This window comes from Sarcophilus harrisii, chromosome X (assembly GCF_902635505.1).
Source record: "Sarcophilus harrisii chromosome X, mSarHar1.11, whole genome shotgun sequence".
NCBI lineage: Eukaryota > Metazoa > Chordata > Mammalia > Dasyuromorphia > Dasyuridae > Sarcophilus > Sarcophilus harrisii.
In genome coordinates this window covers 38,413,842-38,558,020 of record NC_045432.1, presented here as the reverse complement: position 1 = coordinate 38,558,020, position 144,179 = coordinate 38,413,842, and the positions used below count along the sequence as shown (strand labels likewise).

Here is a 144,179-nt window from a genome sequence, read left to right as displayed (position 1 = left end):
GTAGGAGCTTAACAAATGCTAATTACCCAACTGCCAGATAAAGATGATTCAGTCTTCTGTGCTCCAGTGCTATGGCCATGCTAAAGAGTTTCTTGATAGTTTAAGTGCCCTTTTTCTTCTGCTAAAAATGTGCTTTTTCCTGTTAACCAGTCCTGCCCCATTTTACGCAAAGCCAGCACACTAGACTTACACCTTGGTAGCCAAACTGGGCTTGGAAAGCTGGCTAAGTGACCTTTCCGCTCTCACAAGCTCTAGGTCACTGATGCTCAGCAGTGGAGATTATATGTTTGATATGAGTAGAACTGTAAGCCACAGGTGCCCAGTGCTGCTAGACGCTGTGACACTCTGCTTACTTACCCATTTCTAACTTGGGCTGGCTTATTTCTGTGGCCAGCAAGGACCTAGAACTTTCATCCCACAGACCCAAGGACTGAACTGTCCTGGCTGTCCTATGTGTACCACACATCCTGATGCCTCCCCCAAGCCCTGGCTTCTATGCACCCTCAATTCATGCCCCATAATCTACAAGAAGCCTTTCCCCTTTATTCACCCACAGATTCCTAGAAACTTGGGCCTTCCAGATCACTGGCTGTCTCTCTTATAGGACTAAGTTCCTTGAAGTCAGGAAATGATTTTGGTCCTAGGTTTCGTCCCCATTTTTCTAATATATATAATGTACAAAGTATAGATCTGAATTAAAAGAAAGCCCTCACCTATGTCTCAATCCCCTCCTCCCCTGGATCAGGGAGGAATTTGGAGGGATCCATCCCATTCTGTGGATCCAATAGCACTCTATCCTCAAGGGGTATATGAAATATAAAATGGGAAAGGGATAGAAAGGGAACAAATGGAACCTGTGGACCCTTTCCTTAGGCACTCAGATGTCTGCTCCATCTTTCCTGCTCTTCACCATCGGCTCTGAGGAGAAAAGAAAGCAGTTTTTCTCTACTCACTTTCACTCCCAAGTTTTGATGTGCTGAGAGATCTCTCCTTGGTGACTTGGTTTCCAGACCTAGAAAAGGCCCTGTTTGAAGGGAAGAGAGAAGTTTCTGATATTATATGCAAGAATGAGTTCTATAGCTTTCTAGCTATTTGGTCTGCCCACCTCCCCAGGAAAAAGTCAAACTTTCACTCTGCAGACTCCAGGCCATGCAGAAGAGACAAAGGGATCCCCCTCACTCTTTTACTCTCTTTAGGGCCTCTGTGCTTAAATCACTGCTCCACGGGGACGGTGACTACCTCCTTTCCCTTCCACCCTCCATTTGTCCTCTCATCAACTCTTGATTTGGACTCCTGCAGTTGTTGCTGAGAACTACACAACTTTAACATGTATTAGATGATTTACTGTCTAGGGGAGAGAAGAGAGGGAGAAAAATTTGGAACACAAGGTTTTGCAAGGGTGAATGTTGAAAACTATCTTTGCGTGTATTTTGAAAATAAAAAGCTATTATTAAATCATCATCATAATCACCTTGCATGTATATACCTTTATAACCGACCTTTCACAGAAATGGAAACTGGGAGAAAACATTACTGAGGACCACTTGGTAAGTATCTGAAGTTGAACTGGAGCTTATAGTTTACACAAAATCTTCCAAAAACCAGTTTTGAAAACTAGCTTTACATGTATTTGGAAAAATAAAATACTATTAAAAAATAAATAAAATTAAATAAAATAATGTACCTTACCTAATCTTATCCCAAAGGTTTGCCTAGGATATCAACCTTATCTTACTCCAACTGCTTTGTAAACCTAAGTACCTGACTCATCTTACTCAAAAGATCCTTTGAGTGAATCAATAAAGTGTTATGCAGCTGTAGCTGTCTGCAACCTGTGATGACTTGTTTCTAACCCTGAAAATTCATTCAACACATCCAAAGAGTGAGCCCTACAGGTTGTTCTCTCTGCCTAACAATTCCTTGCTTTCCCTGGTATCAATCAATACTCAGCTCAAGCCTTACAATCTTCAAGAGACCTTTTCTCTCTCAAATTCCCAGAACCTTGATCTGATCACTTAATCCAGATCATTGATTGTCTCTCTCATAACAGGAAATGTTTTTGGACTTAGCTTTTCATCTCAACTTCCTAAAAGTATAACCTACAGACAAGGTATAGATCTATATTAAGAAAAGGTCCTCACTTATACTTCTCCTACACACAGATGCATCCCCAACACTTAACAGTGTTAGGCATATAATTTAAATAATTTAACTATTTAATAACTAATGTTTAAATAATAACTAGTACTCATATACTCATTTTATCTATATAAAAACATTTCTATAGCACTCTAAGGTTTGCCAATATTATTTCATTTTAGCTTCATAATGGCCTTGCAGGTATATGTCATTATAATTCTCCTTTTACAGAAGTGGAAACTGGGGGGAAACATATTACTGAGAATCACTTGGTAACATTTGCTGAGGATCATTTGGTAACATATTACTGAGAATTACTTGGTAACATTTTGCTCAGGATCGATTGGTAACATATTACTGAGGATCTCTTGGTAATAGTTTGCTGAAGAACCATTGGAACAGTGTCTGAATCAGAACTTAATTTTCTGGTCTCATGTCCATAACTCTATCCCTTGTGTCACCTGACTCAAAATAACTGGTTTGTTTGACTCAAGTCAATCTTCACTTCAATCCATTTTCTACCAGTAGATCCCTATTACCTTGAGGATCAAATAAAAAAGGCCTCTTTTTGTCACCGACAGCTTTTTAGAACCTGTATCTTTTTTATTCAACCTTCATACACCCTCCAGATTTCCATGACCCCTACAATTGACTGCTTTAGTTGGCCACAATGTTGTGCCACAATTCTCTTTTAATGTCCTGACCCAGTTTCCCTAATTGTCCTATTAAGTTACTTTGCCTCAGGTTATAATCATTCCCTCTTAATGTTTGATGGCATAAAGGTCTTTATCCATTTTAGAAATCATTAATATCAGGAGCCTCTCCAGTAGTTCCCTTTTTTTTTTTTTTGGCTATTTAAAGCTCTTCAGAAATTTAAAGTTCCTCCATTTTCAGCCTTCATACATTGTCCTGGCACATAGGTGGTACAGGGATTAGAATGCTGGGCCTGGTGTCAAGACCAGAAGTCAAATCCAACTTCAGACATGTATTAAGTATGAGATCCTGGGAAGACAATTCTTTGACTCACTTTCCTCAACTACAAAATGGGGATGTTAATAGTACCACTTCCCAAGGTACCTTTAAGAATCAAAAGATCCTTTATAAATAAGGGCTTACAGTACAGTACTTTACACACTGTTTATACAGATAAACCTTATCCCTTCCCCTCCATCACTCTAAGATCTAGCTATATTAGTTGTCCTCTGTGCTTGGCTTGGCTTCCAAACTGCTTCAGTAGAGCAATAGGTTTAGAGTCAGAGTAAGAATAGTCACTAAAGCAGGCAGCCCAGATAGCATGTCAGTGATTTTAGAAAACGTTTATGTTAGTAATTTTCATAAACTAGTCTAGGACCCAGAGTCAGGGTCTAGCATGTCACTATGATACCACATCCTTGCTTCTATCTCTTCCTTTCTCTGCCAAACCCCCAGTTCCTGGACCTCCCAAGTGACTAGTGATCTCTCCCATTCAAATGTCACTTCCTTGAGGTCAGGGACTATCTTTGGCCTTAATTCTTTGTTTAAGAGTTTAGCACTGTACCTGCACACAATAAGCACACACAATTTTTGATTGATTGCATGTGGTCTAGTAGACCAAGTCAAAAGCTCTGGGTCCCAGGCAACTGTCTAAGCAGACAAGGAGTTGATCTGCTTTGGGGGAAGGCCCTTACTCAAACCTCACTTACAAAGATGTTCCTTTGCATTCCCAGAATTTAGGACACTGTCTGCACATATGATGCCCTTATTAAAGTTTTGTGATCAAGGATTGCCAAATAGCAAGGATCTGGTGAGCCCACTTCCTTTAGAGAGAATCAAAGGTCCTGGAGGTAGTGACATAGACTCTCCTGCCCAAGCTTCACTGTTGACCTCAGTCCTCTCTTTCCTTAAGGCAAGGAAGAATTTGGAGGGGTCCTTAAGACCATAGACCCTATAACTCCCTAGACTTGAAGGGAGATGAAGGAATTGCTTTTTAGCTAGTCACTGAGCAGGCCAGGCTCCCTTGGAACCTATATGGCTCCCAACCTCCTTTATTGAAAGCTGACTAATTCTCAGCTATCCTTTTTAAGAATCAGCTCAAAAGTGGTTTAGATGGAGTGGTGATGTGGATTGTGTGTGTGCTGGGCATGATGGTGGAAGTCAACTAGTGCAGTCAGCAAGCATTTATTGAGTGGTTTAATTGGTTTAGAGTCCATTTTGTTCCTATCCTATCTGTGGCTCCTCTCCTTGGGCACCAGGAGATCTGCCCCGCCATCCCTGCTCTTTACCATCTATCTAGAGAAGAAAAGAAAGCAATTTTTCTCTACTCACATTCACTCTGACATGTGGATATGCCTCAGAAATCAAATACAGGCCCTGTTTGGAAAGAAAGTAGAGAAGGTGAGAAGAAATTATTTATATGAGTAGGTAAGGGATGAGAAGCCTGAATTTCCATGCCTCCTCACCAGCCTGCCCAACCCTCACTCTGCAGTCTCCAGGCTATCCTGAAGAAACAAAGAGAGCCCACTTCATTCTTCTACCCTCATTATTGCCTATGGGTTCATTGCTTAATCACTCTTTTCTGAGGGACCCTTGCCGATTTCCTTTTGCCCACCCTCTCCATTTCTCTGCTCATCAACTATGACTTGGATTATTGCAATATCCTGCTGAAAATAATAACCAACATTCATAAACTTTATATATCTATATGTATGTATATATACATACACACATATATACAGATATATATTCATAAACACGTATATTTAGATAGTATTCTAAGGTTTGCAAAGCACTTTACCAATATTATTTGATTCTCACAATGAGCTTATAGATATATGTCATTAAAATCCCTATTTTACAGAAATAAAAACCATATATTAAACCATATATTAAGTGCTTTGCCCAGGGTCATTCAGCGAGTGTCTGAGATTGAATAAGAGCTCGAGGTTTCCTGGCACCAGGTCTGGTACTTTATTCCTTGTGCCAACTTACTCGCTCAAAATAACTGATTTGCCTGCCTCAGGCCTCTCTCTTCTTCATCCCATTCTCCAGCAGGGAAACTCTTATTACCCCCAGGACAAAACGAAAGGCCCTCTGTTGCCATGAGCAGCTCTTCAGAATCTGGCCCCTTTCCTGCTCTGCTCGCGCCCTAGAATTCAGAGGCACTGGCTGTCCCCCTAGGTCTGGCCTAGGCTCCAGCCCTGGGCTCCGGGCCCTCCATCCTGTCCAATCCCCCGCGTCTTGGTTTCCTTCGCCCTCCGCTCTGCGCGAGGTCTGCTGAGCTGCTCCCTCCCCGCCCCTGCCCCCCGCCCCGGACCCTGGCTGCTTCTCTGGCCAGTCCAATGGGGTCCGGGACAGTTCTTTAACGGTTCATTTGTAAACCTGCCGCGCGAGGCACAGGGCGCGGCACCCATTAAGCCCACACAGAACGTACTTTGACAAGCAATTGTTGGGCCCCGGGAACGGCGGCCGCAGTGGGCAAGCTCGAGTCCCACGCGCTCCAGAGGGCCGAGGCCTCCCTGCAGCGGGAGGGCGGGAGGGCGGGAGAACGGGAGAACGGCCGCCGCGGCGCGAGGACTCCGCCAACCCCGAGCTCGGCGCCTGCGCACTCGGCAGGACCGCGTTCCGCACCCGCCTCTGCCCCGCGGTGTTCCGAACTGCGCGCTGGGGGCTCGTGCCCACCCGGGGCCGCCTGGCGCTGTCCGGACCCGCCTGCCTCGTCCCACGTGCCGCGGGCCACTTTGTCACCGAGGGGGGCTGGTCCAAGAGCGGGCAGGACCCGGGCATGTCTGGGTGGGTGGGTGTGCTGGGTGGAAGGCAACCAGCACGTAACTGTGGGCCGCAGGGCAGCTGAGTGGGGAAGCGGGGCCAGTGCCCGGCCGGGAGTCAGGGAGTCGCCTCTGCCTGGGTTCAGATCTGGCCTCGGACACTCACTGGCCGTGTGACCCCGGCCAGTCCCTTCATCCAGCTTGCCTCAGTTTCCTCATCGGCAAAATAAGCTGGAGAAGGAAATGGCAAACCACTCCAGCATCATTGCCAAGAACCCCCCCTCCCCCCCCCAAAGGAGTCAGGGTGAGTTAGACACAAATGAAAAAGAACAGAATAGCTCTGTGCCGGGCAGTTTAGAAGCGCTGGAAATGATGTACAGACACCTGTCCCTGCCGTGGAAAAAAAGGAAATGTTCCTCTAGCCCCTTTCCTCTGGTCCTAGGATATGTTCTTCACTATCCACCTTGAGAAGAAAAGGAGCCTTTTTCCTCCACCCATATTCATCCTTCTGTGTAGTTGTGCCTCAGAGGTCAGATGCTCACACTCACATTTGTTTCAATGGGAATGTCCCACCTTGGGGAAGGGAACTTGGGTGGGAAGATGGAGGTAGCATGTGGGAGTCAATGATTTCCTGGCTAAGGGAATTGGATGGCATTTTTCAGACTAACCAAAAGAGCAAAAGGAACCAACCCATCTACTTCTGTTTAATCTCCAAGCAGAGTCCTTGTAGCCCAAGGAATCGGTGAGCTATGTTGATACATAGTCCCACCTCCACACACCATCTTGCCTTCCATCAAATCTGACTTGGACTATTGCAATAGCCCCCTAATATTAATAACTGACATTCTATATTTAGTTTAATTTCATAAAAGCATTTATATAGCTGTTAAGATTTGGAAAGCACTTTGCCAGTATTATTTTGTTTTATTTTCACAAAGGCCCAACAGTTATATGCTCTTGTAAGCCCCATTTTACAAAAATGGAAATTAAGGCAGATCATTGTTAAATGACTTGCAGGGATCACTCAGTAAGTGTATGAGTTTAAACTGGAGTTTATGGTTTGTCTGCCTTAAGTTTCTCCTCACTTTCTCTCCCAGAGGATCCCTGTTCCCTGGAGGATCAAATAAAAAACCCTCTGTCACTGACAGCTCTTCAGAACCTGGGACCCTTGCTACCTTTCAAGCCTTCGTATACCTTGGTGGTCTCCATGCACCTAAGCTAAGATGGCTGTCCCCATTCATGGAATGGTCTAGGTTCTCCATTCCCTTCCCTCCACCTCTTAATTAACTGGCTTCCTTCAAGACGAAGCTCAAACCCTCCTTTCTGCAGAAGATCTTTTCAGCTGCCCCCCACCCCATCCAGGAGAGCTTTGGCCTCCCAGATTACTAGCTGTCTCTCCTTAAAATGTCAGTTTCTTGAGATCAGGAACTGTTTTTTGTTTTTTTTTTTTTAATTCTCAGAAAGTAACACAGTGCCAGGCACATAATAAGTATTTAACAAATGTGCTTTTTTTGGTTGTTGTTGCATGAACTGATTTCTATGTAATTCTGGGCAACTCTCTCTGTTCACTTGGTGCTGATCTGCTTTGGGAGAAAATCATCACCTGAATCTATTCAGCACACTTAGCACTTAGCACACTGCAGGGCACATTCTAAGCCTCAAGGAAATCTTGCTGAGAAAAAATATATATACACAATCGTTACAATTATGTAGACAGAAAGAACAATCATTAAAAAAAAAAAAAGTGAATATTCCAAAATTGTAAAGAATAAGCATGGCTGGAAAGAAGGGATATGAGAAGATGGGAGGACTTCACCCCTTTTTAGAGGTGGAAGGTCCACAGGTGGTGTACTTGGCAAATATTTTCATAATCTTGAAATAGATAATATTTACTAGATGCAGTGGACCTCTGGGTGGGGCAAGGGAAGAGGTGCTGGGGAAAATTATGGTAGTGAAGAACTTCAAAAGACTTCTTCAAAACCGCATTTTTAAAAAAAATGCTTGTCAACTGAGGATAATTGCCAGATCTAGGGATAGATTTGGTGACCCAGGGCCCTTTGAGAGCTATCTTGGGGGCACAAAGTACTAAGATTTGCTTGCTGACAAATCTTGCTATTAGATCTTGATCTAGACCCACTTACAGAGGGGAAGAGGAGGAATTTTGAGGGGCACATTTGCTTGGGTGAGGGGGTGTCTCTGGCAGGGTATGGACCCTGTTGGGCACAACAAAAAGGTAGAGGTGGTATGCAGAAACCATTGAATAGTACTGCAAGGAATGGGGAGGAGGCTGGGAAGCAAAGGTGGGCCATGGCTCCCTCCCATTTCAGTTAAGTGATAGGCAAACCTCCTGCCCAACCCTCATATATATATATGAGCTATATCCATTTTGCTGAGTCATTGTGTCCTCCTAAGCCCTGAATCAGCTCTTTCAGTCCCCCCTTTTTTCATTAACATTAGTTTGGACAACTGTAATAGCCTATAATAAACATAAATAAGATTCACATTTTTATTTTCCATAAATGAAAACATTTATATAAAGTACTTAATGCTTTACAAATATTATTTCATTAAATCTTCACAAGGGCCCCTAGTATACCTGCCCTTATCCTCATTTTACAGATACAGAAACTGAGATAGACAAAGGTTATATGACTTGCCCAGGTTCACGCTGTGTCAGAGTCTGCAATGAAACTCAGGTTTTTCTGGTTTCAACTACAGCAGCCTATACATTGTGCTACCTAGCTCATTCATAGTAACTGGTCTGTATCATTTCTCTCCCCACTTAAAACTAACCTCCACCAATTGCTTCCTCTTTTGTCTGGAAGCAAATACAAAGTTCTCCATTTGCCATTGAAGGCTTTCATAACATGTAACTTTCTTCCCTTTTTTCCCCTTCTACTTAATAGTATTTTCCCCCCAATTACATATAAAGATAGTTTTCAACATTCATCTTGTAAGATTCTGAGTTCCAAATTTTTCTCCCTCCCTCCCTTCCTTCCCCCCAAAGACAACAAGCAATCTGATATAGGTTATTCATGTGCAATCATGTCAAATATCTTTACATTCTTCATGTTGTAAAAGAAACCTCAAAATGATGAGGTTTGACTCCCCTCGATTCCCAGTCAGGGAGCCAAATGATGAGGTTTGGTGCAGGGCAGGGAGTTGTGGGAACCCCCTTCTGGTTAGTACAGGTCCTTCATAAATGAATTTATGAACCTGAAAATTTAAACTGGCAAAAGAAGTTTATTATAACTGAGAGGTCAGCTTTGCAGGCCGACTTCCTTAGTGGCAGGTCTCAACAGAGAAGTAAAGATCTAGTAGAGAAATCCTCTAGCAAAGAAACTTTCTAGCAGAGAAATCCTGATAGAAGGGTGAATAAGGTCCTGTTAGGGAAATAGATGGGAGAGAAAGAGAGAGTAACACTCAAAGAGAATGTCTTTTCAGCGGGCAGAGGGTTGAAGCTATGCCAAGGGGAGAGAGAGGTTCCTTGGCATGATTAGGTCTTCTGCAAGGAGTTGGGCTGGAGGAAGCTTGTTATATGGATAGTTCTTGGTGTGGGCTGGGAGCAGTTTAAGTTGAAATGAGAATAGAGAATCTTGAATTGAATGCGTGTCCCTGGGCTAATCTCCAACTCAATAGAGTTGGATAGAAATATGTCTCCAGCTCAGGCCAAGTAGGAGTGGTCCTGGACTCACCTAGTCCTACCCAGATAACAGAATGAAACCACTTTATCTTGATTCCCTTGGATAGGTTTCTCAGGGGAGAGCTTCTCTTAGGGAGTTTTCAAAGCTTACCCCCCAAAGTCAGAGAAAAAGAGAGAGAGAGAGAGAGAGAGAGAGAGAGTGTGTCAGGAACAAAAGAAAAAACTACAAAAAAGAGAAAAAAAGCGAAAATGGTTTGCTTCAATCACCATAGTTTTTTCTCTGAATGTGGATGAAATTTTCTATCATGAGTTCCCTGGAACTGAGTTGAATCACTGTATTGCTGAGAAGAGCTAAGTCTATCATAGTTGATCAATACAAAATGTTGTTACTGTGTACAATGTTCTCCTGATTCTGAGCACTTCAGTCAGCAACAATTCATTTAAGTCTTTCCAGGTTTTTTTGAAATTTGTCTGCTCATTATTTCTTATAGCACTATAATGGTATGCCATCATATTAATTTACCACAACTCATTCAGTCATTCCCCAATTAATAGACATTCCTTTAATTTCCAATCCTTTGCTACCACAAAAAGAGCTGCTATAAAATTAGAAGAACAAAGGATAGTTTACCTCTCAGATCTGTGGAGAAGGAAAGAATTTGTGGCCAAAGAAGAACCTGAGTACATTATTGAATGCAAAATGGATAATTTTGATTATATTGTTAAAAAGGTTTTGTACAAACAAAACCAATGCAGACAAAATTAGAAGGGAAGCAATAAACTGGGGGGAAAATTACATTCAAGGGTTCTGATAAAGGTCTCATTTCTAAAATATATAGAGAATTGACTCAAATTTATAAGAATTCAAGCCATCCTCCAGTTGATAAATGGTGAAAGGATATGAACAAGCAATTTTCAGATGAAAAAATTAAAACTATTTCTAGTTATATGAAAAGGTGCTCTAAATCATTATTGATCAGAGAAATGCAAATTAAGATTACTCTGAGGTACTACTACACACCTCTCAGATTGGCTAAAATGACAGGAAAAAATGATGATGAATGTTGGAGGGGATGTGGGAAAACTGGGACACTGATGCATTGTTGGTGAAGTTGTGAACTGATTCAATCATTCTGGAGAGCAATTTGGAATTATGCCCCAATATCAAATTGTGCATACCCTTTGATCCAAGCCTAGTAGAAATTTGTATCCTAAAGAGATCATAAAGGAGAAAAAGGGACCCACATGTGCAAAAATGTTTGTGGCAGCCCAGTGGCAAGAAACTGGAAACTCACTGGATACCCATCAACTACAGAATGGCTGAAAAAATTATGGTATATGAATGTTATGGAATATTATTATTCTATAAGAAATGATCAGCAGTATGATTTCATAGAGGCCTGGGGAGACTTACATGAACTTATGCTAAGTGAAATGAGCAGAAACAGGAGATCATTATACACTGCAACAGCAAGATTATGATCAATTTTGATGAAAATGACTCTCTTCAACAATGAAGTGATTCAGACCAGTTCCAATTGTCTTATGATAAAGAAAGCCATCAGCACCCAGAGATAGGACAGTGGAAACTGAATGTAGACCACAACATAGAATTTTCACTCTTTTTGTTGTTGTTTGCTTGCATTTTGTTTCCTCTCTCATTTTTTTTTTTCCTTTTGGATCTGATTTTTCTTGTGTAACATGATATTTGTGAAAATATGTATAGAGGAATTGAACATATTTAACATATATTGGATTGCTTGCCAACTGGGGAGAGGGGAGGGAAAAAAATGAGGGAAGGGAGGGAAAAAATTAGAATGCAGCGTTTTGTAGGGGTGAATGTCAAAAATTATCATGCATATATATTTTAAAATTAAAAACTATAATTAAAAAAGAAAAAAGAAAAATAAAATCATATATATATATATATACATATATATATTGAAAATTAAAAGCTTTAATTAAAGAAAAAAGAGCTAGCTGCTATAAATATTTTTGTACAGGTGGGTCCTTTTCCCTCTTTTATAATCTTCTTGGGATATAGGCTTGTTAGTGGCACTGCTGGATCAAAGGGCCTGCACAGCTTGATCGCCCTTGGGTATAAATCCAAATTGCTCTCCAAAATGTTTGGATCAGTTTACAAACCTTTACAGATACTCTGAGACTGAGCTACTCTTGACCATCCTTTATGGCTAGCATGTTCTTGCCTGCTACCCCTATCTCTTACTTTCCTTGTTTCTTTCAATACTTTTCTTGGCTTCTTCAAACTCCTTATTCTGCAGGAGGCCTTTCCAGCTCCCCTTCCCCAAAGCCCTCATACCCTTGGCCTCCCAGATTACTGGCTGTCCCTTCCATTAGATGTCAGTTCCTTAAGCTCAAGGATTGTCTTTCTTCCTCCTCCCCCTGTCCCTCCATAACTTCAGCACTATACCTGGCAAATAGTAAGTCCCTAATGTTGTTATTGTTCCCTGTGTTTTCAGAGAGATCCAACAACATCACAGGGTGATGTCTTGGCTTAATCTTGTATTTAAGTGAGGCAGAGTTGTGCAGTTTTCAGCCTCCCTCTAAGTCCAGTGGTAGAAGAAAAGTCAAGACGACTGGCAGTGGCCTGGGATAAAATGAATGACCTTCGTGTCTTCCATGTCTGACCAAGTTCTAATTGCTCCATAATACCTGCTTCAGCTACTTTCATGGCCATTGGAACAGATTGTTCTCATCTACCCATTCTGCCAGGGAAAGTCTTCATGTGCTTGTGGTAGACATCCCCCTAACTCACTGATAGGTCTGAGGCCTCTTGACTACCCCCAACCTGGTTTAGCTCACCTGCTGAGATCATTTTACCAGGGTATGGCTGTTGTACATGCTATAACTTCTTAGAGCCACAGGTGACAGTTGGGTGAAAGGTGAACACCAAAAGTGGACAAGCAGCTCAGAAAAAGGTTCAACAAGCCTTCACATAAGGTGTGGCTATTCTATACTAGCATCTCTGTGGCTATTTCCATATTAGCCATGTTATAAAAGAAAACACAGACCAAATTAAAAAAAAAAAAACAAAAAAAACAAGAAAAATTAAATTCAAAAACTGTGTTTTGATTTGTATTCAGACTCCCTCAGTTCTTTCTCTGGAGGCAGATAGCATTTTTCATCATGAGTCCTTTGGAATTGTCTTAGATCATTGTATTGCTGAGAAGAGCTAAGTCATTCATAGTACTTATCTTTCCTGAACATCCCATATAGCTCTTAATAAATGCTTTTTAATTGACAGTTTCCAAATCCCTGGGATGGATCTGGGTACTCCTGTCCATTTAGAAAAGGCCAAAGTTTGGGATGTGTTATTTTGAGCAAGATTCCTGTGTGACCTCAATCTCCTCATCACTTGGGTGGAATAGAGGAATTCTGAGGGGCTCTCAAAATACCATATACCCAACCCAGTGAGTGGCCCATCCTGCCAGGCTGGAAGGGCTTTAAAGAGGCTCTTTTGTAGCTGCTGCTAGCTAGAGCCTGCCTGTCTTACAACTTGTCAGTTTGAGAGTTAGCATGACAGTAATTTTAGGTGGGTTAGTAACAGTGGTGTGTGTGTGTGTGTGTGTGTGTGTGTGTGTGTGTTGAGTATGATAGAAGACATCCAAAGAAATTTCTTTTTCAAACATGTAAAAGTAAAAGTACTTTCAAAAAAGTAAAGTGAACAGAACCAGGAGAACATTGTACACAATAACAGCAAGATTGTACAATGATCAACTATGAATGATTTAGCTCTTCTCAGCAATACAATGATCTAAGACAATTTCAAAGGACTCATGATGAAAAATGCTATCTGCAACCAAAGAAAGAACTGATGGAGTTTGAATATAGATCAAAGCATACTTTTTAAACTTTATTTTTCTTGTAGTTTTCAAAAATTTGGTTTGTGTTCTCTTTTGTAACATGGCTAATATGGAAATAGCCACAGAATTCCAATTAAAAGGATAGGGGGGAAACTGGGGTACACTTTGGTCCCCTCCCCACACCACTAAGTGGTTTGCAAATCTCCAGCCCTGTCCCCATTCAGTGTTCTCAGATGCCAGAAAAGACAAAAAGAGCCGTCTCCTTCCATTTCCATCATTATGACCCATATCCTGTTTTCTGAGTTACTGTGCATTCTGAGGTCCTGGATCATCTCTTTCCCTATTTCTTTCATTAATTGTGACTTGGAGTATATCAATTATATATAAACATACACACAAACATACATATGCATATATGTAATCCCCCCCAATGACATTAAAATATATTTTTTTAACATTTGAGGATTTTTTTTTGAGTTCCAAATTCTCCCTCTCCCCTCCTTCCTCCCTAAGACAATAAGCAATCAAATACAAGTTATACATGTGCGATCATTATAAAATGTGTCCATATTAGTTGTTTTATCAATTATCTTCTAATAACATTATTACTAATAAATAACATTCACATATTTATTTTATATACATAAAACCATTTATGTAACTTCAAGGTTTGCATAGTATTTTACATATATTATTTCATTTTGTCCTCAGGAAGACCTCTGAAGGTACCTACCCTTATACTCTATATTTTATAGATATGGAAACTGAGGTAGAAAGATGTTCAAAGGACTTCCCCAGGATTAGTCAGGAATTATGTGTTCTCTGCCCCATTAAAATGTCAGTTCCTTGAGGTCAGGGCTTGTTTTTCACTTGAAAATAAATCCCCAGCACCTAGCTCAGCATCTGACAGTAAGCACTTAATCACTGCTTTTTGACTGACTATACGATCCAAGGCAAGTCACAACTTCTCTGGATACCAAGCAACTCTGAAGATACTGGCCTGCTTTGAGCATAGGCCCTCCCTTGAATTTCCCTGAGACAAATGCTTCTTCGCATTCTCACCACTTAGCCTGGGACCTGGCATATAGTAAGCCTTTAATAAATATTTGTTCAGAAAATAATATACACAATAATTACAACACATAAACAGAAAGTACAATCACACACACAAAAAAATCAAATGTGAATGTGGCAAAATTATAAAGAATAAGCATGGCTGGAAAAGAGAGCTATTGGAGGCCCTAGCATCCCAGCTTTTTCCTTTATAGAGGAAACAAGTCCATAGATATTGTACTTTCTTCCTTTTTTCAGTGTTTTTAAGTTACTAATCATTTATACTGAAATTTCTTGCTCTTTTTTGGTGTATTTTTAGTCTTGGAAAAAGTTTAAATTTGTTACATGGGATGACTCTCTGGGAGGGAATGAAGGAGAGATATTAGAGGTGATGTGAAAGACTAACAAAGAGATTTATTTTTTTAAAAACAGCTTGTTAAGTGATGAATGACAAATCCATCCTAGATGAATCTGATGACCAAGGTCCTTCATGAGAAGCCTATCTGGAAGACAGGAGTTAGCAAGATGTCCTTGTTGAATTCGTAGGGGTTGATCTGGGTAAGGGGTATCCCTGCCAGGGAAAAAGTCCTGGTGGGCATCACAGGAAAGTGGAGTGGACATGCAGAAGCCACAATTCCAATTCAAGGGATAAAGGGAAACAAAGATAGGCCATGGCCTCCTCCTTTTACCACTAGTTGGTCTGCATATCTCCAGCCCAATTCCCATTCAGTGTTCTCAGATGCAACCAGAAGAGACAAAAAGAAGCCCATCTCTTCCCATTTCCATCATTATGGCCCATATCCTGTTTTCTTTGTGCCCCCTGAATAATCTCTTCCTTCCACCCATCCCCCAATTCTCCTTTCATAAACGCTGGAATACATCAATTGTTTAATCCTTTCAGTCATGTCTGACTCTGTCAGTTTTTTGGGGGGAAAGCAAAGATATTGGAGTGGTTTTGCCATTTCCTTTTTCAGCTCATGTTAAAGATGAGGAAACTGAGGTAAACAGGATTAAGGGACTTGCCCAGGATCACACAGCTAGGAAGTGTCTGAGGCTGGATTTGAATTCAGAAAGATGAGTCTGCTTGACTCCATGCCTAGCACTTTACCTACCAACTAAATGGCCTGGAAGATATAAATAACCTTCTAATACTCCAGAGGCCTTTCTGAGGATAACATGAAATACTATTATAGGTAAAGTACTACATAAACCTCAAAGTGACATAAATGGCTTTATGTATATAAATATATAAATGCTGTTTATTAATAGTTCATATTCATTATCCTCAGAAAGGCCTCTGGAGATTACCTAATGTTACTATCTTTATTTTACAGATATGGAAACTGAGATAGATGTTCAAAGGACTTGTTCAGGATTAGTCGGGAATTATCTGTTTTCTCTCTCATTAGAATGTTGGTTCCTTAAGGTCAGGGCCTATTTTTTACTGAGAAAAAAAAATTCCTCCAAGTTTAGGAGACAATATGGAACTGATTTGGGAATGTAGTTTGGAAACAGAATGTGTATGTTATGGGTTCTATGAATGAAGTCAATAGAGGAAGTCAGAAGACATTTATTATCTACTATGTGCCGAGCGGTATGCTAGTAAGTACTAAAAAGTAATGTGCAGAGATGAGATGTCCCTTTCCTGAAAACTGTAGAAATGTTGGCTGGGGCCCTCTGCACCCTTCCCCTCCCCCATCTTTTTCTCTACCCACATTCACTCCTTTGTGCCCCTGTGGCTGAGAGGCCCGATATTTCATTGCCTTAGGTGAGAGGGTCCCTGGTGGAGGAAGGGCCCTGCTTGGGGAAAGATGGAGGGAGCAAAAGGAAGGCATTGATTCCTCATTTCTCATCTAAGGGCTGGGGGAAAAGGAGTGAGTGGCCCCCTCACTCTGACAAAATGTGATCTATTCCCCTTTGTCACCTTTACCACTCCCAGCTTCCAGATAAACTGAAGATGGGATGCTCTCTCCTTGCTTTAAAGAGACCCAGGGGTTCTTTGCTGAGTCATTGTGCTTTGTTCCAATTCTCCCTTTCATTCAACTTTCATCCCCTCTAACTGGTATTCATATATTAATTTCATTTGTGTATTTTATAGCAATAGGGTCTTTTTTCATTTTGCAAGCCAAATGCAAAATGAAACATCATACCATCCAGGGAGGTGGGTGCTTTTATTATTCTCATTTTATGGGTGAGGAAACTGAGGCAGGCAGAAATGAAGTCACTTTCCTAAGGAAATATACTCAGTAAATATCTGAGTCCAGATTGGAGCTCCAGTATTCTATGCCTTGTGCCACCTAACTGACTCAAAATGACTAGTTTACTTGCTTCAAGTTGTTCCCCATAGCAGTCTGTCCTCCAGCAGAGAATCCACGCTTATTGCCTCCAGGAACAAATATATAGGCCTCTGCCATCAACAGCTCTTCCTGTCTCCATGCACTCTCACCATTGAGCTGCACTGGCTTCTCTGGCATATTCTGACCCAGGATTCTCCCCTGGAACAGATGTGAAAGGGCTCTGCTCTCAGTGGCAGAATAGTGGTGGTTTTGGTTGGGTTGAAGGTGTGTGTGTGTGTGTGTGTGTGTGTGTGTGTGTTGGACTCAAATTAACAACTTAAGTCAACAAGCACTTATTGATAGGCTGCTCTATGCCAGGTACGTTGTAAGAGTTGGATTTGATGGGCAAGGGCCATTTTGTCTCTGACTGAGGAACTAGGGAAATGGAAGCTGTGGCTCTTTGCCACTGGCACTTGGAAGTCTGCTTTCCTCTGCACCCTTCACCATCCATCCTGAGGAGAAAAAGGACCCCCTTTTTTCTACCCAACCAGAACTGGCAATGGGATACCGCTCAGCCCCCCAAAAAGGTAAAGGGGTAGAAAAAGTAAGGTACCCCATTGCCAGTTCTGGCTGGGTTAGGGATGTCCCAGATGGGAAAAGGCACTGTTACATAGGAAGAAGGAGGTAGCAAGAGGAAGTCATTGATTCTCCAGAGGGGGCATTGGGGTGGGGTGGAAAAATTGGCAAAATGGCCCCCTCCCTGTCATACTTGGAAGTTCACTCACTGCCCCTTCCCTGCAGCCTCTAGGCCAACCTGAGGAGACCAGAGGAGCCTCTCTCTTTCTATCACACTCCCACTGCTGAGAGCTTGTCCCCTGAAGCTCCCGCCATTGTCCCTCTTGCTTCTCTGCTTCTCACCTCTGATTTCTTCTCTCTTGTTCCCAGAGCTATCTCCCTAGTTAAGGCTCTAAGCACTTCTGGCCTGCACACCTATAAAGATCTTTTAAGTTATATCCTTGATTGTTCTACCACTACAACTCATTCTCCACCAATGGATCCCTATTACTTTCAGAATTAAATCTATAAAGTCCTTTATTTGCCATTTAAACTTCTCCATCCATATCCTGTCCTCTATCTATCTATCTATCTATATGTGGGATAGGCTTTATTTAACCTGCCAATCAAACAGAAGGCACAACAGACTCATACAACCCATAAACACTTGAAATGACTCCTGGAGAATCAGCTCAGATTTAGGCCTCCCTGCCTCCCCTTAGGGCAAAGGTACTGGGAATGAGACAGTTTCTCCTCTTTGTCCAGGTACCTGCCCAGTCTGTAGCAGTCACAGGATCAGGGGATACTTAGGTCCAGGTTTCACCCTCCAGGTTGTTGAATCACAGAATTACAGACTGAGAGTTGGGAGGGAAATTGTGTTCCAGGAGAATGAACACTGGCTTTGGTGTTGAGGATCTAAGTTCAAATCTACTCTCCCCCAGTTCACATCCACATAAGCCTCAGTTTTCCTTCTAGCCATTTTACCCCTTCCTCACCTCTATACACTCTAGAACTGCACTGTCCTTTATACTTTATACGTCCTGCTCCCTTCACCTCTCTTAGTTCCTCTGACTTCCTCCCTTGAAGAATCACCTCAAAGCTATCCTTCCTTCCTTCTTTCAGTAGGACGCCTTTCTGTTTCAGAGACTCTAGTGCATTCTCTTTCTAGATCCCCTCCACCTATTCTAACTATGCCCCCTATGTGCCTAGCTTTGGACAACTAGGTGGTGCAGTGGCTAGAGGGCCAGGAGTCACAAAGACTGATCTTTTGACTTCAAATCTGGACTCAGACGCTTGCTAGCTGTAAGGTCCTGGGTAAGTCAAGTAACCCTGTTTGCCTCAGGTTCCTTTTCTGTAAAATGAGTAAGACAAGGAAATGGCAAACCGTTCCAGTATCTTTGCCAAGAAAACCCCGGAATAGGGTCAAGAAGAATCATCCAACTGAGCCACAACAACAACAATGTGCCCTGTTATTTATTTCCTTGTCGCTTCTTGCATTAGAAAGTCAATTCCTTGAGGGAAGAGGCTGATTTTTGCCTTTCTCTTTTAACCTCAGCAATTAGCAGAGTGCCTAGAACATTGTATGCACTAAATAAGTGCCTTTTGACTGGCTGTGTGTCAAACTTGCGGTTCATCCTACCAGATTAAAATATAAATGGAAAATATTTAACAAACAAAAATACAATAAAACATAGATGACATTAAAAAAAAAAAAAACAAAGCTAATTAGTGGCCATCAGAGATCCTTTGAAGTGAAGTCTCCTTTCTATTTGAATTTGACAGCAAAGGGTGTCAACCAACAACTTTCTCCAGAGGTATGATTTGATTTGAAAGAGCCCTCTCTTTCAGATCTTTGTTGAACCCAGACTAAGCCCTTAGGAAATGCTTGTTGGCAACTGTGGCTAGGTCCCTGGCTAGATCTGAAGACCTCAGTCCCTCCAGAGATCTGGTCTTAGGTATTGACTGCCAAGCTCTGGCTGACCAATTTTTGTAATAGACATCAGGACAGGAGGAATTCAGAGGGTCCCTGTGGGTACCATAGACCCCCCCCTCCCTACTGCCAAGAGGCACTTTTTTTGGGGGGGTAGCCCCTTGCCTCTAGCATGCTGCGGATCAGACCCCCTTTCACCTATGCCCAAGGAGAAAAAGACACCCCTTTCCTTGGCCACATTCATTCTGCTCTATTGGGATGCTGACAGAGCGGAGCCTGACACTCCTTAGCTCCTGGTGCTGGGGGAAGGGTTGCCCCTAGCAACAGAGGTGGCGAGAGAAAGCCAGTGATGCTCCATTGGAGAGCTGGAGAGCGGCCCCGCCTTTCAGTACTCAACAGTCTCAGCTTCAGCTCTCTCCCCCAACCCCCACATTCTGCCATCTCCATGGCAACCACCAGCGACAAAGGCTGTAGCCCCTCGCCTTTCTTTTCTCTCTTTATAAGATCCTCTTCCCATTTTCTGACTCACTGTACCCTCAGGGGGCCGCAGCAGTCTGGTCCCCTTCCTTTCTTCCATTCTGGCTTAGTCTATTGTGATAGCCTTCCCACTAACAGTCAGTTCTTTTACATACATGCATTTATAGAACACTTTACAAAAAGGATTTACTTCCCCCCTCACAATAACACCCAGAGGTACTGGCTTTTATTAATCCTACTTTATTGATGTGGAAACTGAGCCAGACAGAGGTTAAATGACTTAAACAGGATCACTCTGTCTCAGTCTAGATGGGAACTTCAGAGTTTCTTGGTCTCAGGCCCTGTACTCCTCCCTTGTGCCACCTGGCCACTTCAAAATAACTGCTTTACCTGCCACATGTCTCTCCCTACTCCAGCCCATTCTCAATCCCTGGCTTTCTCTTATCTTTGAGAACAAATCTAATGTTTAATATGATTGCACACATCTAACCTATTTCAGATTGCTTGCCATCCTGGTAAGGGAGGAGGGGAGGAATGAAAGGAAAAAAAAAAAAATCTTATAAATGTGAATGTTGAAAAACAATTTTAAAAAATGCTATAACAAAAAAAGGGAGAGATCGAATATAAAGTCTCTGTCATTGAAAGCTCTTCATAATCTGGCCCCTTCTGATTTTTTAGTCTCTACAGACTTTCCTGGCTCCCTCTACTTTTTTTTTTTTTTTAATGTTTTATTGTATTTTTATTTCTTTTGTTAAACTTTCCCCAATGACATTATTTGGGTTTTTAATTAATTGTCTTTTTTCTGGTTACACATCTATATTAACTTTTTAAATACACATTTCTTTATGAATCATCCTTGTACTCTTAAGATTGAGCTGCTCTGGGTGTCCTTTATGTCTGGCATATTCTCTCCCCTTTTTCCCCCTTTATTTCAGTTTCTTTGGTGTCTTTCAAGACAGCTCAAACCCTTAATTTTGCAAGCCTTTTCCACTTTCCCAAACCCCCAAAGCCTGGCTGCCCAGATTATTAGTTCTCTCTCCTATTAAAATTTTAGTTCTTAGAGGGCAGGGACTACTTTTTTTGCTTTTCTTTTCCATCACTATAGTGTAGGCCAGTGCCTGGCACATAGAAAGCTCTTAACAAATGCTTTTTGACTGACTGACTCTGTGTGATCCAGGGCAAGTCACAACCTGCCTGTGTCCCAGGCAACTGTCTAAGCTCTCTCCACAGTCTTGAAGGATGGAAATTTCTCTTTCTCAGTGCTACATGTCAGGAGGACGAGGGTTTACTCTGGAGCCCCCTTGGCTCCGGACTAGCTATTTGGACTGTCTGCAGGATTCAAGGTGAATTTTGTGTTTGGGAGTGATGGTGGAAGTCAAGGAGTATTGTGTGAATGCCTGCTCTGTGCCACTTACTCTGCTGAGTACTGGTTTTGTCCCTATTGGAGAATATATCTATTCCCTTCCTTGATGTCCACCATCCCCCCAGAGGAGAAATAAATGTATCAAGACCCTTTCTCTTACCCACAATCATTCCAATGTGCCTGAGAGACCTGTGCTTGGTTGAGGTAGGGGAAAAACCTTGTTTGGCAGGAAAATGGATGTGGCAAGGGGAAATCATTGGTGCCTCACAGGAGAAATGAAGAGAAAGAGGTTCAAGAAATAGCCTCCTCCCTCTGGCAATTGAAGAGCCTCTCTCCTTCCATTGTTATCATTGGATCCCAAATCCAATTTGCTAAATCCTTCTTCCCCGAGGGTCCCACTGCTGTCTCTTCTGCTTCTCTGGTTTCTCATCTCAATGCCCTTCACTGCTCTCACCCTAATTCTGGACTCTCAATATCTCTGGCCTGCACTACCACAAAAGCCTTGTTAACTCATCTCCTTGCCTCAAAAGTTTCCCCACCTCTTCTATCTTCTACCAATGGCCCTTTATTCTCTCCTAGATCATTTGATAAAGTCCTTTATTTGCCATTAAAATCTTTTCATCACTTGCCCAGTTTCTATTTTTCTAGCCTTTTTCTTCTTAAAATATAGGCCAGACTTTAATTAGCTTGCCAATAAAATATAAGGCACAAAAGTCCTGTAGACTTAAAGGGATGTGAATAAGACCTCTTCTAGCTGAAGTCTATAGATAGGACTGGGGGACTCCTGGAGACTGACTCGAGACCTGACTGGGCATCCGAATGGTGGTGATTTTTGATGGATTAGAGGTGGGTTGTATGTTGGGTAAAATGCTGAAAGTCAATAAGGATTTCTTGAGCCCCTTACTATGTGTCATGCATTTTCCAAAGTTCTAGGAGTAAAGGGGAGAGGCCATTTTGTTCCCTTCAGAGGAAAAGATATGAAGGTTGAAGGTTGTAATTTCCTTGTTCTGACACTTGTTTAACTTCTTCCCAACCTCTACTGCTTGATCTTTCTGGCCAATCTGAAGAGAGAAAAAGTCTCTCTTCTTTCTTTATCTTCATTGAGACCCACAGGCCCTTTGTGTGTCCTAAGAGTACCATAGCCACTCCCCTGCTTATTTGGTATCCTCCTAGCCTGTCTCCTTCTCTCCTCACACACAGCCACCACCTTTACTCACATTCTCACCATCTTTGGTGGGACTACTGTAATGGCCTTCTAACTAGCCTCTTAGACTCAAGTCTCTCCCCACACCAGCCTATCCTCTACCCAACTGTCAGTGCTTCTCTGAAACCACAGGACTGACCTTGTCATTCCCCTGTTCCTTAAATTCCAGGGTCTCCCTGTTTCTTCTAAAAATCAAGTCTATACATCCATTTGGTTTTGAAGTTCTTCACAACATGGTACCACTTTAATTTCCAGATTCTAAGGTCCTGCTAAACATACTGTCTCCTCATCTTTGCTTCTTAGAATTCCTGGGTTCCTCTAGAGCTCACTTCTTGGCCACCATCCAACCAATAATGTCTGTCCTAGAGTTACAATGTCATTTATTTATTTAGACAGGCTGTGTTTTCTTTGGTGTGGGCAGCTCTAGCTGAGGCATTAATAATGCAGATCAAGGAAAAGGGCCACTTCTTTACTTGAGACTGGAGAGAAGGAGGAAGATAGTGGAAGATGTTTAAATAATGTCAAATGACATTTTCTCCATGGTCATCGTCGTCATCTTCTTCTACTTCTTTTTTTTTTTTTTAAAGTTTATTTTAATGCTAGAATCCCCAGTTAATAAAGGGTGGGAAGGAGTGTTGTGGAAGATTTGAGGGGAGTGAAAATGTTTTGTACAGTTTTCATGGAGAGTGATATAGCAAAGTGAATAGGGAGGAATAGAATATTTGTCTTCCTCCATGGAGGGCCCAGTTGAGATTGAAGAACATAAATTTGTGGTGGGTCCAGTCAGCATGGTTTCATAATTTCTGTTGAGCAACATATGAATTAGAGGAAGTAGTAATTCAGAGTTGAGATTTGGCCAGGTATGTTGGGTGATAAGACAAGGAGGCAAAGGATTTGAGAGTGGACATTCATATCAAGTTGAGTTGATACTCAAAAGTGTTGAGCTAGGAAAGAAGGAGAATACACCCAGTGAAGGAGTGATGGCCTGGGAAAAAAAAGAGATTCAGGAAGTGAACTGAAGTCACATCAAATGCTAAAGACTATTAGGCAGTGAAAAAATAGACTGATAAAGGATAAGGATTGTATAAAAGAGTTCTAATTTATAAGCATGGAAGTGGAACCTTTATGGGTGATGATGGAAAGGTCAATGGTGTGACCATCTCTGTGTGTAGCTAAGGTGGAGTAGAGCAGGAGATCATAGGAATGGAGTAGATCGAGGAATTCCAATGTTGAGCCATTTGAGGAAGTATCAATATATATATGTTGAAGTTCCCTAGTGAGAAGACAGAAGATAGGTAAAAGAGAAAGACTCATTGAACTCACTGAGGAAAGAAGACGACTGTCCTAATGGTCAATAGATAATAGCCACCAGGATCTGGATTGAGCAATAAATTTGGGTACCATGAACCTCAAAGGAAGAAAAACTGCTTAGTGAAAGAGGTCAAGGGAGAATCTAGAAATGGCAATGAAGAGAGACTATCATTCTAACTTTGCCATTAGGACCAATAAATCAGAGGGTATGAGAGAAAGTTTAGGCAGTTCTTGAAAGGGTGCCAAGGGAACTGGTATCATTAGGAAGGACCATGTGTCAGTGAGGTCCAGGATATGGGAAGAGTGAAAAACAAAAGTTTAAGAGGAAAGGAAGTTTGTTCATTATGGAGCACACATTCCAGATGGCATAGGGGAAGGGATAGGCCAAGCTGGAGGGGGGACTGTGAGAGCTGGGTTGAAGTGGATGAGCAAAAGGGAGTAGTGAGTTGAAGACTAGGAAATCAGATTTGTATATTGGCACCCAGGGGTTTACAATCATTAGGATGGAATGTGTATAAGGGGATGAGAGTATGAAGAGCAAGTCCAGGAAGAATATCAGTGATTGGAGAAAGGACCAGTGTAAGACGAACAAGATTAGAATGAAGTCCTCCCTTGTCATTCAGCCTCTTGACAGGTGGTAAAAATTGTATCTTGTATCTCCCAGTCAGCAGAAGCAGGGGTGCCATGCTTATCCTGAAGAAGGTCCTGGGGGGGTGGGCAGGAGATGCAATACCAAACAGGTTTGGGTATTTGATTTGAGAAACAATAAGGAGATATTAGAATTTAGTGAGTAAAGGAATGACATGGTCAAAACTGTGCTTAAGGAAAATCTCTAGATTATGTGTGGGATGAACTGAAGTGGGGAGAGACTTGAGGAAAGGGGAACAATTAGGAGGTAGTTACAATAGTCCAGGCAAGTGGTGATGAAAGCCTAAAATAAGATGGTGGTCATGCAAGATATTGTCAAGGGAAGATAACAATACTTGGCAACTGATTGCATAGAGGTGTTGAATGAGACTGAGTGGGCATTTGGCTATTATAAGGTACTTTGAGGAGATGTCAATAAAGAGGTTTTGGGGTTTTTTCAGGATGCGTGGAGCTGGTGGTGTCTATATATAACAGGAATAGGGACAGTCCAAAAACTAAAGAATGACCAAAATTATGGAGGTAAGTTGCTGGAGGAGACAGTTGGGGATGAAGTCAAGAACTCAAATGGACAACTTGCCCTGAGGGAAGAGAATACCTGCCTCCCATCAGAGATTAAAGGCAAAGAGAACTAGGATCATATCAGGGGGGTTAAGAAGAAAGGGAATTCAAAATGGATGCCCTCTAGTTTCTCAGTAGAGTAGGAGGTGAGGTCCTCTGCTGAGAGGTATGGGGGAAGCGTTTCAGAAAATGCTCTACTTCCATTATCTCCTTTTATTGATTCTTTGATCTTCAAACCATTGTGACAGCTCCTTGGCAAGTGGAGTGGAGCTGGGTCTAGAGGATAAATCAGGCAGAAAAGAATTCAATTACGTTGGCACTTAGTGGTTGGAAGGGAGGACAGGGCTTCACAAACTCCCCTGACAGTGTTTAACCTTTAATCACATTGGTTCATTGACAAGTTCTTCTAGTTCAAAAGGATTTAAGCCCTGCCAGCCATAGGATAGAGTTTGCCCTCCTTGGCCGTCACAGGACACAGGACCTTGAATAAAAGTAAGTTTTGCCCAGAATTGTGTGATGTCATTTCCCTGAACTGAATAACAATAATAAATAATATAATACAAATAAATAAGAACAATTATTAGAAGAAATGAAGAAATTTGCTATTAAAGACCTGCTTTTCAGACACAGGAGAACAGCAATGCTGTGTGATGATCAACCATGATTGCCTTAGCTCTTCTCATCAATGCAATAATCCAATACAATTTCAAAAGACTCATGATGAAAAATGCCATCCACATTCAGAGAAAGAACTTTGGAGTCTGAATATAAATTGAAGCTATTTTCATTTTGTGTGTATATGTGTGGTTTTCCCCTTTTGTTCAGTTTCTTCTTTCACAACATGACTACACAACATTCATTGTACATGTATAACCTATAATGTTGTATTGGGGAGGAGGGGAGAAAAATTTGGAATTCAAAATTGGAAGAATGCTGAAAACTATTTTTACATGTAATTGGAAAAAATAAAGTACTATTTAAAAAAAAGACTTGCTTTTGTATAATTTCTCTTCAGTTTAGTACATATTTTCCTGAGTACCCCTGATGATGTAGAAAGCATGGAGTTTTCAGTGACATTACCTCCAACTATTTGCCACTCAGCTCCAGTCTGATGAAAAAGGTGGCCTTTATATATATAAATAAAGCTTTTTATTTTCAAAAAACACATGTGTAAAAAAAAAAAAAAAAAAAAAGGAAAAAAAGGGTGTCACAGTGCATCAACCCATCAGCCCTAAAGCCAGGAGGACCTAAGTTCAAATCTGACCTCAGAGTTAATGCTGCTTCCTAGCTGTGTGACCCTGGGCAAATCACTTAACCCCAACTGCCTCAGCAAAAACAAACAAAAAACCTCCAACACATTTGTAGATATTTTTCAACATTCACCCTTTGCAAAATCTTATGTTCCAAATTTTTTTCTCCCTCCCTTTTCCCCATCCGCTCCCCTAGACAGCAAGTAATCTAATACATGTTAAATAAACATGTGCACTTCTTCTATACATATTTCCACATTTATCATGCTGCATAAGAAAAAACAAATCAAAAAGGAAAAAAATGAGAAAACAAAATGCAAACAACAACAAAAGTGAAAATACTATGTTGTGATCCACACTCACTTCCCACAGTCCTCTCTTTGGGTGCGGATGGCTCTCTCCATTACAAGACCACTGGAACTGGCCTGAATCAGAAAGTGACCTTTCTTGCCAAGGTTGACTTATTTTCTTAAATGCTCAAGCTCTTCTCTTCCAGTGGATAGCCTCTATAATCAGTCCTACTCTTTCATTTTCACATCTATCTACTGATTTCACAGTTAAGTACAAATATGCCATGTTTTTATTTAAATACCAATTTCATACATTTAGGCAACCCACAACTAGACAAATCGCCCCCTTTGCTACCTCCTTCAGCTTCTGGTCACCTTTGTGGAATGGGGCAAATGGAGTGGCTTAAATCTGAATTCTCAGACTGTATATGAGCATCATTGAACTGTTGGTTCTCAATGAAGGATCTCTGTCCAGTTCCTAATATGATGACAGAATGGAAAGGAACCACATGCGACAGAAACACGAAATCTTAGGGCTACAAGGAACATCAGAGACAATTTAGTCCATACCTGAATTTGAATCACTTCTATATGCCACATAAGTGGGCATCCAATTTCTGCTTGAAAACTTTGGAGCGAGTTCACTCTTTCTCAAGGCAGCTCATTCCATGCTGGTATAGCTCTACTATTAAGAAAGCTTTTCTTGACAAGCCAAAACCTGTCTCTGAAACTTTGCTTCTAGTTTTGTCCTCTAGGAACAAGCAGAACAGGATGGGTCCCTCTTTGCCATGTTGGTCCATTGCATACATGTAGACAAATATCATGTTCTCCTCTTCTGTTCTCTCCCCACCCCTCTCTACCAAATCTTCTATTCCTCAAGTTCCTTCAACTATTTCTCATAAGCTTGATCTTGAACGTATTCACCATTCTGTCCCAAGCAGCCTGGATGCTCTCCAGCTTATTGACAATCTTCCTAAAACTGAGCAACCTACTGTAAGAACTAGAAGTGGACCCTCTATGGATGACTTATTCAAGTCACAGACTAATGTCAATCATACAGACTCAACTGAAAGACCTTCTGATGTGTTGCTGTGGAAGGAGTGCTCACTCATGAGATCACAGCTCCCCTAAAAAAGGAATTAGATAGGGGAGGAGGGCTGGTAGTTCTAGAATCCTACTCATATCAGAATGAGTTAAAGAAGGAACAAACATATATTTGGAAAGGTATAAAAGTCCTTATTGAGTTCCTTGAAATTAATCTTTGATGTTTATTTGATATTTCTCTTGGATCTTATATGTCAAATTTTCAACAAAATCCTGAAAGTCTTTCAATTTTTGAATATTTTTTTTTCATCCAGGATTATGTTTAATTTTCCTGGGTGTGATATTTTTGGCCAAAACCCTAGTTCCTTTGCTCTTTGGTATATATTCCAAGACCTGTGGTCATTTAATGTAGCCACTGCTAAATCTTGTTTGATTCTAATCATAGTTTCATCATAATTGAATTGGGTTTTTTTTCTTTTTACTTGGAATATTTTCTCCTTGATCTGGAGATTTTGGAATTTAGCTTTGATGTTCCTGTAGGATTTTCTCATAAGATCTCTTTCAGATGGTGATGGATAGAGCTTTTTCTATTTTTACTTTCCTCTCTTCTTCTAACACTTTGAGATAATTTTCTTGTGATTTCTTGTATTGTTATATTGAGATTCTTTTTTTTTTTTTGATCATAGCTTTTAGGTAGTCCTATTATTATGTTTTCTCTTCTTGATCTGTTTTCCAGATCTGTTGTTTTTCTTTTGAGACATCTCATATTCTCTTCTACTTTTTCAGTCTTTATATTTTGTATGATTATTTCTTGATCTCTTATAATTTTACTGGCTTCTCCTTACCCAATTCTAATTTTCAAGGAGTCATTTTCTTCCTTAAGATTCTGGATCTCCTATTCTAGTTGGTTGATGTTCTTTTCATAATCTTGTTTTTCTTGGATTGTCCTTAATTTTTTAAAAAGTTTTTCCTCACTAAGACCAAAGGGCCATCAAACTGTGCATACCCTTTGATCCAGCAGTGTTTCTACTGGGCTTGTATCCCAAAGAGATCTTAAAGGAGGAAAAGAGATTCACATGTGCAAAAATGTTTGTGGGAGCCCTTTTTGTAGTGGAAAGAAACTGGAACCTGAGTGGCTGCACATCAGTTGGAGAATGGCTGAATGAATTATGGTATATGAATGTTATGGAATATTATTGTTAGAGACCTGGAGAGACTTACATGAACTGATGCTAAGTGAAATGAGCAAAACCAGGAGATCATTATACAGGGCAACAGATTATCCGATGATCGATTCTGATGGATGTGGCACTTCTCAACAATGAGACGATTCAGACCAGTTCCAATGATCTTGTGATAGAGTCATCTACACCCAGAGAGAGGATTGTGGGAATTGAGTGTGAATCACAACATAGCATTCTCACTCTTTTTGTTGTTTGCTTGCATTTAATTTTTTTTCTCTTTTTTTTTTCCTTTTTGAATTGACTTTTCTTGTGCAGCAAGATAATTGTATAAATATGTATGCATATATTGGATTTAACATATATTCTTACCATGTTTAACATATATTGGATTACTTGCCATCTAGGGGAAGGGGTGGGGAGAAGGGGAGAAAAATTGAAACATAAGGTTTTGCAAAGGTTAATGTTGAAAAATTATCCATACATATCTTTTGAAAATTAAAAAGTTTTAATAAAAAGAAAAGAAAGAAAAAAAGTTTTCCCTCAATCTCTGTCATTTGAGTAAAATGTTTTAGCTCTCCCTTGGTACCAGAGAAGAAGTCTCCTAACCTCACAGATTTCCTTCTCTTTTTTTTCTTGACATTATACAATATTATACATATATTTTATACATTTCTGAGTTTCTAGACTTTTTCTGTGTCATCAGCTTGCCTTCACATGTTGTTTGTGATTTCTGCAAAATTTCCAAAAAAATTCCAATTTAATTTCTAATGCAGACCTGTGAACTATTCAAACTGAGAGGATGAAAGCTGTGATGTGGAAGTGATAACTGTATATGTTTCCATATATATAATAGAAATAGCATTTATATAGTGTTTACTGTGTGCTGGGCATTATGCTAAATGCTTTACAAATATCTTATGATCCTTTTAATGATCTTGGGAAATAGGATTATAAATTCTCATCTTACAATTGAATTAATTGAGGCAGAGATTATGTGCCTTGCCCACAATCATGTAAGTAATGAATGTTTGCGTCCAGATTTGAGTCAATTCTTTCTGATTCCAGGCCTAGCCATCTATTCACTATGCCACCTAACTACCTACCTAGGCACACACACACACACACACACACACACACACACAGAGTATAGATGTATAATTTTATTGGTGTAGGGAACTTGCAGTGAAGAAATTCCCTTTATCAATGAAGATGAGTAGTTTCTAGTCTTAGAGAGTTGCCTGGGGCATGAGCAATGAAGTGATTTAATCTAGGTCTCCCAATCAGAAAGTATTAGAGGCAGGATATGAGCCTAACACTTCCTGATTCTGAGTCCAGCTTTCACACAACGCTACCTTTCATATAAAATATAGACATGGCAAAAACAAAGTAATGTCAGTGGAAGGACCATATTCATATATAGTGGGAAGTGGCTGAGGAAGAAAGGGGGTCAAGAAAGACCTCTTAAAGGAATTCCCTTGAACTGAGTCTTGAAAGGCATTAGGGATTTCAAGAGGTAGAAATGATGAGTGAGTGCAATCCAGGCATGGAGACTAGCTTATGTAAATTCATGGAGGGAAGAGATGGAATGTCACATATAGGGCACAAGAGATCAGTTTGACTGAACAGAGAATGAATGAGTAGTACGACAAAAACCCTCTGGAAAGATAGGTTAGAGTCATAATGTAAAGGGATTTAAATAATATGAAGATGAATGTGTATTTTATTCTAGGAGCATTTAGGCATCCCTGAGGCTTCCTAAACAGAGCAAACAAATTGATTAGCTTTGCTTTAGCAATGTAGTTTAGCAGCAATATAGAAGATGGATTGGATTGGGGGGAGCCTGGCAGCTGAGCATCTAATCATCAGACTACTTCAGTAGTCAGGTAAAAGGTGAAGAAGGTCTGAATGAAGGCAGTAGCCATGTGAGTGGAGAAAAGAGGATAGATACATGAGATGTTACAGCAAGAGACTTGGGTCAACCCAAATTAGTAATATCCTAAAAAGACTAAGAAAAATTAAGAAGATGGTTAGATTGGAGGTAAAGATGTGATCATATTGAATGGGAGGAAAGAACGTTCAGCAAGAGAATAAAGGCAGCATTATCAAATGCTTCCGAGATTCAAGAATGATGGGGTTGGAATGGAAAGCTTCTAAGGTCTTTTTGAATTCTAAAACTAAGATCATATGTATTACTTACTAGGGTACTGAGAGAACCAGTGGCTATGATTGTTGAGACTGTCAATAATGTTTGAAATGTCTTGGAGAGTATCTTCTCTCCCCTTCCCTCTGCAGGGCCCATACAGAAGGCTGCCATTTTGTCCTTGCAGCAATATGGCTGTCCTCAGAGCCCTCAAAAAGCCTAAAGTTATCAAAAAGGAAACTCAAAAGTCCATTCTACATCAGTGAAATTAGACACATGCCTCTATCCCAATTTGTCCCTCCCTTACAGTAATTCCAGCTCAATCTCACCCCCACTCTGTAATGACTTCTTCCACATGTGCCTGCTCTTTCCACTGTGCCCTCTGGAATTCCTGCTTAAAAGTAATGAACTTCCTTTCATCTCAAATCTATTCCATTTTGAAATCCTCACTAAGACATAAGTCCCTTCTGATGAAATCACCTCACTTGCCATTCTTTCCAGTTCTGGTGAAATTTTTGCTGATACCCAAGACTCACTGGTCACAGTAGAGGAGCTGGAATATTCCTTGTTCTTCCCATTTTCAGATTCTCCTCATAGCATTTTGAGTAACTTCTCCTTCTTTGAAATATTCCAAATTTTATCACCCAATCTAGGGCCTGGAGTATGTAATCTATTAACCCCTCATTTGGTCTCCCTGCCTCAAGTCTCCTTTCTCAATTCATCATTCAGCTGCCAAGGTGCTTTTTCGAAAGTGTAGGTTTGATCATGTTTGTTGAATTGTCAATGACTCTAGTGACTCCTTATTTTTGTGGCTGTTCAGTCATTTCAGTTGTGTTCAACTCTTCATGACCCCATTTTGGAGTTTTCTTGGCAATGATCTTATAGTGGTTTGTCATTTCCTTCTCTAGCCTATTTTAGGAGGAAATAGAGGTAAGCAGGGTGAAGTAACTTGTTCAGGGTCACCTAGTTATAAGTATCTGAGATTGGATTTGAACTCAGGTCCTCCTGACTCCAGGCCCAGCACTCCTTCCACTATAGTGCCACCTTGCTGCCCCTAGCGGCTCCTTATTACCTTAATATCTTGTGGCTCCTTATTACCTTAATATCTTGAGGAGTAAATAAAAAGTCCCGTGTTTGACATTTCTTGGCCAATCTTCTTATACTTGGTTCCCTTTCATATTCCTGGCAATTTAGTTCCTCTGGTTTCCTTATATCTCCTCAAGCATGTGACTTCATCTCCTCTCTCTGTGCTTTTGCATTGAATGTGCCCTTGTTTGGAAATCCCTGCCCTTGCATCTCCATTTTATTTTCTTTGACTTCCTTTAAAATAAAACTCAAATATGACCCATGAGAAGGCAATTTTAAAAGCATATATAAAAGCATATAACTTTTAAATTAGCAAAAGTTGGCTTCACACACATTATCTACACACAAGAACCCCAGAGTTAGGTACTAGTAGTAACATCTTTTTAGATGAGGAAACTGAGGGAGAGAAAGATTAAATTACTTGCCTATGATCACAGGATTAGTGGCTGAGGTCAGATTTGAAATGAGGTTGTCCTGACTCCAGGTTCAACCTTCTATATGTACTGCGCCACCTAGCTGCATTCCTAGAACCCCCCATCTTCTAAGGCCTTCCCTTCTTACTACTTTGAAGCACTTAGGTTCTGATTTATTTACGTGTTTTCTTCTATGTTAAAATGAGAGTTGTATGAAGGCAGGAACTGTTTTCTGCTTTTTTCTTTTTAAATTTCTAATGCTTAGCCCAGTGCCTGACATACTAAGTGCTGAACAAATGCTCTTTGACTGACTGTGTGTGATCCAGGATAAATCATAAGCTCTATGATCTGCTTTGGGAGAAAGTCTTCCCCAAAAGTTTCTTTCTTACTTTTTTTATTTGCCATTTTATTTTATTTCCCAAATTAACATGTAAAACAGCTTTTAACATTTGTTTTTTAAAATTTTAAGTTTCAGATTCTCTCCCTTCCTCCCTCCCTACCCTACTTCCCATTGAGAGAGAACACGTAAAATTGTGGGAAACACCAGAAGTTTTTTACTGAGATGTTTCTGTGAATCCCCAGCACTTAGTGCAATGATTGTCACAGGAAATGTTTGGTCACTGACTGTTAAAATCAAGCAAAAGAAGCATAAACTCAAGAGGTATTGACAGCTAAATGCAAAGATGATCCAAGGGCCAAATTTGGATCCCCAATATTTGTTATAGGCAGCTAGTTGGCCCAGTGGATAGAGTACCAGGCTGGGAATCAGGAGACCTGAATTAGCTGTGTGACCCTGGGCAAGTAATTTCACTGTTTACCTCAGTTTCCTCAGTTGTAAAATGAGCTGGAGAAAGAGATAGCAAAGCACTCCAGTATCTTTGCCAAGAAAATTGGTCACAAAGAATTGGACATAACTGAAATGAACAACAATATCACTTATAGAAGCAATGAGAAGAAAATCCATGATGCACTCTGGATTTATGACACTGTTGATTCTAAGTATCAAAGTGATGAGTCCTTACCATGTAGATGTCACTCACAGTGTTTCCTCTAAGAACTATAACGCCTTCCAGATCATCCTTTGGAGAAATGCTCACCTGAGGAGTGAAGAAAATTAGTCAACTACTTTGCACATTTGTATCTGTGTTAAGAAAAACCTCCTATGGAGGGAAAAGGCCCCATATGTGCAAAACTGTTTGTGGTAGCCATTTTTGTAGTGGCAAGAAACTGGAAACTGAATGGATGCCCATCAGGTGGAGAATGGCTATACAAGTCATGGTATATGATGTTATGGAATATTATTATTCTATTAGAAATGACCAACAGCATGATTTCAGAGAGGCCTGGAGAGACTTACATGAACTGATGCTGAGTGAAATGAGCAGAACCAGGAGATCACTGTACACAGCAACAAGACTATACGATGATCAATTCTGATGGACGTGGCTCTCTTCAACAACGAGATGATTCAAACCAGTTTCAATTGTTCAGTGATGAAGAGAACCAGCTACACCCAGAGAGAGGACTGTGGAAACTGAGTGTGGACCACGAATAGCTCTCTCTCTCTCTGTTGTTGTTTGTTTGCATTTTGTTTTCTTTCTCAGGTTTTTTTTCCCTTCTTGATCCGATTTTTCTCGTGCAGCAAGATAACTGTATAAATATGTTAAATATGTTAATTATATTTATATATATATATATATAATTAAATAAATAAATATGTTAAATCCAATATGTGTATACATATATTGGATTTAACATATATTTTAACATATTTAACATGTATTGGACTACCTGCCAGCTAGGGGAGGGGGTAGGGGGAAGGAGGGGAAAATTTGGAAACAGAAAGTTTTGCAAGGGTCAATATTGAAAAATTACCCATGCATAAGTTTTGTAAATAAAAAGTTTTAATAAAATTTAAAAAAAGGAAAAAGAAAAAAGAAAACTCTCCTATGACAGGGAGGGAGGGAAGGAAAGAAACCTCTATTTGGCATTCTAAGCTTTTCACAGTTTGGTTCCCATTTATCTTTGCCACTTTATTTTACATTACTCCCCTTTGAAGTTTCTCTAAGCCAATCAAACTGGTCTTTTCTCTTCCTTATATGGGGCCTTCTATCTTCTACCTCTGAACCTTGGTACTGGTGGACTTATATACCTAGAATGCATTCTGTCCTCACTTGTGCTCCAAGATCTCTAGTTTTCTTCTAATTTTAGTTCAAATGACTTCTACATGAAGGTTCTTTCTCTATTTCTCTTGAGGGTACAACCATCCTGCTCACCTGGATTCCCAACCTTGAAGTTATTATTTGTTCCTGTGTTTCATGTTTCCCAAAATCTAATCAGTTACAATTGTTTGTTTTGTTTATACAATATCTATCCACTTCTTTTGCATGTATCCCTTTCGCTGAGCTGAGGCCTTGTATCTACTTTGTCTCCAACCACATTATACTTTGTCTCCCATAATAGAATCTAACCACTTGGAGACGGAGTATTTTCACTTTTGCTTTATATCCTCAGCGCTTAGCACAATGAGTTTTACATAAGAGGACCTTATTAAATGCTTGTTAATTGGCTGGTATATGTAGGCAGCAAGGGAGGGAGACAGTAGATAAAGTCAATCAGGAGTGGGGTATGATTGAGGGACTATGCTCTTTATTTGTTTGTTTTTACAAAACATATGCATGGGTAATTTTTAAAATATTGACCCTTGCAAAATCTTCTGTTCAAAAATTTCCCCTCCTCTCCACCCCCTCCCCTAGATGGCAGGTAGTCACATACATGTTAAATATGTTAAATTATATGTTAAATCCAATATGTATATACATATTTATACAGTTATCTTGCTGCACAAGAAAATTGGCTCTAGAAAGAAAAAAAAAACTGAGAAGGAAAACAAAAATGCAAGCAAACAATAATAGAAAGAGTGGAAATGCTATGTTGGGTTTCACACTCAGTTCCCCACAGTCCTCTCTCTGGGTGTAGATGGCTCTCTTCATTACTGGATAATTGGAACTGGTTTGAATCAACTCATTGTTGAAGAGGGCCACGTCCATCAGAATTGATCATCTTGGTTCTGCTCATTTCACTCAGCATCAGTTTATGTAAGTCTCCCCAGGTCTCTCTGAAATCATCCTGTTGGTCATTTCTTACAGAACAATAATATTCCATAACATTCATATGCTATAATTTATTCGGCCATTCTCCAACTGACGGGCATCCACTCAGTTTCCAATTTCTTGCTACTACAAAAATGGCTGCCACAAACATTTTTGCACATATGGGTCCCTTTGAGGGACTATGCTTTTAAAGTAGGGGATAGGATCTGGGGAAGAAGTAAAAGGGTAAACCTGTTGATCTTGGTGAGAAGAAAAGTCACTATTTCCTCAAAAGCTACAGCAAAGAGGGATGAGATTGAGAGTATCTGAAATCTAGAATTGAGAGGAAGTGGAAGCTCATGATAACCCTCCAATGATAACAAGTTTGTCACATTGTGGTGGCCTCAAACCCTACCATTTCTTGGCCTCCATTTTGAGGATGTTCCTTCCTGAAGTGACCTCAGCTGATTTCCAGTAGTATCCACATTGTCTCAGCCTGGTAGAAACTGCCAGAGCTTAGGCTCTTCTGACATAGCTAGCAGGGCCCAGCGTGATCTTCCTGTCCCCAGTGAAACATAACAGGAAGAAAGTAGTAGAGGTTACAATGTTTTGTGAGGGGAAAAGGCTGAGAATAAACAGAACTATCAAAAATTTGATTTCCCAAATTGTCCCTTCAAGATGGAGGCTGAGGCCAGATTAGCCCTCGCCCCTCTGATTTCTATCAGACTGTCTCCTAAACTACAAACTAATACAAGTTTGCTCATTTTATTACCCGGTCTCTAATGAACAATCTTTCACTGGCTATAAAATAGGCGATCAAACAAGAAAAGACGAGAATCTAGAAAAAAATACTCAAACTCATGAACTCAAAACACAGCAATTATAAAGTGCTGCCCCATCTGGGAACTGCTGCTGGATCCTTTGATGGATCTGTGATTTTATCCAGGAACTTCTTGAAAACTCTGTGCGACTCTGAGCTGTGTTTTCCCACAAATCTTTGATAGAAAATATCGCCACCTCACTCCCATACTCAAAAACCTTCAATAGCTCCCTACCATCAGAAGAATAAGATAACAGTTCCTCAGTGTAATATTTAAATCCCTCTACAACCTGATTCCCATCTACCTTTCCAGGATGATTTCATATTCCTGCTTTTCATGCACACCAAATTCCTGCCAACTGGCCTATTTACTATTCCCCTAAATCAGCATTCTACTTCTTACTTTCCATGCTTTCACAGAAGCTATTCTTACATTTTCCCCCTCCTCCCTTGGCCTCCTGCCCTTAGTCACGGAGATCCCTGGGTTCCCTCAAAGCTTCGATCAGATGCCCTTTCCCTCCATCTCCCCAAGTCTTTCCCAATCACCTCAGTTGTAGTGCTTCTTTTCTCCCGCCTGATACTATTATTCTGTGCCTATTTAGCTATGTGTGTATGTTAGTCTCTCCTCCTGGAAGGTAACTTCCTTAAAGACAGGGATAGGGCTTTTTTTTTTTTTTTTTTTTTGGGGGGGGGGGGAATGTAGCTTGGATATAATTCCTAGCACATAGTGGACATTTAAAAAGCATTCTTTGAACTGAATTAGGGCAATAGGGAGTGTTTCACACACATATAACTGAGGAAAGAGCACCTCGTAATTAGAATCTGAAGACATCGATTTAATTCTAATGTTTCCAAGTCTGGGGACTCAGGTCCCTTCCAGCTCTGTCAGGCTGTGATTGCCAGAAAGCCCCTGATGTGGACAAGCTGAGACTCTCTTTAAAAGTTCTTTCTGGCTTTTGTTAACCTGTGACTGTTAAGAGGGTCCCTGATGCTGAGAAACTGAGACAGCGAGTCTCCTCCAGGTACGTAGTCTGTGGCCGCGAGAGGTGCCCTTCCTTAGTTACTCAGGGATACCGAGGAGGAGAAATTAAGCCCCTTGCGAGGTGGTGAACTGATGTGAGGCACTTCAGACCGTCTCACGTAGTTAATAAAGGGAGGGGGGCCGCCAAGGAACATTCTAGCAAGGCTGGTCAGGGAACTGGGTCAGAGTGGCGGTTGGAAACAGGTGCTGGAGGAAGGAGGAGTTGGGGGGGAGGAATAAGATAAATGGGGAGTTGGGGTGGGGGGGCAACTTTGCCATGAATGGGCAACTGAGTGGGCATTGGGTGAAAAGCGGTGGTGGGGAGGGCGGAGCCCCCAGCCCCCTTGGAAGGGGGCTCAAGGGCACCTTGGTGGCCATTTTCAAAGCCAGCAACGGAGAGATTGGAGCGAGAAGAGGTAAAATAGGGGAGGTGGCGGGCGGGAGGGGGAGGGGGCTAATCTGCAAAAATTTGCCCGGATAATTGGGGAGAGAAGGAAGCTCAAAGATGTTTTGATAAATGGAAGAACTGATTTCACCACACAGAAAAAAAATGAATTCCAAACCTCCCCGTGCCTTCATGGTCCGCCCGAGCGGTAGCAGCGGCGGCGGTGGCGGCGGCGGCGGCAGCAGCAGCAGCGGAGGGTTCGCCGCAGCTATCTCCACGGCTTCAGCGGACCCGTGAGCCAAGAACTGGGGGCTCGGATCTTCAGAAGCAAGATCATCAAAGTGGTAAGGTCAGTTAACCCAGAGACCTGGAGGGGCAGAGAAAAGGAGGCAGAGGGGCTCACGATTACCCAAAGCCATTCAGTAACCCTCTATATCCAACGATATAACTTACTTTTAGAAAGAAAAGTGAGAAAGTTACTAAACTCAATCGGAGATATATAAAAATTGAGGTGATATTTTGAATACAATGTGAAATTAGGGAGACGAGAGAGTGTTTTTTCCCCCCAGAGTCATTCGATGGGAGGGGGACTTTTCAGAGGCGGGAGGAGGGGTGCTGCAGGGCAATTCGATGGGAGGGGGACAGTGCAGAGGCGGGAACTGAGGGAGCAGAGGGAGGCAGGCTCCTCCCAAATGCGACAAAGTGGGTGGGGTTTGGTATCTTTACTAGGGGAAGGATGGCCCTGCGCATGCCCACTCAGAACCCAGGACTTAGCCACGTCAGTTGGGTCTGGTCCGCAGTGCGGCGTTGGAGCTGGTCGGGGCTAGACGCTTGTAGCGGGTGCTCCGTGACTGGCGCCATTCCTGGGCCTTCAGGCCTCAGACTTCCAAATTAAATCCACAGAAAAGATGCCCTCAAGATGCTACCTGCTGATGCCCATCGGGGGTGGAGAAGGGCCCTAGATGATCTGAAAGGCGATTCTCTGTAGATGGTGGGCGGATGGCAGTGGATGGCGCTCGGATGGCCCTCCGGCCTTCCTCTGTGCCACAAGCCTGTGGATGCTGCAGAAGCTCACGCGCCCGGGACATAGAAGCGGCGAACCTTTGGGTGCTACGGCGGAGGCTTTGAGATACCTCAGCGAGAACCAGCCAGTCGCAGCGGCGAACCGCAGTGGGAAGAACCTGTGGATGCCCCGCGGAAGCAGTGGCTACCAGGCTCCACCACTCCCGCCACCTGTAGACGCACCTCTTTAAGAGGTGCCACAGGAACTGCTGTGGGTCAGAGAGGGACCTGGACCACCTTGGAGGCACCTGGAGACAGAGAGGTTAGTGAAAGGGGAGCCGTAGTCCCAGTAGGACAGGGGGAAATGGCGGGAAGGACCAGGAGGAGCGGGGATGAAACAATGGGGAACTGAGAAGGGTCTGGGGAGGGGGAGACAGTGAATAGGGAATTTTTTAATTGTTTCAAATTGAAGGGGGGAAGGAGAGGAGAGCCAGGTGGCCAAAATTGCCACCTTCTACCCCATGGCGTTGCCTCTAGGTCTTCAGAAATTGCCCCGGTGCTGGAGATGTGAATTGAGGTGGGAAGATTGTGTGTAAGGGCTGGAAAAATTTTCTCTTTTTAATAGCTGCAGGAAAGTGTTTTTAGGGGAGAATTGCTGGTGACACAGGAAGAATTAAATGTTGTTGACTGCCAGAAGGGGATAGAGCTGGATTGTGGCTTGGGGGAAAAGGGGTGGGGAAGGTGGTGGTGGCCCTGGGCAGGGGATAAGAGGCCATTTGTGACTGGCCGTAGTAGTAACGGCAGCTCCGCAGGGTTGTGAGGATAGGCGCCCAACTCGGGGTGCAGCGTGTCCAGAGCCCTGCAGGATTGTGAGGACAAGCGCCTGATTGGGGGAGGGGGGTGCAGCGGTGGTGGCCACAGCCCGGCAGGATTGTGAGGACTCGGGGTGTAGCCTGGGACCGTGGAGGATTATGGAAGTGGAAAGAGGTCACTATGGCTGGGGTGGGGGGGTGCAGCTGCTGTGGCTGCTCCAGCTTGGCCGAATTATGAGGACAGGCGCCTGAGGGGGTGGGGGGTGCAGCTGCGGGGGCCACAGCCGGCCAGGATTGTGAAGACTGAGGGCTGAGAAGGCGCCGAGGAGGATTACGGAGAAGGGACTGAAGATGGAGGGGGGACTGGGACGGGCAGGAGGCGATGGTGGCAGTGGCATGGGGGGCGGTGCACTGGCAGCGGAAGCTGCAGGCCAGCAGGACTTTGAGGAGGGGCTTCAAGAAGGGGCCTGTGGAGGCTTGTGGGGAGGGAGGCCGGGGGAGGCCTCAGTGACTGGGGCTCAGGATTAGGGGGGGCTTGGAGCAGGAGTTAAGGAGGAGGTAGGACGGGAGGGGGGGGAGCGCCTTTTCTGCTTACAAAACCAAGCCCTGGTTGATTTGGACAGTCACCAGAGAAGGGAAGTTAAGCGGAAGAGGGGAGGCCGGGGGATGACGAGGCCGCCCTACGCAGACTGAGCCTTTTCCGCTTTTTTTTAGCTATTCTGGAAGGTGCCCCTTCTCCCCCCCCCCATCCCCCCCACCCCCCATTCTCACTAAGGCTGAGGTAAAACCGCACCCTCAAAATGGCGCTACTCGGCTTTTTCCAGATCCTTCTGGAAAAAAAATCTCCCTGGTGCCACTAGTGGGGGCTAGGGGAGAGAGGGGTGGGCCACTGGAAGGAAATTCAAGCCCCCCTCCCCTTTGGAATGCTGGTGATGTCACCTGGGGCAGGGCAGCGCCGCTCGCTCTTAGCCCGCCCACCTGCCACCCATTGGTGCCTGGGTGGCAGCTACGCCCACCTTCCCGCCTCTCCAAGTGAGGGGAATTGAGGCAGCCAGCCTGCTCTTGGCTACAGATGTCCCTTTTCTAAATATTTCATGAGCAGCAGGCGTTGTCCTCCCAGATAGCCTCTTTCTAAATATCTAAACAGAAAAAGTAATTCCAGCTCCCGTCCTATCGCTCAAACCACTTTCATTTTTAAATATCTGATTCTCTACAGAAAAGAGAATTGGAGCCCTCATTCCTATCCCCACTATCTCTCCCTATTTCTCAGTATATAACTCTAAACTGAAGAAGTCATCATTCTAACCCCTTCCTCTCCTCCCTGAGTTTCTAAACACCTGTGATTCCGAACAGGCGGGCTGATTTTAACCCTCTAAATAATATCTTGTCTAATATCTCCCATTCAGAACAAGAGGCGATTCCAATCCCTTCCCCAAACCACCTCTCATGCTAAGGGGCTCATGTTTTGAACAGAAAAGCTAGCTCTACACCCTCAACTAATTGCATTTTAAAATATTTCTTGAAACTCACTTGAATGAATTATAGCTCTCCCCTTACTACCTTCTAAACTTCTCTTTCTAAATACCTCTGACCAGGTAAAAGGGTTCTATTCCCCCAGCCCAGTCCTCTCCAATTCTAATTATCTCTGGCCTGATCTACATCTCTACCTCTTATATCGGCCTTATTATGACTCTCTTTATTGTCCCTACCAAATCTATTTTTCTAAATATTTCTGATCTGAAGAGCTGGTTCTACTCCCCTGCCCTCTCTCTTAGCTCCAGTTGTTCTCTGTTTATCTCTAAGTATGAACAGATATAATTCTAGCCTCCTTTTGCAACCTGCACAACTCCAATATTTTAAAGTATTTTTTAAAATAATTATAACTTTTTATTGCCAGTTTTTATTTATTTTAAAGTATTCTTATTCAGCAGAGCTACACCACCTCTTCCAATCCCCAGTAAACCCCCTGCATTTCTAAGTGTAACAGCTAATTCTGGACTCCCCTTCCTTTTTCCTCAAACCCTTGCCATTTTGAGGTGATTTTTGATGAGCAGAACTGGTATTGTCTCCCTCTCCTCCTGTCCCCCAAATTCCCTGCATTTCTATCTCTTCTAGCCACCTCAGTCCCTCTTTCCTTTCCCCTCAAGTTCTCACCATTTCCAAGTACAGGCAATTTCCGTGTAACAGAACATATTATATATAACAGGACATGCATTCTTAAATTATCCTAGTAAGCCAAAGTAAGTAATAACCCACAGGCCTTATTGGGAAAACAGGCTTAGGTGCCCAGCACTCAAATTTCAATAATAACACACAGATCAGAACTTAAAAATCAATGGTACAGTGTTATAAATGTTAAATGGTTAAGAAACAACTATCCCCCCCTAAAAACTACAATACATATAGGTGGTGCCCCAAGACCTCCATCTCATTCTCACAGGGCCTTGGGCTGGCAAAGTCAGGTCTCTGTGGGTAACAGGGTGGAGCCTTGGTGGGAAGAAAGTGGGCCTGGGGACTTGAGTCTCAACCTTGGTGGAAGAAGCAGGTAAAGCAGATCAGCTTTCCTCCTGTTGCACCACAGGATGAAAAGACATGTGATAATTTACCTTGCAAAAATACCTGACTTGTGGAAGTAGGTGTCTGAAGGCTGGCAGCATTCAGGTTGTCCTGAAGTGGTTTGATATTCTGTTTTCTCACTGTTTCTCAAGGATGAAATTGTGGTTTAGCAAAGGAAAGTTGTGCTGGGCCAAAATCTTCCTGAATATGATTATTGTTTTTGAATAGATTTGTTTTCAAAACTGGCACTAGAGCAGAACTGCTGGTGTCTTTGACCAGCAGACTAGGTACTATCCACATTCCTGCTTTTTATTCACTCCAAAAAACTTCCATTTCTAAGTATTTCTGAACAGCAAAACTGGTTCTGGACTATTCCTCACTATCACTATCACCTCACCTTCTAAGCCCCCTCTATTTCCAATTATCTCTAGTGGGCAGAACTATTTCTACCCTACTTACTATTATTGCAACTCCTTCCAACTAAATGACATTGACTGGATAAAGCATTTACTAAGTTCCAGACACTGATTTTAAGAATCTCCTTAGATCTGCTGATGCAAGCCTTCATATTCCACAAACACTTTACAGTCCTAATTAATGTCTTTGTGACTAAGAGACCTGATACAAACCCCCACCCATTGCTATTCCCTAAGCCCCTCTATTTCTAAGTATCTACGAGCAGCAGAATTATTTCTGCTCCCCCTTTTCTAATTCCCTAAAAGCCTTTGCATTTCTATGTATCTCTGACCAACATGGGTAGTTTTTACCACTACCACCCCCTTCTATTTCTAAGATCTCTGTCCCGGAGCATTGTCTCTTTTTTTGCCCTCCCCTCAATCTCCCTCTAATTTCAGTGTCTGACTAGTATAGGTGGTTCTGCCCCCCTTAACTCATTCCCTGAACTCTCAAGAGAATTTGTTCCCCCTCATACCCGCTTTCTAAATATCTCACCTGCAAAATTGACTGTTTCTCCTTTCCTCTCTATCCAAACCTCCTGCATTGATAGGTATCTCTGACAAGCACAGCTGCCTCCCTTTCCCCAAATTGCTTCAATTTCTAAGTATCCTTCAACAATAGAGCTGTCTCTGTCCCCTATGTTTCCCCCCCCCCCCAATTCTCAGTTTCTAAGCTCTCTGATCGGCAAAACTGTTTCTGTCCCCTTTTTTTCCCTCCAAATCACCTTCATTGATTATTATCTCTGAGCAGCACAGCTAGTTCTGGGGCCCCCTCATCCCTCTAAACCCCCTCAACTTCTAAGTATCTCTTAACAGCACAGCTAGTGCTGCCCCCCCCCCCACTCCCTGTCACCTCAGACTATTTATGAATAGCAGAGCTGTCTTTATCTTTCCTATCCCCCCTGCCAAGATACATTTCTAGGTATCACTGACCAGCCCAACTATTTCTATCCCCTTACTCTATCCCCAGTTCTCAATTTTTAAAAATAACTTTCTATTTTCAAAATACAGGCAAAGCTAGTTTTCAGCATTCACCCTTGCAAAATTTTGCGTTCCAAATTTTTCTCCCTCCTTCCCCCCATCCCTCCCCTAGACAGCAAGTAATACAATATATCAAACTCAATTTCTAAAATCTCTGACCAGTTGTCTGTCCCACTTCTGGTCTCCTTAAACACCTTCTTTTCTAAGTCTCTGAGCAGCAGAATCCTGTCTCCCCTTTCTTTTCTCTCTGTCCAGCACCTATCCCACCCCCAAACTAATTGTCTTAAATTTCTCAAGAACACAGTTGTTTCTACCCTCCCTGTTTCCTCATCATTTCCAATCTTTATCTAAATATCAAAGCTGTCTACCCTCTTAGATATAAATTATATATAAAAATCTGACTAGTACAGCTAGTCCTGCATGGCCTCAACTTCTGTCACCTCAAACTCCCTCTATTTCTATGTATCACCAAACAACTGTCTTTATCATTCTCCCTTTCTATGTCCCCAAGAAGTATATCTGACCAGAGTAATTGTCACTTTTCCTCCCTTCTTTCTCCCCAAACCCCTTCATTTATAAATTGCTCTGAACAGCAGAATTGTCTTTACCCTCCCTTTCTATTCCCCCAAGCTTCTCCATTTCTAAGTATCACAAATCAGCCCATGTTTCTGGCCTCCTTTCTACCCCCCTCTCCCAAATTCCTTTTTGGCCAGCATAGCTGGTTCTGTCCCCTCTCTTCTTGTCCCTCTACACTGTTTCCAAACATCCCACAACAGCAGAGTTGTCTGTACCTTTCCATTCTGTTCCTTCAAACACCTTCCATTTCTAAGTGACTGACTAGCAGAAGTGGTGCTGCTTGCTCCGCCATTCTCATGTCCCCCAAGCCTTCTCCATTTTAAAGTATCTCTGACCAGAGTTATTTCTGTACCCCCACTTCATTCCTCTAAGCCCCTTAAGTTCTAATTTCTCAGTATGTCTGGCTAGCAGTTGTTTCTGTTCCCCTCACCCCACCTGAAACTCTTTGTTGATAAAACTATGTCCTGGTCAGCTGATTCCTCTCCCTCCCTCCCTCCCCCTTCCCCCTTTCCCTCCCTCTCTGCTTCCCTCTTGCTCTCCCCTCCCTCTTGTCCCCCCTTTCCCTCTCTCTTCCCTCTCCCTCTTCCCCATGCCTCCCTTTCTCATCAAAGTGTATTTTTTAAAAATTCACAACCCCCACTTAAGGATACCTTTTCTTGTGTACTTTATAGATATCAACATCCAAGGAAAGAGCCAGGAATATGAATCAAAGGCAATAATTAACCAACATAGCATTGTTTGTTCACCTGGATTTGGCCAAAACCTCCTTGACTACCAGGAACCAGGCCAGGGGGCCTGGCTTACTTTATTATTTTTTATAATACTTTTTTATTTTCAAAATACATGCAAAAAGGTATATGTAACATACAAGAACAACAAACCTTTCTCCGCCCTTCCCATTTGTAGATTTGTGTGTGTGTGTGTAGCTAGTTCTACACACACCCCAAACTCCTGTCACCTCAAATCCCCACTATTTCTAAGTATCTCAAAACTGTTGTCTGTATCCTCTCTTTTTATTCCCCCCAAGCTCCTCCAGCATAGCTGGTTCTGCCCCACCTCTTGTCCCTCCACACTCAGTTTACAAATCTCACAGCAGCCAAGCTGTCTGTACATTCCTATTCTATTCCTGCATACATGCTACTTTATTTTTTGAATAATAGATTTTTATTTTCAAAATACATCCAGATTTAGGAAAAGTGTTGAGGATTTTTTCCCCCTGAGGCAACTGGGGTCAAGTGACTTGCCTGGGGTCACACAGCCAGGAAATGTCTGAAGCTAAATTTGGACTCAGGCCCTCCTAACTTCAGGACTGGTGCTCAATCCACTTCACTAAATAGCTGCCCCATGTTGAGTGTTTTTTTTTTTTTTAATTAATAGCTTTTAATTTTCAAAATACATGAAAAGATGTTTTTCAAAATTCACCTTTGCAAAACCTTGTTCCAAATTTTTCTCCCTTCCTCTCACCCCTCTCCCCTAGATAGCGAGTAATCCAATATGCTTAAACATGTGCAATTCTTCTAAACCTATTTGCACATTTCTCATGCTGCACAAGGAAAATCAGATCAAAAAAGGAAAAAAATGAGAACAAAAAGCAGGTAAACACCAAGAAAAAGGTGAAAATGCTATTTTTTTTTTTTTGATCCACATTCAGTCCCCATAGTCCTCTCTCTGGATGCAGATGGCTCTCTCCATTACAGGTCTATTGGAATTGGCCCTAATCACCTCATTTCTGCTCTCTGTCCCTCTAACTCCCCTTTCATTTCTAAGTCTCTTTCTTGGACCAGCAACATTGTTTCTGTCCCCCTTCCTATCCCCATCAAGCCTTGTTTCTAAGTATTGGCATAGCTTGTTCTAGCTCTACTTCATATCCCCTCGAGCCCGTTTCATACCTCTGTTGTTTAAACAGAGCTGTTTCTACCCTCCTTTTTTTTTTCCTCTCAAGGCCCATTCATTTCTAAGTATCTCTGATCAAGAGGATAATCTTTATGCCCTCTCCCTCAAAGCCCTCTCCATTCCTAATAATATAGCTGGTTCTAGATCCCTCCACCCTTTTTTCCTCAAAGTGTCTATTTTCAAAATATCTCTGACTAAAACTATCTCAATTCCATCCTCCTTTCCTGACCCCTGAAACCCCTTTTATTTATAAGGTGGTTCTAGGACTCCTCATCTCTCTCCATTACTAAGCAACCCTGACCAGAACAGCTAGTTCTGGATCCTCCCTCTCTTTCTATCCCCCTTAAGCTTCATTTCTGACCATGAGAACTATTTCTATCCTGTCCCCCCAATCTTGCCAAACCCTTTAATTTTTTTTTTTTGAGCTTATACTTTAATGGGGAAATAATTTAAAGATACACCCAGAGAGACAAATACATACATACATATATATATATACACACACACATGTGTATACAGACATATACATGCACATTATATATAATTCATTTTATCTAGCATATAAATATATAGTTATGTGCATACTTTTTATTCAAGCTTTTTATTTACAAAATCTATGTATGGGTCATTTTTCAACATTGACACTAGTAAGACCTTTTGCTCCAAATTTTCCCCTCTTTACCCCCACCCCCTCCCCTAGCTGGCAGGTTAGTCCAACACATGTTAAATATGTTAAAATATATGTTAAATCCAATATATGTAGACATATTTATACAGATATCTTGCTGCACAAGAAAAAATTAGATTGAGAGGGAAGAAAAAAAAACAGAAAGAAAACAAAATGTAAGCAAACAACAGAGAGTGAGAATGCTGTGTTGTGGTCCACACTCAGTTCCCATGCAAACCCTTTCTAAGTATCTCTGACCAGCAGATTTGTCTCTGCCCACTGCCACTTCTGTATTTCCGATCAAGAGAATAATCTTTATGCCCTCTCCCTTAAAGCCCTCTCCATTCCTCAATATCTCCTAATAATATAGCTGGTTCTAGATCCCCCCCACCCTTTTCTCCTCAAACTGTCCATTTTCTAAATATCTGTGACTAAAACTATCTCAGTCCTATCCTCCTTTCCTGCCCCCTAAAACCCCTTTTATTTATAAGCTGGTTCTAGGACTCCTCATCCCTCCATTAGTAAGCAACCCTGACCAGAACATCTAGTTCTGGATCCTCCCTCTCTTTTTCTAGCCCCCTCAAGCTCTTCATTTCTGACCATGAGAAATATTTCTATCCTGTCCCCCCAATGCCAAAAGCTTTAAATTTTTTTTTTTTGGAGCTTATAGTTTAATGGGAAAATAATTTAAAGATACATCCACAGAGAGACAAATACACACACACATATATATACATACATGTATACAGACATATACATGCACATTATATATAATTCATTTTATCTAGTATATAAATATATATTTATGTGCATATTCTTTTTTTTTATTAAAGCTTTTTATTTACAAAATCTATGAATGGGTAGTTTCTCAACATTGACACTAACTAGTAAAACCTTTTGTTCCAAATTTTCCCCTCTTTCCCACCACCCCCTCCCCTAACTGGCAGATAAGTCCAATACATGTTAAATATGTTAAAATATATGTTAAATGCAACAAATGTATACATATTTATATAGTTATCTTGCTTCACAAGGAAAGATCAGATTGAGAAGGAAGAAAAAAAAAAACTGAGAAAGAAACCAAAATGTAAGCAAACAACAACAGAGAGTGAGAATGCTGTGTTGTGGTCCACACTCAGTTCCCATGCAGACCCTTTCTAAGTATCTCTGAATCTTTCTAAGTATCAGCAGAAGTGTCTCTGCCCGCTGCCACTTCTAATCCTCACCCCCCAGCCTCTATTTCTAAGAATATCTAACCAGTAGAATTATCTTTGCTGTGCCTTCCTCCCCACCTAAAACCTATCCATTTCTAAGTATCTCTGAACAACCACTAGCTCTGGGTCCCCATTCCTTCAATTTCTAATTATGTATGACTAGGAGAATTGTTTTTCTCCTTTCCCCCTTTTCTCTTTATTATTTATAAGTATCTCTAACTAGCATAGCTGGTTCTGGGCCTCCCTTCCTCTCAATGAAAACTTCCATTTCTAAGTATCTCTGACATCAGAATTATCTCTGGTCCCTCACTCCCCACCCCTTAGTAGCCCCTCAAATGTTCTCAGTTTCTAAGTATCTCTGACTAGTAGAATTTTCTCTGATTATCAGAACTGTCTTTCTCTACCCTTCTCCCCTTCATCTTCTTGAAGCCCCTCTGTTTCTGTGACCAGCACAGGTAGTTGTGGATATCTTATTCCATCCCCTCAAACCACCTCCATCTTAAAGTGTCTTTGACTAGGAGAGTTCCTACCAGTCCCCTTCTATCTCCACCAAGCCTCCCTGAATTTCTAAATATCTCTGACCAACACATGGGGACCCTTCCCTATCCCTCCAACCCCCTCCTTTTCTAAGCATACTTCAATTTCTAAACTGTCTGATCAGCAGAATTGTTTCCTCTTTCTTTCCTCTCCAAACCTCCTTGATTGATTAGTGACCAGCACAATTAGTTCTGCTCCCTTCCCCTTTCCCATCACTGCAAACTCCCTTCTGTTTCTAAATATCTCTGAAGAGCAGAACCATCTTTATCCCTCCTTTCTATCGTCCCCCCCATACATTTCTAAGTATTGCTGACTGAGACAGGTGGTTCTGCCCTGCCTAAGATTAAAATTATCAGTCTCCTGTCCTATTCCTTCAAATGTCCTAAGTATCTCTGACCAGCAAGAATTGTTCTCTCCCCCCGCCCCCCTTAATTTCTTCCATTCCCCTCCATTTCTGACCAGCACAGCTGATCCTGGCTCTCCATCCCACCTATCCCTCCAATTTCTTTTCTTGCCTCTTAATTTCTACATCTGAAAACTGTTTATTTCCTTTGATCATTTATCAATTGAGGAATGACTTGTATTATAAATTTGAGTCACTTCTCTATAACTATCTCTGACCAGCACAGCTAGTTCTAGCCCCTTCCTATTCCCCCCAAATCTCTGAATTTCTAAGTGTCTCTGAACAGCAGAGCTTTCTCTGCCTTCCCTTTATATCCCCTCAAGAGCCTTTCATTTCTAACAGATCTAGTTATCCACTTGTCAAGGCCCTAAACCCCTTCCCTCTCTATTAATTTAAATAAAGTATCGTTTATTGTGACGAGGACAGATTTTAAGAATCTGCTTGGATCTGTTGATTTTAGTTGTCCTCCTTTTCACACAAACTTCATATCTAATCTCTGTAACTAGAACATCTGGTACTAGCCCCTATTCCTCTACATCACCTCTGTTTCTAAGTACCAGCAGAGCTATTTCTTTCTTCCTCCAGAGGCTTGCTCCAGTGATTTGCTCCATTTTTTAAAATTATAGCTTTTTATTTACAAAATATATGCATAGGTAATTTTTCAGCATTGACAGTTGCAAAACCTTTTGTTCCAACTTTTCCCCTCCTTCCCTCCACCCCTTCCACCAGATGGCAGGTTGGCTAATACATGTTAAATATGTTAAAGTATATGTTAAATACAATTTTTGTATACATGTCCAAACAGTTATTTTGCTGTACAAAAAGAGTCGGATTTTGAAATAATGTATAATTAGCCTGGGAAGGAAATCAAGAATGCAGGTGGACAAAAGTATAGGGATTGGGAATTCTATGTAATGGTTCTTAGTCATCTCCCAGAGTTCTGGGTGTAGCTGGTTCAGTTGATTCCTGCTCTATTGGAACCGATTTGGTTCATCTCATTGCTGAAGATGGCCACGTCCATCAGAATCGATCATCATATAATATTGTTGTTGAAGTATCTCATGATCTCCTGGTCCTGCTCATTTCACTCAGCATCAATTCATCTAAGTCTCTCCAGGCCTTTCTGAAAATCATCCTGTTGGTCATTTCTTGCCGACCAATAATATTCTATAATATTCATATACCACAATTTATTCAGCCATTCTCCAATTGATGGGCATCCACTCAGTTTCCAGTTTCTGGCCACTACAAAGAGGGCTGCCACAAACATTCGTGCACATACAGGTCCCTTTCTCTTCTTTATAATCTCTTTGGGATATAAGCTCAGTAGTAACACTGCTGGATCAAAGGGTATGCACAGTTTGATAGCTTTTTGAGCATAGTTCCAAGTTGCTCTCCAGAATGGCTGTATGTATTCACAATTCCACCAACAATGTATCAGTGTCCCTGTTTTCCCACATCCCCTCCAACATTCTGCATTATCTTTCCCTGTCATTCTAGCCAATCTGACAGGTGTGTAGTGGTATCTCAGAGTTGTCTTAATTTGCATTTGTCTGATTAATAATGACTTGTGCTCCATTTCTTAATATCATTGATCCTGATTTGATGATCTGATACAGCTTTGATTCCAGTCTCTCCCAAACTTTCTTTTTTACTTTTCTAAATAACTTTCTTTGATCTAGACCAGAAGACTCATTTATTTGTTCCCTTCCTTTGACTTCCCATACCCTATCCATTCATCTTGATTCTCAAGAGAACTAATTTCCAACCCTTGCATCTGTTTTCCCCAAACTCTGTTTATATCTTCTGATTCTTATGTGAAGGCCCAATTATAGTACCCCTTTCGTATATCTTTATCTCCCCTCTAATTGCACCCTCTTCCATTTCCTTCCAGTTCCTCAATATCCCTTTGGATCAGAAAAACTGATTCTAGGCCTACTACCTATCTATCCCCCTAAACCCCACTCATATCTAAATGTTTCTACCTGTTACCTGCACCGTAGGTTGTAGTCCCCCTTCCAATTACCCCCCATTTCTGAATATTTCTAAATTTTAAAATTCTCCATTTCTAAATATCTCATTCTGACATTTAACATGAGCATCATCCTATCAAAATCAGAAGCAGTTAGCTATTCCCCTTTATCCTTCCAAATGCTCTCTATTTCTAAATATATAACTAATCAGAACTGAATCTACTCTCTATCCTATCCCCCCTAAACCCTTACATTTTAAATTATCTCCATGATCAAAGCTTACTCTGGTGTCCCTTCTTCCTCTCCCAATAGGCCCTCTCCATGTCAAATGAATTATGATTCTGAACAGAAAAGCTAGTTCTGTTGCCCAAACCCCCAACATTTATAAATATCAATGATTTTGAAGAGATTCCTCCTATCTATTCCTTCAAACCCCCTGAATTTTGAAATATCTCTGAACTGATTTGACAACCTCATTATAGGTGCTTCCCCCACCCATCTCTCAAAGTCCCTCCATTTCTAAATATCTCTTGGATCACAAGAGCTGATTCTGCCCTGCTTCCTAAGTTCCAAGTCCTCTACATTTATGGGAATTTATCTTGCCCAGATCGGCTGATCCTACCTTTTATTACTTCTCCTCCAAACTTCTATCTGTGACTGCAAAAGCTCATTGGAGTCTCTTATTTCTATCCCCAATCTCTCAATATCTAAACATCTTTCTGAAGTGAATTATGCCCCCCCCCCCCAATCAAAGTATCTCAGAAGCTGAACAGAAGGTATTCTAGTCCACCTTTTAATCATCCCAATCCCTCTCTGTTTAAAATATCTGCTTTTAACTTGAACCTCTTATTAGGACAACTTTTATGTCTCCCTAGACTCTTCATTTACGAATATCTCTCAGAGGAAATAGTTCTAACCCTCTTCTATTCCTCCATACTCGCCCCATTTCTTATTTTTTTTTCCAATTCTTTTTTTTTTTTCATTTAATAGTATTTTTTTTTCAACTACAAATAAAGGTAATTTCCATATTAATTATGTTGCAATCTCACCCCATTTCAAAGAATCTCTGAATCTTTCTATCCTCCCCAAACTCCTATTCTTATACATATCTTCAATTCTAAGCAAAAGAGCCAAGAAAAGCCTTGCAGCCTATCCTCCCCAACCCTCTTCATTTCTCAGTATCTTTGATTTTGAGCTACATCTACCCTCTTGCATTTCACCCCACAACCTGTTCTATTTATTCTAGCCCTCATTGCTGGCCTTCCACATGGGTTTCATTTATTTTATGAATTCTCATTTTGATCCTCCATCCCCAAAATGATTTAATTTTTGATTTAAAGAACAGATTATCTTCCTTCTACTACCCTGAAATCTCTATTAAAAATTTTTAAAATTCAGACCAGAGGAACTGATTTTACTCTATTGTCTCCCTTAATTTTTCTCTACCTTTCTGTCTCCACCAAAACTCCCAAACTGATCATTTATATCTGTATAAATATCTGTTTATCTTATTCAGAGCCGAAGATGTGATCTTCTTATCCCTCCAGCCTATTTACCACATTTATCCCTCCCACATCACAGGGTTTGGGGGCACAGTGTCCCTGGATCTTTGTACTAAAGATGTCTGGCTTTTTCTTTTATGGGGTATTTACACAGTACCTTATTGTAAAATTTGGTTCAGTATTTGGTCATTTACTCTGTCGTCTATGGCTTTCATAAAACTCCTCCACAATTTTTATCTTATTCTGACCTGTGATACATTGAAACAGTGCTAAGGAATATTGTAACATGGGAAGGGTAACTGTATTAGTTATTCTGACTTGGAAAAGGTCCTCTTATTTTCTCAAATCCCCCTCTATTGCCTGATAACTTGAACTTTTGAGTCCAAGAGTCTGATTCCCCTTCCTATACCCTCATCCCTCTATTATCTCCGATCCTGCACAGATCAACCGATTCGTTCCCTCTTTACTTACCACCCCAAACCCTATTTCTTTTTATTTATTTATTTATTTAATAGCCTTTTATTTACAGGTTATATGCATGGATAACTTTACAGCGTTAACAATTGCCAAACCTCTTGTTCCAATTTTTCACCTCTTACCCCCCACCCCCTCCCCTAGATGGCAGGATGACCAGTAGATGTTAAATACATTAAAATATAAATTAGACACACAATAAGTATACACCAAAACATTATATTGCTGTATAAAAAGAATCAGACTCTGAAATATTGTACAATTAGCTCCATTGGAAATGATTTGGTTGATCTTGTTGCTGAGGATGGCCAGGTCCATCAGAACTGGTCATCATATAGTATTGTTCCCAAACCCTATTTCTAAGCATCTGTAACCAAAAGTATTTATTCTAGCCCTACTCTTAATCACCCTATCCCCTTTTTCTAAGTGTCTGCTGTCCAGAATAACTGAATTCTAAGAATTTCTGAATTGCAAGAGAAGAACTGAATCTATCCCATCCTTTATTCTACAGCCCCATTCTCTGATTTTTGAAAACAAAAGCTGATTTTAGCCTTCTTTTCTATCTTCCAAACCTCTGCTCCATTTCTAAGTATCTCTCGTCATGGCTTGAAGATCTAATTTAAAGCCTCTTCCTATTCCCCAAACTTCTGATTCTATTTGCTTGCTATGTCCCAGATAATATAAGATTATCTGATTTTTATCAGCTGGTTTTTACACCTCTCCTTTAGTCCCTCAAATCTCCATTTTTAAGCATTACCATGACCATGAAAAATGCTGTTTCTATCTCCTCTGCTACCCTCTTCATGTCTAAAAACCTTGGATTTTACAAAGGAACTTCTTCAGTCTGCTTTCCCTATCTCCCAGACCCTCTCCATTTCTAAGTATCCCTAACTGAACAACGCAATCTTCCCTCTCTTTCCTATCTCCTCCAAACTCTCTCCATTTCAGAACGTCTCCGATTTTGAGCAGAATTGTTGATAGTACCTTAAATCTTGTCCAGCCCCAATCCCTCTATTTGTATAGTCTGACTAAGGCTCTATTTTTATACGTCTCAACTTTACGGTATTCTCCCCTCATTCCCAGAGGACCAATAAAACTTTGAGGGTGATGTCTTGACATTCCTGTGAACTAGATTTCAGTGAGGGAGAACTGTAAAAGAGGTAGCCTCAATTCTCTCCTCCAGTCATCAAAATCCAGCGGTAAATCATTAAGGGAGGGGGGGGGGGGGCTAGTAGTTTTATCCTGCAGCAATTTTTTTCATATCATCATTTAGCACAGTTACTCTCTTACCTGGTAAAGTGGCCAAGGACAATTCAGAAATATAGCCTGCTCACAAATCTGATGCCTTCCTGAAATTTGCAGACAGTACAGCTGTTAGTATAAAGATCATTTAGAGTCACATTTAGAGTCAAAGTTCTAAGTACTGGATTGGGATTGTGGGGGTGGGGGGGAAGGGGGGGCAGGAGAAACTGGTGACTAGAATCTAAAATACACAGTTCCTGATTTGAGTGGTATTTCACAAGCTATACCCAATGTAAACTGAGAAAAGGGATTGGATGCAACTGTCACAAAGATCCTAATTCTATTAAATTCTTTATATCCACAGGTATACCCTTAGCATTCTGGGTGAATCTCCATTGGAAGCCTTTCAGGAGGACATAATGACTCACAATAAGATGAGAAGAGAAAAGTTCTCTTAGTGAGAAACATGAATGAGATCCCAGAGGCTCGAGAAACTGAGGCCCTTGAAGGTAGGTGGGAAGGGTACCGCCAGAAGCGTATAGAGGACAAAAATTGTTCATGGATTCATTCTAACCCTGCCATATTTATTGCCAGTTAGGGAGAAAATAATTGACTTTGCATTTTGGGAAACAAGATTTGAATGTGTTTTTAAAAAAAGATAACCAAGCCATTGATCACATTTCAGGAGAAAGATGGATTAGGATGGAAAAATGAAGTTTCACATCCATGTTACAATGAAACCTTTTTTGGAGAGGACTTTTCCTTTTAAAGTAAAATGGGTAAAATGAGTTGCTATGTCCCACACATGGCAAGATGAAAGGGAAAGAAATGAGCAACACTCTAGCATTTGCCAAACATTAAATCCCAATGAAGCAATCCTGCAAAGCAGCTGCAGCCTCTGGATTGCATCATATTTGAACTATCTGAAGATTAGTCGCTGCTTCTACCTGGCATCAAAGCTGTTCTCAGTGTTAAATTTGTGGGCTAATGTTCTAATAAGTTCCCTTGGCATATAGATCTAGAGTGACCCCAAAGGCCAGCTAGTCCAAACCTTCTTTCAGAAAAGAAATGGAGAGGCTGTGACTTGTCCCAGCTCGTACAGGTAGTGAGTCAGAGATGGGGTGAGAATCCATGTCCTGTTGACTCTAGAGCCAGTGTAGTGCTCTTCTCAGTAGCACGAAAAAATCCTGTGAATTAATTCTGTGGCAAATGAAGAGAACTTTGGACTGAAGGAAGAGAAAGCTGAGTTCAATTCCCATCCGAGACATTTACCATAGAGGTTAAGTCAAGTCACTTAACCTTTATGAACTTCAATTGCCTCTTTTTCCTATTTATCCCTCTTATTCCCATACAATGGGAATAATAATGGCACTTCATCCACAGCTATCAAGTGAGATAACATGTATGGTCCTTTTTTTGTGTTTGTTTGTTTTTTGTTTTGTTTTTGTTTTTGCAACGCTCAAGACACTGTACAAATGCTAGCTACTATCATTAAGTAAAGTCATTCAGTCTAGATGCTCTTAGCAGCCAGAAAGAGCCCACATTTTCCACTTGATGTCTGAGAATTCCAAAGGTTCTCTTTTCAAGGTGTAAGTAGTGAAATTGTATTGGACCTGGAGCTCTAGATGGATTATAGGAGATGCCTCGGTTTCCTCTCAGGGTTAAAAGCACTACTGGAATACTATTGTTCTGGTCACTAATATTATCATTATGAATAGGAATTCTTTTTAATGGATGTGGTATTCCAAATTTTAGGTATGTTGTTCAGCTTTCCAAATTTTACGATTCTAGGTATCAAATGGAATGTTTTTCTTTAATTCTGCTTACCATCTACATTTTGAGTGGCAAGGTAAATATTCCACTTGGTATCTAGGATTACTAGATAGACTTCTTGTCTATAATGCAAAATTCTTGCTTGGTATCTGAAATTAGAAACAAATTATTTTTGTCTGTAGGCCAGGATGTGCTGAGCGTCAAATGAGGACTTAGAACCTTAAAGGGCTATCTAAATGCTACATAATAATAATAAATTATTAGTAGTAGCCTACAGTCAGTTGCACGCCTTCCAGTCTTGATGGGCATGACTTCATTCCCCAAGCCTTGTATTACACTACTGCTGGCCTTAAGCGATGTAAAGAATATTTTTAGTCTAGACACCAACAGAACAATAAGTCAAGTCCTGATCTGCTTCACTTGCAGATATCTGAAGTGTAAGTGATCAGAATGAAAATTTCATAAACTATAGGCCAAAAGAGACCAAGTAAGAGTCTTCCATTTTCTGCTTGCCATATGGAATGGTACTTTTTTCCATTTTTAGGGAATGTGATATTTTCTTTAGAATGTTATGATGTTCACGGGTTGTGAAATTCCATTTTCCCCTGATTCTCATTTGGTACTACTAAGTGTTTGATCTGGCCACTGGAATGTTTTTTTATTATAGTAACTTTTTATTGACAGAATCCATGCCTGGGTAATTTTTTTTTTTACAACATTATCCCTTGCACTCACTTCTGTTCCGATTTTTCCCTCCCACCCTCCACCCCCTCCCCTAGATGGCAAGCAGTCCTATATATGTTGAATATGTCCTAGTATATCCTAGATACACTGTATGTGTGCAGATCCAAACAGTTTTCTTGTTGCACAGGGAGAATTGGATTCAGAAGGTAGAAGTAACCCGGGAAGAAAAATAAAAATGCAAACAGTTTACATTCATTTCCCAGTGTTTTTTTTTTCGTTGGGTGTAGCTGCTTCTGTCCATCATTGATCAATTGAAATGGCCACTGGAATGTTAAAATTTGCTTCTGTGTCTGTGATTTACAAATGGTTTGTTTCTGGGACCCAGAATTTGCCTCTTTGTATCATAATTACAAATGTTTTTATAAGTGTCTAAATTGTACTTTCTTTGGCTTGGTGCCCAGGAATTACATTAAAAACAAAAAGATATTTTCTACTAGGCAAATGAAATTCTAAAAGTTTTTGATTTTTGATTTTTGATTTGACACGACTCCAGAGAGTGAAATGTTTCATTTGTTTCCTGACTAGGTCGATACTGCACATGACGTGTGGTGAGAAGAACCATCCCGTGGCTGTCCAGAAGTTGGGAGCACTGTACCTGAAGACTTCAGTAATGCCATTGCCAAGAAACGCAAGTAGTCCTTTCTGTATCTTGCCTTCTACTTGGGTTTCAGAAAACAAGTTTTCTAAAGGGATCCAAGAAACCCTTATCTCCCATCAGGAGGCAGAACCTCAACCCCAAGCTTCCAACTGGGAGCTAAGGGACCCAAGTCTTCCAAAGGGAATCGAGGGACCCAAGATGAACCAAGCCTCCTACCAGGAGCCAGGAACCAAGCCTTGGTCCTTCTAACAGAACCCAGGCCTTCCATCAGGTTCTAGCACCCAGCACCCAGGCCTTCTAACAGGATCTAGTACCCAGGCCTTCCATCAGGATATAGCACCCAGAAACCAGGCCTTCCTTCAGGATCTAGGATCTAAGACTTAGGACCTAGAAGCCAAGGCCTTTGACCAGGACCCAGAAGACAAGGCCTTTGACCAGGATCTAGGACAAAGAAGCCAAGGCCTTTGACCAGGATCTAGGACCCAGAAGCCAAGGCCTTTGAGGAGGATCTAGGACCCAGAAGCCAAGGCCTTTGACCAGGACCCAGGACCCAGAAGACAAGGCCTTTGACCAGGACCCAGGACCCAGAACACAAGGCCTTTGACCAGGACCCAGGACCCAGAAGACAAGGCCTTTGACCAGGACCCAGAAGACAGGGCCTTTGACCAGGATCTAGGACCCAGGACCCAAGGCCTTTGACCTGGACCTAGGACCCAGGACTCAGAAGACAAAGTCTTTGACCAGGATCTAGGACCCAGGACCCAGAAGACAAGACCTTTGGCCAGGCCCCAGGCCCCAGGACCCAAAAGACAAGGCCTTTGACCAGGACCCAGAAGACAGGGCCTTTGACCAGGATCTAGGACCCAGGACCCAGGACCCAGGACCCAAGGCCTTTGACCTGGACCTAGGACCCAGGACTCAGAAGACAAAGCCTTTGACCAGGATCTAGGACCCAGTACCCAGAAGACAAGATCTTTGGCCAGGCCCCAGGCCCCAGGCCCCAAAAGACAAGGCCTTTGACCAGGACCCAGAAGACAAGGCCTTTGACCAGGACCCAGAAGACAAGGCCTTTGACCAGGAGTCAGGACCCAGAAGACAAGGCCTTTGACCAGGACCCAGGACCCAGAAGACAAGGCCTTTGACCAGGACCCAGGACCCAGAAGACAAGGCCTTTGACCAGGACCCAGGACCCAGAAGACAAGGCCTTTGACCAGGACCCAGGACCCAGAAGACAAGGCCTTTGACCAGGACCCAGGACCAAGAAGACAAGGCCTTTGACCAGGACCCAGGATCCAGAAACCAAGGTCTATGACCAGGATCTAGGACCCAGGACCCAGAAGACAAGGCCTTTGACCAGAACACAGGACCCAGGACCCAGAAGTTAAGGCCTGTGACCAGGATCTAGGACCCAGGAACCAAAGCCTTTGACCAGGATCCAAGACCCAGAAGACAAGGCCTTTGACCAGGACCCAGGACCTAGAAGACAAGGCCTTTGACCAGGACCCAGGACCCAGAAGACAAGGCCTTTGACCAGGACCCAGGACACAGAAGATAAGGCCTTTGACCAGGACCCAGGACACAGAAGACAAGGCCTTTGACCAGGATCTAAGACCCAGGACCAGAAGACAAGGCCTTTGACCAGGACCCAGGACCCAGAAGACAAGGCCTTTGACCAGGATCTAGGACCCAGGACCCAGAAGACAAGGCCTTTGACCAGAACACAGGACCCAGGACCCAGAAGCTAAGGCCTGTGACCAGGCTCTAGGACCCAGGAACCAAAGCCTGTGACCAGGCTCTAGGACCCAGGAACCAAAGCCTTTGATCAGGATCTAGGACCCAGGACCCAAAAGACAAAGCCTTTGACCAGGATCTAGGACTCAGGACCCAAAAGACAAAGCCTTTGACCAGGATCTAGCACCCAGGACCCAGAAGACAAGGCCTTTGACCAGGATCTAGGACCCAGGAACCAAGGCCTTTGACCAGGATCTAAGACCCAGGACCCAGAAGACAAGGCCTTTGACCAGGACCCAGGACCCAGAAGACAAGGCCTTTGACCAGGATCTAGGACCCAGGAACCAAGGCCTTTGACCAGGATCTAGGACCCAGGACCCAGAAGACAAGGCCTTTGACCAGGACCCAGGACCCAGAAGACAAGGCCTTTGACCAGGACCCAGGACCCAGAAGACAAGGCCTTTGACCAAGATCTAGGACCCAGGACCCAGAAGACAAGGCCTTTGACCAGAACACAGGACCTAGGACCCAGAAGCTAAGGCCTTTGACCAGGATCTAGGACCCAGGACCCAGGCACCAAGGCCTTTGACCAGGACCCAGGACCTAGAAGCCCAGGCCTTTCACCAGGACCCAGGACCCAGAAGACAAAGGCCTTTGACCAGAAGCCCAGGCCTTTGACCAGGACCCAGAAGACAAGGCCTTTGACCAGGACCCAGAAGACAAGGCCTTTGACCAGGATCTAGGACCCAGGACTCCGGAATCAAGGCCTTTGACCAGGATCTAGGACTCAGGACCCAGAAGACAAGACCTTTGACCAGGACCCAGGAACCAGAAGACAAGGCCTTTGACCAGGACCCAGGACCCAGAAGACAAGGCCTTTGACCAGGACCCAGGACCCAGAAGACAAGGCCTTTGACCAGGACCCAGAAGACAAGGCCTTTGACCAGGACCCAGAAGACAAGGCCTTTGACCAGGACCCAGAAGACAAGGCCTTTGACCAGGATCTAGGACCCAGGACCCAGGAACCAAGGCCTTTGACCAGGATCTAGGACCCAGGACCCAGAAGACAAGGCCTTTGACCAGGACCCAGGACCCAGAAGACAAGGCCTTTGACCAGGATCTAGGACCCAGAGACCAAGGCCTTTGACCAGGACCCCAGGACCCAGAAGACAAGGCCTTTGACCAGGACCCAGGACCCAGAAGACAAGGCCTTTGACCAGGACCCAGGACCCAGAAGACAAGGCCTTTGACCAGGACCCAGGACCCAGAAGACAAGGCCTTTGACCAGGACCCAGAAGACAGGGCCTTTGACCAGGACCCAGAGGACAGGGCCTTTGACCAGAACACAGGACCCAGGAGACAGGGCCTTTGACCCGAACACAGGAGCCAGAAGACAAGGCCTTTGACCAGGATCTAGGACCCAGGACCTTGACCAGGATCTAGGACCCAGGACCCAGAAGACGAGGCCTTTGACCAGGACCCAGAAGACAAGGCCTTTGACCAGGTCCCAGAAGACGAGGCCTTTGACCAGGACCCAGGACCCAGAAGACAAGGCCTTTGACCAGGACCCAGGACCCAGAAGACAAGGCCTTTGACCAGGACCCAGGATGCAGAAGACAAGGCCTTTGACCAGGACCCAGAAGACAAGGCCTTTGACCAGGACCCAGAAGACAAGGCCTTTGACCAGGACCCAGAAGACAAGGCCTTTGACCAGGACCCAGAAGACAAGGCCTTTGACCAGGAACCAGAAGACAAGGCCTTTGACCAGGAACCAGAAGACAAGGCCTTTGACCAGGAACCAGAAGACAAGGCCTTTGACCAGGAGTCAGGACCCAGGACCAAGGCCTTTGACCAGGAGTCAGGACCCAGGACCAAGGCCTTTGACCAGGACCCAGAAGACAAGGCCTTTGACCAGGATCTAGGACCCAGGACCAAGGCCTTTGACCAGGACCCAGAAGACAAAGCCTTTGACCAGGATCTAGGACCCAGGACCAAGGCCTTTGACCAGGACCCAGAAGACAAGGCCTTTGATCAGGATCTAGGACCCAGGACCCAGGACCCAAGGCCTTTGACCAGGACCCAGAAGACAAGGCCTTTGACCAGGATCTAGGACCCAGGACCCAGGACCCAAGGCCTTTGACCAGGACCCAGAAGACAAGGCCTTTGACCAGGACCCAGGACCCAGAAGTCAAGGCCTTTGACAGGACCCAGGACCCAGAAGCCAAAGCCTTCGTATAGGACCCAGGACCCAGAAGACAAGGCCTTTGACCAGGACCCAGGACCCAGAAGACAAGGCCTTTGACCAGGACCCAGGACCCAGAAGACAAGGCCTTTGACCAGGACCCAGGACCCAGAAGACAAGGCCTTTGACCAGGACCCAGGACCCAGAAGACAAGGCCTTTGACCAGGACCCAGAAGACAAGGCCTTTGACCAGGACCCAGAAGACAAGGCCTTTGACCAGGACCCAGAAGACAAGGCCTTTGACCAGGACCCAGAAGACAAGGCCTTTGACCAGGACCCAGAAGACAAGGCCTTTGACAGGACCCAGGACCCAGGAGCCAAGGCCTTTGACAGGACCCAGGACCCAGGAGCCAAGGCCTTTGACAGGACCAGGACCAGGGCCAAGGCCTTTGACAGGACCCAGGACCCAGGAGCCAAGGCCTTTGACAGGACCCAGGACCCAGGAGCCAAGGCCTTTGACAGGACCCAGGACCCAGGAGCCAAGGCCTTTGACAGGACCCAGGACCCAGGAGCCAAGGCCTTTGACAGGACCCAGGACCCAGGAGCCAAGGCCCTTTGAAGGACCCAGGAGCCAAGGCCTTTGACGGACCCAGGACCCAGGAGCCAAGGCCTTGACAGGACCCAGGACCCAGGGCCAAGGCCTTTGACAGGACCAGGACCCAGGAGCCAAGGCCTTTGACAGGACCCAGGACCCAGGAGCCAAAGCCTTTGACAGGACCCAGGACCCAGAAGCCAAAGCCTTCGTATAGGACCCAGGACCCAGAAGATAAGGCCTTTGACCAGGACCAAGAAGAGAAAGCCTTTGACCAGGATCTAGGACCCAGGACCCAGGACCCAGAAGCCAGAAGCCAGAAGCCTTTGACCAGGATCGAGGACCCAGGACCCAGAAGCCAAGGCCTTTGACCAGGATCTAGGAACCAGGACCCAGAAGACAAGGCTTTTGACCAGGATCTAGGACCCAGGACCCAGAAGACAAGGCCTTTGACCAGGATCTAGGACCTAGTACCCAGAAGACAAGGCCTTTGACCAGGACCCAGGACCCAGAAGACAAGGCCTTTGACCAGGATCTAGGACCCAGGACCCAGAAGACAAGGCCTTTGACCAGGACCCAGGAACCAAGGCCTTTGACCAGGACCCAGAAGACAAGGCCTTTGACCAGGACCCAGGAGCCAGGAGCCAGGAGCCCAGGCCTTTGACCAGGACCCAGGAGCCCAGGCCTTTGACCAGGACCCAGGAGCCCAGGCCTTTGACCAGGACCCAGGAGCCCAGGCCTTTGACCAGGACCCAGGAGCCCAGGCCTTTGACCAGGACCCAGGATCCAGGAGCCCAGGACCTAGGACCCCAGGCCTTTGACCAGGACCCAGGACCCAGGAGCCCAGGCCTTTGACCAACACCAAGGACCCAGGAGCCCAGGCCTTTGACCAGCACCAAGGACCCAGGAGCCCAGGCCTTTGACCAGCACCAAGGACCCAGGAGCCCAGGCCTTTGACCAGCACCAAGGACCCAGGAGCCCAGGCCTTTGACCAGCACCAAGGACCCAGGAGCCCAGGCCTTTGACCAGCACCAAGGACCCAGGAGCCCAGGCCTTTGACCAGCACCAAGGACCCAGGAGCCCAGGCCTTTGGGACAAGACATATACTTCCACTTGGAGTCAGAGACACAAGCCTTCTACCTGGTATAAAGCAAGAGTACTGGATGCAAGCCTTGCACTGGAGGTCAGAAGGCACAGTAAGTAGCTTTGTGATCCATGAGCTCTGCTTCACCATGTACTTTTCTGTTATTACCACAGGAGTACTGCTTTAGCAGAAGCACACATTTCCCTTGTTGCCTGTAGACTCAAGCACATGCCTCAATCTTTTGGGATGTAAGTATTGACCAGACTTTCTCCCCAGAAGGGGGGAAAAGCCTATCTCTTGGTGCTTGGAGAAAAAAGAAATTTCTTTTGGTACCTGGAGGAATATGATTTGCATTTAGGGAGCTAAGATGTCTAGAGATTGCAGGATTCTCTTGGTGCCCAGTGACCCGACTCTTGCCATGTTTTTAGAGAAGCGGCCATTGGCCTATTGAAATGCATGGATTGTCAGGAAACTCAGATTCCCCTGTGTCCCTGGAAATGTAATTATTGCTATCTCCCGATGGAGAAATTGATTCTACTTTTTGCAAGAAGAAACTCCAAAATTAGTTTTCTGGACCTAATTTAATTAGATCATTTGGTAGAGAGACCAGAAAGAAGGTTACCTTTAGACAAAGGCATTTACCTGACTGGCTTTCCCTAGGCAGTTGGTAGTCTGTAAGAAAAGGGGCACATTGAGGTATATACTTCTGCCCCTAAGTCAGTCTATTTTGAAAACCCCAAAAGAGGACCCAAAACAAACACTGGGTGGGATCTAACCATTCCTAACAATCATCTGGTTTCTCTATGGGCTTCCTGAGGTCAGTGTGATCTACCCCAGAAAAACAGGCTCAAATAACATTCATAGATCACAATTCCTCTTGGTGCCTAGAGGGAAAATTTTTTTCTTGGTACCTGGAGAAAACAAAAGGAAAAAAAGTTATTTTTGGTGTCTGGAGGAGAGAAAGGATTGATACTTGAAGGGGGAAAAAAAGAAAAAGGATGTCTCTTGATGCCTGAAGAAAAAGCAAAAAAGGATCCCTTTTGGTGCCTTAAGAAAGGAAAAAAAAAATTCTTGGTATCTGAAGGGAAAAAAATGGATTTCTTCTGATAACTGGAGAAAAGAAAAAGGATTCTTCTTGGTACCTGGAGGGGGGAAAAGCCTATCTCTTGGTGCTTGGAGAAAAAAAATTTATTTTGGTACCTGGAGGAAAAACAAAGAATGCCTTCTGATACCTAAGAAAAGAAAAAGGATTTTTCTTGGTACCTGGGAGGGGAGAAGCTATCTCTTTGGGCATCCTGAGGTCAGTCTGATCTACCCCAGAAAGATGGGTTCAAACAGCATTTATATATCACAATTCTTGGTGCCTAGAGGGAAAAAAAAATTTCTCTTGGTACCTAGAAGAAAAACAAAATAATGCCTCCTGATACCTGGAGAGAAGAAAAAATGATTCTTGGTATCCAGAATGGGCTATCTCTTCATGCTTTTGAGGGAAAAAAAAAATTCCTTTTGGTACCTGGAGGAAAAACCAAAAAAAGGAATGCCTCCTGATAGAAAAGAAACCTTTCTCCACCTGGAGAAAAGAAAAAAGGTTACTCTTGGTGTTTGGAGGGAAAAATAAGATTCCTTCTGGTACCTGGAGGAAAAACCAAAAAAAAAAAAATGACTCCTGATAACTTGGAGAGAAGAAAAAGGATTCTTCTTGGTACCTGAGAGGAAGAAAAGGCTATCTCTTGGTGTTTGGAGGAAGAAAAAAGATTCCTTTTGGTACCTAGAGGAAAAACAAAAAAAGAATGGCTCCCGATTTTTGGAGAGAAGAAAAAGGATTCTTCTTGGTACCTGAAAGGGAGAAAAGCTATCTCTTGGTGCTTGGAGGAAAAAAAAAAGATTCCTTTTGGTACCTGGAGGAAAAACCAAAAAAAGGAATGCCTCCTGATACCTGGAGAAAAGAAAAAAGATTCCTCTTGGTATTTGGAGGGAAAAAAAAGATTCCTTTGGGTACCTGGAGGTAAAACAAAAAAAGAATGACTCCTGATATTTGGAAAGAAGAAAAAGGATTCTTCTTGGTACCTGAGAGGAAGAAAAAGCTATCTCTTGGTGTTTGGAGGGGAAAAAAAAGATTCCTTTTGGTACCTGGAGGAAAAACAAAACAAAACAAAAAAAAAAGGAATGCTTCCTGATACCTGGAAAAAAGAAAAAAAGGTTCCTCTTGGTGCTTGGAGGAAAAAAAAAAATTCCTTTTGGTACCTGGAGGAAAAACAAAAAAAAGAATGACTCCTGATATTTGGAGAGAAGAAAAAGGATCCTTCTTGGGTACCTGAAAGGGAGAAAAGCTATCTCTTGGTGCTTGGAGGAAAAAAAAAAAAAGATTCCTTTTGGTACCTGGAGGAAAAACCAAAAAAAAGAATGCCTCCTGATACCTGGAGAAAAGAAGAAAAAAGGTTCCTCTTGGTGCTTGGAGGAAATTAAAAAAAAAAATTCCTCTTGGTCCCTGGAAGGGTGTAAAAAAGATTTTTCTTGATACCTGGAGGGAATGGGGCTGGAAGGACTCCCCCCTGCCCCCTCCATCTCTTGGTGTTTGGAGAAAAGAAAAGAAAAATTCCTTTGGGTACCTAGAGGGAAAAAAAACTCCCCCCCTCCCCCAGAGGGAAAAAAAAGGCCTTCTTGGTGTCTAGAGGAAAAAATGGTGGGATTCCTCTTGGTATGTGGTAGGGGGCAAGGATTCTTTTGTGACAGAAAAGAAAAGAAAAGGAAAAAAAGATTCCTTTTGGTACCTGGACAAAAAAGATTCTTCTTAGTCCCTGGAAGGGGAAAAAAAATCATCTTGATGCCTAAAGGGGCAGAAAAAGATTCCTGAAGGTATTACCCTGTATCTGGAAATCCACGGTTATCCTTGGAGACTGCAGAATACTGAACAGTGGTCTATGGAGATGGAAGTATTGGCCCATGCCTCTCAAAGTGAGTATTATTCTTGGGTTCTCCAGGAACAGATGTTATTCCGTGCCAGGAGACAAAAGGATTTCTTTGGGGGCCTGGAGAAAAGAATTCCTCTTAGTGCCCAGAGAAAAAAATAACTTTTGGTACCAAAAGATTCTTCTTGGTGCCAGAAAGGGGAGGAAAAAAAGATTCTTCCAGGTTCCTGAAAGGGGAAAAAAATAGTTCCTCTTGATGCTTGGAGGGGAGAAAAAGATTCTTGAAAGTATTACCCAGTGTCTGGAGATCCCTGTGTATCTACAGAAACTTGCATGCACCTTGGTTCCTGGAGGTTCAAGCATTCTCCATGGTCTAGGCCTCCTTGGGTTCTGTGCCAGGAGACAAAAGTATTTCCTTTGGTGCCTGGAGAAAAGGAAAAGATTCCTTTTGGTCCAAGAAATGACTCTTCTTGTCCTTGAAAGGGGGAAAAAAAAATTACTGGGGATGCAGATATTGCCTAGTGCCTGGTTCCTGGGAACTGAAAGATTGAGAAATGGTCCGTGTCCTACTGAAGTATATATTCTTCTTGGCTACTTCAGAAGTGTTATTCTATTCCTGGAGACAAATTTTGCCTAGAAAAACCACCTTTTGGTCCTTTGATGCAGTCATTTACTATTCCCCTTGATGTCCCATGATATCTACATTCCTCTTGATGTAACCAAACCAAGATTTCTCTTGATGCCAAGAGCTGCCATTTTTGACTATTCGAGATACAATCATTCAAGTATTACCCTTGATGACTTCATGAATGAAGAACTAGTCATACCCTTGATGCAAATATCCCAGTGATTTTTCTGGAGAATCAAATATTCTGCTTGCTTTAAAGTTGCAGGTTTATGGAGAAACCAAAAGCCTTATTTTCTGAAGAGGTCAGTGGTTCCTTTGCTTTCTGGAGAGGCAAATATTGCAGTTGGTGTCTATTCCCCTTGATGCGAGTATTCCAACCAATTTCTGGAGCATCAGATGTAGTACTTATGTTATGGGAGTCAAGCATTCCTCTTGTGTCTGGAAGTGCAAATATTCTAAGAAATTCCAGTATTTCCAAGCATTTTTTGAAGAATCATATACTCTTTGTTTTGGGGAGTACCAGCAGTGATTGAAACAGTTAAACTTTTCTGGAGAGGCATGTATCTACTTGGTATCTGGAAATCAAATATTCTAGAAAATTCCAGGATTAAGCTTTATGCAGGTATTTCAATCTTTTTTGACAATCAAATATTCTACTTGTTTTATGGAATCATAAGTCTCATTGCATTCTAGAGAGGCTCTTGATGTTCAGAAATGAGAATATTCTAGGAAATCCAAGCATTTTTCTGCATTCAATTATTTTCTGGAAAATCAAATATAGAAGTTAGAGGCCAAAAAAGTCAATGCATTCTGGAGAGGCAAACACTCCACTTGGTGCTTGCAAATGTAATTCTAAGAATTTCTAGGAAATTTCAACACTTCTTGATTTTTGTCTTCTGGAAAGTTAAATGCTTTATAGATTAAGAGGTAAACATTCCACTTGGTGTCTGGAAATGCAAACATTCTAGAAAATTCAAGTACTTCTCTTGATGCAAGTATTTCAATCATTTTCTGGAAAATATTCTACATTTATGGGAGTCGCTGGTACTTGGATAAGCAAAAAGTCTCAAATATTCTACTTGTTTTAAGGCCAAACGTCTCAATGCATTCTGGAGAGGCAAGCATTTCATTCCACTGGGTGTCAGGAAAAGCAAACATTCTAGCAAATTTCAATACTTCTCTTGATTCAACTATTTCAATCATTATCTGGAGAGTCGAGTATTCAACTTTTGTCTTATAGAGTCAGAGGCAAAAAGTCTCAAATATTCTACTTGTTTTATGGAAGTCAGAGGCAAAGTGTCTCAATGCATTCTGGAAAGGGAAGCATTTCATTCCATTTAGTGTCTGGAAAAGCAAATTTCAATACTTCTCTTGATTCAATTATTTCAATCATTTTCTGGAAGTCAAGTATTTGATTTGTTTTATAGAGTCCTAGGCAAAACGTCTCAAATATTCTACTAGTTTAATGGGCAAAAAATTCAATTCTGGAGAGGCAAGCATTTCATTCCACTTGGTGTCTGGAAATTTCAATAGTTCTCTTGATTCAACTATTGGAATCATTTTCTGGAGAGTCAAGTATTCAATTTGTCAGTCAGAGGCAAAAAGTGTCAAATATTCTACTTGTTTTATGGGAGTAAGAGTCAAAAAATTCTCTGCATTCTGGAGAGGCAAGCATTTCATTGTACTTAGTGTCTGGAAAAAGCAAACATTCTATCTAGGAAGTTTCAATTCTCTTGATTCAACTATTTCATTTTCTGGATAATCAAGGACTCTACTTTTGTGGAGTCAGGCAGCAAGTCTTCTTGCTTTCTGGAGAGGCAAATTTTCCACATGGTGCTGAAAATGTAAATATTCTTGAAGATTTCAGTATTTTCCTTGATGACAAATATTTTCGATGATTTTCTGGAGAATGAAGTATTCCATTCTTATGGGAGTAACAGGTGGATCAAGGAGAAACAAGCATTCCACTTGATATTGAGAAATGCAAATATTCCAGGAAATTCAAGTGTTCTGGAAATTTGGTACCCAGAAATCAAAATATTTTGTCTCATTTTTGAAGCCTCGGTTTTGGACCCACTAGGTTTACGTGATCACAAATTTTCCTCCCTGCCTTGTTTCTGGAATCTCCATTTTTCCACCTGGAATCTACAATGTTTTTCCCAACTCTGGCTTTTTTTCTTTCCACTTGCTTTCAAGTGAAATTGAGATTTCAATTTTAATTTCAGAAATGTACAATCTTATCCTGCTGTTGGTTTCTGGATTTTTTTTTCCTGCCTGAATTTTTCCTGCTTGGTTTTCCCCCTTAGTTTTTGAAATTTACGATACCATGCTTTGTTTTTGGAAACATTTTTGATCCTTGGGTCCTGGAATCTACAATTTCCCCCCCCTGTGTTTTCTGGATTCTTTTTGTACCTGGTTTCTGGAACCAGCACATTTTCCTCTACCATGCTTGGTTTTTGCAGTCTTTTTTTCCCCTATGCTTTGTGTGGAATATTAATCCCTGCTCTTTTCACTTGGAACATTGAAATTTTCTGCCTAGTTTTGGGAATTTTTTCGTCTGTTCTGCCCCCTTTCACTTGGTTTATGAAATGTGGATTTTTTTTTCATATTGGTAAGTATTGATTGGTAAGTATGATAAAAATTTATTTTTGTGGCTTTGGTAAGTGCCACTTTCCCCCCTAGGTACTGATTACAACATTTTTATGGACATTCAAGCCTTCTCCAAGTTTTGTGGAATACAAATTATTTGTCTGCTGGGAGACCTAACTCCTCATCCTTGATTTTTATGGAATACAATTCCTCCCCCCCAAAATTTGTGGGATCCAAACTTGTTTATCATCCAATCGTCATCCCCCCTCCCCCATTTTCATGGAATACAAGCTTTCTCCCATCTTTGTTTCTGGAACAAACGATTTTATTTTATTGGTGACTGGGAGATCCAATCATATCCCTTGATCTGTGGAATACAAATTTTAAAAGGAAATCGCCTTCTTTATCTGTGGAATACAATTTTTTAAAACTGATGGCTGGGACATCCAATCAGTTTCCCCCTTTATTTGTGGACACAATTTTTTTTTCAATGTTGCAACTGCATGATCCTTGATCTGTGAAATACAAATGTTTTTAAATTGACATCTGGGGGATTCAATCATCCCTTTAGTCTGTGGAATACAAGTTTTTACTTTGGCAGCTGGCAGTATAATTGTCCCTCTTGCTTTTGGAACACTTTTTTTTTTTTTTTTTTTTAAAGAAATTGGCTGATAAACTTGATTCATTTTTGTGTTTTTGTATTGTCTTAACTTGGCAGTTAGGAGATCCAATCATCCCTTTTGATTTGTGGAATACAACATTTTAAGATTTGATAGCTAGGAGAGCTAATCATCTCCCTTGTTTTCTAGAATGTAAGATTTATTTTTCAGTTTGACAATTGGGAGACAATTACTTTGTAGAATATGTGTTGGTTTTTGTTTTGATTTAAAATTTGGCAGCTGGGATGTCATATGCCCCTTCATTTATATTGGGTTATTTGGGTTTTTTTTTTTTTTTATTTGTAATGGCAGCTGGGAGATCTCATCCCCCTTCATTTGTAGAGTATGAGTGTTGGGTTAAAATTAAAATCCAATCACCCTCCTTTATGGAATACAAAAATTTTAAAATTTGGCAATTGGGAAATTCCATTTCATTTGTGAATACAAGTGTTAGGTTTTTGTTTTTATTTTTTAATTTGGCAGCTAATTGTCTTCCTTGTCTTGTGGAATACAACACAATTTTAAAATTTGTCAACTGGGAGATCTAATCATTACCCTTGGTTTGTGGAATACGAGTTTGGTCGTTTTTCATTAGACAGCTTGGAGATTTCTTTTTATTGTGGAATATAATTTTAAAAAATTTACAGCTGGTTGATATAATTTGTGGAATCTCTTTTGTGGTTTGGCATCTGAGAGAGCTAATCTGTTGTGGAATACACAGTTTTCAATTTGGTATGTGGGAAATATAATTATGGAATAGGTTTTTCCCCCATTTGGCATCTGGAGACCTAGTCCTGTATTTTGTGGAATACAAGTTTTTGCTTTTGTTTCTTGTTTTGTGGAATACTAGCAATTTGGCATCTAATCCATTCCTCAGTATAAATTGTACTATTTTTGCCTTTTTTTCCCGTTTGTTTTGCTGGAACATTTATTCATGTATTATATTTGTGGAAGATCTACTTGTTATGTTCAAGTTTTTAAAGTCGGCTTACTGGGAGATGTAATCAGTGTCACTGGTTTGTGGAATATGAGTTTTTGTATTTTTAATTTGGCAAGAAATGTTTTTCTTTGAATTTGGTATCTAATTATGCTGAATATATCCCTTAGTTTTTAGACTAAAAGTTTGTAAATTGGCAGCTGGGAGAGATCTCCTTGATTTATGAAATATGAAATAACCTACTTCCTTTCCCCACATGTTTGATGAAGGCAATATTTAAAATTTAGCTGCTCAGAGATTTTGATTTATTGATTCAGGATGTTTTATTTGGTAATTTATTGAGGCAGTCGACCATCTTGGATTGTTATCTCTTACTTTACGCAATATTTTTTTGCTGCTCTAATTGTTATCTAGGAGATCTAGTTGATCTCCTTGCATTATGGTTGTTTTAATTGGCTGCTGGGAGAGCTAATCAATCCCGATGGTTTATATAACATAAATTGTTATTTTAATTGGCATCTGGCCTCCCTTGGTTTGTACAGGATAATTGTTGCTTATTTAATTGGCAGTTAAGAGATCTAATTTATTTTTATTACATCATAATATGTAATACAGTATAAGTGGTTATTAAACTAGCAGTTGGGAAAGCTCATTGATTTTCTTGGTTTAAGCAAAATATACAAGTGTTTTAATTTACAATTGGCAAGATCTTGCTTTATGGAATAAAAGTTGTTGCTATTCTCATTGGCAGTCAAGTTACTGTCAGTTTAGAGATCAATTGGTTAAGTTGGTTTATGCTTGACTACTGGGAGATACTAATGAATCCTCTCAGATTGTGTTATTCTACAAGTTGTTTTCATTGGCAGCTGGGAGATCTAGTGACCAGTAACCAAAATGGATTTTTGTTGATTTAATTGGTAGCTAGGAGATCCAATCATTCTCTTTGCTTTATGGAATAATAAGTAGTGTGTTTTGGATTTGGTTTAGAGATCCAATTGTGTCTTGGTTATGGAATATGTTTATTTTGTAAATTTGGTTGGAAGTAACAATTTTCCTTGATTTGCTGTGAGATCTGATTTCTTGGTCTGTGGAATATGTTAATGATTTGTGGAACATGTTAATGATTTGTGGAACATGTTAATGATTTGTGGAATATGTTATTGGTTTGTGGAATGTTATTTTCCTTGGCAGCTGGGAGATATAATCCTCTCACTCATTTTGTGGAATACAAATTCTTATCCCTGTGGAATACAAAATGCTTTTGGCACCCTGGAGATCCAGTCTTCCTTCATGGTTTATGGAATACAAGTTCTTATCATTGTGGAATACAGTATTTTTTTATTTTTTATTTTGCTCCCTTGTTTATTTGGTGGCTGGAAGAATAAACTCTCCTCCTTGATTTGTGGAATACAACTTTTTTTGTTTTGCATGGTTTTTTGGTTTTTTGGGGGGCATATGCTGCCTGGAAGATCTCATCATTCTCTTTGGCTTGGAATACATTCCTCTTCATCTGTGGAATACAATTTTTTTTTTTTGGGGGGGGTTTTGGTGCTTGGAAGAAATCACCGTCCTTGATTTGGAATACAAAATATGTTCCTCTGCATTTGTGGAATACATGTTTGGTTGGTGCTTGGAAGATCTCATCATCCTCCTTGGTTTATGGAATACAAAATTCATCATTCCTCATTTGAGGAATATAAGGTCTTTCGGGGGGTTTGTGTGGTGCTTGGAAGATCTCATCATCCTCCTTGGTTTGGAATACAAAATTTATTCTTTGTGGAATACAAGGGTCTTTTTTGGGTTTTTTTTGGGTTTTTTTGTTTGTTTTGTTTTGGTTTGGTTTGGTTTTTTTTTTTTTTTTTGGTGTTTGGAAGATTTCTTTGGTCTGGAATACAAAAAATTCATCATTTCTCATTTGTGGAATACAAGGTTTTTTGGCAGGGTTGTTTGGTGCTTGGAAGATTTTTTTTTTGGGGGGGGGGGCTTGAAAGATTTCATCATCCTTGGTTTGGAATACAAAAGGATTTTTTTTGGTGGTTTTTTTTTTTCTTTTGGTGTTTCGAAGATCTCATCATCCTTCCCTAATTTGGATTACAAAATTTATCGTTCTTTGTGGAATATATTTTTTGGTTTTTATTTTTGGTGCTTTGGGTCCTTTTGAGTGCTTGGAAGATCTCATCATCCTTGGTTTGGAATACAAAATTTTATTCATTTGGAATATAAATTTTTTTTTTGTTTTTTTGTTGTTTTTTTGCTTGGAAGATCTCATCTTTGGGTTGGAATACAAAATTTATCGTTTTTTGTGGAATATAATTTTAATTTTTTTTTGTTTTTATTTTTGGTGCTTGGAATATCTCATCATGCTTGATTTGGAATCATTTTTATTTGTTTGTGGAATACAAACATTTTTGGGTTTTTGGATTTTTTTTGGCTTTGAAGATCTCATCATCCTTGGTATTGTTTTTTGGGAGATACAAATTGTTAATTTTTGTTTTTATTTTTGGCGCTTTTGCTCTTTTGTGTGTGTGCTTGGACATTCTCATCATTCTTTGCAATATAATTTTTTTTTATTCGTTTGTGGAATACAAGTATTTTTTTTTTTCTTATCCTCATTTATTATTTTTTGCTTGCAAGATCTCATCCTTGGTTGGAATATGGAATTCTTTATCATTTGCAATTTTTATTTTTGGTTTTTATTTTTGAGCTTTGGGTCTTTATTCTTTTTTTGTTGCTTGGAAGATCTCATCCTTGATTTGGAATACAACTTTTTGATGTTTATTTTTGATGCTTTGGGATTTTTTTAGTGCTACAAGTTTATTGTTTTGTGTAGAATATAAGGGGGTTTTGGTGCTTTAGGTTTTTGTTGTTTTTGTTTTGTTTTTGTGTGCTTGGGAGATCTCATCCTCCTTGGTTGGAATTCAAAATTTATCCTCCTTTGTGGAATACAAGGGTTTTTTTAGTTTTTATTTTTGGTGGTTTAGAAGTTTGCATCATTTTTCATTCTTTATGGAATACATAAAGAATAAATGTTCATTTTTATTTTTGGTGCTTTGGAAGATCTCATCATTTTCTTGGTTCCATAAAATCTACCATTTTGTGGAATACAAGGTGTTTTTTTTGGGGGGGGGGAGTTGGGGGTACTTGGAAGATCTCATTTTTCTTGGTTTGCCATACAAAAAGTCTTTTCTTTACATTTGTGGAATACATTTTTTTTTGGTGATATTGGTAAGTGGAATTGGTGTTAAGTGGGATGTTCTCACTTCATATAGGTAAGTGCCAAGTTTTATTTTGATATTTGCAATATGTAAATATTCTAAAGGCTCCCTGGGGAAGGGTGGGAAAAAAGAATACAAGACAGGACATGACAGGTAGTCTCTATTTCTGGGAGTAGGTAAAGTAAGAGGAAAAATATTATAATTAAAATTATATATATATATATATATATATATATATATATATAAATAAAATTAAAATACAGCTCCACATCCTCTGCTACAATACTGAAAGTAATATTACAAGATTTGGAATTAGGGATTGAATCTGTCACTTTCTCTCCCTGGGCTTCAATGTACTCCTTTTTAACGTGTGGAACTGAAATTTAGTTGATGAGATCCCTTCCACCCCCAAGTCTTCTGACAGTCTGTACTCTTCCAGACTTATTTTAAAAATTTAAAACCTTTTAAAAAGGTCTTAAAAATTAATTTTTCCAGCCCTCATAACTGTGCATGTAATATCTATAACTTGCTTTCTAGGTGTGGTGCAAGACCTCAAGCAGCCATTCCAGGTTGGATTTCTGGACCAAAATCATACATGTTGAAGGTATAGGTCCTTATTCTGTCTCTTTAAGGGCATGTCTTCTGAATGTGAGATTCCGGGTCCTTTGAAGAATGCATCAGTGTATATATCGAAGTCTCTGGGTGTCTTAGGAGCCCCCCTTTTTTCCTTCTCTGTATTCTTTATCTCTTGTGGGATGTAGTGGGACATTCTAAACAAGTCTTGTGTGGTCATTTCCTAAATAGATTTTCTTTATTACAATCTCTTTAGTGATAGAAAAAGAAAAAAAAAGTTAGAAAATTAGGAAAGTTCTCCATTTTTGCTATTGACTTCCCATTTTGGTTTTGGTTGTGCTCTGTGAACAACCTCACACAATCCTTTATACGTTTATAGTGTCCAGTGGATGCTGGATAGCCACCCAGATGTTATGACATGTTTCCCTCCTGCTCTAAGGGGACCTGTAGGATTATGGATGATGATCCGGTCCTTAAGAGTCCTAGGTTCCAATCAGGCCTGTGACATTTCAGGGTATTTTTTTTTGTTTGTTTTAGATTCAAATGGGATGTTCACCCAAGATGATGGCTGTCTCATAGCTTTGTATAAAGTTTATGGTAGAATTCTGAGGGATCTTGGGAGATCTGAGACTTTGTTTTACAGTGCAGACAATGGAGGGCTTAAGAAGGAAACGGATTTCATGATGTTCTTACCAGGATCCCGTACACTACTTATAGAGATGTCCCGTTTTTTCTTTGTTCACATGCCAGTTGCATCCTAGATCCGTTGCTGAGGAGACTTACTACACCTGTCCTGGGACCAGAGAAGGGGAATATCCACCAAGAGGAGGAATACCCACCAAGAAAAGGAATATCCACCCACCGAGAAAAGGAATATCCACCGAGAAAACCTTCAATAATTTTATGTCCTTTGTCATAATTACAAATCATGTCCATAGACTATAAGCTTTAAGAGGGCAGGCTTTCTTTTCTCTGAATTGTTAGTTTCTCATCCTTTTCTTGTTATCTCATGCTTGTGTGAACTCCTGTGTTGTTTCAACAGAATTTATCTTCTTGCTGCTACCCAACTTGCTGCTTTCCTCACCTTTCTCCTCCCCTGTCTGCAGCCCTGTGGGCTACCAAAGATGTACACCGGACCCCCCCGCCCCAATCATGTTCCATGAATAAAACTTTCTTTTTTAAAAGAACTTGGTATCTCGAAATGATTTCTTGAGGAGTAATCTGGGATCCAAGCCAAGAAGAATCGATTTATTTTCAGTTCTCTGCTCTAGGAGATGAGCTGCTTGGATGGTAGCTGTCCAGTTGATTAGATCACTAATCTAATCAATTAATCACTAACCAATCACTAATCCCAAATCCTGAGTCTGAGTTACTGGTAGTCTTGGCCACAAATTCTTCTGCAAAACAGCAGAATCTGAGTCTGCATCTAGTTGCATTTGAGCCTACAGCAGACCCTCAGTATCCAACCCTTCCCTCGATGGTAGAACACCTTGTTAGCCAGTTGATTGCAGTGATTGCAATTTTAAGGCAGACACTTGGGAGGGTATCTGGATTTGAACCACACCCATCATTTTTAGGGCTAGATCGGCTCTGCTTGCCTCCTTATTTGGCTCAGGCTTGTTTACCACAATGGTTCCTAAGCGCGAATTTTCTCAACCTCCCACCACCCCCCCACCCCCCACCCCCATTCCCCAACATTTATCTAGCTCTGCTTATAAGCCCCTCCCTACCAGAATCCTTTGGTGACTGATAGGTCCTTGTATACATACCCACAATTCTTCAATTCCATTTTTATAGGCACATCTACATACCAAAGATGTACACCGGACGCAAGGGGGCGCTCCAGTTATGGCCCAACAAAGGCTGATCCCCGTTCTGCCTGAGGGGGCCAGGCCGGGGACTATGAGGGACTCCTGTTTGGGGTGGGCCCCGAGGGAGGGGGATGACTAGTAGGGCAACTCGGTGAGTGAGCTTTGCTGAGTGGGAGGTGGGAAATACCCCTGCTGATTTACCTCCAAATTAAGAACCTTGCTCTAGATTCTAGAGACAGGGTCCTCAAACTACGACCTCGGGCCAGATGCTTATTCCCTCTCCCCCAGGGCTAGGAAGTTTCTTTATTTAAAGGCCCACAAAACAAAGTTTTTGTTTTTGACTATAGTCCGGCCCTCCAACAGTCTGAGGGAAAGTGAACTGGCCCCCTAGTTAAAAAGTTTGACGACCCCTGCACAACTGCAAATGTGACCAAGCTCATTTGGAAGGCAGCCCAAGAACAGGCCTGCTATTCAGTTGGGGGGTGGATGAGAAAAGTGTCCAAGAAAGATTTATCTTATGGAGTTCAAAACCACGAGGGAAGCTGCAGGGGTTCGCTCCTCACCGTCCTCCCCAGGAAGAGGCCCTCGAAATCCAGCTGGAGCAACGAGCTCCTCACCCGTCTTGGCCCACTCCAGGTCCAGGTGGGGAAAATCAGGCTTTTCCTCTAACTGCTCTTCTTGGGCCCCGTGGACTTTGGGGAGATGCCGGGAAGAAAGGGACTCCTGTTACATCCCGGCATTCAACGCACAACCATCGTGTTTGGAGGTTAAGCAAAAGAAAAGGCTCTTCCTTCTTCCTTCCCCTCTGACTCCCGGGGGAATGTTTTACCCATCTCCAATAGGAGGAAGACTTTAACCAGTAGAAGGAGACTTCTCTTTCTCTCTCTTTTTAATTTTTATTTCTGTAGGGTTAAACGGTTTATTTATTTTTTTATTAAAGCTTTTTCTTTTCCTCTTTTTTTGTTTTAAATTAAAGCTTTTTATTGACAAAACATATGCATGGGTAATTTTCCCAACATTAACCCTTGTAAAACCTTCTGTTTCAACTTTTCCCCTCCTTTCCCCCAGCCCCTTCCCCAGATGGCAGGGTGTCCCATACATATCAAATATGTTAAAATATATGTTCAATCCAATATATGGATACATATTTATACAGTGATCTTGCCGCACAAGAAATCCTGGATCAAGAAGGAAAAAAAAAAACTGGGAAAGAAAATAAGATGCAAGCAAACAACAACAGAGAGAGTGAGAATGCCATGTTGTGAACCACACTCGGTTCCCACAGGCCTCTCTGGGTGTACATGGCTCTCTTCATCACAGATCATTCATTGGAACTGCTCTGAATCCATTAAGCTTTTAATTTTTCAAAAGACACGCATAGATAATTCTTCAACATTCACCCTTGCAAAACCTTGTGTTCCGATCTTCTGAAATCCTGTTCCTTCGCTCTTCCTGCAAACCCTTCGGAAAGCTTTTGGAAAATGAACCCTGATGAAAAGGAACTTTAGCATGTAGTCAGTGCATAGGGAGGGGGAATCAGGCCACAAATAGGGATGGGGAAGCTGCTCAGTACCCAGAACTGAGAACCAACTCCCCCAAACTACTGCCCTATAGGGTTTCTTACCCAGGAGGCTGTGCCTTTTGATTAATTTGAATAATGTAATAATAAGCTTAACTTGCAACATAACATGAATTCATTGATGTTTTTAGTGTTTTAAAAATCTTATTGTCAGAAGGGAGCCATGGGCCTTCCCAAGTTGGGCCCCGGATAATTCCCCAAGTAGGATTTGAAGACCCTATAGAACCGGGCACCTCAGCTTTGATCCCATCATCCCCCAGGAGTTTCTGCTGCTCCTGCTTGATTCATTTTCCTGCTGCTTTGATACCCGGAAGGGAGTCCTGAGTGGGGAGTAGTTGTGGCCCGATTTCCTTCTTAGCTATGAGAAGTCACCCAAGCTCCCAATCTAGGTGTCCTCCATGTTTTATCAATTGTATTTCCCATCTTTATCGGCTCACGTTTGGCCCACTGCTGCCCGCTGCTTGGCTAGGCCCTCTTATTTTTATTTATTTCGTTTTGGGGTGTTTTGCTGAGGCAATTGGGCTTGAGTGACTTGTCCAGGATCACACAGCTGGCTAGGAAGTGTCTGAGGTGGGAGTGGAGGTCCTCCCCACTCCAGGGCCTGGTGCTCTATCCACTGCACCACCCAGCTGCCCTTTTCACTCCCTACTCCATTGAGCATTAAATCAATCTTCCTTAACCCCGGGTACCTTGGGTACTTCATCCCTCCCAATCAATAAACTCTGGTGTTTGCCCCCAGGATCCCAGAGAAAATCTGGCTTTGGGGGGAAAGCCCAGAACGTGGCCCCTTCTTAGATTTCCATTCCCTGATCGCGTCTGACTCCCCTGGCCCAGCGGCCTCCTGCTTGCTCCGGCGTCGGAGCCGGCTCCAGAATCTCGGCATTGTCCCTGCTCATCTCTGCCTCCTGTTCACCCAGGACCTCTGCTCTGAGACGACCCCCCAAAGGTTGGCTTCCTCTATTATATGATGGAACAGAGCCCTGACTTTCCCCGAGGGTCCCCGGCGCCTTTGAGATTTCCTTGTGGGTGAGCAGGTCCCCTGGAGGGCAATCACCCCGGAAAGAGTTTCTTCATTAAATTACTCTGGTGTGTCCACCTGAGGATGCGCCCTCCTCCCTCCCCCTCCCAGGGTCTGGAGGCTCAGGGCAGCTTCCCACTCCCCCCCGGGCCGCAAAGCAAGGCAGAATGCTACTTTGCGACAGGGATGTCAAAGGCCGGGGCAGCCGGGGCCAGCTCCCGTTGGGCATCCGGGTATCCGGTCATTTCCCCGCTCCAGGGCAGGCTGGCCCGAGCACGCGCTTAATAAACTGGTGAGCCAGCGATGATCGAATGGGTCAGTCCCAGCACGGGTTCCAAAAGCGCATGACATGAAGGAGGCTGGCGCCTCGCCCAACACACCCAAGTAGTGATGCTTATGTTTTTCCCCGGGGGGGGGGGGGGTCCGCGGAAAGTCCCCGTACCCCATATAAAGCGCCCAGAAGCGGGGCCTGTGGGTCTGGAAGCCTAGTGGTCAGGGTGATGCCCCCAGTTCCGTCATTTGCTGCCTGTGGCGCCTTGAGTGGCCCTTTCTGCTCGACGTGCCTCAGTCTCCTGCTCTATAAAATACGGGGATCGGAGTAGACGCCCCCCGAAATCTCTCGAACTCAGGCTTCCGAGGGGTAAAATGCAAGCGCACTTCTCCATCTTGGTCACCAGGTGGCAGGCCAGGACTAGAAATAGAAGGCTGGAAGTCTGTTTTTTGGCAGACGGCACCGGACAACAGGGGGCGCTCCGGCCGCCGGCCGACACGACGGAGCCGCGACCTGCCGCAGCGGGCGCGCCGCCGGAGAGCCCCGGGGAGATCGGGGGACCCTCTGGGGGTCCGGGAGGGCTTAGATGGGCGGCCGAGACCGAGGGGAGACTCGGCGAACTTCGGCGAACCTCGGCAAACCTCGGCGAGCCTCGGCGAGCGAGCGCATCCGGCCGGGATGAGCCGGGGAATCGGAGGCGGAGCGGGGCGGGGCGGTCTCGGTCTGCGACCCCGCGCTCGTCCCGAGCCCCCGCCGCTCGCCCACCATACGCGCCCATGAGCCCCTTCGCCTCCACTTCTCCCTCCTCGGGAGGACCCCGAGGATCCTCCTATATAATGAAGGGAAAAGGCTCCAGGCGGCCGCCCACGAGTCCTCCCCCTGCTTTTGGAAGCCGAGACCCTTAAGTCCGGGGCCTTCCCTACTCCCGTTCGGACACCAGGGGGCGCGCTTCGACTGGAAATAACCGTGCTTTGCCCCCGTGCAATGGCCGGCCCTAGCCAACAGGGGCGCTCCTCGACTAGAAATAATGGCCCGGGCGCTAAATGCTGGCCAATGAGCGGACGCGGCGGGGGCGGGCCGGACGGAGACGCAGGAAGAGACGCGGAGAGGCAGCCCTTACCGGAAGGCCCGCGACATTGGCGGCCGCTTCTCTTCCCTTCCCTGCGGTTTCGTCTTTAAAAGGCACCCGATCGCCTCCGGCTCCGGAGGGGAGATTGAGGCAGTGCCTTTGCCCAGCGTCCCTCACTTCAGTCCCATTCTCTCGCCTCCCTGCCGTCCCGGGCCCCTGAGAACGAAGGGCAAACAGCCCCTGGTCCAGCGCTGCTCCCCCGAGAGGGACGGAGTGACTTTCTGAGCCCCGGGCAGTCCCGTCCGCACACGGCGCACGCTGCCTCTTTTTGCCCTGGGTTTTCTCCTCCGGCACCTTAGCCCAACTCCCCCCTGGGTCCCTCGGTTCTTCCTGTGCACCTTTTCACCCCGGTCAGCCGGTCCCCGCTCGGTGGGCACCCAACACCTTGCTACGCCCATGGGGCCTTTCGGTGGGACCAAGGACTCGTCCTTCCATCACTGTTCTACTCTCCCCCTCCCCGAAGTGGAGCCAGTCGTTAGCTGCCGTTTGCCCTACACCGAGTATTTTAATCTCTCTGCCAATTTAGTGGGCACCGAGTCAATCTCAATTATTTCCCTGTTACTGATCTGGGGAGTGTTTTTATATGTGTAATAGTTTTCATTAAAAAAAAACAAAACACCTTTTTTATCCTTTGCTAACTTGGCTATATTTGTCCTTTGCTCATCTTTGGGAAAATAACTTAAGTCACCAATCTATTTACCAATTCTGAATATTTCTTGGTTATCTGCTTTACAGATTTTGATGTAAAACTGCTCCCCCTCCCAAAAAAAGAGCTTTCTCCTGTCAATAAAAAGTTTTTATGATTTAAAAAAAAAATGAAATTTAAAAAAAATTTAAAAATTAAAAGAAAAAGAAAAAAGAGCTTTCTCCTGTTAGGATTGTGCAACAGTATGATTTTGTTTTGTGCCCTCCTTGATCTTATGATTCTAAAGTTTGCTTTAAAACCAAAGCTGCAAAAGATACTTCTATTATTTTGACTAATTCGACTCCTCGCCTTCAAGTCGCGGCTTATTTTGTATCTCCCCTTCAACCATTTCATGAATGCTCATTAAAAATGTCATCTTCAAGCCTCTGACCCTACTTGATGATCACGTCCTGTGCTCTCACCTAGACTGCAGGGGAGAAGGCCGCTTTCTTGACCCCGGGCTAACCTGACAGCTCCTTCTCTTTTCTCTTATCTCCATGGGGGGGTCACAACCACTAACTGCTGAGCTCCCGATAAGATCTCATGGGGTTCAAAGGTCTGTAGATGTCGCAAAGCTCCTGGCAGCCCCAATCTTTCCCGGGTACTAGTCCCATATCCCAGTTCAGCCTCTTGCAGGTCCTTTATCACCTTGAGCCTGGCCAATAGCCTCCTCAAAAGGGTTTCCTGTCTCAAGTCTCTCCTTTCTTCAATATACCTCCCCCACATCCCCTCTTCCATTTTCTTATTTGTTGACTTGGATGTCTTTTTGCATCACATCGGGTGTTGGATCCTTTTGACCACTGGCTACTCCCCCACCCTTATTTGTACATTTTCTTCTCCCATCAGTTAAGAGAAATTGCAAGTTCTATCTCTTCTTTTTAGTTTCTACATTAATATCTTCCTTTTTACTCTCCCCAAACCATAATAGAACCCATCCATCCCCCTGGGGTTGTTTCTGTGATTTAGCTCTTTTAAAAATTTTGAAGACATTAAGGTCCTAAAGAACAGTGGGTCAAAGAAATGTTTTCCCAGATCTCTTTGGACTTAGGGGGACTTTTCCCCCTCTCCCCCATAACTGGTCTTTTCAGACACTTTAAAATCTTGTTTTCTATTAAGGTCCATTTGCCACCTTGCAAGGAAAGTTATAAGCCTAACCCTTTTTTTTTTTAACCTTTTGGAACAGTGCATTATTGCATTTGAACCGTTCTCTCAGATGCTCATATACCCCTTTCACCAAGAACATAATGTTCCAATTCTTGCAAAATATGCCATTGTTCTAGGCCGGACTCGGGCAGTTTCATAGTAATTAATGGGAAACTTTACCCAGCAATCCTTCTATACTAGGCATGTACCCACCTCCCACTCCCCAAAAAGAAAGAAATCGAGGGCTATAAATACTGTAATTCATGGCAACACTCCAGTAATGACCCAGAAACCAGCATTATGCCATGTCGATGTAATGGAAGACTAAGGAATGATGAATAAAGACTTTGGAATACATAAGATTTGTATGAACTACTAAGAGAGTGAAATAGGTGCTGAGAAAGATACAAAAAATGAGATTGCAAATGAAATGAAGTGATTCCTAAAGTAAAACTGAACAACTGAAATGGTCTTGGAGACACAGAGTGACTGTTGTACATACTGTCAGATGCCTTCACTCTAGTGGATGTTTTTGCTTAATTGTTTTTCATAAGGCAAGGTTCAGTCTGGAGGAAGGCGCTGAAATGTTTGATGTAAAAGACAAAAGTCAAAAAAATTTTTTTAAAGAGACAGCCTTTATTTGAAGCGTTTTGCATTATAGATTTCAAAAGTAAAATGTCCAGAATGTCAATTTATATTTAAAAGAAAACTACTTTTGACTGGCGAGCACAGAAAGGAAATAATCTGTAAGAGTGGGACAGACAGCTCAGCGAACTTTTTTTTTTTGGCTTTTCGTTCGTTTGCCCATCTCAGTAAAATTAACTCTTCGCTTCCATTTTAATTCCTGTTAACAACAACAATCAAAATTCTTGAAATAATAATGTAATTTCAGGAGATAGCTAGGGGTTTAGATAGGGTTCCATAAAATAATCAAACTTCTTGGATTCTGTAACAGAACTGGAACAGATATTGAAATTGACTGCTCCCTCTTTGACACCGAAAAGGTGTTAACTAACAATATTCAATCACTTCTCTGCATTTTCAGTAACATATAAAATTAAATTACCAATTTAAAAAATCAATATATCCTCTTTAAACATCTCTTACATTCACAATACTTTAACTATTTCAATTCAGTGTCGGTGTGGTTTAAGTAATTTCCCATTCGTAAGTCAAACAGCAATTCAAGCAATACAACCCACCCAGGGGTAGTGATAGTCTCTTTAGGTTTTGTAGTGCAAATGAAACAGCAATCAGAACTGCAGCAACTGTTTGACATTCCTAAAATATAAAACAGACAAGATACAGTACATGCAAAAAGCTCTAATAAGCAGATGGTCACAGGGCTGAAACATTGGACAAAGTTAGCTGGTGGTCCAGAGGTGAAGTTGATGGGTTTCCCCCAAGTGTTTCAAAGCTTCTCTGCACACCAAGTTGCATCTCATGCTTTGTACTTGTCTTTGCCAGTCTCACTAATGACACAGACATGCTGGAGAAAGAAAAGCCGGAAGGAGACATTAGGAAACAATGATCGATCTGAGAGGCGAGAATCAATTGCGCGTTCTAAGACGAAAGACAAGATTTATTTGCGTTTTATGTTCAACTTGGCTTTTTTCCCTCATCTCCTCCAACTCTTCACAAAGGTATCTGTGTGACTCTTGCCATCACAGAGTGGGATTTTGACATTTCCAGGGGGAATGAATGAAACCACTCTTTAAGTTTGGTTTCTCGTGGACAAATAACAAGAGAAAGCTGTTCAAGGGGCTCCGATCAGGGGGAACGTTCCCTATCCTGGTCAGGCGCCAAGCTCCAAGAAATGTCTGTTCTGGACAGGAGGCTTAATGTGCCCACTGGGAATTGCCAGACCGTTTAAATTACGAGGCGTAGAGAAGCAAAACGATTCTCTTTCTGAAATGTTATTAAAAACGAGAGCATTACTTACGTTCAAGTCCCTGAAGTATTCGTTGTAGTCAAGGGCATAGCCAACGACAAATTTGTCAGGAATTTCAAAGCCAACAACTGAAAAGAAATCACAATTTTCATCACCAAGATACAGAAAACGTAATGCTAAGGAACGAAATGCTCGCCAACACATCTTCCCGATGTAGTTTTAAACATCGATGTCATTTTATAGATTAACAAAATTTTAGGTTGAAATCCATGAAACTGAAAAGCAGGGTACTTACAGTCAGGTCTGTATCCTACACTTCGAGGGGTTCTTTTCACCAGCAAGCTGTTAAAAAAAAAAAAGAAAAGATAAAGGGAGATAAGTAAATGAAAAGCTGGAGAGGTTAAAAAATGGTGCAAGTGGAAGCTGAACCTTGGAAATCTGCTACGTGGCTCTGAGTGCCATCTTTCAAAATTCAGTCAAATTATGGAGGGTATGGGGAAGGGGACTACTATTATGAGGGAGGCACCTTCAGTCTACAAAGATGATTAAAGAAAAGGATAGCTGAGCAACAATTGTGTAGTCACAAAAAGCTCAGAGATGCTTTATCAGGTTGTGGCATACGAGACTTAAAGACTACTTCTTGAAAATTCAAAGGTTAAGAGAACCACTTACTATAAAAGCAATAGATGAACCAAGGGAGGACTTTTTTATGCACTTCAAATTAAAAACCTACTTATTATCAGGATGACATACCTGGCAACTTTCACCATCTTTGGATTATACTGCTTGACCAGGGAAAGCAAAGTCTGCATTGTTTTGCCAGTGTCAATTATGTCCTGAATGTGAAAAAAAAAGAATGTTAAAATGACAAAGGAAAGTATCACCTTCAAGTTCTCCAGAGCTCCTGCTTGTAGATAAGAAACAGCAATGGGGGAAAAAATGACCAAACTGTTAATTTTTCCTAACACAAGTGATAGATAACACGAGGCAATTGTTCTCATGCTATCTCCCTCAAGTTTTTTTGACACTCAGGACAGAGGCCAGGGAAGTGGGTCCTCAAGCCTTTGAATAGGATTTGGAGGAAGTCTGAAACTCAGTGCTACTGCACTCATGCAGACCTGTATTTCCTTATTTAAGATATCCAAAGCAGCAAGAAGAATCTCATAGCTCTGTCTCTCATGAATTTGAAAATGCTGAGTTTTTGCTGTGAGGTACAGATTATCGTATCAAAGCAGATGATTTTCATCTTTTTTTTGTTTGCTTTCCCCCCCATCATGGCTCTTCCCTTTTGTGATTTTTTTTTCACATGACTCCATATGGAACTGTGTTTAAAATGACTGTACATGTAGAACCTATAACAGATTTCTCACTGTCTTGGGGAGGGGAGAGAAAAAATTTGGAACCCCAAATCTTTTGAAAAAGGGAATGTTAAAAACGATCTTTACGTGACAGGAAAAATAGAATACTACTGAAAAGTCCAAAAGATATTTGTTCTTACCGATTACAGGATCAATAATTTCAAGTGGAAAAACCTTTGAGAAGTTGGCTTAGTTCAAACCGCTTAAGTAGAACTTAGAAAAGAGAAGCCCAGCTCAGCCCAGCCCCATCTCCCCCAGTGGCCACCAACCCAGGAAGTGACATTTCATTTTCTTCATAGAATAAAAAAAAATAGACAATTCTTGTTAGATTTAGTCTAAATTTTAGATTGATGTATGAATATCTTACTTCAAACCATCAGGGAATACTTTCAATCAGATTGGATCGATTTTCATGTTCAACAAAAACTGGCTATAAATGGTTCCAATTCCTTCCAACTTTTAAGACTGCTTCTAAACACAGCTGCAACTGAATCCCAACACTAGGAAATATGGCTACATCTCACATTCAAAACATAGCTAAGTTCCCATTTAAAAACAAATAGGGACACGTGCCTGAATCCCATGTATAACTTTATGTTCTTCCATTATACTAGTATCTCTTGGTAAGAAATAAACCAAGTGCACAGCCCTGAATACAGTTTCTTCAAAGAGCTGTTATTAAGTTGTCAAGGGGGGAGCATTTTAGTCAATAAAAAAAGTTCTGAGGCTGTACAAAGGACAGATTCCCAACATTGTGTGTGACATTTTGGACTCTTGATCTCCAAGTTGCAAATGTTTGTCCTCTCAAGGTGGTTCTGATCTAACAGCCACCAGTCAGTCGGTCATGGAGACACAGGCAAAAATGCCCAGAGAGCCAAGAGGCTGGGCCAAGCCCACCCTAGCTCTCGGGACTTTAGGTGATCCAACTGGCCACTAGGAACATTTGCTCCCTCGTCTGGAAGCGGAGGCTAATGATTCTTAGGGTATTTACCTCCCTTGTGAATCTGAGTTTTCTTAAGTTAGCAGCTGTAACTCCAGCTTGAGGGAGTTGAGTTAGTGAAAAGAAAGCCAGCTTCCAGAAGCCTGGAAAGGCCTGGAGGTCCTGCCTTGGACTAGCCTTGCCTTTGGAAGAGCCGCAAGGTTTGCCTTCGACTCTGTTAAGAGAAAGTTCCCTTTACCTGCATGTCCAATGAAACCACATTGGCTCATTCCCTATCTTTATAATTACAGTCATTGGAGTGAAGTGTCACAAATAAGGTTGAGCAGGGGAAGAAAATGACCCATTTTTGTTAAAAGGGACTTTGAAATGTTAACACTCATTGGGTATCTAAGTTCTTGAACATTACTGGTTTTTTTTTTTTTAATTATTATAGCTTTTTATTTTCAAAATATATGCAAAGGCAGTTTTCAACATTCACCCTTGCAAAACCTCGTGTTCCAAATTTTGCCCCCCCCCCCACTCCCAGATAGCAAATAATCCATTTTAGATTAAATATATACAATTCTTCTAAACATTTCCATATTTATCATGCTGCAGGAGAAAAATCAGATCAAAAGGGGAAAAAAAGGAAAGGAAAAAAAAGCAAGCAAACAGCAAAAGGTGAAAATACAAGAACATTTATGTTTTTAAAAAACCTCATTACTTCAAACTTAAACCACTTCAATGGGCCTCCTGATGAGATGCTCAGGTTCCAAGACTCCATTCTTATCCTATTTTTACCTCTAAAGATGTTTTAGGTATAAATGCCTCCAGAATCCTCTTCGGCCTTCTTGGCTTCTGCATTTCCACCCTGAGAAACCTCTCCTCCTTTGAGGTCCTCCCCATTGACCTCCCCCCCGCCCCCGCCCGGGCTAAGGAGCTTCCTCCCTTCCTCTTCAGTTCCCCTTTCTGCACTGCCTTCCCCCGTTTGCCCAGTGCTCAGCACAGTGACTATCCATTTAAATCAATCAACAGAAAAAATTCCAACAGTAACATAGTACTTACTTCAACAATCAGGACATTCTAGAACAAAGAAAAGAACAAGGTGAAAAACATTATGTTCAAGTCAGAAAACGAATGTTTTTGATTCCCAACCCCATCCCATGACTGAGGTAATAATGCTTCCCAAACTTTGAGCTAGAGGCCCACATGATAGTGGTGAGGAGGGGGTCGTAGTGACTTTGCAAGGGGAGCCTGCAACTTTATATGCAAATAAGCAAACATACCTTCAGGTAGACAGATTGCCTCACACATATATGTATTCATTTTCCCAATGATGCTGCCGTAATCAATAAGACATCCATTTCAAAGCACTACTGGATTCACGGGACCTTTTTCTCATCGAGCACCAAGTATTTCTTTTCCTCATCCATGGCTACTAACAGTACACTACTATTATGCAGGGATCTGTAAAGTTTCTTGCTGCTACAAGGGGTTCTCAAATTTGAAAAGCTCTATGGAACTGTACTTACAGAAACACTGTTTAAAAGAAGTGGCTCATTAGATAGAAATATTCAATGGAATGGAGTTGGAATAAGCTCTGGGGATCTGAGATACCCTTCTGGCTTTACATTTATGATTTCAAGTCCCTTCATCTCCCTAGGCCTCATTTTCCTTCCAGTAAAAGGAAGGGGTTAGACTAGGCCTTGGAAGGCTCTTCCATCTGTCTTAGCTACGATCCCGAGTCCAGGCCATGGAAAGTCAGGGTGGCAGTTTTGGGCCACAGACTAGTACTACATTTGGTGTCTGCTAATGTAATCTTGTACCTTCAAACAACTATTCCTGAGGAAAAATCATCACAGCATCATGTGGAGGATTTGAAGAGAGTGGAAAGACCGGATCAGGGAGATTAATTAGAAATCTGTTCCAATAATCTCAGCAAAAGGTGAGAAGGGTCACGAGTGCAGAGAAGCTTGATGGTGCTAAGAGATATTATAGAGATGGGATTGGCTGGGTGAGTGAAGGACAGGCCCAGCTTTGGGAGCATAGGGAACCAAAATGATAGGACTCCTCTTGAGAAAAATAGGGAGTTTAGGATGGAGTGGATTTGGGGGTCGAGAGAGAAAATTTTGAGCACCAAGTTCTCGATCCTAAAGGTGGGTGGGTAAACATCATTTAAAATATGTTTATTCCAAATTCTGGTGTGGGCTTAAGCTTATATGCCCCCATATATTGGAGAGTAAAACACTAGATGTTTTCTAATAGGCTACTAAGACTCCACAGCATCTGAAGAAAGCCACGGTAGCACAAATTACAATGAATCTGTGAACACGTGATGCTCTTTCCTTATAATCCACTATACAAACCTTTCCAGTTAAAGTTGAGAGATCATCTCCACCAATCACTTTTATGTCTCCAGTAGACTGGTCATTCTGTTTGGAAAGAAAAGGGTATTTACAACATTCCAAGAACCAATGAGAAAGTTGCACAAGTTAGCTGTTTGGGACGTTACTCTGTCTAGTTGTATATAGTTACAACTAGGAAGAAGAGCGAGGAGGGGGATACAAATCGTACAAGTTGTAACTGGAGAGGCAAAGGAAATATTCCTCAGTTCTCGGGGAGTTGGCAGGAAGGTGGAAATAAGAACATAGGAGTGGGAAAATGCTAGCGAGGAACCTTGGCTTGGGAAGGGGTGGGCCCGGGCGTTCAGCACTCTGCTAAGCTGCTAGATATCTTAAACTCTTTCTTGCTAAGCAAAAGGATCTCAATTCGGTATTTAGGGGGTCATTTTTTCCCCCTGGGATAGGTAGCCCCACTTTTTAATGGAAGTCTAGGGATAAATAAGATTCTTAAATGCAGGGAGAGATGAAATTTTAAAAAGTAAGTCTGTAAAGAGCTGCTCTTTGCAGCCAGGGTTAACTAAATAAGGCAAAAAATACCTAATTGGTTCTTTTTTTTTTTTTTTTTTTTTTAAAGCTCATTAGAGTAGTGAAGAGAGGGTTAGCCTTGGAATAAAAAAAAAATAACAAACCCCAGTCCTGCCTCTGATAGATACTGGCTGGTGACAAGCAAATCACTTAAGAGCATCAGGCAACTCTTGAAGTCTAGAGACCGTTACAGTTGAGTTGCTGATGAGCTGCAATCAATGGAAGCAGTTCTCATCCTGATGGAAATCAGGTTGAAGAGACCCCTCCCCAGTTTTATCAAAATCCTGCATTTATTTCCTTTCTATTATTTCTCCCTCATCTCCCTTTGTTTGGCTACTGTTACTACTCTCTCCCATAATATCATTCCCAATAGAAGGTCCCAATAAATGAATCCAAGGGAAGAGCTGCATTGTTAAAAAAAAAAAAAAACCCTAACGGATGACACATTCTTAGCAAGGTAATTTGAATGACATCTCTAAGGCTTGGCAGGGAAAACGTTCTTACTCTACATTAATAAAAAGGACAGCCAAATAGCAACTATTACAGCAATGTAATCGTGGACAAATTGGAACAAAGTTAAGATTTTTAAAGAGATTTCAATCGACTGAGATGGTGACTAGCCTCTGGATTGGACATCCCAAAGCAATTCTTTAACGTTGTGGAATTGGCCTTTTACTTTAGGGAAAGAATAAACTAGTGTTTTTTTTGTTTTTGTTTTGTTTTTTTTTTTTCTGTGCTTGCCTGAATCTCTTTAACATCCTCAGGAGAGCTAGCTTCTTGAGGACTTGGGGAAACCTTCTCCTCAGTGTCAAAGGACTCCTGGCTTTTTGATTTGGGGGTGACCGGCTCAGAATCTGTTGTCTCCTCTTCTAAATTGGGCATTTCTCCATTCTGTGCAGGACTATCAGGATTAGACTTATTTTCGAGAGGATTATTATTTTCAATATCTTCTTCCTCTTCCTCTTCCTCCTCTTCCTCTTCCTCTTCTTCTTCCTCTTCCTCCTCCTCCTCTTCTTCCTCTTCCTCTTCTTCTTCCTCCTCCTCCTCCTCTTCTTCCTCCTCTTCTTCCTCTTCCTCTTCCTCCTCTTCTTCCTCCTCTTCCTCTTCCTCCTCCTCTTCCTCCTCTTCAATCTCCTCTACCTCCTCCTCATCCTCCACCTCTACCTCCTCTTCATCCTCATCTACCTCTTCTATCTCCTCCTCCTCCTCTGCCTCATCATCATCTTCCTCCTCCTCTTCTTCCTCCTCCTCCTCTTCCTCCTCCTCTTCCTCCTCCTCCTCAGACAGTTTTACCTTTTTCGGGGGAATCTTGTCATCGGCTTCAGAAGCGGCGCGCTTGGCAGGCAGATTCACAACCTTCACGTTATTTTCTTCGACGTCTTCCTCCAGCGCAACCAGATGCTGGCCGCTGACATACACGGGCCCGGAACCGCATTTTAGACGCAAGACGACCGGAGGGGTGATCTCAAAGCCACCAAGAGAGACCGTGGGCTGCACAGACAGTTTCAGCGAGGCCAGAGTGACGGTAGTCGGGCTGCCTTCGAAATTGAGGGCCTCGGCTTCGACGACGTGCAGCTCGTCCTTGGCGCTGGCTCCCAAGCTCACCGTTTTCAGGGAAAGCTGGTGCTCGGTCTGCTCGTTCCCCACCTTGAAATGGAAATCTTTGTCTGCCTTGAGCTCACACCCGAAGAGGAAGCTCTGCGCCCGGATGTGGTTCACATCCATATCCGTGTTGTCAGTGGGGCAGTTGTACGAAATGCAGCGAGAAATGGGGGTGCTGGAATGGGCAACGGGTGGCTGCTGGGCTCTGTCTTCCGTGGGGTTCTGCTCAGAACAGAATCACACAGAGGAAAAAAAGCAGGAAAGTATATTCTTTCAAGCCATTAGGAAAGTGCTTTCCAATTATCCTCAGTCTACCTGTTTACTCGCTGGCACACAGCGAGTAAACTCCCCTGTATCCAGCTAGTCGGAGATGCAAACGTCTCCTCCTCCACCTTTCCTACCCCTCGACCACATCCTATACACGTACAAAAATGTCTACAGAGCATATACCTCGGGGAACCGTGGTTCTGTCAGCGCGGGCCCCTCCTTCCCACTGACACAGACCGTGACCCTTCTATAGTTTCAGAGGGTCCTGAAGAGTTGCTGTGACCAAAAAAATTCATCTCTATGTGGCCAGCCTGGTGGTAGAAGCCTTTCCATACTTAGTCAGCCTAGGTTCAGGACAGTGTATATCACCAACCCGGCCTATCCCCAAAGCCTTTCCAGCTCCCTAGAACCCTGCTAGGGTTCGAAGAGCTGTGGCTCAGCCCCCAAGAAGCTAAGTTCAGCTTTGTGTTATAATATAGACCTGACTGGAGCATGTGTACTTAGAGCTCTGTCATATACATGCACACGCACACACACGTATCATGCGGATACACGTGTGTACAACACAGATGCCACACAAATACACACACCGGCACGTGTGCGCGTTGTGTGTATGTGTGCACACGGGCATACACACATTCGAACCATGCGCCCTTCCCTCCCTTCCAATCTTAGGAAAGAGATATGAGAAGATCAATCCGAGCTTTAGCATTTTGGAACTCCAAGGGGCTTAGTCATCATATGGGAGAGCACAAATCTCCATGAAGCACTTGTTAGGTGCCGGGCACTATGCTGGCATTTAATACCGCATGGTACCCTCACGGCCCGGAGGAGATGATGTTATTTTTGTCTTTGATAATGTTGTTATTAACTAACTGCTACTCTGGGACACATACTCTTCAGAGTTGTTTAGGCTGTGGAACCCTTTGTTCTTTTCTTTTTGGGAAATGCTAGGATCCTGGGTTGGGGCCAGGGCTTAATGGTGAAGGCACAAATTAGACCCATTCACCACAACTACTTTCTTTCCTGGCATCTTTATTGAATCCTGAGAAAACTGAATTCCTCAGACCACAAGCTGAAAAACTACCAACTCCAGCTCCAAAGCAATGAATAGGTCTGCCCAAGTAATTGGGAAAGGGCCATGCCCCATCTTTGGTGGGGGGGAGGGGGAAGACACTGGTCTTTGAGCTGGTTTGGAGCAAGTTTCCCGATTACCACCACAGGTATGCCTTATTCCCATTCCTAATTATTTAAATTGGGTGGATTTTTGCAGTCTGCCCTTTGGTGCAGACATGAATTCTATTTGCTTTTTATATGTTTATAAAAGCTAAGCTTTAAGCAATTCGAATGTCAAGATGTACAGCCAATTTTTATCAGTTACTGACTACAGACACATGCACACAAAGGTCAAGCTGAAGCTACAACATAAAGGACTAGAAGAAAACACACAGCGAGCTACGATTCTCTTTTCCTGTTCTGGTAAGATCACAATCTGAGATACTGTGTTCAGGTCTGAAGTGCCATGTTTTAGGAAGGACCTTGCCAAGCTGAAGCATCTCCAGAATAGGGTGACCGGGAGGCTAGGGAACTGAAAGTCATGTGACACAAAGATCAATCGAAAGACCTAGGGATGTACAGCCTGGGAAGAGAAGACTTGGGGGTAGGGGGGGAGAGGAGGTTGGATGGTTTGAAACATTTAAAAGGCTATTATGGGGAAGACCGATTCGACTTAATAGTCCCCAGAAGGCAGAACCAGCAGCAGCAGGTAAAGGTTGCAGAGAGGCAGATTTGGGCTCAATGTAAGAAAAAACTTCCTAGCTCAGAGCAGTTCCAAAATGGAATGGATCTCCTTGGGAGGTAGTAGGGTCCCCATCGCTGGAGCTCTTCAAGTGGAAGTTGATGACCACTCATTCAGACATGAATTGGAAGAGATGACCTCTCCGGTCCTTTCCAACTCTCAGATTCTTGTAGTTTTTCTAATTATCGTTAGCCATCAAATGGCAACTTTATATTGATGTTTGCATGTATGAAATGACCTTTGAAAACATCCACATCAGCAGAGTTCTTCAATGCTTCACTGCGGCACAGGGGTGGTAGTAGGAGCTCAAGTTCTGGCAGGTTCTACTATGCTGTAAAGGCTTTGAATAGGTCTTGGCAACAGACCAAGTCTGCTTTCCAAGGATCGGCCTAGCTAATTATGAAGAAGCTCATCACCGGCAAGTTAGCCACTTGGTAACGAATTCTTTGGCCATGGCAACTCAGAACAAAGAAAAATACAAAATGGCCAGTGTTTCTCTTTCTTCTACTGGACTGATGAAGATCAAGCGGTAGAGAAGGGGGCAGGGGATGATATATATGAAGCTAAAGATTAAGGTGAAACACAGGGACAGGTTGAAATACAATTCTTCGTTTCCCTCGTACTTCTTTGTCTATGGACGTTTGTTGATGCCTGTCAAGTTTCTAAACCAACTAATCGGCCTCAGGTGCTCTAAATGTGAGATCTTTATCCGGGCAATGAAGGGACATTTACTAGAAGAATGAAAATCCTGTCGATCTTGAATTCTTGCTATAAATGAACCCAGAAGAGAAGAGGAAGCTGCAGTCTATTACCAGCCAAGAATTGTGGAGAAGTGGTATAAAGGAAGTCACCAGAGAGATGTAGAACTGGAAAGGAAGGTGGGTCAGTCATGTAGTGAGAGCAAGGGACAACAGATGGACAAGCCGTCCGCTCCAACGGTATCCGTGCGTTGTCAAGAGATCTAGAGGAAGGCTCCTATCCCAGCACGTTGGGTGGACTCCCTGTGGAGGATCTACAGGAGGACATGGACAAGAGGCACACAGGATAAGAAGGCGTGATTGGTGTTGCAGATCTGCATCGCTGGAAGGAACGCCCGTATATCAAGGAGATCACAGATCTATCCAAGTGCCTATAAAGTCATTTTAATCTTGAAACAGGAAGCAGCTGCTTATTCATGACCCTTAGCAAGTGAGTGTCACTGAAGATTGACGGTTGTGACTTGGCTGTAATGAATGAGGAATGCTGCTGGAAGAGGCGAAAATGAATAGCTGGTTTTCAAGCAGAAGTCTCTACTAATATGGAATGAAGAAAGAAATAGGGCACGAGCCCCAAGGGAGGCGTGAACATTTGTCAACAGATCATAATTCTTAAGTTTCCCATGTAGTGTGAGATTTCAAAGTCTTCACAGATTTTTTTTTTAATGGGAAAGAAGAAATTGGGGCAGAAGGGAGGGAGAGACAGGAGAAAATAGCAATATCAGAAAGGAATACATTTTGTTTTTAAAGGAGAGGCGTTTAGAACACACTTTCTTTAACACTACTCATGACCAGACTAATCCTATTTTAGGCACATAGCAGATCATTTAAACTTTCCCTTTGGTTATTGACTATGACACAAAAATGGCAAATGCCTGTCACCCTTACCTGTCATGACTTAAGAACAGAGATCTGGGACAAAATTCTTACACTGTTCAAACTTTATTGCCCTTCCAAGATACTTTAACAAAAAATGTATTAGAGAGTGTGAAATGAAATCAAAACTGAACAGGGAATCACATTTGCACAAACGATGCATCAGTAGTGGGTTGGGGTTTTTTTTTTTTTATTGCATGCCAGAAAATTTAATAGTTTATAGAAAGTTTCAAGATTAGTATAGATTAGCTATTTTTCTGTTTTAAATTCACTGTTTTAAAATAACTTTAAAACAAGTGCTTACAGATCAGCATGTGAATTCATTTTATCCTCCTCCCATTAATATTAGCTGATCCCATAAACAATTTTAATCTCCACTTTATGGATTTAAGAAATTAAGCTTCCAATTTTTAGAACTTTCCACTGGCTTTCCATGTGTATACTTGAAAGGCACTCTTTTGTGATTCCCTGCCCTCCTCCCAATTTTTTTTAAAAATCATTTCTTGAAACAAACGTTTTTTAACAACAGATTTTAAAAAATAGTTGTAAGTTAAAAGATCCACATGGATAGCCACAAGACAGAAATTAGTTATTAGGATTCAAAAAAAAAAAAAAAAAAAAAAAAAAGAAAGAAAGAATTTGCTTCCACTACAATGTTATGCGCCTCAATGTGATGCGGTAGGCACCCTGGATTTTCTAAGACTATACCAATGGAGCGTTTGCTCCACCAGGTCCTACCAAGCTGGAAAGGCTTCAAATACAGGCTCTGTGATGTCTGTTGTTTGAAGAACACCCCAAGTTTGGAGAGGGCATAAAGGGAACAAATGACATTTTTAGCTAGAGCAACTCTCTGCCAACCAAATTAATAAAGTTACAGAGGGGTTAAGATCTGTATCGATGGAGAGGATTATCCATTCTAATGGAATTACAGATCCTTAAAAATCTTCCAGAATTTTGACCAGCAGGGGAACATTTTTAAGAATTTGATTTTTTCCCCCGTTTATAATTTTTAAGAAAATATTGTTCAGGATTTACTCCAATTTCTTAAATAAAAATCAGAGTAGAAAAATCTGCTTCTCTATTTTACATAATCAAAAAAGTAGACATTTTACAACTGCTAGCTTTTTATTAAAGTTTACCTTGATAATTCCTTAGGATCTAAAAACAACCTAAATAACTTTGAATAAAAATCTTAAAAGCAGAATAAAATTGTTAAATATGCCCATGCCCTTCCTTGAAGTATAGCTACTAAAAGCAGTAGAGAAGAATATTTAATTCTTAACACTTTTTAGTTCAAAACAAACAGATTTCATTCACTGCAATTATTTCTTCTACTCATATCTGCTTTCTTAAAGGAAAAGTTCTCTGTCCAATTTCCTAGGCATATGAGTTTTGGTCATTAAAAAAAATTAATCGCCAATGTTCTCAGGTGGCTAGTGGAAGAGGAATGGACCCGCTCCTAATGGAGACATTGCAACAAGTTTTAGCTTGCAAACAGCTGCAACCTCAAGGTCAGTCAGCCTTGCCACCAACAGCTGTGCCCAGTGAGCGAGGGCCATTGTTGTTTTGCTTGCTCACCAAAAAAAATTAATGAATGAGCCTTACTTCGTGCAAAGATTCTCAAATTTTGTGTGCAGTTAAACAAATGTGCAAGTGAGACATCTGGCATGTTACAAGAAGCTTTAGGGATGGAAGAACGTCTGGTCGGAGCTTGAGCTGGCACCAAAACTTTCAAGATGGTGGTGGGGGAAGACAACATCCACACTAAATGGTCTGGTCTATTGCCAATAGAGATAAGTAGCAAAGGATTAATTCTTTCAGACAAGCAAACCATTGTGTGAATGAGGCCGACTCCCGCACCCCAGTTTAAATCGAAAGACAAAGCATTTTCAAAGAAAATCCCCACATGAGGAATTTTCTATGAAAACTATGGCATCCCTTCTGAGGAAAGAACAGAAATGGCGAATATGACATTGTATTTTGATCTTTTGAGGGAAATGAGACAAAATGACAGACTTATTGAGGAAGAAAGTAATCATGATGGAAATAAAGAGTGTTTCCAGCATGATTTGGGGAAAAAAAGGTGTATAATTCCACAGTGGAAAATGACGAAAGTCCCAAGACCCCCAAAAGCATACATATTTAATCACAAATGGACACAGCGCTCTCACTGTTTGTGGACAATTCATGTCATAACACTTAGTCAATTACTTCTGTAGAAATTCAGAAGCAATAGAAGACTTCTGTTTTAACAAAACAAAAACAGAATCTCATTGGTTTGTAGCAATTGCTCAGACTCAGAAGTCATTCCTTGGGAAACAGGTTTTTAATCAAAAATTCTATTATGTGACCTACCTTCTTCAGACTTGGCTCCAAGTAGCCACTGGTTTTTTCTTAAAACCAAATCTATCCTCTCGGGACAAAAACTTACCTCAAATGCAGGCCGACATGTTACAAGCGCCAAAGGTAGTTTGGAAAAGGAACTGCTAACATCACAACTTATTTAAATTCACATAATATAAATTTAAATTTACTTTTGTCTTAAAAGCACACTAAATAAAAATTGAAAACCATAGAATTTAGTGCTTCAGAGAACCAATGGCTCAGGCTTTACAGAAAATGGACAGAAAACCTTCAATTCTCATGTAAAAACCCATTCCTAACACTCCTTCCATAGGAGACTCTTCAATCACTTTAAACAACCTTGAATATACTTACGCAGTAGCTCTTCAGTCTGATAAAATCTACCGTCATAGGAATTGATTTGTCACTATTCCTGTTCAGTGCCTTGATATAATCCAGCAAATCAGCAAAGAACTTGTAGCCACCTTTGAGGACACAGAGAGCAACAATATGGTGGCCTCCCATCTCCTTCATCACATCTCGTGCCAGACGTTCAGTCCTAATTGGGGAAAAAAAAAAACACAAAAAACCCCAAACCAAGATTTTAACAGAATGTGTTTAATATTGAACACTCCTTCTTTGAGTTCAGTTCCTCCCTGAACTCAAGCCTTGAACTGTATTCATCTACCCTACTCCCTCACTGCCTCCTAAAAGAGTTGATTTTATAGAGGTAAAAAATTTCATTCAAAAATCCAGCACACAGTGGAGACAGATACAGTACCCACCAGTGATGAGTTTCTTCAGTGCACCTCGTTACACAGAAGATATGTACAACCTCATTTGGTCACTTGTACTTCAGCCCCATTGACTTTCTCAGTAATGGGAAGGCCAATAATATAACAGAAGTGTTCTCCATATTCTCTATTCTCTAGCATCTGACTCGGGGTTCCATTTCTCTCTATAATACTCATTACTAGAGAGCTCCATTATCCAATAAAGTTTTTTAATTTAAAGACCGTTTCCTTGATACTTTTGTTTTTCTCAGTTATTTTCCACTCCCAATTCCCCGCCCTCCCACATTAAGCAAAGGCAATGATCCTATCTGATGGTGTATAGACAATATAGCTGTAGTCCATTGTCTCACTCTTCTATTGTTTGTTTCACCATTAGCCTTTAGGAATGGAAGAGTAGTGGTTCTAGGTTTTTGTGAAGAGGATTTTAAAGCATGGAGAACAATGAGCAAGGCAGCAGAACAGTGGCAAGAGAACTGGACCCAGAATCAAATGGCCAGGGCTCCAATCTCCACTGTTAAAATTTCTCTGGGTTCCAAACGATCAGAAAGTCAAAGCTGGAATGACCGGTTTGTCCAATCTTCATTTTAGAGATGACAAGACAAAGGACCATACAGGTTCTATATCTTGTCTGTTATCACAGAGCTGACAAAGTGTCAGGTTTTGAACCCAGATCTTCAGTATTCTGTATTCAAATTCAATTCTGTTAACTCATTGCACCACTTTCCTGATAAGAGATTGGTTTTAAAGCAAGACCATCAAGACCAATGTCCTATTTAAATTCGATATGTCTTTAAAAGTTGCACAAATCAAGTTTTCAAATCTTTTACATACATTAATAACCAACATTTTCAAAATCACATTTGTTTTGTAATTAAAAAATAAATTACTCATTGTTGGAAAAATCACCCATGCATATGCTTTGTAAATAAAAAGTTTTAATTAAAAAAATAATAATAAATGACTGTGTGTCACTGACCTGTCCATGATAAGCCCATGAGGAATGAATACTTTCTCCAAATCTTGGGCATAATGCTTAGGGATGCAAAACAAGTCCAGGTCATAGCCTGGTTCATCATCATCAATCTGAAAAAAGAAAGTTTCACATAAAGTAAAAGAAGTTGGAGAGAAATAGCACAAGCTGTTGACCTTGATCCGGGAACATCAAGTCTTAGGCCAATAGTTGCATGTCAAGCCACAAGATTAACAAGGGACTGTGGCCCTACAAGGTCCTAACATCAATCTACAGATAAATATCTATAAAGAAGTACAGTGGAAGCCTGAGCCTAAATTCCAATCACCTGACATACACAGCTAAACCATCTGCTAAACATTCATTTTGCCCCTAACTGAGTCCTCTGGGTAACTTGGAAAGAATGGGGCTCACAAAGTCACTGTCCCAAAACAATGAAAAACAAATTATAAAGAACAAGTTGCGCCTTTAAAAAACAGGCTTTTCTCCTCCATGGAGTCAGGGGGTGTAGAACATTACCCCCCCCCCAACATCTGATCAGCCTTGCTAAAAATAAATTTCTTCCCCCTTTAAAAAAAAGGCTCTGGTCTACAAGAAGGTTCTCTGGGAGGGGAAATGATACAGAGGAAAGGAAATTTAGATGGTATTAAAATCAAATCTTGATCCCATTTGGTTACCTTTTCACAAAATCCCCAAATGCTAAACATGACTTTCTCCATGTCCCTGGTCTGGGGCTCCTGGGCCCTATGCTTCTGCCAATAATATCAACCGGGGCCAAAGGCTCCCTTTAATTCTGAAACAGGAAGGGCAGAGCTTTTCTTGGAAGGTACAAGGTTGGGGAAGTAAGGGGCCATGAGTGATTGGCTGCAGAGCACTAGCAGGAAATTGGGAAACTGCATCTTGAGCTAACAAGATCGCAGAATCTGTCTCTGAAGAGATCTCATGGGCCATCCTGTCCAAGTGAAACAAGAGGCCACTCTTTAACATACCCAAGAAGTAATGATCATCTAGTCTCTGAAGATCTTTACCAAAGGGAAAATCATCATCTTCCCAGTTAGTCCCTTCCATTTTTGGAAAGCTGTGTTAATAAATTTCCTCCAACTTCAACTTTAAATCTGCCTCTTTTTGCAACTTAGGCATATAAATCTGGAGCTGGAAGGGCCCTCAGAGGCCATTTGCTTCAAACCCACTAATGACACTGCCCAGAACCGCATGCACACCCTTTTTCACTTCCCTGGGACTACTCCAGTAGTCTGTCTTGTCTCCTCTCCCCATTCAGCTGGCAAATTCATTTTCCTAAACCCCAGATCCACCCACGTTATACTACCCTCACCCTTCAAAAAAAACTCCAGTGACTCCCTAACACTTCCAGGATCAAATATAAAATTCTGTTTGGTATTCAAAATCCTTGACACTGCAACCTGGCCCCTTCTAACCATAAGGTCTTCTTATAGTTTTGTGGTTTTTGGCCAGGCAATTGAGGGTAAGTGACTTGGCCAGGGGCACATAACTAGGAAGAGTTAAGTGTCTCAGGCTGCATTTGAACTCTGGTCCTCCTGACTTCTATGCAGGTCCGGTGCTCTCTCCACTGTAACACCCTCTAGTCACCCTTTTGACCATGCATTTTTACCAGCTATCCCTTATGCCTAGAAGGTTCTCCCTCCTGGCTTGCTTCAATAAGCATTTTACCCTCCCCCCCACAAAATGACTATGTGTTATTAATAATTATTTTATATCAGGGCACTTCAGGAATCACAATGCAGGCTTTGCCTATTTCATGCAATACTAAGAGAAGCTTAATTAAAACTGATTCATGTTATCAATGCAAATAAATCAATATTAGTTTAGTTAGCGGAAATTAAGAAATGTATTTAAAAATAGGCTCCAACAATTTTGTTATGAATAGTATAATAAACAGAATCATTTAACAAAAATCTAGTAACATAAATCACAAATTAAAAGTAGACCATTACAATCACCAGAGCAGTACTAGATAATAAGTTAACACAAGCAAATAAAAATGGACCATAGTTTTGCATCCTTCTGTAAAGCCATACTTTAGTAACATCTTAACAGAGAAAGGTATGAAAAATGTAATTAATAACTGATTTTTGCACAACTTGAAAGTTTACAATGCAGTGAGAAAAGATGTTCTACTATAAGCATTTCCTAATTCCTTTCCTTTGGTTGGTTATAACTTATTTATTCTGTATGCATCTTCTTTGTATGTAGCTGTTTGCATGTTGTCTTCCCTACTGGACTACAAGCACTTTGTGGGAGGAACTGTCTTTTTGTCTTTCTTTGTACCCCCAGCTCTTAGTGTTGGGCACATAGTAGGTATGCTTTAATAGAGTTAATTAATGAATGCTTATTGACTTAATTGACTGAGTAAGAAGGCTGGAGGTGGAGTCATGAAGATTAGAAATCCTACCTCACACAGAAGTTATTTCTCAATCACTTGCCCTTACAAAGAGCAATTAACCAACAATGGGTAATTTGGTTCAGCAACAAGAGACCAACACCAGACTCTACTACCCCTCCCATTGAATTTTCCAATCAAATTAGATTTCCCCCTTCTCTTCTAGTGAATTCATCTATGATGATAAAACTTTTAAGCATCTAATTATAATGTATATACTAATTTAAGTCCATTCTTTGTTTTTTTATACATGTACAATCATTTAAAACAATTCCATATTAGTTACGTCATAAAAGAAAAATCAGAAAAGGGAAAAACCACAAGAAAGAAAAAGTGAAAAATAAGAAATGCTTTGATCTGCATTCAGTCTTGGTAATTCTTTCTCTGGACGAGGATGGCATTTTCTATTCCAAGTCTATTGGAATTGTCTTAGATTATTGTATTGCTGAGAAGAACTACATCTATCATAGTTGATCACATAATCTTGCTGTTATGTCACTGTGTACAATGTTCTGGTTTGGCTCATTTCATTCAGCATCAATTCATGGAAGTCTCTCCAGGCTTTTCTGAAATCAGCCTTAAGTGCACTCTTTGCAATTCCATGAGATATATAGTATGAGGATTATCCTCTGCATCTAACAGGGGAGAAAACTAATGCTCAGGAGTTTCAGTGATATCCCTCCTACCATCTGTATTCTACCCCCAAAAAAATCATAAAAAAGGAGCCACATGTATAAAAATATTTGTGCCAAGCCCTTTTTGTGGTGGCAAGGAACTGGAAACTGAGTGAATGCCGATCAGTTGGGGGATGGCTGAATAAGTTATGGTATATGAATATTATGGAATATAATTGTTCTGTAAGAAGCAATCAGCAGGATGATTTCAGAGGCCTGGGGAGACTTACATGAACTGATGCCGAGTAAAGTGAGTAGAACCAAGAGAACATTATACACAGCAACAAGACTGTGTAATGATCAACTCTGATGGACTTGACTTTTTTTTTTTTTTTTAAACAATGAGGTGATGTATGCCCATTCCAATAGACTTGGTTCTTTTTATTAATAGCTTTTTTATTTTTCAAAATACATGCAGTTTTCAACATTCTCTTGCAAAATTCTTGTGTTCCAAAATTTTCTCCCCCCTCCCCTAAGCAACAAGTAATCCAATATAGGTTAAATAGGTACTATTCTAAATATATTTCCATTTATCACTGCAAAAGAAAAATCAGATCAAAAAGGGAAAAAAACAAGAGAAAAAAACAAGCAAGCAAACAACAACAAACAGAGTGAAAATACTATGCTGTGATCCACACTGAGTTCCCACTGTCCTTTTTCTGGCTACAGATGGCTCTCCAATGATCTCCTGGTTCTGCTCATTTCATTTAGTTCATATAAGTCTCCCCAGCCCTCTCTGAAATTATCCCGCTGGTAGTTTCTTTCTTTCTTTCTTTCTTTTTTTTGCTGAGACAATTGGGGTTAAGTGACTTGCCAGGGTCATACAGCTGAAAAGTGTTAAATGTCCGAGGTCGGATTTGAACTCGGGTCCTTCTGACTTCAGGGCTGGTGCTCCATCCACTTGGCCACCTAGCTGTCCCATGTTGGCTGTTTCTTGTAGAATAACAATATTCCATAACATTCATATGCCATAACTTAATTCAGCCATTTTCCAACTGCTGGGCAGCCAATCAGTTTCCAATTTTTTGCCACTTCAAAAAGGGCTCCTACAATGGGGCAGCTAGGTGGCGCAGTAGATAGAGTGCCGGCCCTGAAGTCAGGAGGAAGAGGACCTGAGTTCAAAAATGACCTCAGACACTTAACACTTCCTGGCTGTGTGACCCTGGGCAAATCACTTAACCCCACAATCACCTCAGGGGAAAAAAGGGGGCTGCTACAAACATTGTTGCACATGTGGGTCCTTTCCTTTTTATGACCTCTTTGGGATACAGGCCCAGTAGGGACACTGCTGGGTCAAAGGGTATGCACAGTTTCATAGCCCTTTGGCATAGTTCCAAACTGCTCTCCAGAATGGCTGGATTCATTCAGTTCCACCAACAATGCTTTAGTGTCCCAGTTTTCCCACACCCCCTCCAACATTCATCCTTGTCTTTTCCTGTCATTTTAGCCAATCTGTGAGGTGTGTAGTGGTATCTCAGAGTTCTCTTAATTTGTATTTCTCTGATCAATAGTGATTTGGAACCCCTTTTCATATAACTAGAAATGGTTTTAAATTCTTTGTCTGAAAACTGCCTGTTCTTAGGCAGTTGACCCCCCCCCCTTTTAAATCATTTATCATTTGGAGAATAGCCTGTATTCTTATAAATGAGTCAATTCTCCATATTTTTTTTAAAAATGCCTTTATCAGAACCCTTGATGTAAAAATTTCCTTCAGTTTTTGGCTTCCCTTCTAATAAACTTGGCTCCATTGCTTTTATTTGTACAAAAACTTTTTAAATATAATCAAAATTATCCAGTCTGCATTTCATAATGTTCTCTAGTTCTTCTTTGGCCACAAATTCCTTCCTTCTCCACAGATCTGAGAGGCAGACTATCCCTTGTTCTCTTAATCTGTTTACATTTAAATCATGTTTATGTCTAAATCATGAACCCATTTCAACCTTATCTTGATATAGGGTGTTAGGTGCTAGTCAATGCCTAGTTTCTGCCATACTAGTTTCTAATTTTCTTAGCAATTGCTGTCAAATAATGAGTTCTTATTCCAGAATTTAGAGTCTTTTGAGTTTATCAAACACTAGATTACTTTTTTCTTTTTTTTAAATTAAAGCTTTTTATTTACAAAACATATGCATAGGTAATTTTTCAACATTAACCCTTGCAAATCTTTGTGTTCCAAAATATTCCTTTCTTCCCCCCACTCCTTCCTTTAAATGGCATGTAATCCAATATATGTTAAATCAAATATATGTATGCACAAGAAAAATCTGATAAAGGGAAAAAAAGTGAAAAAATGCAAGCAAACAATAACAGAAAGAGTGAAAATGCCATGTTGTGGTCTACACTCAGGTCCCACAGTTCTCTCTAGGTGTAGATGGCTCTCCTCATCACAAGATTATTGGAAATGATGTGAATCATCCCATTTTTGGAAAGAGCCACATCCATCAGAATTGATCATTGTATAGTCTTCAAACACTAGATTACTAAAGTCATCGACTATTGTGTCTTGTGAACCTAACCTATTCCCACTGATCCCCTACTCTATTTCTTAGTCACCAAATGGTTTTGAGGATTGCTGCTTTATAATATAGTTTTAGATCTGGTACTTAGTTTGCATTTTTTCCATTAATTCCCTTGAAATTCTTGACTGTTTTTCCAGATAAATTTTGTTATTTCTAGCTCTATAAAATAATTTCTTGGCAGTTTGGTTGGTATGGCATTGAATAAATAGAGATCTAACTTTATTTGTATGAAAAGTTTTATAAATGTACTCATATAGTTCCTAGCTTTGTCTTGGCAGGTAGATTCCCAAATATTTTATATTATCGTTATTATTTTTTATACTTTAACACATTTTAATTGTATGAAATTAATAATAATATATAAATATATTATACATATATTTTAAAATGGAATTTCTATTTCTATCTCTGGTGACTGGGCTTAGTTGGTAACACAGAAATGCTGATGATTTATGTGAATTTTGTATCCTGCAAGTTTGCCAAAATTGTTAATTGTTTCTAGTAGTTTTTAGTTGATTCGCTAGGATTCTTTTAAGTATGCCATCATTTTAATTTTTTCTCTTGCTAAAGCTAACATTTCAACTGTATGGATATGCACACATATATTGTATTTAACATAAATATGTAAAGTATAACATGTATGGGTCTACCTGCCATCTGGGGGAAGGGGTAGGGGTAGGAGAGAACAAGTTGGAACAGAAGGTTTTGCAAGGGTCAATGCTGAAAAATTACCCATGCATATGTGTCTTGTAAATTAAAAAGTTATAATTAAAAAAAAAAACAAACATTTCTAATACAACATTGAATATAGTAATGGTAACAGTGAGCACTCCTAATCTTACTGGGAATGCTTCTAGTTTATCTCCATTGCAAAAAATGCTTGCTGATGGGTTTAGATAGATGCTACTTATCATTTTAAGTCCTATACTCTCAAGTGTATTTAATAGAAATGGGTGTTATATTTTATCAAATACTTTTTCTGCATCTACTGATATGATCATATGATTTCTGTTAGTTTAGTTACTAATATGATCAATTATTCTAATAGTTTTCCTGTTATTGAACCAGCCCTGCAATCCTGGTATAAATTCTATTTGGTCATAGTGTATTATTCTAATGATAAGTTGCTGTAATTTTCTTTGCCAATATTTTTATTCAAGATTTTTGCATCAATATTCATTAAGGAAACTGGTCTATAATTTTCTGTCTGTTTTGACCCATACTGGTGTAGGTATTAGTACCATATCTATGTCCAAAAAAATAATTTGGTAGGACTCCTCCTAATTCCAATAGATTTGTGATGGAGAGAGCCATCTACACCCAGAGAGAGGACTGTGGGAACCGAGTGTGAACCACAACATAGTATTTTCACCTTTTTAGCTGTTTGCTTGCTTGTTCTTTTCCCTTTTGATCTGATTTTTCTTGTACAGTATGATAAATGTGGAAATATATTTATAAGAATTGTACATGTTTAACCTATATCTGATTGCTTGCTGTCTAGGGGCAGGGGGTGGTCATGAGGAGGGAGAGAGAAAAATTTGGAACACAACGTTTTTGCAAGGTTGAATTCTGAAACTATCTTTACATGTATTTTGAAAAACAAAAGGCTATTATTATTAAAAATAAAAAGAATATTACCTGACATCGTGTGTGTGTGTGTGTGTGTGTGTGTGTGTGTGTGTGTGTGTAGCTGGGCAAACTTTTAACTTCTCAAAGCTTCAGATACTCTATAAAATGGGGATGAGATAAGAGGGCTATGAATGAATTTCACTATCTACAAAGTGCTAAGCAAAATAAAACAAAATTGTTATTTACTAATATCTATAATTTTATGAATATTAATTAATATTTGGGATTATGATCTTTACAATTTTGTTAATGTTTCAAGGAACCAATGAGATAATCATATGAATGCATTCCATTAACTACTGCAAAGTGCTGTGAAAAATAAGAGAATATTCTTATGAATTTATTAATATTATATTTATAATTTAGTTAATGATAATAATTAGAATCTGGGATCAGGAGCTTTACAATATTAAACAATAACAAGAGGTTTACAGGATTGTATTGAAGAACAAATGAAAAAATGGCTACGAATGTATTACATTAACTAAAAGCTGATATACAAAATAAAATAGCATGATTTATATATTAATATCGTTCATACAATTTTGTTAATATTAAACTAGAAATTAAGATCATGATTTTTACAATTTTGTTAATGTAAAGAATACATTTGATAATGATGAAATCCATTTTATTACTTGCCAAGTACCATGGAAAATAAAACAGCATTGTTTTATTCTACTACAATTTTGTTAATGTATTTTTACCTTTTCAATTCCATTAACATTTAAGATTTAGTTTATAAGATCACTGTGAAGAACAAATGAGATAATGGCCATGAATGCATTTCATTAACAGTAAAATCCTAATATCTTCGTGATTTTGTTAATGTTAATAGTTAGGATTTAGAATTGTGATTACCTAGTTGCAAGGTAATACAAAATGGCACTGCTACTTATTAAGCCAATAAGCATTTGTTTTCCTCATTTTAGCACTGTTATTAAAAATATCTTTTTAATTTTGTTAATGTTAGTATCTACTATTTAGGACTGTGATCTTTACCATTTTGTTAAGGTAAAGAGCACATGAGAGAATGATATGAATTAATTTCATTAATTGCAAGGCACTATAAAAAAAATAAAATGGCACTGTTAATCTACTAACATTATCCATAATTTTGTTTATGTAAATTAATTAGAGTTGTGATTTTTGCAGTGTTGCTAGCATTAACAATTACATTATAGCATCACTGTGAAGAGCAAATGAGATAATGGCCAAAAATGTACTTCATTAACAGCAGTCTTAGTAGCTTTGTGATTTTGTTAATGTTAATAACTAGTATTTGGGATTGTGATCTTTACCATTTTGTAAAGGTGAAGACCACATGAGATAACAAATGCAGTTCATTAACTGCAGTGCTATACAAAATAAAATGTGTTATTAATTTATTAACATTAGTTTTACATTTTTGTTAATGTTACCTAGAAATTAAGATCGATTTTTACATTTTGTTAATATCAAAAAATGAGATTTATATAAATTCACTTCATTAACAGCAAGCTGCTATACAAAATGAAATGGAAGTTATTAATTTATTCTTATTTTAAATCAAAATTTTGTTGATGTATTTTTACCTTTACAACATTAACATTTACAATTAATTCATAAGGTTGTTATGAAGAGAAATGATATGATGGCCATGAATGCATTTCATTAAGTGTAAAGCACTACATAAAATAAAATACTATTATTTTAATTTATTCATTAACAATTTAATATTACCTTTATAACTTTGGTAATGTTAATAGCCAATATTTAGGATATTAAATTTAAATAGCATTGTTATTAACATTATTTCTATTAAAATTTTGTCAACCTTTACAGTTTTGTTAGCATTTACAATTAGTTTATAACACCGTGAGGAAGAAATGAAATAATGGCCATGAGCATATTTCATTAACTATAAGGTGCTATACAAACTAACAGTATTTTATTATATTACTTTTATAATTTTCATAAATACTAATAATTAGTATTTAGCACTGTGATTTTTAGATTTATTAATGTAAAGAGCAAATGAGATAATGACTACATTTCATTAACTACTAGGTGCTATCAGATAAAATAGCATCATTAATTCATTTTTACCTTTATAATTGCTAGTGTAAATAATTAGTTCTATTTTTTAAAGCAATAATAATAAAGCTGCCAATATCCAGTGACTCCATCAAATATGTAAATACTCGATACTAAAACAACCCCAAATGGGATTCAGTTCCTACCTTTTCTTCTGGTTTGACTCCCATTCAACATGGTTGGAGATCTTCTGGATGTATGAGTGAGTGCTACCTTGACACCCTCAGAGCAGCACTATGGCCTAGAGCCTGAAGGTTGAGCTCCCAGGCCAGCTTGTTTGAACCCTAAAATCTTGCAGAGAGCAGGCCCTGCAAAGGCCTATATAGATAACACAGTGATTCACCAAGTAAAAGAAAACTTGGGCAGGAAGGGCAGTACTTTGGCAGATACAGGTGTAGTATAGGGCTAGGTAATTGGGACACAAAAAGCATAGCCTCTGCCATTAAGGCACTTCCATTCAAATTACTAGGAGAAGATAGCATATAGAGGGGAGTGGTAACCAAGAAAGGTTATTTTGGTCAGGGAAATCAAGGGGATGGCATCCAATTTTGAAGGTCCATTAAGCAATGACAGTATCCAACTTTCTCTATGGACACAAGCCATCATGTCTGGCTTCTCAAACAGTTTAATCAGGGCCCACTGAAGCAATCTTCAGCAAATGTCTAAGAAGACCCATCCAAACTGGCAAAGATGGCTGCTGGAATGGGAGCCAAATCACTGAACTCTAATACAGTCCAGCAAGATTTGAATCAGATTGAATAATGATTTTTACATTAGAAACCTAAATGACTTCTGCCCTAGACCTGCCATTTATTAAAAGTATCTATGGGACATCTGGGTGGCTCAGTGGATAGAGCACCAGCCCTGAAGTCAGGAAGACCCAAGTTCAAATCTGACCTCAGACACTTAACACTTCCTAAATGAAGTGGCACAATAGAGTTCTGTGCCTGTGTTAGGAAAATCCTAAAAGACTCACGAAGACTTGGACAGGACTGAAAAAAAAAAACTATGTGGGGGAAAAGAAACAGTAAAATAGTAAACAGAGGCTCAGAAAAAAAGGATGGATCACAAGGACTACATGAATACTTAGAAGGAAACAAGTAAGATTTAAAAAAAAAAAACGAAATCAAAACCTTGGAGTAAAGAAATGAGTCAAGTAGCTTATAAGAGAAAGAGGCAAATGTAATTCAAGAAATGGACTCCCTGAAAAAGAGCAGTTAGAACAAAAATCAAGATAAAAAAACCAACTAAAATATAATGTACAGGGAGATGATATAAAAAATGAATTTGTAGTAATTTCATCTAACTAGAGTTGTTTAATACTGCCTATATATCAGCTATGGTAACAACCAAAGTCAAATAAAAATATATTTCAAAAAAATCCTAAGATTTATTAGGATCTTGCCCAAGTCCATTAGAACCACAGGGCAGAAGAAAGAACCCCAAAAGGAGTCAAAAAGGAGTCAAAATCAGTCAGTCAAAATCCACAATCCCCACAAAATCAAACAAAAGCAGTTCAAGTATCAAGAACTCCAGCTAAGCAGATTGCAGATTCACTATTCTGAAAGGAAAAAGAGATAGGCTTACAGCCAAGCATAACTGGTCCTGCCAAGTTGTGTACAATCTCTCACAAGGGGAGCAAATGGATTTTTAATGGAATATAGGACTTTCAAGAATTCTTCATAAAAAGACCAAAGATGAGAAGGCACTTTGAAATGCAAATATAAGAATTTAGAGAAACTCTGAAAGGTAAATGTATTTGAATAATTGAAAGCTATATTGTGATGTAGTACTAACAGTCAAATAGGGGAAGAGAACAAACAAGTGTCCCTTCAGAGTTTTAACATCTTCAAAGGATATTAAAGGAGTTAAGAAAAAACAGAGGAGGAAGGGTGATTGTGGTTCTTAATAGAAGAAAAATGAAAAGTTAAAAGGAATGCATTAGTGTAGAAAGGAAGAAGGGGGTGAGTAAAAAGAAAAGCAGACAGAGGTAAGCCTTCTCTTTGAGGAATGACTAAATTATGGTAAGTGGATCCAATGGAATATCATTTTGCTCTAACAAATAATGAAATGGACAATTTCAGAGATAGCTGGTAAGATCTCTGAACAAGCAAAGTGAACAGAACTAGAACAATCAAACACAATAACAATATGAAGAAAAACAATTTTAAAGACTCCTATAGAACCCTGGTTCAATGCAATGAAGAACCCAAAAGAATGAAGCTTAAAATCCAAAAGAATGAATTTAAAAATGCAGAAAGACATATTTTCAGATATGGTCAACATGGGAATATGTTTTGCTGGAGTCTAAAGATTTATTTCCCAGTTTCCTAAAAAAATAAAAATTGCTCAATGGTAGGGTTCAGGAAGGGACAGATTTGTAAAAATTACTGCCAAATGATAAATTTAAAATATTTATTAATTTAAGAAAAATAAATCTGTTGTGTGTTAAAAAATGCTATTTCCCAATAAAATAATTTTAGTGAGAAGAATGGTATTGTTTTATGTGTTTCTACAAATCTACAAATACAAATATTTGGCTTAATAGAAAAACAGCTGGATTCTCTTATCTGCTTTTGCTTTTAGTTTAAGAACAATTTCAGCTTCACAGATATGTAATTGGAAAAGGGAGGAGTAATTAAAAAGGTAGTATTTATAGTCATAATGTTTCATATGGTATATATTTTACTACCATTTTAATATTATGAAAATAGTTTCAATCTTTCAGGTTTTCTGAAATGGTCTCAGGGACCTTACCCCCCCACCCCCAGCCCAGGAGTCTGAAAAACTGCTATGTGAAAATGAACTCAGGTCTTCTTCCAGGTCCAGTGTTCTCTCCATTAGTCCACCATCTAAACAAACTGTTTTATTAATGTGGTAGAGTATTATACCACAGGAAAGGACAAAAGTGATGATTTCAGAGAATACGGATACAGAATGAAAGGAGCAGAACCAGAAAAACAATTAAAGCCACAGTGTAAATAAAAAGAGCTTTCAAAGCCTTCTTATCAATTTAATGACCAACCTTATCTGCAGAGGAATTATGAGGAAGCCAGACACTTTTTAGATGCAGCTACCGTGGACTTATTTTGCTCAATTATTCTTATTTGTTACTATTTCTTTCTCTCATTTTTTAATGGGGAAGTGGGGAGAAATCATGGGAAGGGGGAATTAGTACTGCCAAAACAAAGAAGGCATTGTAAAAATTTCTTTAAAGCTAAAAAACAGAAGGAAGTTCAGACTGGTAGGACAGTTTTGAATGTATAGACCTTATTATATTTGTTATATATATTTATCATACATCTATCTTTATTATATAATTTTCATTATATAATTTTAAAAATCAACTAACAGTCCAAAACAGAGATCCATGGTGTAATATGGATTTCTCTGTATCTTTTGTGTTGTGTATGGAAATGCCTGTTTTTGGGGGGGAAGGGGGGTGTTTTAGAATTTAAAAAAAAATCACCCCCAGGAAAAACAAAGAAACTCAGGGATTAGTCAAGGTTCACTCTCTCAAAATATTGTTTGAGAGTAAAAAATCATGGAGAGAATGTTCAAAAATGAGCAAAATATTTATCCAGATCCCATCTTCCCACCCCAAGTCCCATATCTGGAAATCAGGTCAACAGTTTCCCATTATCATTAATAAACCTAGACAGTTTTGAGAAATATTCCAACAAGTCCTCAGTCACTTAACAAATTCAGATAAAAGTACAATTATCAAAAAAGCAAAATATTAACACTTTACATTTATAACACAGCCAAAGCTAATAAACCCGAACAATTCATTGAAATTCAGTCTAAAATTCAAGTAAATATGCTTTACTTTGTCATGGAAAACATGAAAATACCTTATTTTCAAAGAAAACTAGCATAATACATTTTTTAATAATTTTATGATTCACCCATACTTGTTAATCTACATTAAGATTTATGTATGCACACAGATCATGCGTAATGGGAAACCATTTTCTTTTTGAGGAATCTTTATAGGAAAATGAAGAAATGACGCAGTCTGCATTTACCCCATCAATTAACTATTTATGATTACTGATCTCTAAATACCAATCAAAAGCTGACAACAGGATCAACACAAGAGTCTCTCGACTAGGAAAAAAAATGGCAGCAAAAGGGAGCCCCAGGGTTAAGAGAGGCACTGTCTTTAATACAAATAAGGTAGTCTACATTACTAATATCTTGCTTTAAAACTGTAATTTACTTTTTTGATTTCAAGAGATCCTCATTGTTCAAAAAGCACTCCATGGCACATTTTCACAAATTATTTTCATGAAACTCATTTTGATAAATGTCTGAGATCATCTGAAACAGCCTGGAGGTTTATTAAGGCTGTTAGTAAATACTGAGCTACATGGTATTAAATGTTAAAATTAAATTTATAGACACTCAATATCTTATTTTACAATAAGTCTTGCAAAAATGTACTATTTATGTGTTTGTAGTATTTTTTACTATCAAAATCCTCCTCTTCTTTCAAGGCTCAGCTTTCCTCCCTGAAGCCTCCTCTGCTGTTCCCCTTTTGTTTTTTATATTTCAAGTACATGCCACAATGACTAGCAAATAGGAGCTTAATCTTTCTGATTGATCTCAAAGGTTTTTAATGATCTCTCCCTTCAATTTATCTTTAGATCATAGAATTCTGAAAGCTATCTTAGAGGTCAATGAATCAACCTCCTTATTTTACAGATTTACTGGGTCCCAGAGAATTTGTAATTTGCCCAGATCATATAGCTAAGCTAATAAGTGAAGTAAAATTCAAACCCAGGATTCCAAGGCCAGACTTGACCCACAATTTCACACTGCTTTGTTTTCAAATTTACTTTGAAGACCTGATGCTTATTTGTGGACCTGTGATTTTCATTTCTGCCTTTCTATGTCCTATATCTAGCATAATACCTGGCTTATGGTTGATGTTTATTAAATAAATGTTGACCTTTTTTTGTAATATTTATTTCCTCCCAATTTTTGGAATTTAATATTTTATTTTCCCAATTATATGCAAAAACAATTTAAATATTCTTTTTTTCCTCCAAATCGAGTTCAAAATTCTGTCTCTCTCTCACTACGAAGCAAGTAATTCCACATTGGCTCTACCATGTGTAATCATACAAAATACTAAATTTTAACTTCTTAAATTCCCTTTTGCTTCCATTTACCCCCAAGAAATTGCAGTTATATATGTGGTACTAAAATACTTCATATAGAACTCAAATTTTTGCCTGAGACACTTAATAGCTGTGTGATTCTGGGCAATTCACTTCATCCTGCTTGCCTCAGTTTCCTCATCTGAAAAGCAAACTGAAGAAGGAAATGGACAATCATTCCAGTATCTCTGTCAAGAAAACCCCTAATGAGGTACAAAGAGACATGGCTGAAATGGCTAAAAAATTAAAATACTTCAAGGATCTGATTTGAGGGAGCTTACTCCTTTCCTCTAATGCATAAGGAAATCCTTCTATAGCATAGGATTAGAAACAGTTGTGAAAATTTAAATGTGGTAAGGAAACTTGGACCTTAAGAAAGCAGGTAAAATAATTAAAATCGGCCATCTTAATCTAATGCTCCCTAGCCCCAGTAAACAACAATCATCCATTCCTCTGCCATGCTGTCCCCCTCCCCCCATTTTAAACCTTGGAGATCCTCTGATAAAGTCTCTCTGAATTTAGACTGTTATAAGATCCTCGAGGGTTGGGCATATTTCTATTTTTTTGTCTTTATTTTTTTCTTTTTTGTCCTTAGCAGAAGACTAGAATCAGGTGTTTAGATATACGGGTATGTCTCCAGGCAAATCTGAAAGCCTTTTCTGCTAGGTAAAACATGATGGAAGCTTGGACTGGGCTGTGTTGCCTAGGAGACCACAGAGTGCCCTCCACTCCAGGATGAGGCAAGGGTGGACTGGAGGAGGGGAGGGGAGGAAAAAGAAAGGGTAAACAAATACCTAAATTCAAAGGCTTTTATGTGGCTTCCCAGATCTAAAAAATTATTAATTTACCATATTAATATAAAATAGGCAATAAATTAGCCAGATGCAAAAAAACTGGAGGGGGGGGCCCCAGAATTTAGATCTCAGCTCTGGCAGTTACTACCAAGCTGAGGGCAAATCTTTTAACCTTTCTGAGGCTCAATTTCCACATTTGTAAAATGGTGGTGTTGGGGGGGGGGGAGTCAAGAAGGTGATTTGACTACATGATCAATTTAAGGTCTTTTAACTTGAAGACCAAGATCCTAGGATATTGTTAAAATTATAATAGCCTCATTATTTTTCCAGATTAATTAGGTAGCCAAAGGCAGGAGGGCATGCTTGATTATTTTATTTGATTTTTAAAAAATGCTTGATTATTTTATTTGATTTTTAAAAAATTAATCTGCCATCATTTTGATGTTAATATATATATTTTAAAATGGCAGCTGCTGCTTTTATTCTTATTTTACTGAAATGAAGGAGAAATCAAGCTCCTGTGGTCTTTTAATGTCCAGAAAACAAATCACGTAGATAGGAAAAGAAGGGGATATATTAGCAGATGACTGCCATCATGTCTGCATCATGGAAAAAAAAAATCCGCAGTCCAGTTTCTGCCTAGCAAACCTCAGGTACTGAAAAGCAAAGCAACAGATTCCCCCTCCTCTTTTGGATTATGGTAGGCTCCATCTCCTTTGCCTTCCATTCTAACTATGGTTCCCACCTGCATTATCCAGATAAACACTGTATGATTAATCAGATAACACAAAATGAAGATGTACAGTGGGAGTGGCAAAGCATTCTCATTCCTCAAAATTAAAATGTACATAGCTTTTAATTGAATACCTTAAAGAGTATTTTTGAACATCTACAGTCTAATTTCTAATCCTTGCCAACACAGCTGCTGGACTCTAGGTGAGAAAAGACATATTTAATAGCTCAACAAACCCTATTGCCAAGGTGAAATTCAATTCTAGCACAGGGATTAACATACCAGTAATAACAGATTTCAAATTAAGAGAACTGCACATATGACATTATCTATGTACCTTATTGCAGTACACACAACACCCAAAACACTCATTAATTATATACAAATTTGAAAAAAAATCCTTTCACCCTTGCTGCGCAATTTTTTTTTTGGTTAGAATTTTTTTTTCCCCCATTTTGTAAAAGGTACACATCATCCTTAGGTAGTCAAGGAAACAGACATGGCAGACAAAGCATGATGGGATTACCCATATGAAAACATCTCACGATGGGCAAAATTTTGACCATCATCCATTTTAAATCGCACAATACAACAAATAAATAGCACCCAAATTTTATTCAAATAAACATCACCAAAATCTTATTCAATCGCAGACATCCTTTAGACACCAGAGCTTTAAAAACGTATATAAGAATCGATAAAATACTCCGAAACTGAATTTCTTCAACGTGCACTCCCCTTCCATTATAATACGTAACAAAATGCCTTCTCCTACGTTTAAAATGATTGATGTTTTTCCTGGTCTCAAATTCCCCCCCCCCCACTAAAAAAAAGTGCGCACATTGCGAGCTTTTAAAAGCTGAATATTCTCTATGTGGGGAGGGGTCATGTTTGGAAAAAGTCAGTATCTCACCTTCAGTAGAAGGAATTTCTGGCCCCTGGGGGGCAGAAGTCTTTTGTGTTACCTCCCCGCTCCGCGTGCCTAGGACTGTGCCTTTACACGAAGCACCCCTTAATATTTTACAAATTTTACTATATAAAATTGTTGAATAGTTGAATTTTCTTTCAAACATTTCCCTCCCAATATGTAAGAACGCTCTTTTTGGTTCATTTTTCCCTGGTTCAACGCCTGGTTCAGGTGATTCATGCTTTTTTCAAATTCAAAAAATTCATTTTAAATTACTAGAAGCTGAATCTAGCTCTGCAACATCGGAACGGGCGGGGGTGTGTGGTGTGGCGTGTGTGAGATACGTCTGGTCAAACAGTATATTCTCTTGGGTATTTAGTGGTGCGTGTGCGCGTGTGTGCGGTGTGTGTGTGTGTGTGTGTATGTGTGCGCGCGCGTGTGAGATACGTCTGGTCAAACAGTATATTCCACTAGCTATTTTATGCATAATGGAAATTCAACAGAAGCTCCCCAAAGAGTAATTACGGTCAAAAAGCCGTAGAAGGTTCCCCCCAGGTGCCTAGTTCTGGGGGCTTTATTTGCACTCGAGGGGCAACAAATCCTTTCGCAGGATCGCACTTAATGAATGAAAGGGAAAAAAAGGCGCTTTTCTCTTTCCCAGCTTATTTGGCTCCGCCCTTCGTTTTTTGGGGGACCCTCCACTCCTCCACAGAGCACCCCCAATCTATCAAACCTAAAAGGAGCCCAGTACCAAACGTGGGTACCCGGCTCGCCCCTCAAACCCTCCATTCTCCGTCATCCTGGTGGCCGCATATCCCCCCCCAACATGGCTGGTGACCATCTCTCTCATAACCCGCATTTTGGAGCGCAGCCCCCCTCCCTCCTTTCTAGCTCCTTCGACCGCCCCCCCCCCTTCGCTTTCCCTCAGCCGCCCACGTCGCGAAGCGGAGCCGGGCAGCGCCCCCCCCCCTCCTCCGTCTAGTCTAGTCTGGTCTGGTCTAACCCAGTCTGTGCCAGCCCAGCCCCCTCCCCCCGGGATCGCTCCCCCGGCCCTCCGGGCCGCCCAGCCGGGGGTCTGCGGGCAGGAACGGGCAGGGGGGGGCAAAGGAACGGGTGAGGGAGGAGAGGAGCGGGCAGGGGCGACGGGGTCGGCTCACCACGATGCTGGGGCTCAGGTTCGCCATGACGATGCGGGAAGCTCGACGGCGGCGGCCGGGCAGCAGCAGAAGGAGAGGATAGGAAAGGAGGGAGAAGGAGAGAGGAGCGGTGGTGGAGAAGGAAGATGAGGAAAGACAAGTAAGAGGAGGCGGCGCCCGGGGAGCAATGGAGCAAGGGAGCGATCGAGATGCGACCGTGCCAGCCCAAGCTCTGAGCTGAAATGGCGCAGACTCCGACCGCCAACCCAACAAACCACCTCCCCTGAGGCCCCGCCCCTTCCCTTCCCCCCCTCCTCAGTCGCCTTTTCCGCGCCTCCTTCCCTTCCCCCACCCCGCTTCTGCCCGCCCCCGCCCGGCCCGCGGCAGGCAGGCACGCGCCCCGCCACACACTCACATACACTCACACAGGTACTGCCTCCCCCCTTTATTCATTTAAGAAATCAACCCGATCCGTCAAAGCACAAATTATGGACCCACCGGTGTGGGTGTCGGGCACTGGGCAAAAGCCAGGGATGCCAAGACAAAAAGATAGTCCTTGCTCTTCCTGGAGCTTCCATTCTGGAAAGAGCTCATGCACTCTTGCAGCATGACCTGTTCTCCCCAGACCCGGACTCCCCACCCCGCGCGCCATTTTCTCCCTTGAGCATCCTCCGTGTCCACTCCCCCCTCCGAGGACTCTGCAAAGCCGAGTCCCTTTCTGGTCTCTGGATGAGCTGGCCCTTTGAGGCCTTGTGATGCAGACAGTGCTAGTGGTAAGGGCCTCCCAAGACCCAGGTTCTCTGGGTCTCTGCAGTTAACTTTTGTGACCTTGAGCAGGCTGTAAAATGAAGGGGCTAGTTTGGATGACGTCTCCGGGCCTTTTAGACCTAGAATCCAGAGCCCCTCATTGCACATCTTGCAAAGCTTAGTCCAGGGCCTAGAACATGGTGCAAAAAATACTGGCGTTCCGAATTCTCCAAAGGTGGGGCTTATTTCCCCCTTCTGTCCTTGGACACTGGTTGCCTCCAACTCTATTCCCATGCCTTCCTCGCTTGGACCTCTTAGAATCCTTACTTCCTTTCAAAACACATCTATGAAAATTATTTCCTGATGCTGCTTTTCCCCTTCTTAAATGATCATTTGTTAATGGTTTTCTTTTTACACATTATCTCTGCCTAGTAAAGGTGACATTTGATCTGTCTTAAACAATCCAGTATGTATAGTGTTTGGTATATAGTAGACACATACTGATTCCAAAACCTATAGCCAGCTTCAAGACTCAACTCAATCACTTGTTAATTGTATGACATATTACTTTGTCTTTCTGGGCTTCCAGTTTCTTCATCCCAATGAGAGAGTTGAATTAATTGACCTCTAAGGATATTTCTAACTCTGAGGTTTCTTGGATTTCTAAGACTGGCTCATTTGCTCATTCAAAAACGATTTGTTAAGGGGCTACTGGGTGTTTCCTCCTAGGCCCTAAGGGGAAGAAAAAAAAAAAAATAAAAGGTTAGCTATTCCAGGGTTGCTAGTTAGAGGAATAAGACAAAGAATTAAGTGAAACTTATGATCCAGGGCCCCAGGTTCTGGATTGGTTAATAGATATAGATATATAAAAAAAATAGATGTCTGTATGTATACATACCAAAGTATGTATACATACACACATATAGACATAAGTACATATATTTATGCATGTATATACATACCAAGTTCTGTTTGGGGGCATCCTTTTAAAATGAGAGCACATTAAAATCATATGCGCTTTAGTCCAAAGCAATTATTAATGTCTTTAAGTGAGAGCACAGCAATCAATCAATCAATCATCAATTTATTCAACTTTTTTGCAGTTCTTTAAAATTTTTATTTGTTTATTTTTAAATAATAGCTTTTTATTTTCAAAATCCATGCAAAGACAGTTTTCAACATTCACCCTTACAAAACCTTGTTTCAAATGTTTCTCCCTCCCTCTCCTCCCCTCTTCCCTAAGACAGCAAGTAATCAGAATCATCGCTTAAAAAGAAAACTTGAGTTGGCCTGAAAGTCAGAAAGACTTGAGTATTAATCTTATCTCTGGAACATACTAGCTACTGTGACCCTACTCGAGTCACTTAAATTCTCAGTGCAACTGAGACTATTAGATCATAAGATTTTAAGGTTCCAAGAAAGTTGTTGTTCAGTCACTTTTAGTTCTCTCCCTCTCTGTGACTCCATTTGGGATTTACTTGGTAAAGATATTTGGAGGAGTTTGCCATTTATTTCTCCATCTCATTTTACAGATGAGGAAACTGAGGTCAATAAGGTGAAGTGACTTGCCTAAGTTCGCACAGCTAGTAAATGTCCTTATGATTCATTTTTAAAACTCCACGAATTTTTGAATGTGTAAAAAGTTATGGAAAAAGAAAAAAAAAACCAACCTGGAAAAAATGTCTCTGCCCTTAAGTAGTTTATATTGTACTGAATATAGAACTGGAAGGCATTTTATGAACCATGCAATTCAACATTTTTATTTCATTTCATTCTGTTTGGGGGAGCGATTTTCTTTTTTAAAATAGAGTATTTTCTTTTTCCAAATCCATGCAAAGATAGTTTTCACCACTCACTTTTGCAAAACCTTGTGTTCCAAACTTTTTCTGGCTCCCTCTTCTCCTCCCCCCACCCCAGACAGCAAGTAATCAGATAAAGGTTAAACATGTAGCACTTGTATTTTAAAGGTGAGGAGAGCGGGGCTCAAAGAAAAAAAAATAACTTGCTCAGTGTTACTGAGCAAGAGGCAGAGCCCCATCTTTACAAATAGGAGACAATTGTTATATCTTGAGTTTATAGTCTCGTTCTGTTCTCACAATTATGAGAGGTAGGTGCTATTCTCACCCCCTTTTTACAGATGACAAACTGAGGCTGAAAGGATTTAAATGAGTTGCCCAAATTCACTCAGCTAGTGTCTGAAGAAGGATTTTAACCTTAGGTTTTTCTTGACTTCAAGGGCAACCCTCTGGCTGATGTGCAGGGTCATGGAAAGTTTTAGAGGGGAGGTTTTGGTTTTTGTTTTTTAAATAATAACAGCTTTTTCTTTTTCAGAGTACACGAAAAGATACTTTTAAAACATTCACCCTTGCCAAACCTTGTGTTCAGATTTTTTTCCCCTCTCTCCCCACCTTCCCCCTCCCCCGGACAGCAAACAATCCAATATAGGCTCAACATGTGCAGTTCTTCTAAACATATTTCCAAATTGATCATGCTGCCCAAGAAAAACCAGATCAAAAAGGGGGAAAAAAAGAAAGAAAGAAAAATCCAGCAAGCAAGCAATAAAAAACATGGAAATACTATGTTGTGATCCACATTTAGTCTCCATAGCCTTAGAGAGGAGGTTTTAAGACTACGTTTCCTTATTACCCTCTCTGTAAAATCTGTAATAATAATAATAATAACAGCTAGCATTTATCTAGCACTATTCCAATGCACTTCCCAAATATGATCTTATTTGATCTTCACAATAACCCTGAAAGATAGGGCCTATTATCATCCCAATTTTACAAATGTAGAAACTGAGGCTGGTCGCTTGTTGTCTTTGAAGCTCCGCGAGGACCAAAATAGCATTATTATGTTGGGATGAAGGTACAGTGTGTTCTACTGTGGTTAATTAGGCCGATAGGAGCTGGAAGGCTCCATCAAGGGATGGGTACAAATCGTCCTCATGAACATTTGGAATGGAGATAGCTTTAATTTGTGCATTTCTTTTGAAGTCCTGCAATTTCGTTTTGCTCATAGAGCACAGTGCCTTCTTTGATGGGGGTATGCCATGCTGGGAGGTCCTGGGTTGGCTCATCTCACAATTGATTACCAAGTTCTTCAGGGAGACCTTGAGAGCCTTTATGTATCATTTCTGAGCTCCATGTGAGTTTTTGCCTTGGACGAGTTCTCAGGGAAACTGTGGTGATTGTGGACTCCTTTCTTTGGCTCCAACCCAATAGGGATAAGGCCTGAACCTTGGATTTCTTTAGCGTGGGGATCTTCTGGACTAGGAACCGCTCCTCCAAATCAGGCCGACACTTTTTTTCTCTTTAGTTGAATGGTTGAGAGATTGCTTTGGGCAACTAGAGAGATTAGGTAGCTACACGTGGTCAAGATTGCTCTAGGGAAAGGAGTGGAGGGGGAGACAGTCTGAAAGGTAAGTAAAAGGCTGCTTTAGCCTAGCCCATCTAAAGATCAGCAAGATTTGAGGCATTGTCAACAATGGACCCAAACCTGAGGGGTTCTTCTTGGTACAAAATCACGGCCATCCCCACACACGGCATACCCATACACCTCAGGAAAGATACAACAAGCATTAGAGAAAGAGGGACAAGGGACACGATGAAGGGGACCGAGGCTGACTCTTCTGCCTAGAAAGGCAAAACAGAGAGGGAATGGAAGTGAAAGAAATCCTATCAAACCACAAATGGTAATAAAACAGGCTACTAAGCCCAAACCACAAAAAATTACTTTGGAAACCCTTTAGGGAAACATTTCCACCATCTTTCGGTCATGGCGTGTATATCTAAGGTACAACAATCAATAAGCCTTTCTAAGCACAGTTACCAATGTGCCTGGCATTGTGCTGTTCACGATGGGACATCAGAGGGAAATATAAGCATCAATGCCTTTGAAGAGGTTGTGCTCCCTCCTCCCCACTTAATAGTATTTTTATTTTTTTCCCCAATGACATGTAAAGATAGTTTTCAACATTCATTTTTGTAAGATTTTGAGTTCCCAATTTTTTCCTTTTCCTCTTTTCTCCTCTGAAGATCGCAAGCAATCTGATATAGATTATACACATGCAATCATGTTAAACATATTTTCACATTAGTCATGTGAAAGAAGAATCAGAACAAAAGAAAAAAAACACAAGAAAAAAAACCCCAAAAACTGATTTAGAAAAGTCAAAATGCCCCAATTGCCTCGGGGGAAAAAGTGAAAATAGTATGTTTTGATCTGCATTCAGGCTCCGTAGTTCTTTCTCTGGATGTGGATGACATTTTCCATCATGAATCTATTGGAATTATCTTAGATCACTGGATTGCTGAGAAGAGCTGAATTGATCATAACTGATCATCAATCTATGTTGCTGTTACTGTGTGCAAGGTTCTCCTCATCCTGTTCACTTCACTCAGCAGCAGTTCATGTAAGTCTTTCCAGGATTTTCTGAAATCTGCCCAAAGGGCTTGCACTTTAGGACAATTATACTACACACAAGTAATTGGAGAAGAGTATTAGGGCCTAAAGATGTGGTAAAGACATAAATGCCATAGGCATTCAAAGAAGAAGGAAGAAACCGCAGGCTGGAGTAGGACTTCAAAAAGAAGTTCCTTGAGGGCAGGAACTGTTTCACTTTTTTTCCCCTTGTATTCTTAGGCTTGGCTCTGTGACTGACACACAGCTAGCATTTAATGAAATGTTTGCTTAAGCAATCAAAGTACTCAAAGGCCCATAGGAGGACTTGATTCCTGACTTTTCCCTTGAAGGGCAGAATAGGGAAGGGAAGGCTAATGGGAAGGAGGTGAAGATTTGAAGCAGACAAAGCAACGTGAAGAAAAACCCAGTGATAAAATCAAACAGTGATTGTGAATACTAAATAAAGGTAAGGGTTCCTGCTAGCAGAAAAGTGAGGAAAGGGCTGGAGCAGTAGTTTAGGTAGAGTAAACTGAGATTGTAAAAAACCTCAAAATCCAGATGGAAGTTTTTGAACTTAATGATAAAATTCATGCATATAGTCCTTTAAGATCTGCAAAGTAATGTGTATCCATCATCCCATTTGAGCCTAACAACAGCCTTTAATAGATGTTGGAAATGTTGCTAACCCTATATAACCAGGGAAGACACTAAAGTTTAGAAAAATCAAGTGATTTGCACAGGCCTTCAAATAATCAGGATTCAAATCCAGGTGTCTCGCTCCTAATTCCAAATCCAGCTCATTGTACTATATTCTCGGAGGAGCCATTTTATTTTATTTTATTTTTTAAAGAGAACATGGCTTCAGATACATTTTTTGGTACCTTAATTACATTTAGTTAAATCCATCAGTATGATAATGTGCTCAGATGCTTATGGGAATTTGTTCTTTCAATAGAGTGAAAACAATCCCTACGTGATATTTATTTTAGAAAGTTCAATAGTGTGCTTCTCAGCTTCCATTTCTATATAAGTCATATATATATATATATATATAAAAGGACAGTCTACCAGCGTCATGCCAGGAAAATGAATTGCTTGCATTGAATTGTCTTATGAAGATTTTTTTGTTGTTTTAAAAAATAATAATACTTTTTTTAGTTTTCAAAAACATGCAAAGATAATTTTCAATATTCTTTCTCTCTCTTCCCCTCCTCCCTTCCCAAGTAATTCATTATCTTATGAAGCTTCTGAAAATTATCTGGGAAGGTAAGGTAGCAGACACTGAGGTTCTCTCTCAAGCTGAACTGCCAAGCAGTCAAACTCTACTGCAGAGAGCGCAACTCTGATGGATTGGCCACTTTGTTCATATGCCAAGAGTATCCCACCTTTGAGGAATCTTGTCCCAAGGGAAGTAACTTAATCTTTCTTAGTGCCTAAGATGATCCTGTAAGACAATAAACTGCAGAGAAAGTGCCTACCTGAATTGGTAGAGGGAGATTCCTCTTCTAGGGGAGTCCAACACCAATAAAGTCAAGGGTCCCAGCTTTACCCTGTTGGGTTGGAGCCAAGGAAAGGAATTCACAATTACCATGGGGTAATTTAAATTGTCTGCTGGTACACTGGAAAGAGTGCTGCATGTAGAATCAGAAGGTCTGATCAATAAGCTGGCCCCATCACTTATTTCAATCATCAATAAACATTTACCAGGCAGTTACTAAGCTCTAGGGAAACAAATCTGAAAAAAGAAAATGTCTATCCCCAAGGCTTCTTACAATCTAATGGAGTGTGAGTGGCAGGATAGAGAAGTCAAGGTAGGGCAACCAGGTGAGAAAAGAGGAGATATTCTAAAATATTGTTTGTTCAATTGAATTTGATTCTTCAAGACCCTGCCTCATTCTGAGATGATCTCCCTCCTTGAAAGGAGGCTTCAGAGTTCATGGTCCCACTTTTAATCAGAGGGACAGAGGGTGGTGATGAAGGAGAGTTTCAAAGTTGATGGGATATTGTAGGATGATGTTGTTTTCTCAAGAATGAGCTTAATGGAATTAGAAACTGAGTGGCTGCCCATCAGTTGGAGAATGGCTGAATAAGTTATGGTATTTGAATGTTATGGAATATTGTTGTTCTGTAAGAAATGACCAGCAGGATGAGAGAGACTTATATTAACTGATGCTGAGTGAAATGAGTAGAACCAAGAGAATATTGTACATAGTAACAACAAGATTATGTGATGATCAACGGACTTAACTTGGTTCTTTTCAACAATGACGTGATTCGGGCCAATTCCAATAGACTTGTGAGGAGGGGAACCTTCTGCACCTAGAGAGAGACTGGGGGACTGAGTGTGGACCACAACATAGTATTTTCACCTTTTGTTGTTGTCGTTTGCTTCCTTGTTTTTCTTTCTCATTCCCCCCTCCCCCTTTGATCTGTTTTTCTTGTATAGCGTGATAAAAGTGGAAATAGGTTTTAGAAGAATTGTACATGTTTAACTTGTACTGGATTACTTCCTGTGTAGAGGAGGAGGTGGGGGAAGGGAGGGAAAAATACAGAACACAAGGTTTTGCAAGGGTGAATATTGAAAACTACCTTTGTGTGTATCTTGAAAAATTATTAAAAAAAAGATTTGCAAAAGGAAAAAGAAAGAATGAGCTCAATGCAGCATGATGTTGAAGTCAATCAAAGTACCAGAGTAGTTCAGTCAGGTGACAAATGAGAGTAAGGGATTTAACCTCGCTAGGCTTCTGTAACATGAAACAGCTGGACTAGAAACCCTTTCCAGCTCTAGATCTGTGAAACCATAATACTTATCTACCTGTATGACCTTGGCTTAGGTCAGTTCCCATTTCTCAGCCTTATTTTCCTCTTCTCTATAAGATCAGCTCTGAGGATAGACTATAACATGTTTAACATGGATGAGACTGCCTGCCATCTAGGGGAGGGAGTGGAGGGAGGGAGGGGAAAAATCGGAACAGGAGTGCAAGGGACAATGTAAAAAAATTTACCCTGGCATATGTTCTGTCAATAAAAAGTTATAATAATAAAAAAAAATTTTAAAGATCAGCTCTGAGATCTTCAGATATTACAAATCCAGGAAACATATACCTCATCCCATAATTGATTGCCTTTGTCTTCCAGAATTTTCTAGTACTAGGGTTTCTAGCACTTTTTGGAAAGTGAGGTGGGTAGCAGTCTCCCGTGAAATTGGAACTTGAGTGGGCTGGTGGGCAACAGGACAGCTAATACTCTGCTCGGGGTTATAGCCCAATCAACCCTCAGTGGGGATTCTTTGTCCTTGACACAGTTGGGAACACTGACAAAATGAGTTGATTGAAAAGAGGTGCTGTATGTATCATTTTTCCAAAGTTTCTGGTAGATTGAATCTACCAACGTCATCATTCTGACTCAATGAACATCTTAGCATTTCAAAGTGATCCGATCCCACACAAAGCATTACAGAATGTTCTCATCTGAATGGAGAGGTGGATGCAAGAGACCGTGGGTGGAATAGTCTGGACTCAGCAATGATTTTGTGTAGGTGAGGATTGAGAGATAAGGCTAGAAAGGTAGGTTGCCATGAATCCCGGGCTAAGAAATTCAGACTCTAATATGTTAGCAATACTCATTACAGCCACTGTACATTTTTGAGTGGGATAAAAAGACTGCAACAGGTTTATACAGATCTTAACTATTCTTTGGCCCACTTGCAGCTAAACCCCGAGAGGATAGAAATGGCAAATTTACTTTGGCTATTTTTTTTTTCTTTTAAAAGTCAGAAATAATCTAGATCTTTTAGTTAACTTTTAAAATGGTCTTTATTATGCAATTTGCTAATTATGCATTAGCAAACATGAACATTCCCATATACAAAGAACATGAACCTGTTCATGAAATTATGAGTTTCTATTACTTTGAATTTGGTTTTATAAAAAGTGTACAGTAAATTTGTCTTACCTTAGATAGATACTGGTTGTGTGACCCTGGGCAAGTCACTTGACCATCTTAACAATTAGATAGCTCTCTGAGACTAAAAAATAGCAGAGTAGCTACCAATCTGCCTTGGTACAGGGGATTTCTTCACCCATATACCATTGAAATCATAGGTCTACTCCATAACCCCATATATTACATTTAATGCAGTACTACCAACACTGCTTGTCTTGTTTCCTTCTGAATTGTTTTTTGTTTTTGTTGTTTATTTCTTGAATATTTCCTTGACACTTTTCTTCATTTTTTTTGGTGAGAGCTACACTTTCACTCCCTTCTTCTACCTCCCCCCCCCCCCCCCCCCCCCCCCCCCCACCACCATAGATGGGATATTTCTGAAAATTCTTAGTATGTGTCTTAGCCAGTCTTGGATCAACATTTATGTGGACACTGCATAAAATGGTTATAATATTTCTCACAGACCCCAATTGACCAAAATTCTTGGCCCCGATCTCGTTTCATGCCCTTTTTAAAGAACTAATAGAGATTTACTACTTTTTCCATAATTAAAAAATCATTCCATATACATTTGTAGATTCATAACCTTAAAGCTAGGAGGGACCTCAGAAGTCATAATAAATTGCTAGCAAATAAAATCGGCACGTTTTGCTACTCCCTGCAGTCTGGGTGGCGTTTGTTTTTGGGAACTGGATGTCTGTAAAGCTGACTTCTCTTAAATAAGCCATTTAAGCCAGTTACTTTGGGTGAGTTTGGATGGGAGACTTCCCCTTTGAAACCCATTAGTATCTTTTTTGGGTGGTTCTGTTTCTTGAGTATTTTCAGCAGGTACATTTGCCTGGGGTCACCCAATTTATGTTGCTCTCTCCCTCCCTTCTCCTCCTACTTTTTGTTTGTTTGTATATCAACCAAAAAACTTAGTAATTTTTTCACAGTGGGTCCAGTTTCAAGAGACAGCATGGTATCATGGAAAGTTTATGCCCAGAATACCTAGATTCCAATTTGAGTTTACTACTTGTGGGACTTCAAGCAGTTCACTTAACCCCTCTGAGTCTTGGTTCCCTCGTCTATAAAAGGAAGGAGTTGGACTCTTTCTGGCTCAATTTTATGACTCTAAGATCTGAAAATATCAGGAGTATGCTGTGTGTTGAAGGGAGCACTGGGGGAGCTTCCTGACCAATTGGATGAGTTTGCAAGGTGCTGAGCCTTAAAAGTCTTTGAAAGGATACACATGCCAAATACATACTATGGCATTGAATAATGACAACAATTTGAAAATTCTTGAATACATTCTTGTTCAAGAAAGAAAAGAAAAGGTTGGACCAGAAGGAGACCCAGGTCAAAAGTATTTTCTTTACTTCTTTGCTTAATCATTTGATTTTTGCCATATTAAAAGGTAAAGAGTTTTGTATAAGACATTTACTTCTTGGTTTTTTGTGTGTTTATTGGATTGCTATTTATTTGATTGCTGATAATACATTTAATATATTTAAAAAACCAATTTATTATGCTTGGCAGTTTTTTCACTATGCAAATACCTTTCTCTATTTATATATCATCTACATGAATGTTCCCAACTCTCTACTTTTATCCCAGGCATATTCCATACTCCCAGACCTCACTTCCACACCCTCCCTGGCCCCATCATGTTTTAAGGCCAAAAGCATTCCATGACCAAATGAGTGTGGTTTATTTTAAATGTAGTACCAACAATCAGTGCTCTGTCCTAAGCAGGCTGTGTGCTTTCTGAGCTTTCTAGCTCTTTCAAAGCCCTACATAAACTTTATTTGTTCAAAAAAAAAATTCGTAGAATGTTTTGACATTCTGTATTTTGTCAGAAATCACCTAGCAGGCATTAAAAGAAAAAAAAAACCCAGCAATGTTGAGCCTTTGAATAACTTCACATACATTTAGAGCATGATTTTAGAGAAATGAGTACTCTCTCCAGTGGAAATCTATCCATAGCACTGGTTCTGTGGGACTCTTGTCCATGTCACCTATATATCATAGACTTTGAGCTGAGTCTCTGTCTTTAGTTTGTACCTTTGAAAGATAGACCTCCTCCCTTTTCCCCCACCCCATATACGTTGAAAAGAAAAATCATTGCATTGATTCATGTTTCTGGCATTCAAAATTCAACCTTTAAAAAGTGCCCAGAGTCTGGTGTTAAGACCAGAAGCTGGGAACCATGGTCCAACTCGTAATCGGAGGACTTCTAGTCGGTGTTGAAGTGGGAATATGATTATTATGCAAGAGTCAATCAGGTTGTTACTGAGGCTATATCAGATAGAGGATGACGCTTCTGGCTAAGTTCGAATCCTGGCCTGCCACTTAGGAAATAAGCACCTACTATGCGTCAGCTACTATGCTGAGCACTAGACAGATTATCTCAGTTACTATTAGCTTATTGACTGGATGCTTCAGGGAAGCCATGCCATTTGTCTGAGAGAAGGAAGCAATATGGCAAAGTACAGTGGAGAGAGAGCTGGACTGAGATGAGGTTTCAAGTCTTTAATTTTTTTTTAAAGTTTAAAAACATTAAATGTACTGTCAACGAAAAGAATGAAATAAACACACAAAGCAAGGGGCACAAATTTTATACAAAATTCTTACCTTGTAACATGATAAAATCAAATGAATTAACAGAGAAGCCAAGAAGATGCTTTTGGTCCTCCTCCCTCCCCCTTTAAGCAATCCTTTTTTCTTTCTTGAACAACAAAAAATGTCAATATACATATACCCATCTCTGACTATTGCTTTCGTTCTGCATTACCCCCTATAGGGCTAATCTTAAATGATTGCATGGTTCCAAGCCCTGAATATCTCCCAACTTGTTTATACGTTTTCCAATTATACAATAATAACATATATTTAAATTATATATATATATATATATATATATATATGAAATTTGTTTTCAAAGGCTATAACAAAGGCTCAACACCCTATAGATTCATCTTGTTGGTCAGGAAACTGCAATCACCCTCTTACACACACACACACACACACACACCCTAGCTACATGACTTTGGACAAGTCACAACTTCTCAATACTCTTCTGGCAATTCTCTAAAGCTATAAGTTGCAGAGTAGGCACTGACCTGCGCTGGTTGAGGGAATTTCCTACATAGCTAGATGGCTCAGTGAATAGTGCTGGGCCTGGAGTAGAAAGACTTGAGTTCAAATATAGTCTCAAATACTTACTAATTATGTGACCCTGGGCAAGCCACCTAACTGCTGTTTGCCTCAGTTTCCTGAACTGTAAAATGGAGGTAATAACAAAACCTACCTCCTAAGGTTGTTGTGAGGATAAAATGAGATAATATCTGTACAGCACAGTGCATGGTCCATAGAAGGCACTATATAAGTCCTTATTGCTCTTTCCCTTGTCCCCTAAACCAATGAAACTACAGGTCTAGGGTCTGGTACTTAGTCTTTCTCCTCCCTTCTAGGCAAAACATGAGAAGAGCATTTAGCACCAGAGGGGACCTTAGAGGTCATTTAATATAATCAACATTTATTAAACATCTGCTAGGGCATCTAGATGGCCCTAGAGTGCATAGAGCATCAGATCTGGAGTCAGAAAGACTCTTCTATGCTGCTGTCGCCACCTTCAAGTCACTTGTCTCCCTTTCTGAGTCTGCACCCCCCTGGACAGAGCCAGTTCTACGCATTTTTCAGCCTGAAGCAGCTCCAGAAGATGAGACCTTCACTCCTTTGTCTCAAATGAACTTAGGATTCAAACTGCCAAGAGGAGAATGAAGGGAGTACAGCTTCTAAGGGAAATAATAGCAGTAATCCTAAAGTCCCTTGACCTTAGAGTGCTATTGTCTTAACAATCTGTCTGTCAATGATTCTAAAGTCTTCTGGCTTTAGGATAGTCCTACAGACATTGCTGACTGTCACATAGATAGTCTGCTGGTCAATGATAACCACGTTCCTGAGACAATAGTGAATTAGACCACTCTTCAGTTCTATTTCTGGGTCATAAAAAATTCTGGGACATGAAAAACTGGATCTCTCTGTCTTTTCCTATACATTTGTCTTCTCGCCCCTGGTTCTTTGCTAAAATTCTCTTTGGAACATGGCCTGCTTCACTTGGCATTACAATTACAATAAACTTTGCCCCTTGACTTGGGGAAAAAAAAGGAAGACTCCTCTTCCTTAGTTCAAATCAGAGCTCAAACACTTTCTAGCTATGTGACTCTGAGCAAGTCACTTCACCCTATCTGCCTCAGTTTCCTTATCTATAAAATGATCTGGAGAAGGAAATGGGGTATCACTCCAGCATCTTTGCCAAGAAAATCCCAAGTAGGGTCACAAAGAGTTGGATATGACTGAAAAAACGACTGAACAATAAACATCCATTAGGGCAAAAAGATATCGTGACAAGGAGGTTGACCCTGGAGTTAGAACGATCTCTATTTTAGTCTCCTACGTCTGCATATACTAGCTATGTGACCGTGGACAAGTCAATCTCTCTGGGTCCTCAGATATATCTCTAAGACTCTAAGTTATATATATCAGTGGAGGGAAATGCCACATGGGTTGTTCCCCACAAGGATGAAGTCTGGAGTCAGAAAAATGTCCAAGGCAGTAGTCCAACTCTTTAATTTTATGGAATCAAGACCAGGAGTCAGGCATGTGCACCTTATATTTGGATATTCTGAATGTGACTCATTTGTCGCCATTTTGGAACGAGGCTATGGAAACAGTAGGGAGCCATTTAGGACTCTAGAGCTGCCAAGATCATGCGTTCGGTCAGGTGATCAGCCTAAAATTCCCTACCATCTCTAGCCCCATGTCCCCTGTGTTTGGAGAGCACAGAATGAATTCAGATGTGCCTTCTCCTAGTGAGTGGGGACTCCAATCAACTTGTAGTTTTCTTGTTTAATAGCTAGCAAACACTCATCTCTTGCTGCCCTAATCCTGTGATTCAGGGTCACTATCAATCAAAGGGTAAACTCCCTTCCCCAACTACTTCTTCCTATTCTCATTCAGGTCATTTCTAGGCAAGTCCTTTGACCTCCCTTTCCATTGTGACCTTTGGAAACTCTATTCTAATATGAACAGGCTTCATCATTGATTGCTTTCATACTCTTTGCATTTCACAAAAGCTTGGCTGTTCCAGGATGACACTGAATTCCTGGTCACCCTCTGCCATGCTGCTTGCTCCTTTTGTGATCACTAACACGCTGGACCAGCAGGAAGAGTGAGCCCATTTACTGGCACTTCCAAACCCTTCCAGGGTTACTACAGCCAGATCCATATTTCCCAGTTCAGATCTTCAGGCCTTCAGGTTTTTAGGGAACTCTTCATCCTTTCTCAAAGAAGTCAGGCTATCTCTCCGAATCTTCCTCTCCGCCACAACCCCTACTCTCAGATTTGGGAACTTCAGTATTCCATGTTGATATCCTTCTGAATATCTCAGCATCCCAACTTTTTTGGCTTCCACCATGTTCCATCTTCCTTCCACCTCAGCCTCCCAGAGAGATGGCCATATATCTTCTAGGGCACAAGAGATCCATGTGACCCATAACTGAACTTCCTCCAATGATCAGCCACGATCCCATCCTTTCAAATCTCTTTCTCTCCCTCACTTTCCCTATCCTATTCTTTATCCAGTGAGTACTTTCTTTGTACTCACTGCAACCTGTCATTTCGCCTATCTCCATTCTCTTTGTTCTCCATCACCTCTTCTCTGGCCTCAGTTTCCTTCCTTAATCTTGACCCTGTGCTTGACCATTTCAACTATTCAATGTCCTTCCCACTTGAATGCCTTTCTTTCCCTTTGGTCCTTTAGCTATCCACACTGCCATAAACCCACCACCTGTTTCCCCCCCACTCCCTTATACTCTCAAGCTGCTGAATATTGCTGGAGGAAGTCATGAAATTGTGCCAAATGGGTTCACTACAAACGCATGCACATTATCTAATCTGGACCGGGTCCTCATGGACACAAAACAGTCCTTTTATTCTCTTTGATTGACTCCCTTTAACATTCGCCACAGCAGCTGTTCCAAACTTTCTCTCTTCTCAAGTCCCCTGAACCACTCTACTCTGTCCTTTCAGCAAAACTGAGGCCATCTGTCATGGGCCACAGACTCACAGAATCTCAGAATTGGAAGGTCCCTCAGTGTCCATCTAATTCAAACTATACTTGACTAGGAATCCCCTTTGCAACATCCCTACCAAGTAATCATCCCACCTCTGCTCGAAGGCCTCCAAGAAGGGGAACCCTACCAACTTTCCAAGGCGGACCAGTACAGATTTGGAAGGGCTGTAGTCGTTGGGAAGTATTTTTATCTCTTCCACTCCACGCCTCAAAATCTCTCTACAACTCTCCAGGAAATGAGGAAGGATTGGTCCTCCTCCTTTCCAAAGCAAACTTCAAATTCATTTCCTCCCCTCCTATATTCTTCAGGAGTTTATACAATTTATTCCATCTCTTTCAGTCTCATCTTCGATCTCTTTTTATCTACTTGCTCCTCACCTCATTTGTTTAGCAGTGTGCTTAAGGTGCTCTTGCTTTCTCATCTTCGCTATCCCCTTAAGCTATCATCCTGTCTCTCTCCTCCTTTTTTCCTTTTTACTTCTTTGTCACCACCCTTTTCTAAACCTCTTGAAATCTCACTTCCCCTGCCCCCTCTCCCAACACCTATGAAAATTTCTCTCCAAGGTTATCAACAGTTTCTCTCTCTCTCTCTCTCTCTCTCTCTCTCTCTCTCTCTCTCTCTCTCTCTCTCCCCTGAGGCAACTGGGGTTAAGTGACTTGCCCAGGACCACACAGCCAGGCAGTGTTCAGTGTCTGAGGTCAAATTTGAACTCAGGTCCTCCTGACTTCAGGGCTGGTGCTCCATCCACTATACTCAACAATCTCTTAATGACTAAATCTGGTGACCTCTTCTTTTCTTTTAGTCTTCGATATTTTTGTTTTCTCGATGGCTTTTGACACTGGTGATCGTCTCCTGCATTCTTTCCCTTTTCTTGGCTTTTAGGACACCACTGATTCCTGATTCTCCTCCTACCTACATGGCAGACAGATCATCATCATCATCATCTCTCTCTCCCCTTCAGTGCAGGTATTCCACAAGGTTCGGTCTTGGGTCCTTTAAAAAAGGTCTCTCTCCCTTGGTGACTTCATCAGCTCCTCTGGATTCAGTAATTATTTCTGTGCTTATGATTCCTAAACCTATATATCCGGCCCCACTGTTACTTCTGAACAGCAATCTTCTATCACTAACTGCCTGCCGCATTTCTCCACCTTGATTTTCCTGCTGATATTTCGAATGTAACAAGTTCCAAACAGAACTGGCTATTTTCTGCCTCCAAATCTACGCTTCCTCCAAACTTTGCTATTTCTTTTGAGGACATTACTGCCCTCCTTTATTCATAACCTCAGAATCATCTTTGACTCTATACTCTTTCCGACCCCTCCCATCCAATTAGTCACAAAGTCTTCTCATTCTACCTTTGAAACATCTCTTTAAAGATTAATTTTAAAAGTCATATTTCATTTTTCCCAATTACATGTAAAGAGAATTTTGATATTTAATTTAAATAAAATTATAAGCTACAAATTTTCTCCCTATCCTCCCCCTCCTTAAGACAGTATGCTATTTGATAGAGGTTATGTATGTGCAGTCATGTAAAACCTATTTACATTTTAGGTCATGTTGTAAAAGAAGAAGCAACCTGCAAAACAAACAAACAAACAAAAAACACACAAAAATATCAAGTGAAAATAGTATGCTTCGAGTTGCTTTCAGACACCATCAAATCTTTCTCCGGATGTGGATGGGTTTTCCATCATGAATCTTTTGGAGGTGATCACTGTATTGCTGAGAAAAGCGAAGACAATCCTATTTGTTCATCATACTTGCTGCCACTGTATATACTGTTCTCCTGGTTCTGCGCACTTCACTCAGCATCAGTTCATGTCAGTCTCTCCAGGCTTTTCTGAACTCCACCTGCTCATCATTTCTTAGAACAATAGTATTCCATCACATTCATAGACCACAAATTGTTCAGCCATTTCCCCGTTGATGAGCATCCTCTCAGTTTCTAAATTCTGTCCTTGCAACATCTCCTGCCACATCCTCTTTCCTCCATTCACATGGTCCCCACGCTATTTCAGCTCCTCCTCATTACTTGCCTGGACTATTGTAATAGCTCCACAACCGGCCTCCCTGCTTCCCTTTCTTCACCTCTCCAATCTCCTCTCCATAGCTGCTAAAAAAAGTTTGCTAAGTCACAGCTCTGGCCATATCACTCTACTGCTCAAATATCAAGGGGCTCCTCGTTGCCTCTAGGATAAAATACCAACTCTTCAGACTGGCATTTAAAATCCTCCACCGGCCTTTATGCCTGAATGGAAAGCAGGCCATCCAGCTTCCACAGAGCTACCCCAGAAAAACCCTGAGATTACCAGCAGACAGAATAATGATCAAGAAATCCACGAAGAAACTGTAATAAGTAACTTTCTCTCCCTTAGAACCGAATGAAAAGTCAGCCGGAAGCCCACGGGCAATGAATGTGAAAGTTGCTTTCAGCAAAATCCACACTGGAACAGCTAAATCATTGCCTTCAGCAGAATCAGAGATGGCCAGAGATGTGTATAGCTTCCAAGGATCTGTATATTTCCCTAGTGAAAGTCCTAGGGAGGTCAGAGCCCCTTGGAAGCCCCAGGAAGTGGAGATGACTGGAGCAGAGTGGTTGTGCTCAGAACAGGAGGACAGCCTAAGCTGAAGGGCCCTGAGGGCCCTGAGGTCCCCTAGCATTTTGAGATGCGAGAGGAGTTCCTAATGATCCATAATCTCAGGGTCCTTTTGATATGGATTTCTCTTATTGAACATTCTTTCATAGGGTTGTTAACAGTCAACAGAAAAAACAACAACAAGAACAGCAACAACAAGCATTTAGTAAACACTTAACAATGTGCCAAGAGCTTGCTTAGAGCTGGGGATGCAAAAGAAGCAAAAGGAAAGATAGTTTCTGCCCTCAAGGAGTTTGCATTCTAATTAGGGAAGACAAGATCTAAAAGAGGAGCCCAGAAGAGGGAAGAACGCTTTCAGGAATATAATAGAGAAAGTTTTGAGAATCAGGATTGATGCCCAAGCCTCTTTTTTTTTTTTTTTTTTTTTGATAAAAATAAAAGAACCTAGGTTTTAATTATGATGATCAAGTATGTTTTAAAGCTTTATAAAAAAAACTTAAACAATTATTAAGATTCTTTTTTATTTTCAAAATTTTTTATTACAGCTTTTTATTTACAAAACATATGCTTGGGTAGTTTTTCACCAGTGACCCTTGCAAACTCTTCTGTTGCAACTTTTCCCCTCCTTCCCCCCCCCCTCCCCTAGATGAAGCCTAAAATGGAGGCTTTGGGAAAATCAATCAGGGGAAGGGGTGACAGAGGCAAAATAAATGTACTTCCAATTTGAGGAGACCAGGAGAGGAGTGAATTTCTAATGTGGGAAACTGCTGACCACATAATGAGAAAATGAACAATGTTATATTTGACCATAATATCTTCTCTCCTAAATTAGAATTTGCTAGTTGTCTGAATTTCTGATAAAATTGCACAGAAGGGTTTTATAACTTCAAAAATGTTTCTTTCCATGACCTCAGTAACAAAAAGGCCTGGCAGAGACAAGGGGTCTCCTTGTGCTGCCTCCCTCCTTATCTATTCTTCTTTTGAGACTGTTTGTTCATATTGTTTAATTTTGTATCTAATGGGGAGCAGCTTTTGGTCTTGAATATTTCCATTGGCCTCTAGATCTCGTATACTAAATCCTTACATGAGAATTTAGCACAAAGATTTTTCCCACTTGTCTACTTTCTTCTCTTACATATGTTGACTTTGTGGGTGCAGGTGCTTTTCAATTTTATACAGGACAAGACTTTCACTGTCACCAATAACAAGAGAATCCCTTACCGATGGGTCTGGGGACAGAGGTTACATTTAATTTCTGCCTTGTAATTACTTCTCCCTCTTATTTTTAGGAATATGTCTCCTGCCCATAGCTGGGAAAGATATGTAAACTGCTTTCCTTCTAGCTTTCTCAGGGTCCCTCCAAGAGCTCAAGCTGGTCAGAAAAAGCGATACGAGGTGACTCTCAGGGTCTCCCCTAAGAGCTCACAAGCTGATCAGAAAAAGTGACGGGGTTAACTCTAATATTCACCTTCATTTCACCAATTATTAAACATCAGGTATCAGTGAGGCTGGTGACTTTGCCCAGCCTTGCCTCACTTAAATCCAATTTACCTGCCAGGTGTATGCTTAGAGCTGGGAATACAAAGCAAGGCAAAAGAGACAGACCCTGTTCTCAAAAAGCTCACAGTCTAGTGGGGAAGGCAGAATGTAAAAAAACAACAAAACAAAAAACAAAACAAAACAAACAAAAAACTATGCACCCACATGTTACGCGTAGGATAAATTGGAAATAATCAACAGAGGGAAGGCATTAGACAAAGTGGAGGGGGAAAAGCTGCCTATAGAGTTATATATACATTTTGAATTTATGGTGGACGAGTAGAGGACTTTGAAGAATTCTTGATGAAAGAACCTGAGTTGAATAGGAACTTTGAAATGCAAGCACAAGAGCCTAGAGAAATTTAGAAAACTAGTTTGTGAGCAATCGAAAGGGCTGTATATGATGTAGTGCTAATGTTCTAATAGGGGAGAAGAAATATATGTCCTTTTAAAACCTTAATATCTTCAAGGGGTAATAAGGGTATAAGAAAAAATAGGTGGAGGGGAGAAGGGAATTGGTTCTGTCTGAACCTTTGTGGAGAGGAAAGAAAAGGGAAGGTAAAAAGAATCTAGCAGCATAGAAAAAAGGAAGAAAGGAGGGGCAGCCAGGTGGCTCAGTGGATAGAGCACCAGCCCTAGAGTCAGGAGGACCGGATTAACACTTCTTAACTCTGTGACCCTGGGCAGGTCACTTAACTCCAATTGCTTCAGCAAAACAAAACAAAACAAAAAGGAAGAAAGGGGACAAGTAGTGGGTGGTCAATAAACGCTGGTTCCCACCCTTCTCCCCCTGCCCTACTTCTTATAATCAGTGTGAATGATAATAAGAATATAACAATATGGAAGAAGGGCCAGAGGAAACAGGCACCCTGTGAACCTGACTTCTCTGAACCGAACAAAGAAAGATGGAACACAGTTTGTGGTGGAAATACATAAAATTAAAGAGCAACAAGCAGGGATAAAGAGGAAGTGCTAAGAGAGGATAATCACAAACGAAAGAAAAAAGAAAAGCAAAGAACTAAAATCTAAGGGGAATAACCTCAGCCTGGAGAATAGCTGAAATTAAAACGAGAATAGCTGAAAAAAATTCTGGCATGTGAATGGAACGGAATGTTGCTGAGACAGAAGAAACGATGAAATAGACAAGTTCAGAGCATCCTGAGGAACAGGAGCTGATGGGAAGTTTGCAGAACCGGGAAACGTTTTCTAGAAGGACAACAAGATCCATCTCAGAAGACTTACAAATTTTGATCCATGCAACAGACAGCCGTGACTCTGGAGGACATGTGATGAAGCATGCTCCCCATCTCTTGAGGAGATTAGACTCAGGGTGCAGAATGAGGTAGAATTTTTTAGATATGGCCCATGAGATAATTTGTTTTGTTTGACTATGCATATTTGTTATACCAGTTTTGTTTGTTTGTTTGTTTCCTGAGGCAATTGGGGTTAAGTCATCTATCTGCCCAGGGTTACACAGCTAGGAAGTGTTAAGTGTCTGAGGTCTGATTTGAACTGGGATCCTCCGAATTCCTTCCTCTTAGTTTCTTTCTCTCTGTCTCTCTGTCTCTTTCTCCGTCTCTGTCTCTGTCTCTTTCTCTCTCTGTGTCTCTCTCTTTTGCTGAGAAAATTGGAGTTAAGTGACTTGCCCAGGGCCACACAGCTAGGAAGTGTTAAGTGTCTGAGGTCACATTTGCACTCAGGTCCCACTTGGCCACCCAGCTGCCCATGATTTTCTTTTCTTTTTTTTTAAGGGGAGAGGGAAGTGGGAGGTTAAGAAAATAGATTTTTACTCATTGAAAAAATACATTAGAATTTTCAAAAGAAAGTAATGGAATATTATCATACTGTAAGAAATGATGAAAGAAACTATTTCAGAGAATTCTGAATAGTATGAATGGATGTAGAATCAAGTAAGTAGAACCTGGAAAACAATTTATAGAACAGCAACAATATCATAAAGACAAATCATTTGGAGAGACTTAAGAATTCTAATCAGCAATGATCAATCAACCATGTGCTCCAGAACAACGGGGTCATATTCAAACAGAAACAGTTCCCTGCTGGCAGCATATTGACTTAGAAAACTACAAATTAACATCACCTAAGTCATACTGTATTTGTATTATTTTTGTCAAACATTTTCCAATTACATTTTAATCTAGGTGGGACTTTCCTGGAAAATTTTACAGGTCTCAACCATTGGCTGCTGAGAGTTTAACATATGATGAACCATGCTACCCACCTCCTGATAGAGGTGGTGGACTCGGGGAACAGTTCAATGCGTACATTTTTGGACAATGCCATTGTAGGACAAGAGATTTTTTTCCTCTTTCTCCTTTCTTTCTTTCTCTTTTCTTTTCTTTCTTTCCTTCTTTTCTTCTTCTTCTTCTTTTTTTTTTTTTTTTTTGCTGAGGCAATTGGAGTTAAGTTACTTGCCTAGGGTCATCTGTCTTTCTTTCTCTTACTTATGGAAAGGGGGAAGACAAAAGATTTTTAGCAATGGGGATGTCAAAAAAAAAAAAAAGGTCATTGATAGAGTTTTTAAAATGTACAAAATAGAACCAAAGAAAACATGTACAGTATAATTTGAAAGTAGCAAGTGGATTTAATATACACTTTTAAAAAGTAAAACGTGAAATGGAAATTTACAATTTCACATCCAATTCTATTTTTCTATTCTTTGTATAAGGAAAAAGTGGTGGTTGTTTTTTGAAAAGGGGACATTTCAGTGCATAATAATAATAAAAAAACCTCTCCACAATTTTGCTACAGTTTCCTTTTACAGCCTTATTTCATAGGGAAGGATCCCTTTGCTAATTCTATGAATTGTTAGCCATCTCTGAGTGTCAACATTTTACCCCCACCCTCTTTGTGCATTCATGTCATTCACATTTACTCTCTCCTCATCTCGGCCTTTTAGATCCCTTATCTTCATTCAAGATGGCACCTTAGATGCTATCTTTTCTCTAGACTTTCTTGATCCTGAGGGTATTTCTCTCCCCAAATTACTTTTTATTTATCTGTGTCAACCTCCTCTCCCCCTTCCCCACTAGAATACAAGCTCTTTGAGGAAAGACAGTTTCATTTTTACATTTGTACTCTACCTCCAGTGCCTAATATAGGCTTTTCATTTAATAAACATCAATTTTGGATTGCATTATTAAGTAGCAGAATAAGAATTTTTGGAGCCCCTCTCTCCCAAGGCTAATATAAGGAAAATGCTTTAGAAATAGGTCGGATGAAAAGTGAAGCTGTTTCTTTAGCCTCATTTACCTAGGGCTAAATGAATATAAAGGTCACTTTCACTACAAGAGAGGATGGATCAATCCCAAGTATTCCCATCCCCCTCCTAGGGAGTCAGCTGTCTCTGTCAAGTCCAAGCCCTGCCAGATGTGCTCCTTGGTAAAGTCACTAGATCTCTCAGCAGCTGCCACATGCATATTATTTGCCAAGTTTCATATGATACTCCCGAGGCCCTAATACCAAGCAGAATATATGAAGTAAACTAAGTAAATGAGCCTATGGAAAATGTTTGGAAAAATAAAATTCCCAGCAAGACATCTAACTGATTTTTACATCCATTTAAACACATGTTGGAAAGACTGAAAGCAAAGGATCATATATATCTTCTCCTTTTATTTTCAGAATTTCAAATTTGGTATTTAACTGGAGGTTTAAAATTTATTCTTTTTTGTTTTTTTGTTTTTTAGTTGCATGCCCAATTCATTGGTCTTCTCTTTACTTTGTGATGTAAGAATCTAGAGATATGAAATTGCCCCTAAGAACTGCTTTGGCTGCATCCCATAAATTTCGGCATGTTGTCCCATTATGATTCTCTTGGATGAAATTATTGTTTTTATGATTTGTTGTCACACCCACTCATTCTTTTGGATTTTTATAGTTTCCAATTATTTTTGATCTATTTACCCCTGGTCCTTTATTACATATAATTTTTATTGCATCATGATCTAGAAAGGATGTATTTACTATTTATGCCTTTCTGCATTTGATTTTGAAGTTTTCGTGCCCTAATACATGGTCAATTTTTGTGTAAAAAGTGTGTTCCCAAGCAAAAATTATATTCTTTTCTGTTCCCACTCAGTTTTCCCCAAAGGTTTATTATATCTAACTTTTCTAAAATTCTATTTATCTCCGTATCTTATTCCTTGTTTATTTTGTGGTTCAATTTATCTTGTTCTGATAGAGAGAGGTTAAGATCTCCCACTAGTATACTTTTGCTGTCTATTTCTTCTTGCAAATCTCTTAACTTTTCTAGGAATTTGGATGCTATAACATTTGGTGCATATATGTGTAGTATATTATTTCGTTATCTATGGTACCCTTTAGCAATATGTAGTTTCCTTCCTTATCTATTTTAATTAAATCTATTTTTGCTTTTGCTTGATCTGACATCAGGATTGTTACCCTTGCTTTTTTTTTTTTTTTTTTAAACTTCAGCTCAAGCAAAATAGATGGATAGATATCTTCTCCATCAGTTTCTTCTTTTTTCATCTGATATCTTGTGCACATGGTGATGATATTCGTATAAATGGAAATGTTCACAAATTTCCACAGGTTCAAGCTACAGATATACTTAAGCGCCTTTTCTTTTCTGACCTGGATCATCATCACCTTGGTCCAGCTCTCAAGTTGAGAAGAAAGAGCACTACTTTAATGACAGACTCAGTAGAAGCAATCCCATGGGCCTAGTTTACAAAATCTAGAAAATTAGATGTCATCTGGTCCAACCTTGAACCCTTTTTTAAAATAATTTTTTTAATTTTTAAAATATATGCAAAGACAATTTTCACCATTCACCCCTGCAAAACCCTGTCTTCCAAATCTTTCTCCTTCCTTTCCTACCACCCTCTCCCCTGACAGAAAGCAATCCAATCTAGGTTAAACATGTATAATTCTTCTAAACATATTTTCATATCTATCCTGCTGCACAAGAAAAATCAAATCAAAAAAGGAAAAAAAATGAGAAAAGAAACAAACAAGCAAACAAACAGCAACAACAACAAAATGGTGAAAAAGCTATTTTGTGATCCACACTCAGTCCCCACAGTCTCTCTTTGGGTGCAGGTAGCTCTCTCCATCACAAGTCTATTTGGAATTGGCCTGAATCACCTCATTCCAACCTTGAACCTTATAGCAATAGTTTCTACAACATCTCTTAGAAGTCCTTGCTTGAGCTTTTTTTGGGTGGCAAAGAATTAGAAAATGAGTGGATGCCCATCAGTTGGGGAATGGCTGAATAAGTTACGGTATAGGTAAGTAATGGAATATTATTGTTCTATAAAAATGAACAAGCTGATTTTAGAAAGGCCTGGAAAGATTTACACCAACTGATGCTGAGCGAAACAAGCAGAACCAAGAGTACATTGTATATAGTAACAGCAAGATTGTGCGATGATCATCTATGCAAGTTCTTCTCAGTAGTTCAGTGATCCAAGGCAATACCAATAAACTTTGGATGGAAAATGCCATCTGCATCCAGAAGGAGAACTATAAAGATTGAATGTAAAGCAACACATTATGTTCACTTTTCTCTCTTTTTTTCTTTCGTGATTTTTCCCTTTTGTTGTGATTTTCTCTCCCAATATGATTTATAAGAAATGTGTATTAACATTGTTGGTGGAACTGTGAATAAATCCAACCATTCTGGAGAGCAATTTGGAACTATGCTCAAAAAGTTATCAAACTGTGCATCCCCTTTGATCCAGCAGTGCTACTACTGGGCTTATACCCCAAAGAGATCATAAAGAAGGGAAAGGGACCTGTATGTGCACGAATGTTTGTGGCAGCCCTCTTGGTAATGGCCAGAAACTGGAAACTGAATGGATGCCCATCAGTTGGAGAATGGCTGAATAAATTGTGGTATATGAATATTATGGAATATTACTGTTCAGTAAGAAACAACCAACAGGATGATTTCAGAAAGGCCTGGAGAGACTTACACGAACTGGTGCTGAGTGAAACGAGCAGGGCCAAGAGATCATTATATACTTCAACAACAATACTAGATGATGACCAGTTCTGATGGACCAGGCCATCCTCAGCAAAGAGATCAACCAAATCACTTGCAATGGAGCAGTAATGAACTGAACCAGAGACACCCAGAGAAAGAACTCTGGGAGATGACTAAAAACCATTACATCGAATTCCCAATCCCTATATATATGCCCACCTGCATTTTGGATTTCCTTCACAGGCTACTTGTACAATATTTCAGAGTCTGATTCTTTTTGTACAGCAAAATAACGGTTTGGCCATGTATACTTATTGTGTATCTAATTTATATTTTAATATATTTAACATCTACTGGTCATCCTGCCATCTGGGGGAGGGGGTGGGGGGTAAGAGGGGAAAAATTGGAACAAGAGGTTTGGCAATTGTCAATGCTGTAAAGTTACCTATACATATAACCTGTAAATAAAAGGCTATTAAATAAAAAAAAAGAAATGTGTATTATATTAAAACATTAATATACATATACACATATACCCAGAAAAATAAAACAAATAATTTTTTAAAAGGCAGGCAAAAAAAGAAGTCTTTGCTTGAACCCATTCAGTAATGAGGCATTTGCTACTTAGTGATGTGGCCCATTTCACTGCTGAACAATTCTCCCTTATATCTGTCTGCCTGTAACTCGGTAGTCCTAATTCTGTTCTCTAGAACTTCACAACTGAGCACAGCTGGGAGAATATCGTACACAAGAACAGCAAGATTTTGTGATGATCCCCCATAATAGACTCAGTTCTTCTCAGCAATACACTGATTCAAGACAATTCCAATAGATTTGTGATGGAAAATGCCATCTGCATCCAGAGAGAGAATTATGGAGACTGAATGCAGATCAAAACATACTATTTTCACTTTTTTTATTTGCTTGCTTTTAGAATTGGGAGGGCCTTCTTCCTTTCCAGTACTGCCTGTCTTTTTCATCAAGCAGGAAGAAGACAGATCAAAGGAAGGAGCGTGGTTTGTTTGATGTTTTTTGAATCCAGTCCGCCTACACATTTGTACCCACTTAAAGAGGCTCCTTTTTATTATCTGATTAATGAATTGTAACTAGTTACAGAAAGTCTTCTCCAAAGACCATGGGAGGAAGAACTATGCTAATGTTCAGTCCTCTTCCAACAAGATTCCCATGATCTGACAGAATATATTCACAGTTGGTTGGCATGCGTAGGTTCTCATATGAGTAGATAGAAATGACCCTAAGCTGTAACAAGTGCTTTGAAAGACTCCTCTGGGCCCAGGACCCTTCTAAATCCCAGCTATGTTATTGTTGGTGCCAGGAATCTGCTTCACAAGGGTTGGACCTTTTATTAGAGTTGAGGGACTTGCCCTTTTAGAAGGGTATGCAGCTAAATAAGGATTCTACATTAAGCATCACATGCAAAGGAGGCTCAGTTTGAGCTCAACCTGATCCAGGTGGTGTTAATCCCACAGTATTTTTCCTGCCCTGGGTTCAAGTACCAGGCATGTTCCAAGGCTTGGGTAATACTGGGGAACTGCCATAGCCCCCAACCGGCGCCTACTTCTACAATAGCCCTTAATGGATCTTTGTTTAATTGAAATGTTCCTTAGCGACATGCACAATTCAAGGGCCTGAAAATTCAAGGAACATGAATTTGTGCCCTGTTTCACATCAAGGACTTTAGCTAGTCAATTCACTTTTAAGTACTTTGGTTCTTCTGTGGAATTGGAGAAGGAGAACCTCTTACATAATGTTTTTGATAGAGTATTTTCAAAAGGTTAATTAACCAAGAGATTTGGGCATAAAATTACACTGTGAAAGGGCCAGAAGAAAATGGTTAGGATTTTCCTAAAAGGAAATTTACAATATCAACTTCTCTCTCTCTCTGTCTCTCTGTCTCTGTCTTTGTCTCTGCCTCTCTCTGTCTCTGTCTCTGTCTCTGTTTCTCTCTCTCTCTCTGCTGAGGTACTTGGGGTTAAGTGACTTGCCCAGGGTCACACAGCCAGGAAGTGTTAAATGTCTGGGATCATATTTGAACTCAAGTCCTCCTGACTTCAGGGCTGGTGTTCACTGCACCCCCTAGCTGCCACTTCAACTTCTCTTTTGATAGTTATGTTTTAATTCCTTAAAAAGAAATGGTTTTCAACTTCTTTTTTCTTTCTTTTCTTTAAATTTCTTTTCTTCAAATTGCAATCCAATAGCATCACGTGTAGTGGAGAGAGACACTTCGGAAACTTAATTTGCCTCCAGATTTCATATGTGCTAAGTACTCAGCTTCAAGGACTTAAGCTTTGTCCTTTTTTGATGAACAATTAATTGTGTTGCTATTTGTGCCAAATGATGTATATTCAAATCCTCGTTCTGCTTGCTAGAATACTCAAAAGCATCTGTCCCTGTCTAAGTCTGGAGCTGTGGTTGGGACTGAGTTCCACAGAAGAGTTTAATACATCAATTCTCATATCAATGAGACTTTTCTTTCTTGTACGGTGATGGATATTGTACCAGGAAGTCCAAAATTAATGGCAAAGGACAAAATGTCCCACGATGTTTATAAACAGTTCAGGGCTGGGTATCACTTTATAAAATAATAGCTCTAACATTTATATAACATTCGAAGGTTTGCTGGGCATTTTACACATGGTATTTCAACAACCCTGTGAGGGATTAACTGTTTATTATTAAAAATATTAATTAAAGTATT

The 144,179-nt window shown here is 40.8% G+C and overlaps 1 protein-coding gene, 1 long non-coding RNA gene and 1 pseudogene across 3 annotated transcripts; 2 read left to right on the top strand and 1 right to left on the bottom strand.

Moving 5' to 3' along the window:
- Positions 1 to 37,641: 37,641 nt before the first annotated feature.
- LOC116420387 lies at positions 37,642 to 59,475 on the top strand. Of its 2 annotated transcripts, XR_004230671.1 has the most exons (4): positions 37,642 to 37,798; positions 38,353 to 38,773; positions 54,101 to 54,245; positions 56,779 to 59,475. It is a non-coding gene; the product is annotated as an uncharacterized LOC116420387 (long non-coding RNA). The 2 variants fall into 2 exon arrangements; XR_004230670.1 differs by lacking the exon at positions 37,642 to 37,798 and having other exon boundaries at positions 38,187 to 38,773.
- Positions 59,476 to 64,666: 5,191 nt separating this feature from the next.
- Positions 64,667 to 72,912, top strand: LOC111721590 (annotated as a pseudogene).
- Positions 72,913 to 82,201: 9,289 nt separating this feature from the next.
- Positions 82,202 to 116,376, bottom strand: HPRT1 (hypoxanthine phosphoribosyltransferase 1). The gene is made up of 10 exons (XM_031944976.1): positions 116,160 to 116,376; positions 98,093 to 98,199; positions 96,698 to 96,881; positions 89,423 to 90,505; positions 88,121 to 88,186; positions 86,820 to 86,837; positions 84,231 to 84,313; positions 83,773 to 83,819; positions 83,529 to 83,605; positions 82,202 to 83,075 (listed from the first exon to the last, which is right to left on the bottom strand). Exons 1-10 carry the CDS (start codon positions 116,184 to 116,186, stop codon positions 83,028 to 83,030), a joined length of 1,740 nt encoding a protein of 579 aa, XP_031800836.1. The 5' UTR covers positions 116,187 to 116,376; the 3' UTR covers positions 82,202 to 83,027.
- Between the last annotated feature and the right edge of the window lie 27,803 nt (positions 116,377 to 144,179).

Excerpts from the sequence above, each read along its gene's own strand:
- HPRT1 (XM_031944976.1), bottom strand. The coding sequence starts at position 116,186 with ATGGCGAACCTGAGCCCCAGCATCGTG. Across the intron at positions 90,506-96,697 it reads TCAGACTGAAGAGCTACTGC|AACCCCACGGAAGACAGAGC; the intron begins GTAAGTATATTC and ends TGTTCTGAGCAG. Across the intron at positions 83,076-83,528 it reads AATACTTCAGGGACTTGAAC|CATGTCTGTGTCATTAGTGA; the intron begins GTAAGTAATGCT and ends TTCTTTCTCCAG.